Raw genomic sequence first — 121,896 nt, forward strand, 5'->3', positions numbered from 1 at the left:
TAACAACTTCAGCTACATGCCATGTACCTTCACTACCATCAGTAACAACTTCAGCTACATGTCATGTACCTTCACTACCATCAGTAACAACTTCAGCTACATGCCATGTACCTTCACTACCATCAGTAACAACTTCACCTACATGGCATGTACCTTCACTACCATCAGTAACAACTTCAGATGCATGCCATGTACCTTCACTACCATCAGTAACAACTTCAACTACATGCCATGTACCTTCACTACCATCAGTAACAACTTCAGCTACATGGCATGTACCTTCACTACCATCAGTAACAACTCCAGCTACATGCCATGTACCTTCACTACCATCAGTAACAACTTCAGCTACATGCCATGTACCTTCACTACCATCAGTAACAACTCCAGCTACATGTCATGTACCTTCACTACCATCAGTAACAACTTCAGCTACATGCCATGTACCTTCACTACCATCAGTAACAACTTCAGCTACATGTCATGTACCTTCACTACCATCAGTAACAACTTCAGCTACATGTCATGTACCTTCACTACCATCAGTAACAACTCCAGCTACATGCCATGTACCTTCACTACCATCAGTAACAACTTCAGCTACATGCCATGTACCTTCACTACCATCAGTAACAACTTCAGCTACATGCCATGTACCTTCACTACCATCAGTAACAACTTCAGCTACTTTTTGTCAAGAGAAAGACACATGCTGGGGTTTTTTTTTACTGTTTCACTGTTCTGCACAACTTTGTTGTAGAAAGTTGTGCAGAACAGTGACATTTTATCCAATAAGTGGATGTTTTTTATTAGAGATGGCCTGCCGATATTATCGGCCGATAAATGCTTTAAAATGTAATATCGGAAATTATCGGTATTATTTTTTTTATTATCGGTATCGTTTTTTTATTATTTTCATTTTTATTTATTTATTTTTTTTATTAAATCAAGATAAAAAACACAAGATACTTACAATTAGTGACCAACCCAAAAAACCTCCCTCCCCCATTTACACTCATTGTTGTTTCTTTCTGTTATTAATATTCTGGTAGGTTCCTACATTATATATCAATATATATCAATACAGTCTGCAGGGATACAGTTAATAATAACAATATATCAATATATATCAATACAGTCTGCAGGGATACAGTTAATAATAACAATATATCAATATATATCAATACAGTCTGCAGGGATACAGTTAATAATAACAATATATCAATATATATCAATACAGTCTGCAGGGATACAGTTAATAATAACAATATATCAATATATATCAATACAGTCTGCAGGGATACAGTTAATAATAACAATATATCAATATATATCAATACAGTCTGCAGGGATACAGTTAATAATAACAATATATCAATATATATCAATACAGTCTGCAGGGATACAGTTAATAATAACAATATATCAATATATATCAATACAGTCTGCAGGGATACAGTTAATAATAACAATATATCAATATATATCAATACAGTCTGCAGGGATACAGTTAATAATAACAATATATCAATATATATCAATACAGTCTGCAGGGATACAGTTAATGATAACAATATATCAATATATATCAATACAGTCTGCAGGGATACAGTTAATAATAACAATATATCAATATATATCAATACAGTCTGCAGGGATACAGTTAATAATAACAATATATCAATATATATCAATACAGTCTGCAGGGATATAGTTAATAATAACAATATATCAATATATATCAATACAGTCTGTAAGCACACATGATGCTGCTCCACTAATAGTACTAACCTTTAACACTTCATTTGACTCATTTTCATTCATTACTAGTTTCTATGTAACTGTTTTTATATTGTTTTACTTTCTTTTTTATTCAAGAAAATGTTTTTAATTTATTTATCTTATTGTATTTTTTTTTATTTAAAAAAAAGGACCTTATCTTTACCATACCTGGTTGTCCAAATTAGGCATAATAATGTGTTCATTCCACCACTGTATATATCGCTTGACATCGGTATCGGTAATTAAGAATTGGACAATATCGGGTTATCGGCAAAAAAGCCATTATCGGACATCCTCTCTTTGCCTTTATTTGTTGCCGTGTATGTTGCATATTTGTTGTATTATAAATCTGTTGATCAATGAGGTGGTCTGGGAACGTTCATATATTCCCAATATTCAGTGTTTTATTGTTTATAGTCAATATGATAAATCCCACATTCTATATTTGATGTACATTCTGACTGTCATATAATTGAGTTAAAATACTCAAGTTCATTCTGGTTTTAAATTGGTCTTTTTACTTGTTTTTACTGAAAAGACACTCAGAATGTGCATGAAAATACAACATGTGGGATTTACAATACTGACTAAGAACAATAAAACACTGAATATTGAGAATATATGAACGTTGATGGTCATATTTATGAATGCAACAAAGATGTAACAAACACGGTGAAACATAAACGCCAGCAGACTCTGCTCACTAAATCTTCACTGACTTTGATCTCTGATTGTGTCGCAGTTAAGGTAAAAGTCCAAATAAATAGCCTGAATAATCTTAGTGTATTTGACATGCTAATTCTTTGTGATTAGTCACAGGCGTTAACTCCCTTAATTTGACAGCCCTTATTTTATGTCCCAATTTAACGTCCTTGTTCTTAGTTTGAACACTCTTCATCTAAGATGTTTTATGTAAGCATGACTTGTTACATCACACGTTCATTACGTCTACCAAGGGAGTGTTTGGTCAGTTGTAATCAACTTCTTGTACTTGTATTTTCTCACACCAGCAGATTCCTCCACTCATACAACATATGACTGACATCATTGATGCTCTTCTTGGACTTTTACAAACCACTGGACTCACTGGACCAGGACCAGGACCAGGACCAGGACCAGGACTTCCTGTTTCTCGTGCTGGAACACTGGATTTGGTTTGAAGTTTCAGGAGATCATTTGAGGACTTGATGATAATATGAATAGTTGTGTCTTACTAGTCCAGATGTCTTTGAAATAATGCTCAGTTAGCACATGAAACAACTCTTATCCTAAAGAAAGGAAGAACAAATTCCAGCTGCTATTGAAAAGATTGAAGAATTCTCTCATGTATCACAACTTTACCTTTAATGTTGTTTCCTGTCCATCAAAGTGTCAATAAAACATGATTTCCATGTCCCTTAAAGTCTGAGGTGAAATATTTACTCACTGGCCTTGTGGCCCTGAGACTGGAGGGTCTGGAGTCATACCAAAGACTAGAAACATGACCTCCCTGCTTGGCACTCAGCATCAAGGCTTGGAATTGGGGGTTAAATCACCAAAATGATTCCCGGGCGTGGCCACCACTGCTGCTCACTGCTCCCCTCACCTTCCAGGGGGTGGATCAAGGGTGATGGGTCAAATGCAGAGAATACATTTCACCACACCTAGTGTGTGTGTGTGTGTGTGTGTGTGTGTGTATGTGTGTGTGACTATCAGTGGTACTTTAACTTGAACTTTATTAACATATCAAAAAACAAATGAACTCCCAGAAAAGAAACATAGAAAATACAATTTAAAAAATGCCAAACTAAGCTACATTTATGCAATCTTATTTCTGCTTAAAATTGTTTGCCACACGTTTACTTCCAAAACTAGTCTTACACATGTCATTCATGCACTATTTTTTTATTATTTATCATGTCTTGCAGTACATTTTTATCCACGCAAACAAAACTATATTTTTATTCAATTTGATGCACACAATTTTAGAAATACAAACATTATATTTATTCTTTGCATTACCAGCCAAGGTGAAAGAAACTTACTTTAAAACCACACACAATATTAATCAATATATATATGTATATATATATATATATATATATATATATATATATATATATATATATATGTATGTGTATATGTATGTGTATGTGTATATATATATATATATATATACAGTCGTGCTCATAAGTTGACATACCCTGGGAGAATTTATGATTCCTTGGCCATTCTTCAGAGAATATGAATGATAACACAAAAACCTTTCTTCCACTCATGCTTAATGGTTGTGTGAAGCTATTTATTGGCAAACAACTCTTTTTAAATCAAAATGACAAAAGAAAGTACCCAAATGACCCTGATCAAAAGTTGACATACCCCAAGTGACTTTGATCTGATAACATGCACAAAAGTTGACACAGACATGTTTGAATGGCTAATCAAGGTTCCAATCCTCACCTGTGACATGTTTGTTTGTAATGAATGTGTGTGTATAAATGTATTAATGTGTGTGTATGAATGTATTAATGTGTGTGTATGAATGTATTAATGTGTGTGTATAAATGTATTAATGTGTGTGTATAAATGCATTAATGTGTGTGTATAAATGCATTAATGTGTGTGTATAAATGTATTAATGTGTGTGTATAAATGCATTAATGTGTGTGTATACATGTATTAATGTGTGTGTATAAATGTATTAATGTGTGTGTATAAATGCATTAATGTGTGTGTATAAATGTATTAATGTGTGTGTATAAATGCATTAATGTGTGTGTATAAATGTATTAATGTGTGTGTATATAAGGTGAGTGAGTTTGTGGTCTTGTGACAGACCATTGCATCTTTCATCCAGTGCTGCACATGTTTCTGGATTCTGAGTCATGGGGAAGGCAATAGAATTGTCAAAGGATCTGCGAGAAAAGGTCATTGAACTGCATAAAACAGGAAAGGGGTATAAAAAGATATCCAAGGAATTGAGAATGCCAATCATCAGTGTTCAAACGCTGATTAAGAAGTGGAAAATGAGGGATTCAGGTAGACCAGCAAAGATTTCAGCCACAACTGTCAGGAAAATTGTTGAAGATGCAAAGAAAAATCCACAAATAACTTCAGCTGAAATACAGGACTCTCTGAAAAATGGTGGTGTGGCTGTTTCAAGATGCACAATAAGGAGGCACTTGAAGAAAAATGGGCTGCATGGTCGAGTCGCCAGAAGAAAGCCATTTCTGCGTAAATGTCACAAAGTATCCTGCTTACATTACGCCAAACAGCACAGAGACAAGCCTCAAAACTACTGGAACAAAGTCATTTGGAGTGATGGCTTTCTTCTGGCGACTCGACCATGCAGCCCATTTTTCTTCAAGTGCCTCCTTATTGTGCATCTTGAAACAGCCACACCACCATTTTTCAGTTGTTTGCCAATAAATAGCTTCACACAACCATTAAGCATGAGTGGAAGAAAAGTTTTTATGTTATCATTCATATTCTCTGAAGAATGGCCAAGAAATCATAAATTCTTCCAGGGTATGTAAACTTACTTATACACACACACACACACACACACACACACACACACACACACACACACACACACACACACACACACACACACACACACACACATCAGGGTTGTACCGGTACCAAAATGTATTTCAATACTTTTCTAAATGAAGGGAACCACAAAATATGTCATTATTGTCTGTATTGTAACAACAAATGTTAGTGTACATGAAACAAATGTTTGTTATTGTCATTTAGTCCTTAAATAAAATAGTGAACAACTTGTCTTTTATCCATAATGTTTGGTTCAAGGAGCACATAAATCGTTGAAGGTCAAAAGTGTTCAAATGTCCTGACTGAGTAGAATATTTGACAGAGCTTATCAAGTTTAAAGCAAGAAGTTATCTGCAAATATTCAAAGTTTACTCATAGAAAGATGTGGAAGGGCAAAATGTAAACACGCTTTAGCATTTTAGCACAAGGAAACAACACTTTAGCACAAGGAAACAACACTTTAGCACAAGGAAACAACACTTTAGCACAAGGAAACAACACTTTAGCACAAGGAAACAACATTTTAGCACAAGGAAACAACACTTTAGCACAAGGAAACAACACTTTAGCACAAGGAAACAACACTTTAGCACAAGGAAACAACACTTTAGCACAAGGAAACAACACTTTAGCACAAGGAAACAACACTTTAGCACAAGGAAACAACACTTTAGCACAAGAAAACATTTTAGCACAAGGAAACAACACTTTAGCACAAGGAAACAACACTTTAGCACAAGGAAACAACATTTTAGCACAAGTAAACAACACTTTAGCACAAGGAAACAACACTTTAGCACAAGGAAACAACACTTTAGCACAAGGAAACAACACTTTAGCAGAAAGAAACAACACTTTAGCACAAGGAAACAACACTTTAGCACAGGGAAACAACACTTTAGCACAAGGAAACAACACTTTAGCACAAGGAAACAACACTTTAGCACAAAGAAACAACATTTTAGCACAAGGAAACAACACTTTAGCAGAAGGAAACAACACTTTAGCAGAAGGAAACAACACTTTAGCACAAGGAAACAACATTTTAGCACAAGTAAACAACACTTTAGCACAAGGAAACAACACTTTAGCACAAGGAAACAACACTTTAGCAGAAAGAAACAACACTTTAGCAGAAGGAAACAACACTTTAGCACAAGGAAACAACATTTTAGCACAAGTAAACAACACTTTAGCACAAGGAAACAACACTTTAGCACAAGGAAACAACACTTTAGCACAAGGAAACAACACTTTAGCAGAAAGAAACAACACTTTAGCAGAAAGAAACAACACTTTAGCACCAGGAAACAACACTTTAGCAGAAAGAAACAACATTTTAGCACAAGTAAACAACACTTTAGCACAAGGAAACAACACTTAAGCACAAGGAAACAACACTTTAGCAGAAAGAAACAACACTTTAGCAGAAAGAAACAACACTTTAGCACCAGGAAACAACACTTTAGCAGAAAGAAACAACACTTTAGCACAAGGAAACAACACTTTAGCACAAGGAAACAACACTTTAGCAGAAAGAAACAACACTTTAGCACAAGAAAACAAAATTTTAGCAGAAAGAAACAACACTTTAGCACAAGGAAACAACACTTTAGCAGAAAGAAACAACACTTTAGCACAAGGAAACAACATTTTAGCAGAAAGAAACAACACTTTAGCACCAGGAAACAACACTTTAGCAGAAAGAAACAACACTTTAGCACAAGGAAACAACACTTTAGCAGAAAAAAAACAACACTTTAGCACAAGAAAACAACATTTTAGCAGAAAGAAGCAACACTTTAGCACAAGGAAACAACACTTTAGCACCAGGAAACAACACTTTAGCAGAAAGAAACAACACTTTAGCACAAGGAAACAACACTTAAGCACAAGGAAACAACACTTTAGCAGAAAGAAACAACACTTTAGCAGAAAGAAACAACACTTTAGCACAAGGAAACAACACTTTAGCACAAGGAAACAACACTTTAGCAGAAAGAAACAACACTTTAGCACAAGAAAACAACATTTTAGCAGAAAGAAACAACACTTTAGCACAAGGAAACAACACTTTAGCACAAGGAAACAACACTTTAGCAGAAAGAAACAACACTTTAGCACAAGGAAACAACATTTTAGCAGAAAGAAACAACACTTTAGCACCAGGAAACAACACTTTAGCAGAAAGAAACACTTTAGCACAAGGAAACAACACTTTAGCACAAGGAAACAACACTTTAGCACAAGGAAACAACACTTTAGCACAAGGAAACAACACTTTAGCACAAGGAAACAACATTTTAGCACAAAGAAACAACACTTTAGCACAAGGAAACAACACTTTAGCACAAGGAAACAACACTTTAGCACAAGGAAACAACATTGTGTGGAGTGAAAAGACGGAACAGCCTGAGTGATGAACTCAAACTCTTCAAACATTTAAAGAAATTGTATAAATGTAATATTTTGGTTTGGTATAATGAAGTCTAGGCTTGTTTACAATGTGAGTATAAATACTTGATGATGTATTGACTTAGTGTTCTGAGCATGTGCATCACATGAATGTGATCTAATTGAATAGGTACCAATCCCATGAATGTGATCCGATTGAATAGGTACCAATCACATGAATGTGATCCGATTGAATAGGTACCAATTACATGAATGTGATTCGATTGAATAGGTACCAATCACATGAATGTGATCCAATTGAATAGGTACCAATCACATGAATGTGATCCGATTGAATAGGTACCAATCACATGCATGTGATCCGATTGAATAGGTACCAATCACAAGCATGTGATCCGATTGAATAGGTACCAATCCCATGAATGTGATCCGATTGAATAGGTACCAATCCCATGAATGTGATCCGATTGAATAGGTACCAATCACACGAATGTGATCCGATTGAATAGGTACCAATCACATGAATGTGATCCGATTGAATAGGTACCAATCACATGAATGTGATCCGATTGAATAGGTACCAATCACATGCATGTGATCCGATTGATTGGTACCAATCCCATGAATGTGATCCGAATTGAATAGGTACCAATTACATGAATGTGATCCGATTGAATAGGTACCAATCACAGGAATGTGATCTGATTGAATAGGTACCAATCCCATGAATGTGATCCGATTGAATAGGTACCAATCCCATGAATGTGATCCGATTGAATAGGTACCAATCACATGCATGTGATCCGATTGAATAGGTACCAATCACATGCATGTGATCCGATTGAATAGGTACCAATCACAAGCATGTGATCCGATTGAATAGGTACCAATCCCATGAATGTGATCCGATTGAATAGGTACCAATCCCATGAATGTGATCCGATTGAATAGGTACCAATCACACGAATGTGATCCGATTGAATAGGTACCAATCACATGAATGTGATCCGATTGAATAGGTACCAATCACATGAATGTGATCCGATTGAATAGGTACCAATCACATGCATGTGATCCGATTGATTGGTACCAATCCCATGAATGTGATCCGAATTGAATAGGTACCAATTACATGAATGTGATCCGATTGAATAGGTACCAATCACAGGAATGTGATCTGATTGAATAGGTACCAATCCCATGAATGTGATCCGATTGAATAGGTACCAATCCCATGAATGTGATCCGATTGAATAGGTACCAATCCCATGAATGTGATCTGATTGAATAGGTACCAATCCCATGAATGTGATCCGATTGAATAGGTACCAATCCCATGAATGTGATCTGATTGAATAGGTACCAATCCCATGAATGTGATCCGATTGAATAGGTACCAATTACATGAATGTGATCCGATTGAATAGGTACCAATCACATGAATGTGATCTGATTGAATAGGTACCAATCACATGAATGTGATCTAATTGAATAGGTACCAATCCCATGAATGTGATCTAATTGAATAGGTACCAATCCCATGAATGTGATCTAATTGAATAGGTACCAATCCCATGAATGTGATCTAATTGAATAGGTACCAATCCCATGAATGTGATCTAATTGAATAGGTACCAATCACATGAATGTGATCCAATTGAATAGGTACCAATCCCATGAATGTGATCTAATTGAATAGGTACCAATCCCATGAATGTGATCTAATTGAATAGGTACCAATCACATGAATGTGATCTAATTGAATAGGTACCAATCACATGAATGTGATCCAATTGAATAGGTACCAATCCCATGAATGTGATCTAATTGAATAGGTACCAATCACATGAATGTGATCCAATTGAATAGGTACCAATCCCATGAATGTGATCTAATTGAATAGGTACCAATCACATGAATGTGATCTAATTGAATAGGTACCAATCACATGAATGTGATCTAATTGAATAGGTACCAATCACATGAATGTGATCTAATTGAATAGGTACCAATCACATGAATGTGATCCAATTGAATAGGTACCAATCCCATGAATGTGATCTAATTGAATAGGTACCAATCACATGAATGTGATCCAATTGAATAGGTACCAATCCCATGAATGTGATCTAATTGAATAGGTACCAATCCCATGAATGTGATCTAATTGAATAGGTACCAATCCCATGAATGTGATCTAATTGAATAGGTACCAATCACATGAATGTGATCCAATTGAATAGGTACCAATCCCATGAATGTGATCTAATTGAATAGGTACCAATCCCATGAATGTGATCTAATTGAATAGGTACCAATCACATGAATGTGATCTAATTGAATAGGTACCAATCACATGAATGTGATCCAATTGAATAGGTACCAATCCCATGAATGTGATCTAATTGAATAGGTACCAATCACATGAATGTGATCCAATTGAATAGGTACCAATCCCATGAATGTGATCTAATTGAATAGGTACCAATCACATGAATGTGATCTAATTGAATAGGTACCAATCACATGAATGTGATCCAATTGAATAGGTACCAATCCCATGAATGTGATCTAATTGAATAGGTACCAATCACATGAATGTGATCTAATTGAATAGGTACCAATCACATGAATGTGATCTAATTGAATAGGTACCAATCACATGAATGTGATCTAATTGAATAGGTACCAATCCCATGAATGTGATCTAATTGAATAGGTACCAATCCCATGAATGTGATCTAATTGAATAGGTACCAATCCCATGAATGTGATCTAATTGAATAGGTACCAATCCCATGAATGTGATCTAATTGAATAGGTACCAATCCCATGAATGTGATCTAATTGAATAGGTACCAATCACATGAATGTGATCCAATTGAATAGGTACCAATCCCATGAATGTGATCTAATTGAATAGGTACCAATCCCATGAATGTGATCTAATTGAATAGGTACCAATCACATGAATGTGATCTAATTGAATAGGTACCAATCACATGAATGTGATCCAATTGAATAGGTACCAATCCCATGAATGTGATCTAATTGAATAGGTACCAATCACATGAATGTGATCCAATTGAATAGGTACCAATCCCATGAATGTGATCTAATTGAATAGGTACCAATCACATGAATGTGATCTAATTGAATAGGTACCAATCACATGAATGTGATCCAATTGAATAGGTACCAATCCCATGAATGTGATCTAATTGAATAGGTACCAATCACATGAATGTGATCTAATTGAATAGGTACCAATCACATGAATGTGATCTAATTGAATAGGTACCAATCCCATGAATGTGATCTAATTGAATAGGTACTGTAGCATCACTCACTTCTGCAGCAGTCTAACAGTCACCAATGTGGTTAGCTAGCACTTAATATTCACGGGAGGAAATAAACAAAGCGTCATTACTTCTTTGGTCCAGGAACTTTCTGAGCTGTTTATTCTGCACATGCTCACAAAACCATTTCAGTGCACGCAGGAACATGACGTCACTGCGTAAGATATTCAACATGGCTTTGCTATTTATATTATTAAATGTGCTTAACTCTCCCACTCAAAGACATGTTTGTAGCTTTCTATAATGCTAAACAAAAAACAAAAATACATAACTCCAGAATAAAACATTTTGGCATACTGGCAGTGTTAGAACTTCAAACTTCTTTACATCTGCCAGTTCACATCACTCTCCAAACAAATACCCCTTCAACTTCTCAAATGTAGCCTTTGTCACTGGCTTGGTAAAAACATCAGCTGCCATGTTTGCAGTCGGGCAGTGTTCTATAGCAATGTTCTATAGTAGTGTTCTATAGCAGTGTTCTATAGCAATGTTCTATAGCAATGTTCTATAGCAATGTTCTATAGCAATGTTCTCTTCTGTGTGTGCAGAGCGTAGAAAGTGCTACTTTATATCTACGTCTTTGCTCCTCTGTCTGCATACTGGCTTCTTAGATAAAACTATTGTCCTCATATATCTTGACTGGTAGATGCTGGTGACTACCATCTATTCCTTTAAGTAGTTGCACTAGGTACATACTCTCTTGAGTAGTGGCTGCTAGTGCCATACACTCAGCTTCACAGGTGGAGAGTGCCACCGTTGGTTGTTTCCTGCTCTTCCACGATATAACTGGACCATTCTCAGTCAAGCTGAAACCGTATCCAGTTGTGCTCCTCCTATCATTTTTATCAGCATCACTATATCCCTCAAGCTGAAGGCCTTTCTCACATTTCTGGAAGTGTAGTTCTTGATCTATAGTACCCTTTAAGTACCTCAGTAGGTGCTTTGCTGTAGCCCAATGCTGCCGCTTTGGTTCTGCTAGGTGTTGTGATAGTTTACTAACAAGCCAGCTCAAGTCAGGTCTAGTACATGTCATGTGGTAAATTTTAAATGTGCTTTATAAATAAAGTTGATTTGATTTGATTTGATAATGTAGATCACACTACCGACTATTTCTCTGTATCCAGTTCAATCCTTAACTTCAGCCTCATTGTCAAAGTTTAACTTTTGCTCACATGGGGTGGATCTCGGCTTGCAGTCTGACATTCCAAACGTTGCTAACATCTTTTCTATGAGTTTCTTTTGAGTCATTTTGATCTCTCCTTCACTCTGTCTGAAATCAATACCCAGGAAGTGTTTAAGTGGACCCATATCTTTCATACTAAGCATTCTCTTCAACATCACTGAGTAAGGTGTTGCTAGTCGCCGCCATGATGAGGTCATCCACCCATACCAACAGAACCACTTTGTCATTCTCAGATTCTCTGCTGTAGACACAATGATCAGCATCATTTTGGACAAAAGCGTTCTCTGTAAGGTGATCATGCAGTAACATGTTCCAGTTACGCCCGGACTGTTTTAAGCCAGACTTATTGAGTTTACATACTAAGTGTTCTCCTGTTTTTGACTTGACCTCAAAACCTTCCGGTTGTTCCATATATACCTCCCAGTCCATTGGAGCATGTAGGTAAGCAGTCTTTACATCCATCTGGTGTAGACTAAGGAAGGTCCTCCTGTACAGCCACCTGCATCAATGCTCGGACAGACGTCATGTTGGCTGGCGGTGAAAAGATCTTTTTATAGTCAATCCCTTCCACTTGATCATAACCCTTTGAGACATATCTTTCTTACAAGTCTCTAATCCATCTGGGTTCTCTTTCACTGCACATACCCAGCGACCTCCCACTGCTTGTTTGCCTCTTGGCAGTGAGGTCAGACTGAAAGTCTCATTCTCTGTCAAAGAGTTCATCTCCTCTTTCATTGCATCAACTCACATTTTTGACTTCTTAGAGTCCATAGCCTCTGTAAATGTTTTAGGTACATCATATGCCACTCTGTAGAAATCATCTACATTCTCACGTTCGTCAATATTACACTCAGCTTTACACTGGTACTCTTTTAAGTATTCTGGAGCCTTTTTCTCTCTTATAGGATACCTCCTTTCTCCCTGTTCTCTCTGAGTACTTACCTGTCTGGGGCGGCTTTGCCTCAGCAGTCTCCTCAACACTAGACTCTTTACTCTCATTAGGCTGTCCCCAACGTTCCAAAATATGCTTCGTCTTTGTATACCCTGCAAGTCAACGGGAGAAAGCTGTTAAAGCATATGCTGTCCTCGATGAGCAGAGGAACAGGTCGCTGGCCAAGAGTGAGCTATTTGACCTGTTTGGCATTGGATCAGGTGTCACTCCTTACAGCCTTAAAACATGCGCAGGGGTCATGGAAACATCAGGAAGACGCGCAAATAATCTTAATGTCGAGTCAATAGATGGCAGTGTACAGATCCCACTGCCAACATTAATTGAGTGTGATATGATGCCCGATGACCGTGCAGAGATCCTCTCAGCAGAAATAGCACATCATTATCCGCACCTCAAGCCAGTGGTAGATAAAATACCAGCTATTGATCCTGACGCAGATATTCTCATGCTTTTCGGCAGAGACATACTACGTGTACACAAAGTACGTAGACAGTATAATGGACCCAACAATGCACCGTATGCTCAGCAATTGGACCCCGGCTCGGTCATTGTCGGAGATGTATGTCTGAAGGGAGTCCACAAGCCAAGCAGCATTAACGTCTATAGGACCAATGTCCTACCTAATGGACGGACGTCTTTCCTGAGTTCATGTACAAGTGTTATTCATGTGAAAGAAAAGTTCGACAAGAACACACCAAGGTCACATAATCAAGTCTCCAAAGAGACAGGCCTACTGGAGGATGACACTGATGACCTTGGAAGCAACATATTTGAGAGGACAAAGGAGGATGAAAAAATAGCATGGTCTATTGATGACAAAGACTTCCTTGAGATCATGGACAACAATGTCTACATGAATGATGCTAACACCTGGGTAGCACCCTTACCCTTCTGTTCCCCAAGACAACGTCTGCCGAACAATAGAGAGCAAGCGGCAAAACGACTGTTTTGTCGCACACTGGAAAGAAAACCAGTTATGAAAGAACAATACGCAGAGTTCATGCAGAAAATCTTTGAGTCAGGACAAGCAGAGCTAGCTCCACCATTGAAGGAGAAGCAAGAGTGCTGGTACTTACCAACCTTTGGTGTCTATCACCCTCAAAAGCTGGATCCAATACGCGTGGTGTTTGATTCTAGTGCTAAACACGAAGGCATTTCCCTCAACGACGTCCTCTTGAAGGGACCAGACCTGAATAATACCCTTCCTGGAGTCCTTATTCGCTTCCGCAGAGAGCCGGTTGCAGTGTCCACCGACATACAGCAGATGTTTTACTGTTTCACAGTCTGGAATAAACACCGTGACTTTCTAAGATGTTTGTGGTTCGAAGACAATGACTTCACAAAATCAGTGACTGAATACCGAATGACGGTGCATGTGTTCGGTAACAGCCCTTCACCAGCTGTGGCCATTTATGGCTTGAGAAGGGCAGCTGAAGAGGGAGAGAGAGAACATGGTACAGATGCCAAGCAGTTCATAATGAGGAACTTCTATGTAGATGATGGGCTTGCCTCATTCTCCAATGCCAAGGAAGCCATCACCGTACTGTCAAGTGCAAGGGAGATGTTGGTAGAGTCAAGCATCAGGCTATATAAGATAGCATCTAACAGCAACACTGTTATGGATGCTTTCCCCCCTGAACACCTTGCCAAAGGCCTTAAGGAGCTTGACCTGACATCTGATCCACTACCACTTCAACGCAGTTTAGGCCTCAGATGGGACCTTCAAACAGACAGTTTCTCCTTCTGTGTGTCTGACAAGGAAAAGCCATTTACAAGAAGGGGAATCCTTTCAGTGGTCAACAGTCTCTATGATCCCTTGGGGTTCGTGGCACCTGTCACAGTTCAAGGCACTTGTGAGAGATGTCTCCACAGAAGAGTATGATTGGGACACTCCGCTACCAGAAGACAAAGCAACCCAGTGGAATGTCTGGAAAGATTCCTTAAAGGAACTTATGCAGCTCCAGATCCAGAGAACCTACATCCCTGTTTTTCTGCTCTCCACAGTATACAGAGAGATTTGTGTGTTCTCAGATGCATCAACTATGGCTATATCAGCTGTAGCATACCTCAGGGCAGTCGATACAGAAGGACACAGCCATGTCGGGTTTATCATGGGGAAATCCAAGCTGGCTCCACGTCCTGCTCACACTGTCCCTCGTTTGGAATTGTGTGCAGCCGTCTTGGCAGTGGACGATAATGGATGACATTGATGTAGAGATTCACAAAGTCAAGTTCTACACAGACAGCAAGATCGTACTGGGCTACATACATAATGCATCCAGAAACTTCTATGACTATGTGGCAAACAGTTTGAAAGATTCTCCAGCTGGAAATCTCTTACTCGTGCAATAGCCAAGCTTGTCCAAAAGGCTACAGTCTTCTGGAAAACTTCAGACTATATCCAGAGAAAAGATGAACTCAGTCAAGCAAGACTGGTCATATTGAAAACAACACAACAAGATGTGTACACAGAGGAAATGAAAAGCCTAGCAAAGGGTGAAGAGTTGCCTAGACACGGTACGCTCAAGAGTTTGGATCCCATCCTTGACGATGAAGGATTGCTGAGAGTCGGAGGTCGTATTTCATCAGCAGACATGACCTGGGAAGAAAAGCATCCGATCATTCTTCCAAAAGACAATCATATATCTACCTTGTTAGTATGATACTACCACGAACAAGTGGCCCATCAAGACACTTCACTGAAGGCGCAGTTCGGACAGCTGGACTGTGGATAACAGGAAGTAAGAGACTTGTATCAAGTGTGATAAACAAATGTGTCACCTGCAAAAGAATGAGAGGAAAGCTCGAAGAACAGAAAATGTGTAACTTACCTGCGGATAGACTTACCATGGATCCTCCTTTCACGAACGTTGGACTTGACACCTTTGGGCCTTGGACCATCTTAGTGCGCAAGACGAGAGGCGGATATGCAGAGAATAAACGCTGGGCAGTCATGTTTACCTGTCTGAGCACACGAGCGGTACACATCGAGCTCATAGAAACAATGTAAACCTCCAGTTTCATTAATGCCTTAAGGAGATTCACCGCCATCAGAGGGCCTGTGAGCATCCTGCAGTCCGATGAGGGCACAAACTTTATTGGAGCTTGCAGAGAACCTGGTCGATGATGCTTGGGATCGCTTTAAAACAGCGTTCTTAGCAATACTAAATGACATGGCTCCCGTGAGAACGGTCAGGATCAAAGCCCGCTCTGAACCATGGATGAATCCGGACCTATTAGCTGCCATAAAAGACAGAGACAGAAAATACTCCGAATACCAAAAGTGCAAAACCGAAGTAGATAAACAACCCAATAATAACCTCAAATCACTCCTTACAACACTCAAAAAGCAATGCAATAAATTAAGAAATAAGGCAAACAACCTGACTAAATCCTTAAAAAAAAATTACATTAACGACAAAATAGAGGAAAACACAAATAAGCCACGTGAGCTCTGGAAAATCCTCAACAACCTGGCTGCAAAAACTTAAAACCAGACTCACCAACATCAACATCAAGGAGGGCGACTCCCTCATTACAGACAAACTGGAGGTAGCAAGCAGACTTAACACCTTTTTCACCAGCATAGCCACAACTCTTGTCAACAAGCTGTCCCACCACTCTGGTCGCTTTGGTGTAGAACACATTAAAGCCTACTACAGAAAGCTAGGAGTATCCAACAATGATTTCAAATTTGAAATGGTCTAAGATGACAAGGTGCTTAAAAAATTGAGCGCGCTCCATCTAAACAATCTCCATCTTGACAATATCCCCTCCAGATTCCTCAGGGACTTTGCCACCACCATTACCCCAATCATCACACACATAATAAACCTCTCAATTTCACAAGGCCAAGTACCAAAAGATTTCAAGATAGCAAGAGTAACTCCCCTCTTTAAAATAAGGAAGCAAATTAGAACCTGGCAACAACCGACATGTTTCTATTCTCAGTTCCATTTCCAAAGTAATGGAAAAAATAGTTTATGAACAGGTCGATAGTTACCTTGCCACTAAAAAACTCATGTACAAATTCCAATCCGGCTTCAGAACTAACCACTCCACTGACACATGCCTTCTCTATCTGACTTCAGAACTAACCACTCCACTGACACATGCCTTCTCTATCTGACTTCAGAACTAACCACTCCACTGACACATGCCTTCTCTACCTGACTTCAGAACTAACCACTCCACTGACACATGCCTTCTCTATCTGACTTCAGAACTAACCACTCCACTGACACATGCCTTCTCTATCTGACTTCAGAACTAACCACTCCACTGACACATGCCTTCTCTATCTGGCTTCAGAACTAACCACTCCACTGACACATGCCTTCTCTATCTGACTTCAGAACTAACCACTCCACTGACACATGCCTTCTCTATCTGACTTCAGAACTAACCACTCCACTGACACATGCCTTCTCTATCTGAGCGACCACATCAAACATGAGGTGGACGTGGGCATGGTCATGCTGGACCTTCAGAAGGCCTTTGACAGCGTTAACCACGCTATAGTGTTGGATAAGCTCAGAGCAATCAGATTTGATAAAACCTCATCGAGCTGGATGCAATCTTACTTGGAGGGGAGGGAACAGGTGGTAGAGGTGAAAGGCACCGTGTCCCCCCCCCCTCTCAGTAAGCTGTGGAGTCCCCCAAGGCAGTGTATTAGGGCCTTTACTGTTCCTAATATACAGTATGTAAACGACATGTCATCAGCATGCGACTGTGAATCGTTCTTGTTTGCGGATGACTCGGCCCTGCTGGTATCAGACAAGGACAAGTCACAGGTGGAGAAAATCCTCAGTGCTGAACTCTGTAGAACTTGCACCTGGCTCGCTGACAACAAGCTATCCATACACTTGGGTAAAACAGAATCCATCCTGTTTGGGTCCCACATCAACCTTAAGAAAGTCAGTGACTTCACTATAAAAGTGGGTGACATTGTTATCACCAGGAAAGATGAGGTCACCTACCTAGGTTCCATTCTAGAAGCTAATCTTTCCTGTGATAAAATGGCAACCAAGGTCATCAAAAAGGTCAACCAACGAACGAGATTTCTCTATAGAATCTCCTCTCTGGTCAACAAAAGCACCATGAAGATTCTAGCGGGAACTCTCGTTGAACCCTTTTTCCATTACGCATGCACCTCCTGGTACCCTAGCACCTCCAAAACCCTCAAATCTAGACTCCAAACGTCCCAGAACAAGCTAGTCAGATTGCTTCTAGACCTCCACCCCAGATCCCACCTCACTCCTACCCACTTCTCCAAAGTGGGCTGGCTCAGGGTGGAGGACAGAGTAAAACAACTTGTACTGAGCCTAGTCTATAAAATCCGCTATAGAGTATTGTATATTATACAGTACTATAGACCACTAGTGTGCCGCGAGATAAAGTCTGGTGTGCCGTGGGAGATTGTCTAATTTCACCTATTTGGGTTAAAAATATTTTTTGCAAAGCAGTAATTATAGTCTGCAAATGATGTGTTGTTGTTGAGTGTCAGTGCTGTCTAGAGCTGGGCAGAGTAACCATGTAATACTCTTCCATATCAGTAGGTGGCAGCAGGTAGCTAATTGCTTTGTAGAAGTCGGAAACAGCGGGAGGCAGTGTGCAGGTAAAAAGGTGTCTAATGCTTAAACCAAAAATAAACAAAAAGGTGAGTGAGTAAGAAAAGGCATTGAAGCTTAGGGAAGGCTATGGAGAACGAAACTAAAACTGAACTGGCTGCAAAGGAAACAAAAACAGAATGCTGGACGACAACAAAGACTTACTGTGGAGCAAAGACGGCGTCCACAATGTAAATCCGAACATGACATGACAATCAACAATGTCTCCACAAAGAAGGATAACAACAACTGAAATATTCTTGATTGCTAAAACAAAGTAGATGTGGGAAATATTGCTCAAAAGGAAGACACGAAACTGCTACAGGAAAATACCAACAAAAGAGAAAAAGCCACCAAAGTAGGAGCGCAAGACAAGAAGTAAAACACTACACACAGGAAAACAGCAAAAACCTCCAAATAACTCAGGGTGTGATGTGACAGGTGGTGACAGTACATCTACTTTGAGACAAGACCTATATTGATACAGTACATCTACTTTGAGACAAGACCTATATTGATACAGTACACCTACTTTGAGACAATACCTATATTGATACAGTACATCTACTTTGAGACAAGACCTATACTGTACATCTACTTTGAGACAAGACCTATATTGATACAGTACATCTACTTTGAGACAAGACCTATATTGATACAGTACATCTACTTTGAGACAAGAGCTATATTGATACAGTACATCTACTTTGAGACAAGAACTATATTGATACAGTACACCTACTTTGAGACAAGACCTATATTGATACAGTACATCTACTTTGAGACAAGACCTATATTGATACAGTACATCTACTTTGAGACAAGACCTATATTGATACTGTACATCTACTTTGAGACAAGACCTATATTGATACAGTACATCTACTTTGAGACAAGACCTATATTGATACAGTACATCTACTTTGAAACAAGACCTATATTGATACTGTACATCTACTTTGAGACAAGACCTATATTGATACAGTACATCTACTTTGAGACAAGACCTATATTGATACTGTACATCTACTTTGAGACAAGACCTATATTGATACAGTACATCTACTTTGAGACAAGACCTATATTGATACTGTACATCTACTTTGAGACAAGACCTATATTGATACAGTACATCTACTTTGAGACAAGAGCTATATTGATACAGTACATGTACTTTGAGACAAGACCTATATTGATACAGTACATCTACTTTGAGACAAGACCTATATTGATACTGTACATCTACTTTGAGACAAGACCTATATTGAAACAGTACACCTACTTTGAGACAAGACCTATATTGATGCAGTACATCTACTTTGAGACAAGAGCTATATTGATAGAGTACATCTACTTTGAGACAAGACCTATATTGATAGAGTACATCTACTTTGAGACAAGACCTATATTGATACAGTACATCTACTTTGAGACAAGACCTATATTGATACAGTACATCTACTTTGAGACAAGACCTATATTGATACTGTACATCTACTTTGAGACAAGAGCTATATTGATAGAGTACATCTACTTTGAGACAAGAGCTATATTGATACAGTACATCTACTTTGAGACAAGACCTATATTGATACTGTACATCTACTTTGAGACAAGAGCTATATTGATAGAGTACATCTACTTTGAGACAAGACCTATATTGATACTGTACATCTACTTTGAGACAAGACCTATATTGAAACAGTACATCTACTTTGAGACAAGACCTATATTGATGCAGTACATCTACTTTGAGACAAGAGCTATATTGATAGAGTACATCTACTTTGAGACAAGACCTATATTGATAGAGTACATCTACTTTGAGACAAGACCTATATTGATACAGTACATCTACTTTGAGACAAGACCTATATTGATACAGTACATCTACTTTGAGACAAGACCTATATTGATACTGTACATCTACTTTGAGACAAGAGCTATATTGATAGAGTACATCTACTTTGAGACAAGAGCTATATTGATACAGTACATCTACTTTGAGACAAGACCTATATTGATACTGTACATCTACTTTGAGACAAGAGCTATATTGATAGAGTACATCTACTTTGAGACAAGACCTATATTGATACTGTACATCTACTTTGAGACAAGACCTATATTGATACAGTACATCTACTTTGAGACAAGACCTATATTGATACTGTACATCTACTTTGAGACAAGACCTATATTGATACAGTACATCTACTTTGAGACAAGACCTATATTGATACTGTACATCTACTTTGAGACAAAAGCTATAGTGATGCATGCTTGGTTATGCTTTAAAGTCGTATCCAAGAGTTGCGAGTTTCGTTTTTTAATGATTTCTGCTGGTGGTGTGCCTCCGGATTTTTTCAACGCCAAAAACGTGCCTTGGCTGAAAAAAGGTTGAAAAAGACTAGTGTGCCGCGGCACAGTGGTTGAAAAAGACTGCTCTAGACAACCCGCTTGAATTGTCCTTGCTGCATCCCCTTCACTGCGCATGCTCAGTCGGGTGTGCTAACGGGGAGGATGTAGCTAGCAGCCTGTAAAGATCCGCTGCCTTCTTCACAACAATAATAGCTCCCGCCTTTTTTTGCTCTGTGCGCCCTTCCAGGACATTATATCTTCCTTTATTATATCTTCCAGCACATTCTATCGCCAACGTTTCGGGAACTTGTACGCTTGGATCGCGCGACTGTCATTTTGTGCGTGTATGTTTGGGGACTAGCTGATGTGTTGACAATGGCAGCGGAGAGCTTTCCATCTTTGCCACAATCATGGCCGGCCAGCAAGGCCGCAGACGGGGCATTTGGAGCCAACTACAGCCGGCTTTAGACACCACACACGACATATTGGCTCGGCCTTGACGGTAACAGAGGGCGCGAAAACGCAAGCGTCTTGGCAAACAACTGTTGGCTATTTCTATTGTTTTACAGGCAAGCGACACAAGCTAGTGAGGCTGCTAGTGAAGGTGCTAACAAGTCTACTAGCGAGTCTGCTAGGCTAGTTTGCTAAGCGAGTCTGCTAACAAGTCTACTAGCGAGTCTGCTAGACTAGTCTGTTAGCGAGTCTGCTAGCGAGGCTACTAGCGAGTCTGCTAGCGAGGCTACTAGCGAGTCTGCTCGGCTAGTTTGCTAAGCGAGTCTGTCAGCTAGTCTGCAACCTTCGCGTTGTCGTTAGCTTATCAGCGGCTAACTGCAGCTAGCCTTCGTTGTTCCATTTTGTAGATTGCAACTGCATCGCTGCCATTCCGCTCATCGTTGTGCTCGCGCTAGATATTACTGTCACTTGCTCAATTGTTACTTCTGCCTTGGATGAATGTGGGACAAAATGGAGACCCCGACGATTGTGTACGACTTGGATACCTCCGGGGGCTTAATGGAGGTAAGCTTGTCAGCCCAACATACACATTTAGTGCTTCATTTCTATGTCCGTATCAAACATCTTAACATTTAAAGCAGTCTAGTCAAAAGCATTTATTGTATTTGGAATCTAGTAGCTTGTACCGGGGAAGGAGGCCACGTCACGTTAGGATTTGAAATGTCAACCGTGGACACTAATGTTCAATGTATATTAATATGTACTGCCTGTATATGCATATGTACTGCCTATATATGCATATGTGCTGCCTGTATGTGCAAATGTACTGCCTATATATGCATATGTACTGCCTATATATGCATATGTACTGTCTATATATGCATATGTGCTGCCTGTATATGCATATGTACTGCCTATATATGCATATGTGCTGCCTGTATGTGCAAATGTACTGCATATGTACTGTCTATATATGCATATGTACTGCCTGGATATGCATATGTGCGACCTCTATATGCATGTGTACTGCCTATATATGCATGTGTACTGCCTATATATGCATGTGTACTGCCTATATATGTATGTGTACTGCCTGTATATGCATGTGTACTGCCTGTATATGCATGTGTACTGCCTGTATATGCATGTGTACTGCCTGTATATGCATGTGTACTGCCCGTATATGCATATGTACTGCCCGTATATGCATATGTACTGCCCGTATATGCATATGTGCTGCCCGTATATGCATATGTGCTGCCCGTATATGCATATGTGCTGCCCGTATATGCATATGTGCTGCCCGTATATGCATATGTGCTGCCCGTATATGCATATGTGCTGCCCGTATATGCATATGTGCTGCCCGTATATGCATATGTGCTGCCCGTATATGCATATGTGCTGCCCGTATATGCATATGTGCTGCCCGTATATGCATACGTGCTGCCCGTATATGCATACGTGCTGCCCGTACATGCATACGTACTGCCTGTACATGCATACGTACTGCCTGTACATGCATACGTACTGCCTGTACATACATACAGTACGTACTGCCTATACATGCATACGTACTGCCTGTACATGCATACCGCATTTTTCGGAGTATAAGTCGCACCGGCCGAAAATGCATAGTAAAGAAGGAAAAAAAACATCTCTAAGTCGCACGGTAGTATAAGTCGCATTTTTGGGGGAAATTTATTTGATAAAAGCCAACACCAAGAATAGACATTTGAAAGGTGATTTAAAATAAATAAAAAATAGTGAACAACAGGCTGAATAAGTGTACGTTATATGAGGCATAAATAACCAACTGGTATGTTAACGTAACATATTATGGTAAGAGTCATTCAAATAACTATAACATATAGAACATGCTATACGTTTACCAAACAATCTGTCACTCCTAATCGCTAAATCCCATGGAATCTTATACGTCTAGTCTCTTACGTGAATGAGATCAATAATATTATTTGATATTTTACGCTAATGTGTTAATAATTTCACACATAAGTCGCTCCTGAGTATAAGTCGCACCCCCGGCCAAACTATGAAAAAAACTGCGACTTATAGTCCGAAAAATACGGTATGTACTGCCTGTATATGCACAGTTCAGGGGAAGTCGTGACCGCCTTGTTTAAACTACTTTCACAGCAAATCCAGACACTTCTGGCGCCCCCGAAATCTGAGGAGGTAGAAAAGAGGAGTCGGAAGTTGGGCAGAGACGTCCGGAGAAGTGGTAGGGCCACCAACCACGACACATGCGACAGTTGTCGGGAAGGCGGCGATCTGTTGTGCTGTGATCACTGTCCTGCAGCCTTCCATCTCCAGTGTTGGTAAGTTCACTTTTTGAAAGAATGGATAGGGTAGCTTTTCACATAGCACATCCTGATGTATGGTCCAGCTACTGCAAGCTTCACTGTCACAGTTAAGTGGTCTTCAATACAATGATGTATATTATCCAGATAGTATTTCTCTTGCTTATAGGGGTCCTATTATTCAAAAGCAACTTTTCGTACCTGTAGGCACCTGTTTTGTGTGCTGAGGATACCCATAAGTCCCAGAAATTTGAAATCAAGTCATGGAGGCATGACATACATATTTATACAACTTTGTAACACAAAATCTATGCAACATTTTGGCCAGAGCACCACAATAACATGTCATGTAGACAAGGGCTGCTGGGCAATATGGCTGAAAACTGTATCACAATATACGTTTTTAAAATAGGCGGATATTGTAACGGTATTGTATATACAGCCGTATTTCGCTTTCAACACAATAATACCGTGACGCCTGGCGGTATTAAACAAAAACTTGGTGTTTAGTTTTTTTCGGTCGCTTTAGCGTTGGCTGTGTCTGAAAATAAACTACATCTCCCAGAATCCTCTGCGCAGTGCCATTGTGGGGGCGTGGAACACCATAAGCAGGAAGGGAAGTGTGTTTGTAGTCGATGAGAGAATTTTTTATTTTTTTTTACTTTTCCTGTAAAATGTCATCAAAATCTATCCATAACTATTTGAGTTATGTTGCTGACAAACAAACTCTGGCAAAAACATAACCTCTTTGGCGGCGGTAAGAAAGTCTGCGTTTTGCTAGGCAATACTTTCGTCTCAAGCGTTTCCAAGGCGACAGAGCCAGCCGGTCACGTCGTACCGCACACATGTAATCACCAAAAAAAATGTTGAACGTGGTAAATATGAGGAAACTGAAAAACTACTTGATAAATCCTCAATCCATCCATCTATTTTCTCACTGCTTGTTTCTCTTGATGTGGGGTTGGGGGGGATACACCCTAATCATGTCGCCTCCTCATAAACTGTCATCCAGAAAAGATATTTGAAGCCAAATGTAAGTTTGGGACAATTACATTATTAAAGGAGCCATATATAATAATGTGGCCACAAATGCTACTGCAATCACGGTCAAAATTCTGTAGTCCTCTCCCTTACTGAGGTTGCCAGATACGCAACCGAATCCAGCTCCATCGACTTGGCTACTCCATTTTTCACATAAATTAGGCTTTTTTCAGGAAGAAGTACTTCATGCCTGTGTACCATATCACAACAAATGGCAATCATGTGGTTATTGTCAGTACTATCAGAAAACACAGACTAAAAGGAACTACAACCAGCGCTAGCAATGGTTATACTGTTGAAAATAAGTAGAGCATGGGGAATGCAGCTGAGGTAGGCTCCAGCACCCCCCGCGACCCCGAAAGGGACAAGCGGTAGAAAATGGATGGATGGATGCATGCTTAGCAGCCCAAAACTAAAGAGGAGACATTTTACCAAGGTATGCCTATAGGCTACTGTTTCAAACCTTAACCATATCCTTAATTTATTAATGCATTGCCAGCTTTTACTGTCGTTTTTGTTTATCTATGAATCTCTAAGCTTTTTATTTTAACATTTGCTATATCTTAGTGATGTAACGGTGTCAAAATCTCAGTTCAATATTATCACACCTGTGTGATGTTAGCCCCGTGCCCCTCGCAAATCTCTGTTGAAATAGTCTCCTTCTTTTGTGCAGTTGAAATGGTTGTTTGTGCTGCTTTCAAGTTATTAAAGATTATTTTATAGGTCAATCAAAGGTCTAATTTGTGGTCCAAACAATAACAAAACAGTCCCATTTGTTTGTGTTATGTTTCTGTTGGTTTGTGCCATTGAAACTATCGATTGTGTTGCTATAACTTGAGTTATTATGTTTCAAATAAGCATCATGAACTACGCTTCACTGCCTCTGGGGGGCGCTAGACAGACCTGTGGAATAGGAAGTTGTAAAGCAGCTTTTGCAAGTTTTACTGTTCCCAAAAATGACTTCTTTGGCCAATGTAAGCATGTTTAAACACTTAAGTTGTATACACAGCTGAATGCACACTACTAATGCAGAAATGCATGGTTCATTAGTCTCAACTTAACTCAACAGACCTAAATACAAGTTAATTTGCAAAGGAATGAATATTTACCTATGCATGCAACATAGTATGTAAGTGTTTTCCAACTTGCATTGCATTGACTGTAAGGTTTGCAGATACCTATATCCATTTTGATCAAGGCCCCATGTTGGGTGTAGCACTTTAATTGGTAGTCAAATAAATTGCAGAAATAAATTAATTGATGCTAATTGTATGTATTTTTTCTTAAAACGAGATGCGCCAAAAATCAGCATTAGACAGGGTTTTCATCTTTTCAGTTCTCTGCCCTTTTAAAAGAGGCCTTACTCCAAAATGGCAACATAGCAACTCCAGATTCCAGTATATGGACATTGTTTAGTGAGCAGTTGGAATACTAATAAACTAATACCGTATTTTTCGGAGTATAAGTCGCTCCGGAGTATAAGTCGCACGGGCCGAAAATGCATAATAAAGAAGGAAACAAACATATAAGTCGCTCTGGAGTATAAGTCGCAACTTTTGGGGAAATTTATTTGATAAAAGCCAACACCAAGAATAGACATTTGAAAGGCAATTTAAAATAAATAAAGAATAGTGAACAACAGGCTGAATAAGTGTACATTATATGAGGCATAAATAACCAACTGGTATGTTAACGTAACATATTATGGTAAGAGTCATTCAAATAACTATAACATATAGAACATGCTGCCCTGCGATGAGGTGGCGACTTGTCCAGGGTGTACCCCGCCTTCCGCCCGATTGCAGCTGAGATAGGCTCCAGAGCCCCCCGCGACCCAGAAGGGAATAAGCGGTAGAAAATGGATGGATGGATATAGAACATGCTATACGTTTACCAAACAATCTGTCACTCCTAATCGCTAAATCCCATGAAATCTTATACGTCTAGTCCAGGGGTCGGCAACCTTTACCAGTCAAAGAGCCATTTTGACCAGTTTCACAAATTAAAGAAAACAATGGGAGCCACAAAAATCTTTTGAAATTTAAAATGAAATAACACTGCATACAAAGTTTTTTTTTTTGCTTTGTGCTATGTATAAACCAAGGGTCTCAGACACGCGGCCCACACCTTGACATGAAAATAGAATGTTAGTGCGGCCCGCGGGTTTTATATGAATGGCGCTTGGCAGCATCATACTTGTCAACCCTCCCAATTTTTCCGGCAGACTACGAATTTCAGGGCAACTATTCTCTCGAACGTGCCGTGATGGTACAGCATTTAGCGCCCACTACAACCAGCGTGCTGGCCCAGCCACACGTTGTATGGGGCTTCTGCTTGCTCATGTAAGTGACAGCAAGGCATACTTGGTCAACAACCACACAGGTTACACTGACGGTGGCGGTATAAAAAACTTTAACACTCTTACTAATAATGCGCCACACTGTGTATCAGAGTGATCAAAGAGCCGCATGCGGCTCCGGAGCCGCGGGTTGCTGACCCCTGGTCTAGTCTCTTACGTGAATGAGATAAATAATATTATTTGATATTTTACGCTAATGTGTTAATAATTTCACACATAAGTCGCTCCTGAGTATAAGTCGCACCCCCGGCCAAACTATGAAAAAAAACGGCAACGTAAAGTCCGAAAAATACGGTTTATACTACTTTTATCTTGATGTTCCTTTTGAAAATGGATTGAATTCTTTTCAGAAAAGGTTTAATATAAAGACAAACAGTATTAAGCAGAAAAGGGAAGATATCATTTTGAGGAGTCTGATGTTGCCACAAACACGCAGCCATTGCTCAGCAACTCCAGCACAAAGGGGTGTCCACCAGAGAGGACATGATGCTCCAAGGACAGATCTTCACATTGCTTTTCCACATCCTATTATTAAATTCATAAATTATAGCAACATAATCCATAGTTTCAACGTCAACATTTCAGACTTAAACCACAGGTCAATCACTCGACTGGCAAAAACGATAGTCCAGGATATCACTCACCCACTACACCAATACATCATCCCACTACCATCAGGGCGCAGGTACAGAACTATCACATTCCGGAGGGCCCGCCTCAGGAAAAGCCTTATCTCTGCAGCTATAGCCGCCCTTAACAGCAGGCCCGGCCGACCTGTCTGACAAGCCTGTAAATGTGTGTTGGTCATGTAGGATGTCTTTTTGTTATTTTTTGTGATGTGTAATGTCTATTGTTTAAATGTACGGCAGTGACAATGAATTTCCCCAAGGGGACCAATAAATCTAAATCTAATCTAATCTAAATCCAGCAAAAACATAGCACAACTACAGCATACTATTTTGATATTGTTTGGTCCACAAAACTAGACTGTTTGGTTGGAAAATGGAGAATTCCGGTTCGTTCATGACGTCACTTCATAAACCATAGCAGCACAATCGATCATTTCAACTGCACAAACGAATGAGACTAGTTTGGCTTCATTTGAGATTATTTTGGCCTAGTTTGAGGAACCAAGGGGGGTCAGGGGCATGATGACGTTGCTTCCGGAAATTTGAAACGTTAATACCTTGCGGTATGGCGTAGTGGGTAGAGCGGCCTTGCCAGAAACCTAAGGGTTGCAGGTTCGCTCCCCGCCTATTGACATCCAAATTGCTGCCGTTGTGTCCTTGGGCAGGACACTTCACCCTTGCCCCTGGTGCCGCTCACACTGGTGAATGAATGATAGGTGGTGGTGGGAGGGGCCGTAGGCGCAAACTGGCAGTCTCGCTGTCTACCCCAGGGCAGCTGTGGCTACAAATGTAGCTTACCACCACCAGGTGTGAATGAATGATGGCTTCCCACTTCTCTGTGAGCGCTTTGAGTATCTAATAATAGAAAAGCGCGATATAAAATCTAATCCATTATTATTATTATTATTATTATCTCGAAAACGAAAACATCACAATCAATATTTTTTGCTGCACAAACGAATTGGACTATTTTCGCTTAATTTGAACTTAATTTGGAGAATGTGGGGGAGCTGGGTGACCTTTGGTTGACCTATAGAACAATCTTTAATAACTCAGAAACGAAAGCAGCTCAGACAACCATTTCAACTGCACAAACCATTGAGAATATTTTGCTTTAGTTTGGAGAACGGGGGGGGGCTGGGTGACCTTTGGTTGACCTATAAAACAATCTTTAATAACTCAAAAACGAAAGCAGCATTTCATTTCAACTGCACAAACGCAGCACAAACAAATGAGACTATTTTAACAGTTTTGCGAGCGGCGGGGGGCCAACTTAATACAAGTTTTTATCATGGTATTGAGGCCACGGTACGATATTATTTTGGTATACGTCCATTAAAAAGGCTGTAAAATGCCATCGTGTGTAAAATAAAGTGCCAGGAATGTTTATGATGAACACACTTACTATAATTGAACAGTAACACAATGCTACAATTTTCTAATCATATTTATTTGTACAAACTAATGTTGTAACGATACCAATATTTTGGTACCGGTACTAAAATTATTTTGATACTTTTCGGTACTTTTCTAAATAAAGGGGACCACAAAATTGTCTTTGTTATTATTATTATTATTGTCTTTATTTTAACAAAAAAATCTTAGGGTACATTAAACATATGTTTCTTATTGCAGTTAAGTCCTTAAATAAAATAGTGAACATACTAGACAACTTGTCTTTTAGTAGTAAGTAAACAAACAAAGACTCCTAATTAGTCTGCTGACGTATGCAGTAACATATTGTGTCATTTATACACCTATTATTTTCTACACATTATTAAGGACACGTGGTAGAAAATGAATCATTAATCTACTTGTTCATTTACTGTTAATATCTGCTTACTTTCTCTTTTAACATGTTCTATCTACACTTCTGTTAAAATGTAATAATCACTTATTCTTCTCTTCTTTGATACTTTACATTAGTTTTGGATGATACCACACATTTAGGTATAATTTCGATACCAAGTACTTACAGGATCATACATTGGCCATATTCAAAGTCCTCATGTGTCCAGGGACATATTTACTGACTTTTTAAACATAATATGCATTTAAAAAAACGAAAGATGATGTTGTGATGCCAAAAAATATCGACGTAATTGTAGTATCGACTCGATACGTGCCTTTACTTGATATCATTACAGTGGATGTTGGGGTGTAGATCCACAAATGGCGTTTGTTTACATTGTGACGCCGGTGAGCTACGCTGTGTAATGAAGCATGTTTAGCTATTCCTCGTACTCCAGTGATAATGTTAATTGTTAGAAACTTACTTTATTTGTCGCCATGTATGCGAGGATTAGTCATTTAGAAGTAGCTACAACACTGCCAACGACGGATGGACGTTACCCGCGAGCTAGCCATGTCTTAAAGCACCTCTTCTTGAGAGTGTTTCAGTGTTATAACTTCACCTTTAGCTTTACTTTTTAAGCCAAAATGCGTCCATTCTCCCTTTTCTGTCTACACCATGTGTCTGCTTGCAAGTACTCTGTGTGTGTGTGTGTGTGTGTGTGCGTGCGTGCGTGCGCTGCCCAACATGCTCCTCTGCTCGTAAACCCAGCTATGACATGACGTGACTTCTTGGCGGGGGTGAGGGACCGGTACGTTTTAGAGACGGTATAGTACCGAAAATGATTAATTGGTATCGCGGTACTATACTAATACCGTACAACCCTAGTACAAACATGTATTTGTAAGTGCAAGGACATCTACTGTTTCAAGCAAATATTACAGTTGAGTGTCTTTAAAGTGACAATGTAAACATCCAGTGTAAAACAATGTTCACTTTAGTGTCTTTCAACTTGTACTTTCTGAGAGGCAATGTCCTCTACAGTGGACTTGTTTATCAGATTGGAAAATGCTGGCTTCACTGGCTTTAAATATCTTTTAATAATAATAATATTAATAATAATAAATTTTATTTGGTATAGCGCTTTTCTTTACAGGATAAAAATTAAAATATAAAACAGTTCAAAGTAATAATATATAATACAGGAAATATAAAAGCAGTACATAGTAAAATACATAATAACATTGGACATTACAAGACGGGACATTACAAGACACAGGGTGACAGTTTCAGGTGGCGGCTTGTCCAGGGTGTGCACTGCCTTCCGCCCGAGTGCAGCTGGATAGGCAAAACCGCGGTATCTACAATACGTTACACCCCTACTATATATTAACCAATCATTTATTTTCATTTTAATTAATGTTATTCACTAATCCATTTTTAGGTAAACCCGACGTCAGCTTATAAAATAATGCAATAAAAAGGCTAAATAAATAATACACATATTTAGTAACATTAGTAGTTTATTTTGATCATGCTTACAAAGTTACATCAGAATTTACAGTTCAGTATGTCCAAAAAGGAGTAGGGGAATGCAAAAGTTTGAGGTAAAACTCTGCGCATACACAGTGGCCTCTGGCATGGGAAGACACACGCCTTACAAAATAGGACGCTCTTACTTTCATGTGGCCGTGGGCTGTGAAAGTGCTTTGTTTGATAAGCAAATGTGGAACCATTATCTGTTGCAGCCAAAATGGTGATTGTGATTCAAATTCGATTAAATGTGAAGCCCGAAAGTATATACATTATTGCTACACATTCTCTATTCCTTTCTTTCCTTATTAAAAATGGACGTTTAAGTGTACGGTAATTATGAACAGTTCTTAAATGAACACACTCCTTAATTTGTCGAAAACAAACATAAATAAACCATGGCCTAGTTTTTGAAAATAATTTAAGCTAATTCACATGCAGTGCATCTGGAAGTAATTCACAGCGCTTCACTTTTTCAATATTTAATTTTTTACAGACTTATTCAATCCATTTCTTCCCTCAAAATTATACACACAATACCCCACAATGTAACGTTTTTTAATTATTTTTAAATTGCAAATTTATAAAAAATAATGAAATCATAATGTACACAAGTATTCATAACCTTTGCTCAATACTTCCTTGATGCATCTTTGGCAGCAATTACAGCCTCAAGTCTTTTTGAATATGATGCCACAAGCTTGGCACATTTATTTTTTGTCAGTTTCGCCCATTCTTCTTTGAAGCCCCTCTCAAGCTCCATTAGGTTAAAGTTAAAGTACCAATGATAGTCACACACACACTAGGTGTGGTGAAATTTGTACTCTGCATTTGACCCATCCCTCCGCTGCTGCCCGGGAATCATTTTTGGTGATTTAACGCCCAATTCCAACCCTTGATGCTGAGTGCCAAGCAGGGATGTAATGGCTCCCATTTTTATAGTCTTTGGTATGAACTCACAACCTACCCATCTCAGGGCGGACTGGGAAGTATTGGTTTTCATCTTGATGGTCACTCTGTCAGAGCTACAGCATCCCTCTGTGGAGAGAGGAGAACCTTCCAGAAGGACAACTATCTCGACAGCAACCCAGTAGGGCTGCAACTAACAATTAATTTGATAATTGATTAATCTGTCGATTATTACTTCGATTAATCCGTTTAATAAGAGACAAACTACGTTTCTATCCTTTCCAGTATTTTATTGGGAAAAAAACAGCATACTGGCACCATGTTCGTTCAACTTACCAAATAAAACTAGGAAAATGTTACAAAAATGCACACTTTTGACACCCCTGCTATAGATCATAACAAATTAAATTGATAAATCTATGGATAAAAAGCAGAGCCTGACGACGCATGCGCGTTTATCATAACTCTCTCTCTCTCTCTCTCTCTCTCTCTGTCTCTCTCCCTACCTCACCAATGCTGCTGTTTGTTTTGTTTTTAACCCCTTCTTAACCCTGAACGTACATTGAAAATACACGCAACCCTAACTCAAAATGCCGGACAGTTAAGAAACACCGCCCGACAGCTTCGCAAAAGAGGACATATCCGGTGAAAAGAGGACGTATGGTCAGGACCGAGCTCGGTCGCTGCTAGCATGCTATCACCGGGCATGTCCTCTTTTGCCAGCACGCTAGCAGCGAACGGGCTAGCATAGACTGACCATACGTCCTCTTTTCACCGGACATGTCCTCTTTTGCGGAGCTGTCAGGGCGGAGTTTCCCAAATGCCTCAAATGTCCGGCATTTTGAGTACGGTATTGTTTACACAACATGCAGTACGCTACTTAATATGTCCGTGTGGAAACTCGTTCGGCACACCCCCGTACTGAAACGGTTCGATACAAATACACGTACCATTACACCCCTATTATTAGGGCCCGCACGGCCCATTGCAAAAGGACTCCCACAGGGAGTCCTTATGCAATGGGACATAAGGACCTATTGTTTTTCTAAGGTTTTATTATTATTATTATTATTATTATTATTATTCCGCCGCCTCTTCGAACACTAATTTGACCCACTTAACATGCTTCAAAACTCACCATATTTGACACACTTATCAGGACCTGCGAAAATTGTCTTTTGATAAAAAAACCGAACCCCAAAAATCAAAATTGCGCTCTAGCGCCCCCTAGGAAAAAAAAAAAACAGACTGCCTGTAACTCCCACTAGGAAGGTCGGAGAGACATGAAACCAAAACCTCTATGTAGGTCTGACTTAGACCTAGTTCAAAATAATTGTATGTCTTCGGGCTAAAATCACCAGGAAGTTGGCAATTCCCCCTTCAAGACAAAAAAGTACTAAAAACAGTCACTTTTGCCTCTTTGCGCTGTAATTTGACCCCCTTAACATGCTTCAAAACTCACCGAACTGAACACACACATCAGGACTGGCAAAAACTGTGCTGTAATAAAAAAACCTAACCCCAAATTCAAAAATTGTGCTCTACAGCAATTTTTGAATAAAACTGATAAAAAACTGCTCCTCGGAAGAAAAACATTACAAAACTGCCTGTAACTCCCACTGGGAAGGTCGGAGAGACATGAAACAAAAACCTCTATGTAGGTCTCACTTAGACCTACATTTCATAAATTGACAACCCCCAGCAAAAATCAACAGGATGTTTGCTATTCCCCCTTCAACACAACATTTTTGTAAAAACCCGTCACCTTCCTTCAAAATCTATCTCCTCTGACAGCGTTTGTCGTTTCGCCTTCAAATTAACACAGGTGAGAGATAAAACCCTTGTGATTAAAAGTATAGATGGGATTTGTAATACCTGCTCCGGTTTTGATTTTATGACCCTTCAAAGACCCGCTGCACTGATGCTCCTGCAGTGCTGTTTTTCTAAGATGGCTGCTTAAAAGCAGGAAGCACTAACGTGCCCACACAATGCAGACAAGGTAGGTACACTAGACAAAAGTCTTGGGACACTTCAGACTAAAAGTAGACAAAAGTATTGGGACACTTAGGACTAGCACCTGCCAAAGACGCGGGCCCGACCAACGCTGCTTGCAGCTTTAATTAGGGCCCGCACGGCCCATTGCAAAAGGACTCCCACAGGGAGTCCTTATGCAATGGGACATAAGGACCTATTGTTATTCGTCCGTTTTATTAGGGCCCGCACGGCCCATTGCAAAAGGACTCCCACAGGGAGTCCTTATGCAATGGGACATAAGGACCTATTGAAATTGTAACGTTTTATTATTCTTTATTATTATTATTATTATTCCGCCGCCTCTTTGAACACTAATTTGACCCACTCAACATGCTTCAAAACTCACCAAATTTGACACACTCATCAGGACCTGCGAAAATTGTCTTTTGATAAAAAAAACGAACCCCAAAAATCAAAATTGCGCTCTAGCGCCCCCTAGGAAAAAAAAAAAACAGACTGCCTGTAACTCCCACTAGGAAGGTCGGAGAGACATGAAACAAAAACCTCTATGTAGGTCTGACTTAGACCTAGTTCTCATAATTGTATGTCTTCGGGCTAAAATCAACAGGAAGATGGCAATTCCCCCTTCAATACAAAAAAGTACTAAAAACAGTCACTTTTGCATCTTTGCGCTGTAATTTGACCCCCTTAACATGCTTCAAAACTCACCGAACTGAACACACACATCAGGACTGGCTAAAACTGTGATCTAATGAAAAAACCTAACCCCAAATCCAAAAATTGTGCTCTACAGCAATTTTTTCTTAAAACGCACAAAAAACTGCTCCTCGGAAGGAAAAAACTACAAAACTGCCTGTAACTCCCACTGGGAAGGTCGGAGAGACATGAAACAAAAATCTCTATGTAGGTCTCACTTAGACCTACATTTCATAAATTGACAACCCCCAGCAAAAATCAACTGGAAATTTTCTATTCCCCCTTCAAAACAACATTTATGTTAAAACCGGTCACCTTCCTTCAAAATCTATCTCCTCTGAGTGCGTTTGTCGTTTCGCCTTCAAACTAACACAGGTGAGAGATTAAACCCTTGTGATTAAAAGTATAGATGGGATTCGTAATACCTGCTCCGGTTTTGATTTTATGACCCTTCAAAGACCCGCTGCACTGATGCTCCTGCGGTGCTGTTTTTCTAAGATGGCTGCTCAAAAGCAGGAAGCACCAACGTGCCCACACAATGCAGACAAGGTAGGTACACTAGACAAAAGTCTTGGGACACTTCAGACTAAAAGTAGACAAACGTATTGGGACACTTAGGACTAGCACCTGCCAAATACGCGGGCCCGACCAACGCTGCTTGCAGCTTTAATTTTGATTATTGTTTCTCAGCTGTTTGTAAATGTCAGTTTATAAATAAAAGTAAAAAAAAAAAAAAAACGTAGCCTGTGCGCATGTGCATAGCATAGATCCAACGAATCGATGACTAAATTAATTGCCAACTATTTTCATAATCGGTTTTAATCGATTTAATCGATTAGTTGTTGCAGCCCTACAACCCAGCAATTTGGCCAGTATGGTGTAGTGGCCAGACGGAACCTATTTTTCCCTGAAAGTTTGCCAAAATGCACGTGAAAGACTCTCAGACCATGAGAAACAAAGTTATCTGGTCTGATGAGACAGAGATTGATCTCTTTGGCGTGAATGTCAGGCATCATGTTTGGAGGAGACCAGGCACCGCTCATCACCAGGGCAATACCATCCCTGCAGTGAAGCATGGTGGTTTTCAGTTGCAGGAACTGGGAGACTCGTCTGAATAGAGGGAAAGATGAAGGCAGCATTATACAGAGACCAATGCTTCCCATCCAACCTGATGGAGCTTGAGAGGTGCTGCAAGGAGGATTGGGCAAAGCAGAATAGGTGAAACTGCCTAAAGATAGGTGTGCCAAGCTTGTGGCATTGTATTTAAAGACTGCAATTGCTGCCAAAGGTGCATCAACAAAGTACTCAGCAATTTCCGTGCATACTTATGTACATGTGATTTAAAACTTTTCACATTGCTATTATGGGGTAGTGTGTGTAGAATTTTGAGGGCATTTTGGAAAAAGGCTGTAACAAAACAAAGTGTTGGAAAAGTGAAGTGCTGGGAATACTTTCCAGATGCACTGTATGTACTTTTTTGTCTTTAAACAAAAGCCTTACTTGATTGTTTGAATTCCAGTGACCCGCCCCTGAGTGAAGAGATGCTTCCCCCAGGAGAATGGATGTGTCACCGTTGCAATGTTCGCAAAAAGGTAGTTGACTGATTACACAAACTGTCCGTCCTACACCAAACTTAGCATCACACTGCTGATGAGCAATTGACAAAAGAACATCCTAGTAGTTTTTGTAAAATGTCTTTCAGAAACGAGAGCAAAAGTCTGAGCAGACAAATGGCCTGCTAGAAAAGTCCTGTGCAAAGCGTTCATCTTCCCCAGCTATGGAGTTGGAGCTTAGTGCTGGGCCATTACGTCTTGATGGACTTCCTCCCGGAGCTGGAGCAGCTGGGCCGGGTCTTCGTGTGGCCCAGGTACGCCTCTTGGACCGTAGGAGTAGCAGCAGACCAAGCAGCCGGCCAGGCACGCCAACTTCCAATACTTCGTCGACCCCTACTCCATCAGAGGAGCAGAATGATGGAGAAGAAGAGGCAGCTGAGCCAGATGAGGATTTTCAGGGCACTGAGCTGGAGAGCATTGCATCGTCTGCTCCAACCCCACGTCTTCTCAAGAGGCCTTTTCAGCTGCTAATAGCAGCCGCTATGGAGAGAAATCCAACGCAATTCCAGCTTCCTAGTGAGCTCACATGCACCACAGCACTACCAGGTCAGTGGATACCTAACCTATGTCACATGGAAGTCATTCAAATGTTTTTTCTAAGAAAGCAACCACTCAATTAAACCAAGCAAAAAAAGGAAAAGGAACATTTGACCCATCATCCACAATCCCTCTGTGATACATGAACACACATCCTTCCCCTCCGTGTGCGTACTAAAGATTGAAATCTGCTAGTGAGGATATGATCTTCTCCACCTATAAAGCCCTCTTAAAACCACCCCTAAACCTACAACTAGGGCTGGGAATTTTTGAGCAACTCACAATTCCATTACAATTCAAGGGCTACGATTCCATTATAAATCAATTATTTATGCTTCTTTAATTATTATATTGTATTTTATAGGGCTGTAACTATATGAACATTTCTTATCACGGTTATTGTGACCAAAATTATCACGGCCATTATTATTGTGCTCAAAATTAAAAAAATGTACTAATCCTTTAAGTAGGTTTTATTTGAAAAAATAAAAAACACATTCGAAGTGATGTCATTTGTAGAAGAAAAGTTACTGTAGGTAACTGTTTCATGTACCTCAAGTAGAAACTAAATGTGCTTATGATAGCAACACAAGCATTATTAACAAAGTAATATGGCAGAAACTAAGTTATACCATAAATAAATGTACAAATTGTGCAATATGACACCTTATGGTCATAATATGTAACTGCACTTTTTGTCTATGTATACAAAAATAGTGTTCTTATATGAGCCCGTGTGGCACAGTGGTTAAAGTTAAAGTAGCAATGATTGTCACACACACACACTAGGTGTGATGAAATTAATTTCTGCATTTGACCCATCACCCTTGATCACCCCCTGGGAGGTGAGGGGAGCAGTGCAATGCCAAGTTACGTGTTACAACAGCGTGGCGTCATAGTAAAAGAGTGCGGGTACCACACTGGCCTGCCTGTAGTCCAGACATTGAAAATGTGTGAAGGCTAAAATATGAGAAGGGAGACTGTTGAACAACTTAAGCTGTACATCAAGCAAGAATGGGAAAGAATTCCACTTCAAAAATGTGTCTCCTCAGTTCCCAAACCTTGTTTGAGTGTTGTTAAAAGGAAAGGCCATGGAACACACTGGTAAAAATGGCCTTTTGCAATGTGTTACTGCCATTAAAAGTTCATGATTATTTGCAAAAAAACATTACATTTCATCGGACATGAAATATCTTGTCTTTGCAGAAAAGGATTTACAAATCATTGTATTCTCTTTTTATTTACGAATTTCACAATGTGCCCAGCAGTAGAAAATGGATGGATGGATGTACAACGTGCTAACTTCACTGGTTTTGGGTTTTGTGCATGCTCTAGTGATGTATGTATGTAATGTAGTAACAGGCACATTTTGGATCACCTGTAATGCAGTATTTTGATCATTTGAAGTATTACCTTGACTTCTTTCCTGGGCAAAGAATTGTGCGAGACCATCCACTATAGCCACGTATACATGGGCAAAATGTATTTCATTTGATCATAATTGGGATTACAATGTTCCTGTATACCTGGACCTTAAAAAATATGATGTGCATTTTCAGGCTCACACCTTAAATTGGAATACTTTACTTTGACATCCGCAGCTGCGCAGCACCATACCATAGGGAAAGATGTGCTGTGGCGCCATCTTTTGGACGAGTTTTTTCACTGCAGGTGCTGAAGAAGCAGTGATTTCCACTGTAAAAAAAACATTGCTTTGTGCATTTCTGCTTGTTCGACACTGTCACTGTCATTTTTTGTTAAGTTCTTTTAGTTTTTGCTAGTCTCCTGTGTCCAACATCAAATATTGTTCCCCCTTGTGTCATGTGTCAGAGAATCATTTGATTCAGATGACACCAAAGGTTTCAGGATTTGAGTTTTTCCTTTAGATTTTGACATTGCAGCAGCTCGCTGACATCCGTGCCTCTTGTATCAGCTCGCTAACGGCAGTTGCTTCTTTAGCGACTTGCGGCACTTAACTTGTTTATTTCAACAATTCCGTACCTTGTGCCGTTCAGAGATCAACTTGAGGTGTCGGCCTGTCAACTTACATTTATCACTCTATGTCGTCGGAAGCACTGTAAAACAGCTTCAAACTCGAGCTGTAGCTTCTGGTTGCTACAGCGATGGAAGGACAAGCCAACGGCTCTTCCAACTTGCCTTATTTCAGCGTGTCAGTGCCTGTCAATGGATCAATCAGTTTGAAGATGCCACGTAACTCTCCTGTGGCTGTGATTACAAATCAAAAGTCTTCAAACTTAGCAAACAAACCCGCTAGCAAAAGCGCAGCCTTTTTCTTTGCGTCCTCTCCCATTGACAGGAAGTGACATTAATCCGATTAAATAGGTCCATGTGCACATAGGGGACAGAACGGTGGAACAGGGGTTAGTGCATGTGCCTCACAATATGAAGGTCCTGAGTAGTCCTGAGTTCAATCCCGGGCTCGTGATATTTCTGTGTGGAGTTTGCATGTTCTCCCCGTGACTGCGTGGGTTCTACTCCGGCTTCCTCCCACCTCCAAAGACATGCACCTGGGAATAGGCTCCTCCCACCTCTAAAGACATGCACCTGGGAATAGGCCCCTCCCACCTTCAAAGACATGCACCTGGGGATAGGCTCCTCCCACCTCCAAAGACATGAACCTGGGAATAGGCCCCTCCCACCTCCAATGACATGCACCTGGGCATAGGTTGATTGGCAACACTAAATGGTCCCTAGTGTGTGAATGTTGTCTATCTGTGTTGGCCCTGTGATAAGGTGGTGACTTGTCCAGGGTGTACCCCGCCTTCCACCCGAATGCAGCTGAGATAGGCTCCAGCACCCCCCGCGACCCCGAAAGGGACAAGCGGTAGTAAATGGATGTGGACATAGTTGTCTCTCAACTTTTACTTTCTGAGTACAGTGGAAATTTGTTTTCCATCAGTTTGGAAAATTCAGTTTCTCAGAAAAGTTAACGCACATTTTTACTGTTGATAATGTAAATACCTCACAAATAGACGTTTAGCTTTGCTGGCTTTATCTTTTCCGGGTGATGGTAGCATTCGGTCTGCAACAGGTGCTTTCCCTCGGCACAGTGCGCCTCTACCGAGTCTATTTAGGCTTGGAATGCTCGAGACTCCGCCACAGAGGTTATGCTTTCGCCAGGGTTTGTTTGTCAGCAACATAAGCCAAACAGTTATTAGGAGTTTGAAACGAAACAATGACTCTTATTTACTGTACTTCACTTCCCATCCTGCTTCCTCTTTCTCTCTCTACATTGCGGTCTGTGTTGTGCAGAGGATGCAGTTAACTTTCAAACTGCATTCACCATGTTTTTGTTTAATACAGTCACGCTTCACGGCTTTAATAATACGATTTTGAAACGGCAATACCGTGGTATCTACAATACTTCCCTAGTGAATATGCAGGTCACAGTGTGTAAATGGAGCGTTGTTGGTGGTTCTTAAATGTTTTTTAAGCGCTTTATAGGTGGAATAGGTTAATCCTAATTACCTGCATTATTAGCTGCCTCATACTACCAGTTTTCACTATTTAGAACGCACAGAAAAGGAAAAGACGTGTTTTTATCTCACAAAGGGATTGTGGATGATTGGTCAAATATATATATTTTGTTAATTGCAGTTTTCCTTTCAGTCTGTACTGTCTTCTAACTTGTTGATGATGCAAAGTTTGTGAATTGAACATATTGTTATGCAACTATTATCATAAATTGTTTAGAAAACACAATGTTTTACAATAGACAGACTCCAAATAAGTCCTTAGTCAGAAAGAATACAAATGTCTCCATTTAGCGATGGATACAAAATGGTTTTATCATGTAAATTAGGGTTGTTCCATTATGGTCATTGAGACTAATAAATACAGGTCTAAAATTTGGACTGAACTATAAACTTCATAACCAATTACTGGAGATATATATATATGCAGCACTTTCTTTTTTAAGGAATAACATCTTTTGTCTATGTGTTCAGGTAGCAGTAAGCGGAGGAAAAAGGAGGAATTACTTGGGAAGCCATTCAGGCGACCCCAGTATGAGCTAGATCCCAATGGTCTGGTACCTTTACCAGTCAAAGTCTGCTTCTCATGCAACAGGTATTCTAATACAGTATCTACAGACAGATCATATCCTTACTGTCTTACGTTTCCTCCTGTAGGAGTTGCAGGTTGGCTCCTTTGATACAGTGTGACTATTGTCCTCTTCTATTCCACACGGACTGTCTCGACCCGCCACTTACAGCTTTACCTACCGGCAAATGGATGTGCCCAAATCATGTTGAGCACTCAGTGGTGAGACACAGAGGAACAAGTACCCCAGGTTTTGTTAGGAACGGTCAGACAAAAACCGAATCAAATTTCCTTACAAGAAGTAGCACAAAACTAGTTAACCCGTCTAGTTAACAGAAAACTCATTTTAGAGAGAATAAGAATAGTTTAACATGCAAAAAACTATGTGAAATACAAATAAATAAGTAATAAATGGATAAATCAAAGAATTCAAAATTTGCATAAAGTTGATTAAATACATTTTAGAAAAGTTTTAAAATATTTAAGCATTATTTGTATTTAAAACAAATGCATAAACCTAAGGCTCGCTTTTAAATGTTTTGCTTTTTGAGGACACTATTTATAACTACAAAATGCAAAGTGCAAGTTCAATTGTTTGTGGCTCCAGAACAAATAATTGAATGCATGATTAAAGTCAGTGGATATGAAGTGCAAGAACACTTTAAAAGATGTTGGAATCCACTGGCAAGTGGGAAAAACAAAGTGCCAGCAGCAAACGCTGTCAATCAGCCAGAATGAGGAGAAGTTACAAGGAAACATTTGCATCACTCAAGAACATTCTGGAGGAGATTGCAACCAAGGGACAAGAGCTCAAATTAATAAAGAATACAGTATACATACACACAGAATGACCATTACAATGTTGGCCAATATTGATTTCTGACTTCCAAACAAATACAGTATTAGCCTTCTGGTGTTTTTGGATGGGTTGAGCATGTTGTATTCTAATATGAAAGAGCATTGAATAAATGAATATACTTTGCAAGTCATTGTAGACTTCACATTTTCGTTCATGTCTTTGTACTATTTTGGCAGTACAGATGTGAAATCGGTCTTAAATTGTAAAAATAAATTTGAACCTACAGAAACCCTTATGAAGACACAGGAATTCATGCAGTGTAAATATGACAAGACTGAGTCACTAACGCACAAGATTTTTTTTTAGGCACTTAATTTTGCAGAAGATTGAGCAGGAAAACGAATACGTATTGTTTGGCAATAGCCAAGATGGTATATGATAACCATGACAAACTTTTGGGGAAAATGAAAAACTGAATTCTAAGAAAAGTGGCGCGTATGAAAGCTAAGCTACCACAAAACATGATTTTCTCAGAACAATGTTTCATCTTTCTTGGTTTTATAATATTTTTTCTATTGCACAGCTGAATCAGGGGAGCCTCAGCTTGTCCAACCGCTGTCAGCTTTTCGACCAATTTCAGGACAGAATGTCCCAACATGCTGTCAAGTTGGACTTCCTACGCAGGGTACATCGACCCTATTCTCCCAACAGTCGGGCCACACGGCAGTACAACAAGAAGACCATCAAGGTAAACTGCACTTGGATATTCTATATGTAACCTCTTTAGTGGAGAAATCCTGTAGAACTGCCCCTTCACAGTTGTTGGTAGTTGGTGCAACATTTATAATAATATACTTGTATAGCGCTTTTCTTTATTCTTATTTCACTAGGGGTGTGAAGATCTTGCAAGATTAAAATGTGACGATATTTTTCGATTAGAGATAAGCCTTCTTGCGGGCAGATCACAGTCCAAAAAAATGTTTGTTGTTGTTTCTTAATGGTCAGAAGCATATTCGTTTGGCTATGAACAAGGGATTGAAACCACACACAGAGGGGCTGATTTACCGTATTTTCCGCACTATAAGGCGCACCGGATTATTAGCCGCACCTTCAATGAATGGCATATTTCATAACTTTGTCCACCAATAAGCCGCCCCGGACTATAAGCCGCGCCTACGCTGCGCTAAAGGGAATGTCAAAAAAACAGTCAGATAGGTCAGTCAAACTTTAATAATATATTAAAAACCAGCGTTCTAACAACTCTGTTCACTCCCAAAATGTACGCAAATGTGCAATCACAAACATAGTAAAATTCAAAATAGTGCAGAGCAATAGCAACATAATGTTGCTCGAACGTTAATGTCACAACACACAAAATAAACATAGCGCTCACTTTCTGAAGTTATTCTTCATTCGTAAATCCTTCGTCTTCGGTGTCCGAAGTGAAAAGTTGGGCAAATTTACGATCCACTGGCAGATGTTGGCGTCGTCTGGCGCTGCCTCCTCGTCTTAGTGAAGGTGTGTTCGCCTTCTGTCTTCCATTGTTCCCACGCAGTTAGCAGTCTAGCTTCGAATGCCCTGTTGACACCAATATCTAGCGGCTGGAGGTCTTTTGTCAATCCACCCGGAATGACGGCGAGTATTGAATTAAGCGCGTAAGCGTGTCTCTCAATGTGCTGTTATGAGCTAGCAAATATAACAACTACACTACCCAGCATGCAACGATAGTTACGAGCATGCGCGGTAGCCCTGAGAAGTTCCCACGCAGTTAGCAGTCTAGCTTCGAATGCCCTGTTGACACCAATATCTAGCGGCTGGAGGTCTTTTGTCAATCCACCCGGAATGACGGCGAGTATTGAATTAAGCGCGTAAGCGTGTCTCTCAATGTGCTGTTATGAGCTAGCAAATATAACAACTACACTACCCAGCATGCAACGATAGTTACGAGCATGCGCGGTAGCCCTGAGAAGCGTTGTTGTATGCTGGGAGTTCGAATGTGGTTATGAGCACGCTGTGAGAAAACGTTGAGAACTCAGTTAACACGCCTCGTCTGCATTATTTATAATTAGACAGACAACACACTTAATAGGAGCCATTTTGGGGTCTTTACATAAACACACAAATGGAAATGAAACGTCACATATCCCAGCATGCACCGCGCGCTTCTTCTACGGGGAGAAAAGATGGCGGCTGTTTACCGTAGTTGCGAGACCTAAACTTTATGAAAATGAATCTTAATATTTATCCATATATAAAGCGCACCGGGTTATAAGGCGCACTGTCAGCTTTTGAGAACATTTGTGGTTTTTAGGTGCGCCTTATAGTGCGGAAAATACGGTACTTAAGTTTTGCATGTACTAAAACATGTGCAAAGCTGATCTAAACATGTGCGAAGTGGATTGTTTTTTTGGAATTTTGCCTATCGTTCACAATCATTATGAAAGACATGCCGACGGATGTTTATTTGTTTTTTTTAATGCATTCTCAATAGTAAATAAATGTGATCAAAAGTCTGCTTGCAATGGAGCATATGGGAGCCGATTTATTCTGCCTTTTAGAATCAGAATCAGAATCAGCTTTATTGTCATTACGCAAGGTAACGAGATTGAGGCCATTCCATACAGTGCGATGTGTGCATGCTAGAAAAACAATGTGCAAATATATAGAAATATAAAAAATGTAGAAGTGCAATGAATATGGTGTGAAATGAATATATACATGAAAAAACAAAACAAAAACAGGGTGGTTGGTGGAATGGGTTATTGCACCGAAGAGAAGGCAGTTATGAGGGACAATGGGGCAGTCCGTTCAGGATGGTTATGGCCCTGGGGAAGAAGCTGTTCTTTAGCCTGTTTGTTTTGGTTTTAATGCACCTGTAGCGCTTCCCAGAGGGCAGCAGGTGGAACAGGTCAGAGCCAGGGTGGGTGCTGTCCTTGATGATGGCACTGGCTCTGTTGAGGCAGCGGGAGGTGTAGATGTCCGTCAGAGAGGGGAGAGGGCGGCCGATGATCTTCTGAGCCGTCTTGACCACTCTTTGCAGCCTCTCCCTGTCTGCTGCAGTGCAGCTGCCGTACCATACCGTAATACAGTAGGTCAGCAGGCTCTCGATGGACGAGCGGTAGAAGGTCAGCAGCAGGTCAGGCTTCAGGTTGTACTTCCCGAGGACTCTAAGGAAGTGTAGCCGCTGCTGAGCCTTCTTGATGATTGATGTGGTGTTGACTGTCCAGGAGAAGTCATTAGAGATGTGGACTCCAAGGTACCTGAAGGTGTGGACCCTCTCTACACGCTCGCCGTTGATGTAGAGGGGGGCAGGGTCGGTGCTGCTCCTCCTGAAGTCGACGATGATCTCTCTGGTCTTGCTGGTGTTGAGAGCGAGGTTGTTCTCCGAAGACCAGGCCGTCAGCTTCAGGACCTCCTCTCTGTAGGCAGCCTCGTCACCCCTGGAGATGAGCCCGACCACTGTGGTATCGTCGGCGAACTTGACGGTAAGGTTGTCACTGTGGGCCGGACTGCAGTCATGGGTGTAAAGGCAGTAGAGGAGGGGGCTCAGCACACAGCCCTGTGGGGAGCCGATGCTCAGCGTGCGGGAGGATGAGAGGTGCGGGCCAAGTCTCACATTCTGGGGTCGGTCCGTTAGGAAGTCCCTTATCCAGGCGTTTGTGAGAGGGGGGAGGCCAAGAGTGTCCAGTTTATTGCAGAGTCTGTCCGGGATTATTGTATTGAAGGCAGAGCTATAGTCCACAGAGAGCATCCGGACGTAGCTCTGCTGCTGCTCCAGGTGGTTCAGAGCAGAGTGGAGAGCAACAGCGATGGCGTCCTCTGTGGACCTGTTCGCCCGGTATGCGAACTGGTGGGGGTCGAAGTCTGGAGGGATATGGTCCTTGATGTGCTGGAGAACAAGTCGCTCGAAGCACTTCATGATTACCGGAGTGAGGGCCACTGGTCGGTAATCATTCAGGCTGGTGATGGGAGACTTCTTCGGCACCGGGATTATTGTAGATGACTTCAGGCAGGATGGGATGACTGCCTGAGCCAGGGAGAGGTTGAAGATCCTGGTGAGGGGGGGAGCGAGCTGGTGGGCGCACGTCCTGAGCACCTTTCCAGGTACTCCGTCTGGTCCGGTAGCCTTCCTGGGGTTCACAGCCAGGAGCACTCGTCTGACACTGTGCTCCTGTACAGTGAGTGGAGTGGCGCCGGAGCTCGGTGGGAGCGGGGGCATGGCTGGAGCAGATGAGTGTCGCTGGGGGGTTTCGAAACGGGCAAAGAAACAGTTAAGCTCCTCTGCCAGTGTCGCACTCTGATCCGCAGTTGTCATATTGCAGCCTCTGAAGTTCGTGATGTCATGAATGCCCCGCCACACCTCCCGTGAGTTTTTGCTGGACAGATGGGACTCTATGCACCTCCTGTGGTCCGCCTTTGCTTTTTTAATCCCTCTCTTCAGGTCGGCTCTAGCAACACTGTACAGTGCCCTGTCCCCTGACCTGAAGGCTGCGTCGCGGGCCCTGAGAAGTGTGCGGACCTGGCTGGTCATCCAGGGTTTCTTGTTGGGGTAAACCCGGATGGTTTTTTCCACAGTCACATTCCCGATGCAGAACTTTATGTAGTCCAGCACCGTTCCTGTGGCTGTCTCCAGCTCCTGTTGTTGGAAGAGGTCCCAGTCTGTGTGTTGGAAGCAGTCCTGAAGTTTGGGGAGTGCATCGTCAGGCCAGGTCATAACAGTCTTTGTGATAGGCCTGGCCTGGCGTCTGATGGGGGTGTAGGTAGGAGAGAGCAGGAGGGAAAGATGGTCTGACTGTCCAAGCTGGGGGAGGGGTGTAGCTCTGTACGCGTGCTTTATGTTGGTATACACGTGGTCCAGGGTGTTCTTGCCCCTTGTAGAACACTTCACGTGCTGGTAGAACTTAGGGAGTACAGTCTTCAGATTGGCCTTATTAAAATCCCCTGCTATGATATGAACACCGTCGGGGTGGGCCCGCTGCTGTTCGTTGACGGTGTTCAGCAGAAGAGAGAGCGCTGTGTTTACTTTGGCGTCCGGTGGAATATACACAGCCGTGATGATAACAACAGACAGCTCTCTCGGGAGAAAAAAAGGCCGACATCTAACAGACATGTACTCCACGTCCGGGCAACAGTGCTGTTCAGTGATTGTCCCGTTGTTGCACCAGTTCTCATGCACGTAGATACAGAGCCCCCCTCCTCTGCTCTTACCGGAGTCCTTAGTTCTGTCCCGGCGGAGCAGAGTGCGTCCGGCTAGCTGCATGCTAGCATCGGGTATTTCCGGGTGAAGCCAGGTTTCGGTGATAATCATAGCACAACAGTCCCGAACATAGCGGTTTCCAGCAAGTTGTAACCCTTAAACATCCAAACACCTCCTTTGAGGTTTTATATATGATGTATGTATATATGTAATGTAGTAACAGCCACATTTATAATAACATTTAATATTAATGTATTTTCATCATTTTAAGCATACAGTCGCAGTCATTTTAAAAAACGCATCACGTTTGCTTTTTTTCATTTATTTTTTTTAATCTTCATTACTTACTGTGCAAGGTATGCTGTGATTAGGATGCCGACCGCCAGAATTGTGTTATATTCCCATTTAGACGACGAATGACTCATAATCCTTGCGAAGAAAATGTCAACAAGTACACACTTGTCGGGATACGTCCACGTACTTCTACAATCCAGGTGAGAGGCGTGATTTGTGATCTACAAAAAAGTTTGACGGGCAAGGAAACGAGGAATCAGCTTTTCAGTTGATGATGTCAAAAAAGGCACACAAGCTTGTGATCAAGACGCCTCTATAAAAGGTGTGTCTGTGTTAGTGCCTATACTAACAATATCACTAATACTTGGTTAATATTCAAGTCACCAAATGGAAAATAAATATTTTTGGCCCCTTTTTTGATGGTTATTTATTGGGTTTCATAGGCAGAATAGATCACCTCCCATTGGCTTTATTTAGGTTTTATTTAAGAGGTAGAATGCATTAAAAAAACAAAGATCTGTCATAATGTCTTTCAGAATGATTGTGAACGATAGGCAAAAAAACAGAAAGGGGCAGTTCCCCCTTAAGGGGCTGGGCGGCAACACCGACGCAAGTTTTGCCTTGATAAACAACTTTATTTTGTGCAGCAAACAACAATACAACAGTAACATCTTCCCTGGCGAGCGTGTTACATAACCACTCCCCTGCTTTCCCGGTCTCAATAATATCAGCTGATATTTGACACAGCACCCGACCCCCACCGGAGTATTTTATTTTCTCAATGTCTAAAACGGCACCTGCTCTTTTCATTGAGGTTTTTCTTCAAATGAAAGGGATATTGGCTGGGACAACTTCTGTCAAGTCTGTGCTACCACAGCTGGTATTTTATGGACCATTCTCCCATCGCCAAACTTGAACGGTCTTGCATTTTTTATGTCTTTCATTTGTTGCACCTCAATTTGTGTTAGTTGACTCATATCATGATCAAGCCTTTTTTCACCAAACACTTCTGGTGCAAGCTGTGTAAATCACAGCAAATCTCCAAAACTCCACCATGAAGATCTCTGTGTTGAACAACACAGCAAAGTAATGTGGCATTCTTCAAACTCTTGTTTGTCCTTCATCCTCTGTTAGTTTAGCGTGGTCATTTTTATGGCCGCAATTCTTTGCCCAGCGATAAACACTTTGACAGACTGCACATCTTGTTCTCCTACCATATCTATTAAGTGGATTGGTCACTTAAACAGCTGTTTGATGCTGCATATTTGATGTAAACTTTGTGTATTAGGCAGCATCAGTTGCATCGCCGCTCATCTGCAGAGCATCAGCGCCCCTCTGTGGCAAAGCATCGCCAAGGGAGCCTTCATGTTGTCAAATATGAGACCATTTGACAATTGCGCACGCAGTGTTAGTAAATGGCATGAAACACGCCAACATGCTATTTTATGGATTGCACACGCTGTGTACCGCTTGGTGTTAGGGCCTGATTTAGTAAGATCCAAAGTGTTTTGCACAAACCTAGCTAGTGTCTGTGCAAATGGCCTGCTCAGTCGGCCATAGCGAGGCAGACGTGCGGCCTCTCTCCTTTTAAGTTTTTCAGCCAATGTGCTGTCTCTCTGTTCAAGCAGAATTAACTGTCAATCATGGACGGCAAGATGTGGCCGAACCGAAGGATGGGAATTGATAAGATTTTTCCCATATTGTTCTTTATCGATTCTCTTGTCAATTCTCGTTTGGAGTAAGTGTAAATAACCATGTTTAATTTGCATCAACTTGGTTTAGTTTAGAAGAAACATAAGTGTACAATTCCAACAGTGAGGTCTTAAGAGGGCCACAGGCTCAATGGGGTGCCAAGGCGCAAGGAGGTCCCAGGACAAAAAACATTTGTTATACCTATAAAATATTTGAATGTTTTACTAAGGAAGAAAAAATGCAACAAATATTATTCTGTGCCAATTACACAAGAATGTGCTGGAACAGTTGTGCTAACAGAATTGTTCTTTCTTTCTTTTTTGAATATATGAGCTGAGCACAAAAGTAAAACTAAATCATCCAAAAACAATACAAGTCATGTCTGATACAATTGTGCAACTATAAACATAAACCAATATTTTGCAGGAAAAAAAACATATGTTATTGTTTAGTAAGCATACGCTATCTTTCTGACCTATTAGGTGGTCTCCAGCTGTGTCAAACAGCAGGGGAGCGTGCAGCCTCTAAACCAACATGCTGTCTCGTCATGCACCGGTAATGCAAAATGAATGCATCAGAAGTGTTTACAGTTAATAATATCATGTCTTAAAATGAGGTGCACATGTTAGGCAGTGTTACTTAGTATTAACAGCAGATGAGGCGCTGCGGCTGGTGGTGATGCACTTATGGCTTACATTCTGTGAGTGCTGGTGTTCCTGCATATTTGTAGAATTTCCTTTTCTGATGAAATATCAACTTTGCAAGTATTGCAGGCTACCACCCTTTTGTCATCCTTCCTCGTTAATGACTGCAGCCTTTTTGGCGCATGGAAATGTCATCGGTGCCCTCAGGAATTGACAAGGTAATTATTATCAAAACTAACAAATCGAAACAAAACGGTTTTCGATTCCCATCCCTATTGAGCACACACTGAAACCCTGCATTGCTTTGCCAGCAAGACATCAATCACTGCCAGCAGCCCAGACATTAGAGCCAAATCATTGAGGACCACACAAATCTCCTCAGTACAAGACATTTAATTATAAATCCTTGTGTTTGTTGTACTTTTTGTTTTTAGAAGCAAATTCAGCAGCTTAAAGCTAATGTGTGGTTCATGCATGTAAGGCTGAAACGACGCGTCGACGTATTCGATGTCATCGATTACGTAAATACGTCAACGCCGTTTTCGTGCGTCGACGCGTCGCATACCTAATTTCCTTGAATAGCCGCCGGGGCGCTAATAAATTTAAAACCTCTTCTCACTCCTGCGCTTACCAAAAGGCGTGGGGTAAATTTAGGCCTGCGCTTATAAATTTGAGTGATGTAAGGATACCATCATGAAAAGCACATTTAATAAAAAAAACGTTATTATGGTCTTACCTTTACTTATGAGTCCATGCGCAGCTGCTTCTGATCAAAAGCATCGATAACATGTTTATAGAAGTCTTCCTTATCTTTCTTCAGTTTTAAAAGTCTCTCTGTCTCGATGGAGATATTTCTTTAATTATTACCTCCTGCTTCCATTGAAAGTCCAGTTTAGAAAAGTGTTTTATTTTAGATATGTAATCCTCCATGTTAAAAGTGCAAGCAAACGATCGCTGCTCACTCTTGTGGCTTGTTGTCTTCTTCTGCAGCACCGGTCTTCTGCAGTACCGGTAGTCGCAAGAAGGATCACTAGCGCCCTCTACCACCAGGAGGCGGGAGTCATTTAATGACTCATATTTGACACACGCAGCTACGGTATATTAATAAAACATAGCTGCTTACTGTTCTTTTTAGCATATTCAATAGCTTGGACCTTAAATCCTACTGAATAGCTCTTAATCTTCTTCCCTTTATGCCATTTCAAATGATTGAAATCAGCCTCCTCCATTTTGAAAATGATGACAGGTGAAGTGTCACTCATGACGTGACGAGTTTGACCCGGCGGAAGTTCTAGACATATGCTAATTATTTTGCGAAACGAGTTTGACCCGGCGAAAATTCCAGACATGCGTTAATAAAATTAATATTTTGCGAAACGAGTTTGATCCGGCGTTAATCCTGAGCCGGCGGTAAGGCCAAGCATGCGATAATTATTTTGCGAAACGAGTTTGACCCGGCAGTAATTCGAGGCACGCGAATACTATATACCCGGCGCCAATTCAAGGAAATACGCACTTTTTTGTATTGGAGGTTTATCTTTATTTTTGCACATTTTAAAGCAAAATAAGCAATACTTTTACTTTTGAAATGCTTATACTATTGCAGAATATTAAGTTTTGCACTGTATGTTTATTTTATATTTGCACATTAAAGCAAATAAGCTACTTTTAATTTTGTTAAATGTTAAAAGTTTTAAATGTTTACATTGTTACAGAATATTTTGTCATGTTGTTGTCAATGTTGACTGAGTGGCCATACTTTTTTTTTTGGTAAATAAAAGCCATGCCTTTTGAAAAAACTGGCCTACATTTATTTTTTCATCTTCATTTTAAATAAAAGAATAATCGGTAAAAGGAAAAATAATCTATAGATTAACCGATTAATCGATAAAATAATCTATAGATTAATTGGTAGAAAAATAATCGTTAGCTGCAGCCTTACATGCATGCAAAGCTATAAAATACTTCAAAGTGCACCTACAAGGTTTGGTGAGCAGCCCAAAAAAGGTTTCCTTGTCCAGTCATATACCTTGTAATGTTAGTTTCCTCAAAAGCAGGCGCGCTGTCAGGAATCAAACCCCTCCCCGCTCCACACATACAGCATCTCTGAATTAGAGCATTTCAGGTGACAATGTAAATGCTGGGATCTTATGTTTCTCATTTTATTGTATTTGGGTATGTCTGGGACATACCATGGACTTATAGGGGTCAGGCCACTGTTGCCATAAATGTTGTTTTTGCATACATCACAGGTCAGATTTTTTTAGGATCTTAGTGCTTGGTTCTAATATAATATTGTTTTTCTTCCATTTTGATTGTTATTAGTGCATCGCCTGGGTTTGCAGTTTCTGGGTGGAAGGGATGTTTGGTTACTGTGGATGCACGCAGTATAGCTGAATAATGTGGTGTTGCACACATGCATAACAAACAGTTGAAGTTGCTCTGGTGGGATACAATGTGCTTGCCTGAAAACATGCATTTTTAGTTTTTTACTGTTTGATCTCAGGTGCCAGATGCCATCAAGTTTCAGTACAGGAACCCCCCCTCCGGTCTACATCCTGCAGGGACGCGACAGTTGGAGTTGGTCTGTAGTGGTGTGCCTGAACACAAACACAGGAAACATCTTACTACAGAGGAGGAGCAGCAGGAGGTAAGGGGGAAAAAAGGAATTAAAATGGCTAAAATTAAAGGTGCTGTTTGCAACCTTTACGCCAATGCCTAGAGGCTGCTATATTTCCAATGTGTTTTATCCCGCTCTTATGACCTTCAGCATGTAATGATGTAACTACGCCCAAATATGTACATGCATTAGCTTTGTGTGTTGTCAGCTAATGATAGCGATTTGGATAGTTAACGTTTGCTATCATTGAATTGTTGCTTGCTTCTATGGTCCTGTTTTGTTATGTTATGTATACATGTTCCCTGTGTGTACGTGTTGTGAGTCAGCGGTGAGCGACAAGCCGAAAAGCCAAACAAATTCCTCAAAACCGACAAGCAAATTTCATTTAATATAAGTGGTAATTGTGAAAAATATAGACACTTGTGTTCTGTTGAACCAGTAATAGCAACATAAGTTTTTATTTTTTTCTGCTTTGAAATGTTTTTACTTTAAGCAAGTTGCAAACAGCCCCCTCAAGGGCAAAAAAATTGTTGATAGAATTTTAAATTATCGTATTTTTCGTATAAGTGGTACCTACTAAATTTAAGAAGAAAAATATATTTTTCATGTATTAGCCGCACCGAACTATAAGCCGAAAAAAAATATACATTGTGAAATGAGTTATTTACACAGAAAGATTTTGTAAATGTTTATTTACATACCTTATTGTTTCCAAACAGTGCCTGTAGCATGGCAGTAAAACGGCTGATCAAACAAAACAGAAGTCATCGTCATGAACACACTGGCTGTGAAAGCTAGCTCTCCAACCAGCTAAACAGTCCACAGTGACGTCTTGGGGAATTTACTGAGGATTTTTTTAAACTGAAGCAATACAAAAAGAATGCCATTATAAGTTAATAATACTAATGCAGACAGTTGTAAATGTCTTGGCATATTAGCTAATGCTAACCACATTAGCTTGATTACTATAACTCGTACGAATATGCAAGAAAACTTCTCCAGACACCATGTATGGGACGGTTTAGTAAGTATAAATAGTTTTAATTATATTGTAAAACTTACAAACGTTGTTTGGAGTGATGAATGAAGAATTCATACGGGAAACGCTATGGACGGCTACAAGATGGAGCAGCAGATGTACTTCCAGTTGAAAGCTCTAAAACAGAAGGGCACTGCAGCACCTGCAGTAAGCGAACCTGTCCAAAAGATGGCACATAGCACAAACAATAACGCACCATTTCAGTGTCTTTGCTTGTTTTTTCTGGCATTATGGCCGTCAACGAGGAAAAATATAAATTCATCATAAATAAAATAAATAAATTAGCCGCACCGTTTTATGAGCCCCAGGGTTTAAAGCGTAGATAAAAAGTAGCGGTTTATAGTCTGGAATTTACGGGAGCTGTTAAAAATTATTTTGATATCTAGCATGTATAGTGTGATTTTTTTTTTACTATTTAAAAATATAATTTGGGTGATACTAGTAAAGTAGAGCGTTGATAATTAATCATAATCGGTACTATACCGCCTCTAAAAAGTACCGGTTGTCTTTTTTTTTTCTTTTTTTTCTTCTTTTTTTTTTAATAAGCATGATGGGGCGCCGTCGTCACGCCGTGACATTGCTGGGTTTACGAGCAGAGGAGCATGTTGGGCAGCGCACACACACAGAGTACTTACAAGCAGACACAGTGTGTAGACAGAAAAGGGAGAATGGACACATTTTGGTGTAAAGATAAAGGTGAAGTTATAACACTGAAACACCCTCAGGAAGAGCTGCTTTAACACATGGCTAGCTAGCTAGCGGCTAACATCCATCCACAGTGGGCAGTGTTTTAGCTACTTCTAAATCACTAATCCTGGCCTCCATGGTGACAAATAAAGTACGTTTCTTACATGTATCATTATCACTGGAGGACGAGGAATAGCTAAACATGCTTCACTACACACCGTAGGAGGATACGATAGCTCACCAGCAATGTAAACAAACGCCATGGGTGGATCTGCACCTGACATCCACTGTAATGATACCAAGTACAAGAGCGTATCTAGTTGATACCACAATGATTACATCGATATTTTTTTATCTTTTTTTGTTTTTTAATATTTCATATTATGTTTATAAAGTCAGTAAATACTGGACACATGAGGACTTTGAATATGACCAATGTATGATCCTGTAACTACGGCATGCCGGAGTGGGTAGAGCGGCCGTGCCAGAAACCTGAGGGTTGCAGGTTCGCTCCCCACCTCTTACCATCCAAAAAAATTGCTGCCGTTGTGTCCTTGTCCTTGCCGCTCACACCGGAGAATGAATGATGAATGAATGCGTTGTAAAAATGTATGATGGGTTCTCACTTCTCTGTGAAGCGCTTTGAGTGTCTAGAAAAGCGCTATATAAATCTAATCCATTATTATTATTATTTTTACTTGGTATCGGATCGATACCCAAATGTGTGGTATCATCCAAAACTAATGTCAAGTATCAAAGAAGAGAAGAATAAGTGATTATTACATTTAACAGAAGTGTAGATAGAACATGTTAAAACAGAAATTAGGCAGTTATTAACAGTAAATGAACAAGTAGAAGAATAATCCATTTTTACAGTTTGTCCCTCATAATGTGTACAAAATAATAGGTGTATAAATGACACAATATGTTACTGCATACGTCAGCAGACTAATTAGGAGTCTTTGTTTACTTACTACTAAAAGACAAGTTCACTATTTTATGTAAGGACTAAATGACAATAATAAACATATGTTTCATGTACACTAACATTTGTTGTTAAAATAAAGCCAATAAAAGAAAAGTATCAAAATACATTTTAGTACCAGTACCAAATTATTGGTAGCAGGACAAACCTACTGTGTTGTTCTCTTTTTTTACACAATATAACAACGCCACATACATCCTGTTGTTCATGTCGCATCAGCAAGCTGTTTGACTGCATACAATGTGACAGCTAAGGCAGGAATATAAATTGTTTTCACTGCCATAGCTGAAACACTTTGTGGAGTAATGCCCAGGCAAAAGGCGGCACACATTGGATGGCGGGTCATGGCATTTCTCGAACCGCCGTGAAGCATTTCTCAACGATGACACAAAGCTTTTCTCGCCACGTTTTAAACTACGACTCCCCCTAAAAGAGTAAAAGTTGGAGAATGTTTAGAAAATTGAAGAGCTAAAGCTCAACTGAAATGCTAGTGGAATGTAGAATATATGATTGAAACGGTTTGACTATGAGGGAGGGTTTGACTGGTAAAGATCGGTAAACGGTACTGAAACGTACTATGAATATAGAAACCATAAATGTATGTCCTAACAGTTGGAATTAAGCTATATGACTCAAAGATGAAAAATGGCAAAAAGATTTTTGCTTTTGGTTCCTTCCGGGGTTGGAACCGACACCAGTTGGAGCCGTGAAAGACATGTATTTTCCTCTCAGCCAAACCTCCTCAGTGTCAAAGTGTTGTGCAACTTTCCTTGTCAGCTGTTGAAAATGACAGGAATAGGTGTTACAGAAAAACGGGACAACTGGGAATTTTCCTAGTATATAAAAATGAATGGAAAATGGATCCGGCTTGCCAGCGTCCAAAATCCGGCCTGAGTTAAATTATTTTATTTTAATTTTAAATCTATCCTTTCTGCTCCATTTTCTACCGCTTGTTACTCTCGGTGTGTCCTAGCTGCTCAGGCAAATCATATTGTCTAAAAATGCATTTTCCCATCAATAACATGACATCATCGCACACTGTCTTTTACTTCCACAATGTTATAAAATAATTGAAAAACTCTTCAATAACAGAATGGATTAATATAGAATACTCGCTGAGAACCAATATGGATGCAGAGCTAATATTTCAACTTCGATGGATTTAATCGAAACTACAGAGGAAATGACCAATGCAATAGATGTTAAAAAATGTGCAGCAGCAGTGTTGTTGGATCTAACGAAAGCATTTGACACAATCAATCACAATATTTAAATTGAAAAATGAGAACAGTATGGCATCAGAGGGTTGGTCTTGAACTGGATTAGAAGTTACTGAACCAACAGGAAACAATAGGTGAAGATAAGCCAACACACATCTACAACGCTAAATATATCCTGTGGCGTACCTCAGGGATCAATACCAGGAACAAAATTGTTCAATCTCTATATAAATGACATTTGTAAAGTTGCAAAAGATTTAAAGTTAGTATTATTTGCAGATAATACAACAGAGTTTTGTTCAGGAGAGAACACACAGAAGATAATACAAATCATAACAGAAGAAATGAACAAATTAAAAAGATGGTTTGACAAAAACAGACTATCCCTAAACCTCGGTAAAACTAAAATGTTATTCAGTAACAGAAGAAGAGAAAGTCAAACACAAATATAAATTGAAAGAGTAAATGAAATCAGTAGTAGGATGCGTTATTAAATGTTGTTTTGATGTCTCAAACAGTGGCTCCAGGATGTCATCGCCCTTCAATGCAGCATCATGCGACACTTGTCTACCAAGCAAAAGACTTCATCCACCCTCCTAACAATATCTCCACCAGCACAGTTGGACTCTGACATGAAAGACATTTGTAAATCATGTAAAATTCCTGAGAATGTGAAAAGTCAGCCCTTTTCAGAAAGGACTTATTCATCAGACTGTAAATCCTGCAGTGCACCTGATAACCACCAGGAGACCTCTCCAGCAAGGGACACATTGGTACAGCAATTTGCTTGTAAATGCCGCCTGCCACAATGCCAGAACTGTAGGAAACATAATGGACCTCTACATGAAAAAATTCATCCTCCCAAAGTAAACGGACCTGTCGACTGTAAAACTGAGTGTTGCATACAAGGAGAGCTAAAGCCTGATACAGCTACTGCCTCTGACCCAGTGAACCACATAGGCCCCCAAACACTCAAGAAGGAGCCCAACAGCACTAAAGAAGCTTGCACTCCAGCCCAATGGTCACATCGTAACCAACAGAACCATAGGACCCAGGAAGAGTGTATCAGCAGTGGCGAAAAACTCTCTGATGCTATCTCTATTAGTGCTCGGTCTGAAACACTCCCTAAAGACAACCAAGAGGAGCACCCAAACACTGCTTTGTCATCACCAACTCCAGGTATGCACTACACACAAGGTACTGCTCATAAGTTGTTAGATTTGTTCAGGATAAACTGTTCATTATACAACATAGAAACAGAAGTTAATAGCATGCATCATATTTAACTTATCGCAGCTCTGACATTTAGAGTTTTTTGAAGCATGTAAATGGGGTAATGATGGTTAGGGTGTTGCATGGGTGCTCACTGGTATGCGCCCGTGACTTCTGACATGCATTTTAAAATGAGCCAATTTTGTTGTATTGCAGTGATTCTCAAACTGTGGTACAACTCCATTTAAAGAATCATTTGATTAAAGTGCAGTGTTTTATTTTCCGGTATTCAGTGTTACTGTTCAAACTGTGTATAATGTTACAGTGGCCAAAATATTGAATACATTTGTTTTGAAAAAACTCTGCCTTGTTTGTAATGAATAGTTAGACCTACTACGCTGCTGTATTTTAATGTTGCTCATAGTGGTACTTGGACAGCCATGTTTTTTCTGAGGTGGTACTTGGTGGAAAAAGTTTGAGAACCACTGTTCTATTGCAATGCTCATCAGTGTTTATGAAACATTAATAACTCTCTGACTTAAAGGGGTCATGTTATGATTTTTTTCCCTACATTTAAAAAATGTCATTGTGGTCTAGGTAACATGTAATGGTGGTTCTTTGGTCACAATTACACTTAAACTGTGTCTTTTCCTCATTAGCCATGTTGTAGTTTTAGCGCTTCCATATGGAGTCTACTGACAGATATAATACAGGGTTTCCGCGGGTCATTAAAAAGCTCATAAAATGGATTTTGCAAAAATGAAGGACTTAAATGGCATTAAAAATCATCAAGTATTTTGGCTTCTTCCCACCTCCAAAGACATGCACCTGGGGATAGGCCCCTCCCAATACAAAGACATGTACCTGGAGATAGGCCCCTCCCAACTCCAAAGACATGCACCCAGGGATAGGCCCCTCCCAACTCCAAAGACATGCACCTGGGGATAGGCCCCTCCCACCTACAAAGACATGTACCTGGGGATAGGCCCCTCCCACCTCCAAAGACATGCACCTGGGGATAGGCCCCTCCCAACTCCAAAGACATGCACCTGGGGATAGGTTGATTGACAACACTAAATGGTCCCTCGTGTGTGAATGTTGTCTATCTGTGTTGATGAGGTGGTGACTTGTCCAGGGTGTACCCCGCCTTCCACCCGAATGCAGCTGAGATAGGCTCCAGCACCCCTCGCAAACCCAAAAGGGACAAGCGATAGAAAATGGATAGATGGATGGAAGTTTCATTTACAAAGACATTAATAGTTTTTAACACAATTCTGCACTGGTTTCCAGTCAGCCAGGGACTCGTACCTGGGTCCTTCCAATGACAAAAGCTAAAAATAATGCTATATCCTGTGAACGTGCTCAACGCGGGGGTGATTTTAGTACTGCAAAAGGTTCTGGGTATTTGTTCTGTTGTGTTTATATTGTGTTACGGTGCGGATGTTCTCCCGAAATGTGTTTGTCATTCTTGTTTGGTGTGGATTCACAGTGTGGCGTATATTTCTAACAGTGTTAAAGTTGTTTATACGGCCACCCTCAGTGTAACGTGTATCGCTGTTGATCAAGTATGCTAAGCATTCACATGTGTGTGCGTTGTTAGAATGGATGAAAAGTGGACGTGACGACAGCTCGTAGAGGACGTTAAAGGCAGTGCCTTTAAGGCACGCCCCCAAGACTGTGGTCCGGGTGGACTACGAGATATAATGACTGATGAACACCTTCATTCGATAATGAAGGTTGCCTCAGCTCAAAGCCTGAGCCCCGACATTAATGAACTAGCATCCAAGAAAAGATGGCAGGTATCTGGATTGGGCACATCAGATTAGATCAGTGTGTTGCAAACTGAGCAGTTTAAAGTCTTGAATGGTTGGTTTATTCATTGTTATTTTATTTTCAAATGTATTAGCCTGTGGAAAAAGTTAATGTTGATATTTACCTCAGAAGGCTGCAAATAGAAAAGAGGCATTCAATTTTTATTTAAATTGTATTTGATATGCCATTGATATTTTTTAATTATTATTATTATTTGAAACTTGATTTTGCATGTCACTATAAAGTTATATACTGTAAGCCTCGCTTGTTAAATATTCAATGCAAAACTTGTTTGGGTCCCTATTAAAAGGTTCATTTGTTCAACCTTGGCCCGCGGCTTTGTTTACTTTTAAATTTTGGCCCACTCTGTATTTGAGTTTGACACCCCTGTTTTATGATAATGACACTGAGTGGAGATGGTGAGGCTTTTTCAAAGTTTGACCGGGTGTAGGAATTGATCAATAACTTTTGTGACTAACTTCAGCTCTCCAGACACAACCAGTGGGTTCTTGCAGAAAGTTCCAATTATTTTGAAGTGTCACTAATGAATCAGAGCTTGGACTATTATGTTAAATATTTGAAGGATGGGAAATGTTGAACATTTTTGCAGCCACAACCTCTATGTAAAATGTGTTAATTAAGTTTTAGTGTAAAATATGACTTCCTTTGTCTGGTTTGCAGACATAAAGGCCGGCCCTGAACGGACAGACACACTGCTGCCCAGTACACTCTCCGCCATCACCAACTGCTTTAAAGACCAACTGGATGATAAGGGGGGTAGGTGCATGAATATGACATACCATGTTGGCCTGATATAAAATGACCCCTCTGTATATTTGCAAAAATGGGTGTTTGAAAAAATAAGCTTTTTTGAATTCATGTTTTCACAAAAGTTGAATCATATTTAATTTGTCATACTTAAGGAATAATATCTTAACTACAGTTGTTTAGCACCATAACTCTTGTTTGCTAAGGCTGAGTTCACTGTGGTAGTTAATTATGATCGAGACCAAAAATAAAGATTGTCATGGGACCAAAGGCTGCACAGTTGAAAAAACAAAACAAATACAGTAAGGACATGTTTGGGCAGTTTTTGTGAATTATGTGACAAATCTCAAGTATTCCAAAACACAATGCTGTCTGCTGGGTTGAATATTTTGGTTATTTTTTATATTGTGGTACATTTACCAGCCCAGATTTCACATAACACTTGTAAATGATACTTTTTAAAGATGTTTGTTGCTGTGCACTTACTCATGAACACCACAAAGACAGCCCTGATGCTTCACGAAATTACAAATCTGACCAGAAAGTATTTTTACAATTTAACAGATGTATAGCTAAAGTAAAGACACAAATCTGTGTAAGTTATTACAAAATAAGGAACAGTGGGGTTTTTGCCTCATTTTATATGGGCATATTTAGCCGCAAATGACTCATACTTCCTGTCATGTTCGCAGCGGCAAAGCCTAAACAATAGTGGCAATGGCATCATTGATTTTTTCTTGATCTTCAAAGTGTTGATGTCCGTATCTTCGTTTAATAATACTCGTTTTTAACATAACCCCAAAGAAGTCCAGTCGGGTGATTTCTATGAAATGAGGTAGTCACAGAATTGGGCCATCCCTTGCAATCCACCGATGTAGAAAGGTTTGTAATGTGGTGCCACAAACGCAAGCCTGGGGAGTGTGCCTTAAAAAGCAGGTATGAAAAGATGGCAGTGCCAGGTCTTTTTATACTGAGGTGCATACCAAACTGTGAGGATGCAATAGTGTTACATCCCTAATACAAGACTATAGAGTGCACAGAAATGTAAGCTGCACCCACCTCATTTTTGTACAAATTGTATTTATACACCTATTGGCTGCTAGAGGTGGGAATCTTTGGCCACCTCACGATTTGATTACAATTATGATTCAGGAGCTACGATTCGATTAATAATCGATTATTGATGCACCTTTATATATTGATACAGTTTTTAAAATGTTTTCGTTTCACTAAATAAGCGTTTATCACTTGCAACTTTTAAAAACAGTACATTTGTAATAAAAATGTCCCATCATGTTTATGAAATGCATTGAAATGTGTGTAAAACTGGAACGTAAGTGCCCTGTAATAGAGCTGGTCGTATGTCTCTGTCATTAGGCTCAATGCACTCATCCAAATTATAAAACTGTCTGAATTACTTCATTTACAATAAATAAATCGATTTTTGACTGACGTTTATTAATCGATTTTATAATCGTCCATATCCAAATTGCAATGAATCTAAAAATTGATTTCCCCCACCTCTATTGGCCGCACAGGTCCATTAGCGGCAGGAAGTATTGATTCATTGACAAATTGAACAAAGGTGCCTGTAACACATCTGAGCGTAGAGCTCTGCCTTTTTCATCCTTCTGCTGCGTGCTGCGGTGTCAGGGTTGAAGGTACTCCAGGTTGCTTCGTCCGGCGTATTTTTTGCCTGGTTTTCGTATTCACTTTTGTCCTCAGACTGGTTGCCTCTGTGTTTGTGCCTTCTTCTTCGGTGTGTGGCGGTCCGACCTTTCAGGGCCCATAACTGCATTGTTTTTTTTTCCTTTTTCAATGACTGGGTCGACTGCTTTTGGCTTTGGGACTGCATCGTGCGCATTTTGTTGTGTCTTGATGTGGGTGAGTGCATAACGCAGCAGCATTGTATAGAGAAAAGGGTTTAGTGGGAAAAAAGCAATAGTATGTGTCAGCACATTTAGACTTCTTTATAGTTTTTCGACAGGGTCCCCTACTGGTTGAACGTAAAATAGATCAATCAAATAAAACGCCATGATCTAGTTGTTTGTGAAGCTTGGAACAATTTAAACTTTTTAAAAAACCTTTATAGACTAAATAGTCTACAATAAAATGAAATACTTTGAAATGCTCCATTTCATGGGGTTATATTGACAAAACAGCCCTAAATAGCCTACAGAGACATAGATTAAATGAAGTGGTTTTAAATGTTTTATTGCAGAAACTTAACTATTCACAAAACAGCCTTTATGGTAGTGCTCCTTTTCAGCCTTCTGCAGAGCTCGTCCACTTCACTGAAAAAATAGACAAAATGATAAATACTGGAATAGAAGAAAGACCTGCTCTGACTCCTCCCATGAAATTTAATTCACTGCAGAGATTACATATAGGATGGCCTAAAGAGAATTTTAAGCAATTAAATGTATTTAAATCCATACAAGTAGTAAGTGTGTTGCTATGGGCACTAAAAAATGCAGCCAGCACTTTTTATTTCCCTGCTGTAGGCCCAGATTTGAAAACCACCTGTCTTTTTCAGACTGTTTATTAGGGAAAAATTAAATTGGAGAAATGTCAAATGTGTGCGCTCATGTGTTTGCTGTAGATATCGAGCTGGACAAGTTGGATGCAGAGATGATCAAGCTGCTTGCATGGCAGAGGATCCAACAGCTATTCCCATTCAAAGACCCTGACACCCGTCCTACAGTTGCCAGTAATGCTTCCAAAACCCCCACGTCCCTCCCTGACCGTAACTTCAACATTACTATTCAGTCTAATTTCATCATGTTGGATTTCACCTAAATGTTCCAAAGTTTCCCTTTTTTTTTTCAGATCAGAAAAAGTTGCAGGCCCGAGCAATCTTCTACCCATTGACAGGAAAAGGGAAATCTGTCAGCATGTGCTATAGGACGTTATACATAGGATCTGGTAAGACATTATGATGTGTACACATCTACCTTTTGTATTTCTCTATAGTTGTGAATTAGTTGGAAATGCCAAATGTTTATGCTAATTTTTTCATAAGCCATGTTTTCACCATGTACTTCAGTTGATGAACAGTTCAGCGCATCATTGGAAATAAATCAACTCAAGTTATGGAAAAAAATGTCATATTTATTATTGAAGTCACAAAGTGCATTATTTTTTTTAACATGCCTCAAAACAATAACAGTGCAATACTTTTTCATAACATGGTCACTACTGCCTAGTTTCTCTTGTTATATTCTTATTTTACTGTTACATTTTTATTCTCATTGTTGATTTTTATTTTTATTCTTATTGTAATATTGTTCTATTCTGTTTCCATTTATACCCCCATTATTTACTTTTTACTTTTTAAATTAGATCTCAATTCTGTACACTGCTGCTGGAATTTTAATTTTCCTGAGGGAACTCTGCTGAAGGAATCAATAAAGTACTATCTATCTATCTATCCAAACAGCAGCTTGGAATTTGGGACATGCTCTCCCTGAGAGAGACTATGAAGAGGTTGAGGTGGGCAGGGTTAGGGCGGGTGGGGGTAGGGGGTGTCGGGGGGGGGGTTATATTGTAGCCCCCCCGGAAGAGTTAGTACTGCAAGGGATTCTGGGTATTTGTTCTGTTGTTTTTATGTTGTGTTACAGTGCGGATGTTCTCCTGAAATGTGTTTGTCATTCTTGTTTGGTGTGGGTTCACAGTGTGGCGCATATTTGTAACAGTGTTAAAGTTGTTTATACGGCCAACCTCAGTGTGACCTGTATGGCTGTTGACCAAGTATGTCTTGCATCAATTCGTAATGAGTAGAGCCGGTAGATATTATGGGACTCGGACGGCACGCACGCAGAGGGAATGCCTTTAAGGATTATTGGCACTCTGTACCTCTCCCTACGTCCGTGTACACAGCGGCCTTTTAAAACGTCATACATTGTACTTTTAGAAACCGATACCGATAATTATGAAGCCGATACCGATAATTTCCGATATTACATTTTAAAGCATTTATCGGCCGATAATATCGGCAGCCCGATATTATCGGACATCCCTAGTTTCAAGCTACCTTTAGCTTGTGTCTTGGTTACAAGTAGCTCGCCAGAGGGTTCTAGAATCTACATAGCATGACATGTGGCACTTTATTATGCACTCATATCAAACAGCTGTTACATACAGGCCAAACGCTTGTCTTTTCAACAGGTTTTTCACCTGAACAATGGAAACCGACTTGCAGATACCATCCATCCATCCATTTTCTACCGCTTGTCCCTTTTCAGAAAAGAAACTAGCAACTGGGAATCTGTTCTCAACGTTCACTTAAAATAGTTGTTGTAAAGACTTTGCTGGTTTACAAACATCACACGTCCAAGCCACAAAGATTAATCTGATGCAACAATGGCTATTGCGTGACAACTGGTGTTTTTAGGATGTAAGTCCAGGCATTACGTCAATCTCATTGAGACAAGACAAGAAACATTCTGTTGGTATGTTATAATCCCCACACTGCAGCGGTGAAAACCTGTCACTGCCTCTGTATGCGAGTGTACTTGGGATTCACTTGAAAATGAGACTTTATCGCTGTTGCAAGTATTTTTATACTTTGGTTTATTATAATGTATTTGTTTTCTATATGCAGACTGAAATCATAGCAATTGCAAGTAGACAAAAAAGTAAAGCTCAAATGAAACCCTTTCAAACAGAAATATCACACAATTCAATTGAGATCAAGTCAAGTAAGATCACTTATCTCTTTAACAGTACTCATGTAAAATGGAATTAAAATTTGGCCATGCAAAATGTTTAAAAATGTTGAGCCAGAATTATTGCGGCATGTTTTATGTCCATGATGCTACATGCATCCATTGCTACACTAATTAACTGATTATATCATGTCAATTAAGATTAAAAAAGTTTCTAACAACTTAAAATAGTGAATAAATGGTAAAGAAACAGAGGTTTGTGTTCTTCATCTCAGCTTTTGTCTTCAATCAATAGTTAGAAAAATAAAGGTGACAAACAAGTTAGGGAAATGAGTTAGATGTCAAAATGTAGGTGTGATGTATAATAAGAGGCAGAAAACATACTATTTGCCAAGATGACGATGAAAACTTTTATTGTTTTGTTTTTAAAACAAAAAGCAAATTGTGGATACTAACATTGTGTTTTTGTTCTGACAAAAAATCGTACTTAGGTTTTTGGGGTTGAAATAAACTATGAAAATAAATCTTATAAAAATGAGTAGCTGTCTCCAACCTGCCAATCAACCTCTGCAGCAGCATACCTACATGCCAAGAGAGCCAGCTGAGGATCCAGGTTGAGAATTGATGAAGAAATTGAAGAAAATCCTATTTTTCAAATATTCTGTTGTGTATCTGGCAGACGATCATGACATGACTAATTTATATACTAAGCGTGTTTGTATTGTACAATAAAACAAAGAATACCAAGTACACATTGAATATTCTTACAAAATGTGTGTAAATATGTTGTATATAAATTGTGTAGTATTACAAGGTGTTTCTTAAATGTGTGTTTACATTACTGCAGCACAATCAATCATGTTGATTCTGCAGCACAATTTGATGAGAAAATACTGAAATGTTATTGACAGCTGGTTGTTGTGTAAACGCAAAACTAAATAGAACACCAAAAACAAGAACTAAACGTTTTTGGACAATTTTTAGAAAAGCAGCTCATGGGGTCATCCAGCTTTTTGTGTGCTCTTGTATTTACTTTTAATACTAAGTGACATTGTTGACTATTTGGCATAGTTGCTAATGCAAAACCGTTTCACCTCTTTTTAAGGTGCTGATATGGACGTGTGCCTTCCAAACTATGGTCATTGCAACTACATATCGGGGAAACATGCTTGTATATTCTTTGATGAGGTAAGGTTGTGGTAAGCAATGAAATGAGTGTTCTTTATGTATTGGTTAATAAATGTGCCTTGACTGGCCTGTTTGTAGAACACCAAACATTATGAGCTGCTAAACTACAGCGAGCATGGGTCCACAGTCGACAACGTTCTCTACTCTTGTGACTTCTCTGAAAAAACCTCACCATCTCCACCCAGTGGCCTGGTAACTAAGGTCCAAGGCATCATCAGTAAGTACATATGATAATATCACTGGACTGTAACATGAATAAGAATGATGGTGCACTAGTTAGTATGGTGCTTTGTGTGGAGGCTCTTGTCAGAAACTCTCCTGTTCTGTTACTAAAGTTCAATTAAACATATCTGTTTTAGGGCTGCATGCAGACATCTATGATTTAACAATGGAGTAATCTATCGAATAATTAGATTGATTAATCAAGTAAAACACACCTTGTAGCTTCATTACGTCTTTTAAGTAACACCATTTAAAAAAACAAGTATTTTTTCCAATGGCCTTTCTATTTTCTTTTTTTTATTAATGCACTTAACATTGATATTGCATATATTACTTACTTACGGTCATATGTTTAATAAAAAACACGTACAGAACCAAACTAAAAAAAAACAACTTTCTGATAAAGTATGTTTAAGTTGAGTGACAATTTAACACATTTGAAAAGGTATTATTGGAAGAGTGATGTTGGATTTTTGGACGAACAACTCAGTATTTACATACAAACTGTAGATGTCCTCACACGCCCCTATGTGTTGAAATAAACAATTATTTTGCCAGTCAAACATATAAGATGATGTTAGCTGCCAAAATAGATCTTTACCTTATTTCTGCTTGTCTGCTGCTCTTAACAGGATGATTTTATTGTAATGTGCTGCATCTTTTCATGCAGTGCTATTGTGAAATTCCAGCTCTGATTGACAGTGTAAACATTTCACAACATTTGTCTTTTTCACTTTTAAATAATCCCAAAACCTCTGAGAGCTTCTCTGGGCCATTTGCTTTCTTTCTCCTGTAGTAGTGGCTTTCAGTAGGCCTTTAATGCTAGCCTACAATGGAAGAGCCCATTGAGTGCATTGCAATTATTTTAAACTTGTGTAGATCATTAACAAGTGAGAATAGGGGCGGCGTGGCGCAGTGTGAGAGTGGCCGTGCGCAACCCGAGGGTCCCTGGTTCAATCCCCACCTAGTACCAACCTCGTCATGTCCGTTGTGTCCTGATGTATTCATAGTTTGGCCACTCTATTCATGAGTGACACACAGGACAAGTGTTGGATGAGCAAGTGTTCATGACTACTAAGACTTTGCTGTATTGTGTGCAGGTCGTAGCAGAAAAAAGGTGGATGTCCAGGCTCCCAGGTGTGTTCTCCCAGCTGGCGGGGTGATGAGCAGCCACCCACAGGGTGGTGTGGATCAGTGGTGCAGCTGCAAGGCCAGCAGCTCCAGCCTGATAGGCAGCAGTGGAGCAGGCTGGGAGGGCACCGCCATGCTCCACCATGGCAGCTACATCAAACTGGGCTGCCTGCAGTTTGTCTTCAGCATCACAGAGTTTGCTAGTAAGCAGCCCAAAGAGGAAGCAGCGAGCACCATGCCACCACCTGCCTCCAGTCAGCAGGAGATGGTGACACTCCTCTCCAGCGCTGCACCGTAACTCAAATGTCATGAAGGGAAAGAAATACACTTGGCTGGCACGTTTAGTTTGTCATAGGTCATTGTTAATATCGACTATGGTTTATATCTTTGCATGAAGTATTAATGACAATCTCTTTTATTTTGAAATGACTGACATCAACTGTCTGTTCACTTTCAGCAAATATTTGGATGCTAATAGCCTGTGTTCATGGTTATAATACGTATTCTTGTCCGTTTAACACAAACATTGTACTTTTGACTTGTATGCATTTTTATTTTTGCTGCTTTTGCACCACCGGTAGCTCTATTTGTATAACATACTGTACGTGATGCTCACAAACTATGTATATATTCTGTAAATGTGTATAATTCCTCTCAATTGGAGAACTATTGCATTTTGTGTAGATCTGTCATGGGGGCGGGGGCCATGGACTTTGTGATACTGTGTAGAGTACCAGATATTTTGTGATAAAACTTGTTAAGTCTGTCCCATGCCGCTGTAGCTTCATCTTTAAATAGCCTATGGTTTAGCATCTTGTATTTGTCTGTACCTCTTCTGGAAATACAGAAAGCTTTTCTAAGACTACATCGCCCTCTTTTCAACATTCCTTTGCAGATCAGAAAGTGGTCGAAGGTGCATCACGACTGACACTAAACTAGTCTTAGTACAGTTTGTCAGGTCTAGTGTGTCTCAGGCAACGACGTCACCAAGCTGTAGTCCACCACTAGTGATGCTTGATGTGTGTGTCACTTTAAGACTAAAACATGTGGCAGACAACTTTTACTATCTACACAAAAGACCTATGCCTCAAATCTGTCTAAATCTGTGTTAGTGAGCATTTCTTCTCTGCCAAGATAATGTACAGTTTCATCACACAGCACAATGGCACACATGTCACAAGTTATGGCATGCTGACTGCAGGAATGTCCACCACAGATGTTGCCCATCAATTGAATGTTCATTTCTCTACCATAAGGCCGTTTCAGAGAATTAGTCAGTACATCCAGCAGGTGCACCTCAATGATCATCTGAGACCAGCCACCAGGACAGCTGCTGCAACAATTGGTTTGCATGACCAAATATGTCTGCACAAACTTTGAGAAAGCGTCTCAGGGAAGTGAATCTGTATTCTGACTGGTGTCTTGACCTGACTGCTGTTCATCGTCGTAACCCACTTGAGTGGGCAAATGTCCTGAGGCACACCTGTGCAATTATCACGCAGCAGCTTCATATGCCACACCTCTGAGGTGGGATGGATTATCTTGGCAAAGAAGAAATGCTCACTAACACAGATTTGTGAACAATATTTGAGATGTATAGGTCTTTTGTGTATATAGTATACGTTTCAGATCAAGTTCAGCTCATGAAAAATAGGAGCAAAAATAGAAGTGTTGTGTTTATATTTTGTTCAGTATATTAGACATTTATTTCAACATCTGACTGTACAATAGTTTGTCATCAAGCTCATTCGGCTGGTGATCAATTTGTGCTTCATTATTAACATCTAGGTTTTCTTACAAATGTTTAACAGACTTGTGTTAAGTGCCACATGACACAGGTGTCATTACAACATGACACAGGTGTCATTACAACATGACACAGGTGTCATTACAACATGACAGGTGTCATTACAACATGACACAGGTGTCATTACAACATGACAGGTGTCATTACAACATGACAGGTGACATTACAACATGACACAGGTGTCATTACAACATGACAGGTGTCATTACAACATGACACAGGTGTCATTACAACATGACACAGGTGTCATTACAACATGACACAGGTGTCATTACAACATGACACAGGTGTCATTTCAACATGACAGGTGTCATTACAACATGACACAGGTGTCATTTCAACATGACACAGGTGTCATTACAACGTCACACAGGTGTCATTACAATGTGACACAGGTGTCATTACAACGTGACACAGGTGTCATTACAACATGACACAGGTGTCATTACAACATGACACAGGTGTCATTACAACATGACACAGGTGTCATTTCAACATGACAGGTGTCATTACAACATGACACAGGTGTCATTACAATGTGACACAGGTGTCATTACAACGTGACACAGGTGTCATTACAACATGACACAGGTGTCATTACAACATGACACAGGTGTCATTTCAACATGACAGGTGTCATTACAACATGACACAGGTGTCATTTCAACATGACACAGGTGTCATTACAAACACATTTCGGGAGAACATCCGCACCGTAACACAACAACAAATACCCAGTACCCCTTGCAGCACTAACTCTTCCAGGACGCTACAATATACACCCCTGCTACCACCAAACAATGCCCCCCAACCCCGCCCCCCATCTCCCAAATTCAGAGGTCTTAAGGTTGGCAAGTATGCACCAGGTTAGTAGCGTATCGACAGTACTAGCAATACTAATATATTAGTAGAACTTACTAGTAACATACTTGCCAACCTTGAAACCTTTGAATTTGGGAGATTGTGGGGTGTGGGGGGCGTTGTTTGGTGGTAGCGGGGGTGTAAATTGTAGCCCGGAAAAGTTAGGGCTGCAAAGGATTCTGGGTATTTGTTGTGTTATGGTGCGGATGTTCTCCTGAAATGTGTTTGTCATTCTTGTTTGGTGTGGGTTCACAGTTTGGCGCATATTTGTAACAGTGTTAAACTTGTTTATACGGCCACCCTCAGTGTGACCGTATGGCTGTTGACCAAGTATGACTTGCATTCACTTATGTGTGTGTGTAGAAGCCTCATACAACATGTGACTGGGACGGCACGCTGTTTGTATGGTGGAAAAGGCAGTGCCTTTAAGACACGCCCTCAATTTTGTTGTCTGGGTGAAAATTGGGAGAAATTCAGGAGAATGTTTGCCCCGGGAGATTTTCAGGAGGGGCACTGAAATTCGGGAGGGTTGGCAAGTATGACTAGTAATACTAATATATTAGTAGTACTTACTAGTAATACTAATATATTAGTAGTACTTACTAGTAATACTAATATATTAGTAGTCAGAGGTGGGACCAAGTTACTGCAGTGGACGCAATAGATTGCCGTGTTTGCAATGACGTTATAACCATAGACATCTTATAAGTAGACGCAGCATTGGTTGCTGTCACGTGAGCAATTTGGCCGCCATCTTGAAGTGGTGACGAGGAGCCGGCGAGCAGCCGAAACTGACAGTTGACAGGTAGAAAACAAAGATGCTAAACTGACAGTTGACAGGTAGAAAACAAAGATGCTAAACTGACAGTTGACAGGTAGAAAACAAAGATGCTAAACTGACAGTTGACAGGTAGAAAACAAAGATGCTAAACTGACAGTTGACAGGTAGAAAACAAAGATGCTAAACTGACAGTTGACAGGTAGAAAACAAAGATGGTGTTCAGCGTTTTCCTGCTCAAATGAGCGGACTGCATGTTGAAAATAGGAATCGGGGGATTACTTTTCACAAGTAAGATTTAACATTAATGTACTATTGGTTGTATTTTGTGAAAAGAATATTAGCACAGAGTTGAGAAGGAGCAAAGATCTTCAATATTTGTATGTGAAAATCACAAATAAATCTTCTGGGGGTGGATGACGCCCCTACAGAGGTTTGCTTTACAAACTTTCAGCCCCACCTAAAACAAAATTCACCAGCTGCCACTGATTATGATGCATTCTCATTTTAGGCAAAATGTAAGCCAATACTTTCTTAACAGTATAATTGTAACCAGGAATAAGTCTTCAAGTAACAATATTCAAATACTAACATTGTTGGGTAAGACAGAATTTGGTTTTATTCTGAATCCAGTGAAACAGATTGGTGGTTTTAGCTGATATAAAGACTTCCAGGTGTTTGTATATGTTGAAATATTTGCTGCTGCAGCAACAGAGATACAATCTATAAGAGATATATATATATATATATATATATATATATATATATATATATATATATATATATATATATATATATATATATATATAATGTTGTTTATGTAGGATACACGCATGTATATATAACCTAATCATATTGTTTCGTCAATTTGAAAATAGCTGACCGTTTTTTCCCCCTTCTCTGGGATTATATTCCCAGTTTTGATCTGGGACGTCTGGTCACATATAGCATATAAAAATATTCTATTACTGTTAAGCAAACTATGAATAATAAAACACGCCAAAACATGTGTCTGTTATTATAGCTACACGTATGACAAAAAAGGGGGTGAAAATCAGTGGTATTTAGTGAGATAAAATGAATTAAATGCGCTGACAGTTCATTGCTCCTGCCAAATGAATTGCACTGATCACCACTCCAAGATGGCGGCCACGCGTCTCGTCTGCGCCAGTAGGCAGTAGCGCTCCATGCTGCGTCTACTTATAAGATGTCTATGTTTATAACGTTAGCAGTGAGTTTACAGCCTCACTGATTTAACTACACAGCAAATGAAAGTCACGTTACTTAGCCAATAAACGTTAGTTTACATTCAAAACATACCCTTCTTTGTGCAACTTCAAATGTCGAACGAAGTTGGAAGTTGTTGCGTCTCCGTCTGTAATATTCCAACTACATGTTTAGCATACTGCAATTCATTTTTTGTTGACCAAGTCGTAGTTTTTATATCCGAACGAAACCAACTTTGGTATAAATGTTTCTCACTGGCACGTTGTTTGACAACTCTTCTTCGTTGGTTGTCCTGCAATTTGATTGGATGAATGCTGCGTGATGACAACAAGGTAGATGTAATTTGATTGGCTGTTGCACTGACAGCACACACGCTGACAGGAACAACATGCTGATAGACACAGACGAAGAAAATGAAAAATACGGAGCGCTCCCAAATAACTTTTTAATCTTTGTGTTTTGGGGAAAGTAGCAAGTCATGTCAAGTCAAAAGGCTCAAGTCCAAGTGAAGTCACAAGTCATTGATGTTAAAGTCTAAGTCCAGTTGCAAGTCTCTTTACATTTTGTCAAGTCGAGTTTAAAGTCATCAAATTCATGACTCGAGTCTGACTCCAGTCCAAGTCATGTGACTCGAGTCCACACCTCTGCTCAATAGTACTTATTAGTAGTGTAACCGAGGGTTTATATATGTCGCCTATACGGTATGAAACTACAAAATGATAAACACGGAATCTCCAGTTTACACGAGGACCACTTTATTTACCTTCTTTTCAAAACCTTCGCTCCACTCCAACAACGTGACCTCACTTCCGCTCTTAGCGCCTTCAAAATAAGAGCTCAAGGCATATACTGTATGACAGCGTATAACAGAAACTTAACATCACCAAGAGGAAAGCCCATAAAAATAGGTTACAGTAGTATTAGCCCCGCCCACTCAGGTGCACGTGACAGGAGGCACAGGGTCCAAGTGGCACAGGACACGTGACAAGTGGCACAGGACACGTGACAAGTGGCACAGGACACGCTACGGCAGGACAGGAGTGAGTTTCCCGGCACAACAGCGGACACAGGAGCCGTCATGGCGGACACGGAGAAGACGAAGAAGAAGGTGTATGACTTCATCGTGGTCGGGGCTGGCGTGCAAGGATCCTTCACTGCTTACCAGCTGGCCAAAAAGAAGAAGAAAACTCTTCTAATTGAGCAGGTGAGACACTCACTGCAAACATCTCAACTTGACACGAACACAGACAGGTACACCTGCAGGAATGTTTGCAAACACCTCAACTTGACACGTCAACTTGACAGCTGCAGGAATGTTTGCAAACACGTCAACTTGACAGCTGCAGCAGACACTAACTTTCACCACTTCTGCGTGCAACAAATGAAGGAAAACGAGGATAAAAGTCAACATTCGACCACTAAAATAAAAGTACTTTAACTTGTAAATGTGTGCTTTGTACTCACATTTCATGTCAGTTAGTTAACCTGCTGTACTATGTTACGTCATAGCTGTACTATTGACTATGTTACGTCATAGTTGTACTATTGACTATGTTACGTCATAGGTGTACTATTGACTATGTTACGTCATAGCTGTATTATTGACTATGTTACGTCATAACTGTACTATTGACTATGTTACGTCATAGCTGTACTATTGACTATGTTACGTCATAGGTGTACTATTGACTGTTACGTCATAGCTGTACTATTGACTATGTTACGTCATAGGTGTACTATTGACTATGTTACGTCATAGCTGTATTATTGACTATGTTACGTCATAACTGTACTATTGACTATGTTACGTCATAGCTGTAATATTGACTATGTTACGTCATAGGTGTACTATTGACTGTTACGTCATAGGTGTACTATTGACTATGTTACGTCATAGCTGTACTATTGACTATGTTACGTCATAGGTGTACTATTGACTATGTTACGTCATAGCTGTACTATTGACTATGTTACATCATAGGTGTACTATTGACTATGTTACGTCATAGATGTACTATTGACTATGTTACGTCATAGCTGTACTATTGACTATGTTACGTCATAGCTGTACTATTGACTATGTTACGTCATAGGTGTACTATTGATTATATTACGTCATAGCTGTACTATTGACTATATTACGTCATAGCTGTGCTATTGACTATGTTACGTCATAGTTGTACTATTGACTATGTTACGTCATAGCTGTACTATTGACTATGTTACGTCATAGGTGTGCTATTGACTATGTTACGTCATAGTTGTACTATTGACTATGTTACGTCATAGGTGTGCTATTGACTATGTTACATCATAGGTGTACTATTGACTATGTTACATCATAGCTGTACTATTGACTATGTTACATCATAGGTGTACTATTGACTATGTTACATCATAGCTGTGCTATTGACTATGTTACGTCATAGTTGTACTATTGACTGTTACGTCATAGCTGTACTATTGACTATGTTACGTCATAGGTGTGCTATTGACTATGTTACGTCATAGCTGTACTATTGACTATGTTACGTCATAGGTGTACTATTGACTATGTTACGTCATAGCTGTACTATTGACTATATTACGTCATAGATGTGCTATTGACTATGTTACGTCATAGTTGTACTATTGACTATGTTACGTCATAGCTGTACTATTGACTATGTTACGTCATAGCTGTACTATTGACTATGTTACGTCATAGGTGTGCTATTGACTATGTTGCGTCATAGTTGTACTATTGACTATGTTACGTCATAGGTGTACTATTGACTATGTTACGTCATAGGTGTGCTATTGACTATGTTACATCATAGGTGTACTATTGACTGTTACATCATAGCTGTACTATTGACTATGTTACATCATAGGTGTACTATTGACTATGTTACATCATAGCTGTGCTATTGACTATGTTACGTCATAGTTGTACTATTGACTGTTACGTCATAGCTGTACTATTGACTATGTTACGTCATAGGTGTGCTATTGACTATGTTACGTCATAGCTGTACTATTGACTATGTTACGTCATAGGTGTACTATTGACTATGTTACGTCATAGCTGTACTATTGACTATATTACGTCATAGCTGTGCTATTGACTATGTTACGTCATAGTTGTACTATTGACTATGTTACGTCATAGCTGTACTATTGACTATGTTACGTCATAGGTGTGCTATTGACTATGTTACGTCATAGTTGTACTATTGACTATGTTACGTCATAGGTGTACTATTGACTATGTTACGTCATAGGTGTGCTATTGACTATGTTACATCATAGGTGTACTATTGACTATGTTACGTCATAGGTGTACTATTGACTATGTTACGTCATAGCTGTACTATTGACTATGTTATGTCATAGCTGTGCTATTGACTATGTTACGTCATAGCTGTACTATTGACTATGTTACGTCATAGCTGTGCTATTGACTATGTTACGTCATAGTTGTACTATTGACTGTTACGTCATAGCTGTACTATTGACTATGTTACGTCATAGGTGTGCTATTGACTATGTTACGTCATAGTTGTACTATTGACTATGTTACGTCATAGGTGTACTATTGACTATGTTACGTCATAGGTGTACTATTGACTATGTTACGTCATAGCTGTACTATTGACTATGTTACATCATAGCTGTACTATTGACTATGTTACGTCATAGCTGTACTATTGACTATGTTACGTCATAGCTGTACTATTGACTGTTACGTCATAGCTGTACTATTGACTATGTTACATCATAGGTGTACTATTGACTATGTTACGTCATAGTTGTACTACTGACTATGTTACGTCATAGGTGTACTATTGACTATGTTACGTCATAGCTGTACTATTGACTATGTTACGTCATAGCTGTGCTATTGACTATGTTACGTCATAGCTGTACTATTGACTGTTACGTCATAGCTGTACTATTGACTATGTTACGTCATAGATGTACTATTGACTATGTTACGTCATAGCTGTGCTATTGACTATGTTACGTCATAGCTGTACTATTGACTATGTTACGTCATAGGTGTACTATTGACTGTTACGTCATAGATGTACTATTGACTATGTTACGTCATAGCTGTGCTATTGACTATGTTACGTCATAGATGTACTATTGACCATGTTACATCATAGGTGTACTATTGACTATGTTACGTCATAGCTGTACTATTGACTATGTTACGTCATAGATGTACTATTGACTATGTTACGTCATAGATGTACTATTGACTATGTTACATCATAGGTGTACTATTGACTATGTTACGTCATAGATGTACTATTGACTAGTTTGATAAAAGCCCTTGGCTGGGATGATGTCAGCAACAGCAACAAACATTACAATCCACTATTATAATCATTCTTATTTCTTCTTTGTAGTTCACTCTACCTCACACTAGAGGAAGCTCCCATGGGCAAACCCGCATGATTCGCAAGGCGTACGAGCAGGACTTGTACACTCACATGATGGATGAAGGCTATGGACTGTGGGCCACACTGGAGAGGGAGGCTGGAGTCACACTGTACAGGTCAGAGCCACACAATCCATGTAGAGCTTGACTCTTATTTCATGTTCAATGCTGCAGACAATCCATGCAGAGCAACTATGCTCAGCTTTAGTCTTATTTCATGTCCAATGCTGCAGTAAAACTCTCCCACAGGCGAACAGGACTTCTGGTGATGGGACCAGAGAAGAGTCAGAGCTACATTGGCTTTAAGAACAGCTTGGAGAAGAACCAGATCCCTATGGTGGTCTTGACTCCAGACAACTTCCATCAACACATACCTAATGTTGTCCTGGCTGACGGAGATGGAGCTTTTGTGGACACCACTGCTGGGATCTTATATGCAGACCGGGCCCTCAAGGTGGTGCAGGTAATACAAGAACCCTACAGATTAGTCAGTGCAAGTCATGAAGGAAACGTTCAAAACCCGCAAGTTTTTTAGTGAATGGGGTTGACGTCACCATTAACTCGGTCAGTGACTCGCCAAATGAAGAGAGTAAAGCAGGTAATGAGTAATTAATTATGTCCATGTTACTCTAACTGCTTTGTTTCTGTATTAGTCCCGTAGAAACAGCAACAAATATGTTTCTGGATTCTAATCAACTCGCCTTTCCACTTCCTGCCCGAGCTAAATATCTGGCTGGGTCAGTTTGTGGGTTGTTGCTACGGGTGCTTGACCACCACTCAGTCAGTACGTGCCCATCTGCTTGCTTTATTATTACTTTTGCAGGACACAACCAAACCCATTCATCACTCTACTGCACAGTGCATGCACCCCTTGTCTCTCTCTCTCTCTATACTCGCCCACTCACTCACTGACATCACTCAGCCAACACGTTGACAGGGCTATATAAGTACACATTGATTGATTGATTGACATAACACGTACGTAACATCTAGCTACGTAACATGTAGCTACATAACATGTAGATACGTAACATGTAGCTACATGTAGATACATAACATGTAGATACGTAACATGTAGATACGTAACACGTGGATACATAGCATGTAGATACGTAACATGTAGATACATAACATGCAGATACATCACATGCAGATACATCACATGTAGATACATAACATGTAGGTACATAACATGTAGATACATAACATGTAGATACATCACATGTAGGTACATAACATGTAGGTACATAACATGTAGATACATAACATGTAGATACATAACATGTAGATACATAACATGCAGGTACATAACATGTAGGTACATAACATGTAGGTACATAACATGTAGATACGTAACATGTAGATACGTAACACGTGGATACATAGCATGTAGATACGTAACATGTAGATACATAACATGCAGATACATCACATGCAGATACATCACATGTAGATACATAACATGTAGGTACATAACATGTAGATACATAACATGTAGATACATCACATGTAGGTACATAACATGTAGGTACATAACATGTAGATACGTAACATGTAGGTACATAACATGTAGGTACATAACATGTAGATACATAACATGTAGATACATCACACGTAGATACATCACATGTAGGTACATAACATGTAGATACATAACATGTAGATACGTAACATGTAGGTACATAACATGTAGGTACATAACATGTAGGTACATAACATGTAGATACATCACATGTAGATACATCACACGTAGATACATCACACATAGATACATCACATGTAGATACATAACATGTAGGTACATAACATGTAGATACATAACATGTAGATACATCACATGTAGGTACATAACATGTAGGTACATAACATGTAGATACATAACATGTAGATACATAACATGTAGATACATCACATGTAGGTACATAACATGTAGATACATAACATGTAGATACATAACATGTAGATACATAACATGTAGATATGTAGATGTGCACACAGCTGCTTAGATTGATGGCAAATATTAGCACAGTCCAGACCGCCCATCTAACCTCAACTAATGCAAGTGAAATGACAACATTTTGTAACAAATTGCTACAATTTGTGTTTTGTCAGTATAGTAGACTACAGAGACTATAGTAGTCTATAGAGACTATAGTAGACTACAGAGACTATAGGAAACTACAGAGACTATAGTAGACTATAGAGACTATAGTAGACTATAGAGACTATAGTAGACTACAGAGACTATAGTACTCTATAGAGACTATAGTAGACTATAGAAACTATAATAGACTATAGAGACTATAGTAGACTACAGAGACTATAGGAAACTACAGAGACTATAGTAGACTATAGAGACTATAGTAGACTATAGAGACTATAGTAGACTACAGAGACTATAGTAGACTATAGAGACTATAGTAGAATATAGTAGACTATAGAGACTATAGTAGACTACAGAGACTATAATAGACTATAGAGACTATAGAGACTATAGTAGACTATAGAGACTATAGTAGACTACAGAGACTATAGTAGACTATAGAGACTATAGTAGAATATAGTAGACTATAGAGACTATAGTAGACTACAGAGACTATAATAGACTATAGAGACTATAGACTATAGTAGACTATAGAGACTATAGTAGACTATAGTAGCCTATATAGACTATAGAGACTATAGTAGCCTACAGAGGCTAACTACAAAGTCGATCATGACAGATCGACGGATCTGTGAAGTGTTCCAACACCTTTTAGTGTGAAGTGTTCCCACACCTTTTAGTGTGAAGTGTTCCCACACCTTTTAGTGTGAAGTGTTCCCACACATTTTAGTGTGAAGTGTTCCCACACATTTTAGTGTGAAGTGTTCCCACACCTTTTAGTGTGAAGTGTTCCCACACCTTAGACAACTTTTGTCTCTTCTTAATTCCCTGGTTTTGTTATGACTCTTGTTCACTGTGTCTGCCTTTATGTGGACCAAAAGGTTTTCTAAAGTCTTAAAAGAGTATTTAAAAGAGCGATGTTGTGTAGTGTATGATGTGTGACGTAAACACGCTGTGCAACACCTAAACATTTGAAATGTGCAGTGTATGATGTGTGACGTAAACATGCTGTGCAACACCTAAACAGTCCGTGCCAAACGTGAGCTTTGACTACTAAACCAGGCAAAATGTTGTACCAAAATTTGGTCCAAAATGATTGTTCTTGGGAGAACCCTAATAGCAGATATGTGTTATACATGAACAATATGAGTGGCTTTAATCTTTCCTGTGATAAAATGGCAACCAAGGTCATCAAAAAGGTCAAACAACGAATGAGATTTCTCTACAGAATCTCCTCTCTGGTCAACAAAAGCACCATGAAGATTCTAGCGGGAACTCTCGTTCAACCCTTTTTCCATTACGCTTGCACCTCCTGGTACCCTAGCACCTCCAAAACCCTCAAATCTAGACTCCAAACATCCCAGAACAAGCTAGTCAGATTACTTCTAGACCTCCACCCCAGATCACACCTCACTCCTACCCACTTCTCCAAAGTGGGCTGGCTCAGGGTGGAGGACAGAGTAAAACAACTTGCACTGAGCCTGGTCTATAAAATCCACTACACCTCCCTGATACCGAAGTACATGTCAAACTACTTCCTTAACGTAAATGAGCGCCATAACCACAACACCAGGGGGAGCTCCACTAACCACGTTAAACCCAGATTCCAATCTAACAAAGGTCTTAACTCATTCTCCTTCTATGCCACATCAATATGGAATGCACTCCCAACAGGTGTAAAAGAAAGTGCATCTCTATCCTCCTTCAAAACCGCACTAAAACAACACCTCCAGGCAACTACAACCCTAAACTAACACCCTCCACCCACCACATCTCACCTCCCCGGATTGTAAATAATCAAATGTAAATAATCAAATGTATATACTTGTTCTTATGCTTTCTGAGCTCACTATGTTCTCTGCTCGCTGTACATATCCTACCAAGTCAGTCCTACACTGTTTCAATGTCCATTTCTCAGATGATGCAATTGTTGATGACTGAAGTGTTGATATCAACCACACCTAACCCCCCTCGCCCCTCCACATACCACACCCTGGATTGTAAATAATGTCAATAATTGAATGTATATACTCTGATGATGAACTTGTGTGATGACTGTATTATGATGATAGTATATATTTGTACCATGAATTGATGAACGTGGACCCCGACTTAAAGAAGTGTAAAAACTTATTGGGGTGTTACCATTTAGTGGTCAATTGTAGGGAATATGTACTGTACTGTGCAATCTACTAATAAAAGTTTCAATCAATCAATCAATCAATCAAACAGGACAGGTTAAAAAAAGAAAAAAAGTGTTGTGTTACAAATAATGAACAAACTGCTACAATACGAAAAGAGGTAAGATTAAATAAACTCTGCTCCTTCTTAGTCTTTTTCGGACATGCAAGTTTTGAACAATCCTGGCAAATCTTTGGTTTTAATTCTTCTAGTACTCTTTTCTACAATCTACACAGATTATAAATGAACGGTGACATCATTTTCAGAGACAAATGATTGGTCAGTGGGCAAGACTTTTATCGGCTCTGATCTCTGATTGGTCAGTGGGCGATACTGTTATCACCTCTGATCTCTTATTGGTCAGTGGGCGATACTGTTATCAGGTCTGATCTCTTATTGGTCAGTGGGCGATACTGTTATCAGGTCTGATCTCTTATTGGTCAGTGGGCAAGACTTTTATCGGCTCTGATCTCTTATTGGTCAGTGGGCAAAGACTTTTATCGGCTCTGATCTCTTATTGGTCAGTGGGCAAAGACTTTTATCGGCTCTGATCTCTTATTGGTCAGTGGGCAAAGACTTTTATCGGCTCTGATCTCTTATTGGTCAGTGGGCGATACTGTTATCACCTCTGATCTCTTATTGGTCAGTGGGCGATACTGTTATCACCTCTGATCTCTTATTGGTCAGTGGGCGATACTGTTATCAGGTCTGATCTCTTATTGTTCAGTGGGCAAGACTTTTATCGGCTCTGATCTCTTATTGGTCAGTGGGCAAAGACTTTTATCGGCTCTGATCTCTTATTGGTCAGTGGGCAAAGACTTTTATCGGCTCTGATCTCTTATTGGTCAGTGGGCAAAGACTTTTATCGGCTCTGATCTCTTATTGGTCAGTGGGCAAAGACTTTTATCGGCTCTGATCTCTTATTGGTCAGTGGGCGATACTGTTATCAGCTCTGATCTCTTTTTGGTCAGTGGGCGATACTGTTATCAGGTCTGATCTCTTATTGGTCAGTGGGCAAGACTTATCGGCTCTGATCTCTTATTGGTCAGTGGGCGATACTGTTATCAGTTCTGATCTCTTATTGGTCAGTGGGCAAGACTTTTATCGGCTCTGATCTCTTATTGGTCAGTGGGCGATACTGTTATCAGTTCTGATCTCTTATTGGTCAGTGGGCAAGACTTTTATCGGCTCTGATCTCTTATTGGTCAGTGGGCGATACTGTTATCAGCTCTGATCTCTTATTGGTCAGTGGGCAAGACTTTTATCGGCTCTGATCTCTTATTGGTCAGTGGGCGATACTGTTATCAGCTCTGATCTCTTATTGGTCAGTGGGCAAGACTTTTATCGGCTCTGATCTCTTATTGGTCAGTGGGCAAAGACTTATCGGCTCTGATCTCTTATTGGTCAGTGGGCGATACTGTTATCAGTTCTGATCTCTTATTGGTCAGTGGGCAAGACTTTTATCGGCTCTGATCTCTTATTGGTCAGTGGGCAAAGACTTTTATTGGCTCTGATCTCTTATTGGTCAGTGGCAAAGACTTTTATCGGCTCTGATCTCTTATTGGTCAGTGGACGATACTGTTATCACCTCTGATCTCTTATTGGTCAGTGGGCGATACTGTTATCAGCTCTGATCTCTTATTGGTCAGTGGGCGATACTGTTATCGGCTCTGATTTCTTGTTGGTCAGTGGGCGATACTGTTATTGGCTCTGATCTCTTATTGGTCAGTGGGCGATACTGTTATCAGCTCTGATCTCTTATTGGTCAGTGGGTGATACTGTTATCGGCTCTGATCTCTTATTGGTCAGTGGGCGATACTGTTATTGGCTCTGATTTCTTGTTGGTCAGTGGGTGATACTGTTATCGGCTCTGATCTCTTATTGGTCAGTGGGCGATACTGTCATTGGCTCTCTGAGGCGATGTATCCTGCGTAAAGGTTAACCATCTTCTCGTAGTACAAATGTATCCTGCATTAACTCAGACGCTGCTTTATAGTACAGGCTCCTAATCTCATGAGGGTGGAAGTCATCAGTAGCCAACAACAACACATTCCAACATATTGCTTGAAGTAGATTCCTAAGCAAAAACGGATGTCTTGTTGTGTATGTGCTTGATTACCAGGGCCAGTTTGAGAAGTTGGGTGGTGTCCTCAAAGACCAAGAGAAGGTGACAGACATCAAGCCTGGCCCAATGGTGACCGTGACAACGTCTGCTGGTGTTTATCAAGCCAAGGGTGTTGTCATTACTGCTGGACCTTGGGCTAATAAAGTGCTGCTCCACACTGGCATACAGCTTCCACTTCAGGTAATAAAACACTTTTTGTTTTTGCATTTCAACTGTTGTGGTCCCAGACCAAGTTAGGACTACAAACAAGCTATTCTGTACAATATTACAAAGCAGTTGTGTGACATAACAACAGTTGAGCACTAAATGGTTGTTGGCCTTCAGGAGGATGAATCAGTTAGCCATAATACAATTCACAATTGAATAATGATGATATTATATTTCAAGACAATGTGAAGATTTCAGCCACAAAAAGTGATACACAGCATTAAGTGGATGTTGAGCTGTGAGTACCACTAAATACTTTACAGCCTTCTCTACCACCAGTAAAATCACATATTTTGCAAAAGCGACGTATCTTTTTCATTTCACTGTCCAATATTCATTTTTACTTCAGTCACCAACAGATGCCTCTTTGAGGCACAAATAGACAATCAGTGCATCTACATGTGTCTGCCCGCTTAGTCTTTGTTTTGCAGTGATTGGAAGTCAATGAAAGAATGAATAATGAGTCACTTTGATGACATCAGTGAGTGTGTGGTGTTCTCCATGAGACTGTCCTGATGAAGCCAAGCAGTTTGTACATCAGCAAGGAAGGTCAACACAGTCCTGATGAAGCCAAACAGTTTGTACATCAGCAAGGAAGGTCAACACAGTCCTGATGAAGCCAAGCAGTTTGTACATCAGCAAGAAAGGTGAACACAGGGCAATCAGAAACATCCTGCCTATTGCCTTCGTACATCATGTAGAGGAGGAGTGGAGCCAAAGCCAACTCAGTCATTTGCTGAACTGCTGTGTTGTGATGCAGCTGTCAGTGTAAAGCCTGTCTGAGGTTCACCCAAAAATGTGTTTGTTTGGATTCATTATTCATTATAATTCATTACAGTGATGGAAGGAGCATTCCTATGAAAACAGTTTCAGTGCTGTGGCAGCCGTTGGGCACATATGCACAGTAATTAACACATAGTATGAGAACGTGCCAAATAAATCATATTTCTAACAATATTCCAAAAGTCTTCAAACATTTGTGCTAACAATATTGCAGCAATAAGCTACATGCTGTGAGGTGAGCGCTGTAGCTAGCCATATTGTTAGCTTCAAAAACCATCAAGTATGTGAAGTTGGCGCTAACGTTAGACAACTTACCTTTAATGATTTGGTGAACTTAGTTTGTTCCTGCAGAGTATTTCTGAGTGAAGGCAGTGTCTGCAACATGTCGGCAACATTGTGCTTGAAGTCGTCGCAGAAGCTGAAAGTGATGTTATTTTTGCCACACACTTTTGACATCTTCACCTCAGCATCTGTCATTTCATCATCGCCCATTCTTGTCAAAGCTGATATTGGCTGGACAAACAGTATTTATGGACGACCAGACCAATGCTCGGAACAGTAGCACTAGCATGTGCCTCACAATACGGAGGTCCTGAGTAGTCCTGGGTTCCATCCTGCACTCGGGATCTTTCTGTGTGGAGTTTGCATGTTCTCACCGTGACTGCGTGGGTTCTACTCCGGCTTCCCCCCACCTCCAAAGACATGCACCTGGGGATAGGCCCCTCCCACCTCCAAAGACATGCACCTGGGGATAGGCCCCTCCCACCTCCAAAGACATGCACCTGGGGATAGGCCCCTCCCACCTTCAAAGACATGTACCTGGGGATAGGCCCCTCCCACCTCCAAAGACATGCACCTGGGGATAGGCCCCTCCCACCTCCAAAGACATGCACCTGGGGATAGGCCCCTCCCACCTCCAAGACATGCACCTGGGGATAGGCCCCTCCCACCTCCAAAGACATGCACCTGGGGATAGGCCCCTCCCACCTCCAAAGACATGCACCTGGGGATAGGCCCCTCCCACCTTCAAAGACATGTACCTGGGGATAGGCCCCTCCCACCTCCAAAGACATGCACCTGGGGATAGGCCCCTCCCACCTCCAAAGACATGCACCTGGGGATAGGCCCCTCCCACCTCCAAAGACATGTACTTGGGGATAGGCCCCTCCCACCTCCAAAGACATGTACCTGGGGATAGGTTAATTGACAACACTCAATGGTCCCTAGTGTGTGAATGTTGTCTATCTGTGTTGGCCCTGTGATGAGGTGGTGACTTGTCCAGGGTGTACACCGCCTTCCGCCCGAATGCAGCTGAGATATGCTCCAGCGACCCCAAAAGGGACAAGCGGTAGAAAATGGATGGATAGACCAATGCTGCTGCTTAACAGATTTTTATGATGATTTATGTAATTTCTTCCTTCACGGGAAATACTAAAATCGATGCTGCAATGAGGTGGCGACTTGTCCAGGGTGTACCCGGCCTTCCGCTCGAATGCAGCTGAGATCGGCTCCAGCACCCCCCGTGACCCCAAAAGGGACAAGCGGTAGAAAATGGATGGATGGATGTTGCAAATTTGAAAAAAAGCATGACTGTTTCCAAAGCTATTTTTCTTCCAATAATGATAATGCCCCCCCATTTGTCGATGTATTTAGCCTACAAATTGTTTTAGTTTTTTGGCAGGGCTGCCTTGTCTTGGTGTTGTCTTGGTGTCCAGCCATCGCTCTCACGGTGTGCTGTCGTTAGACTGAAAGCCGTGACATTAGCCTAAGTACCTGTGTTACTCCCATGTTACCTAAACACTGTGACATTAGCCTAAGTACCTGTGTTACTCCCATGTTACCTAAACACTGTGACATTAGCCTAAGTACCTGTGTTACTCCCATGTTACCTAAACACTGTGACATTAGCCTAAGTACCTGTGTTACTCCCATGTTACCTAAACACTGTGACATTAGCCCAAGTACCTGTGTTACTCCCATGTTACCTAAACACTGTGACATTAGCCTAAGTACCTGTGTTACTCCCATGTTACCTAAACACTGTGACATTAGCCTAAGTACCTGTGTTACTCCCATGTTACCTAAACACTGTGACATTAGCCTAAGTACCTGTGTTACTCCCATGTTACCTAAACACTGTGACATTAGCCTAAGTACCTGTGTTACTCCCATGTTTCCTAAACACTGTGACATTAGCCTAAGTACCTGTGTTACTCCCATGTTACCTAAACACTGTGACATTAGCCTAAGTACCTGTGTTACTCCCATGTTACCTAAACACTGTGACATTAGCCTAAGTACCTGTGTTACTCCCATGTTATCTAAACACTGTGACATTAGCCTAAGTACCTGTGTTACTCCCATGTTATCTAAACACTGTGACATTAGCCTAAGTACCTGTGTTACTCCCATGTTACCTAAACACTGTGACATTAGCCTAAGTACCTGTGTTACTCCCATGTTATCTAAACACTGTGACATTAGCCTAAGTACCTGTGTTACCTAAACGTTGCAGAGCGGCCTGGGATGCTATATCGCTCTGGCCGGGCAATACCATATTTTTTTTATAGAAGCCAAAAAAAGGGGAGCACAAAGCTGCCAGGAAGAAAGGGCAACAATGTGGTCTCCCTGGAAAAACACACTAATTTGATTCCAATTTTTTTCTTCCAGGTTGTTAAAATTAATGTATGCTATTGGAAAGAAAAGGTAGAGGACACATACCATGTGAAGAAGCGCTTCCCGTGCTTCTTGCTGTGTGAGGGAGAGGAGGCCAAAGACCACATCTATGGACTGCCTTCCAATGAATACCCCGGTCTGATGAAGGTACTTTCACACATTCTTTCAACTTTGCTCTTTCTAGAATGCTGCATCTCAGCTATGGAGTTTTGTTTTGGGGTTCACATGCTGCCTATAAATGCTTCCTTGTCACACACCATTGAAATAGTTCACATGAATCAAACGCACTCATCTTGGAGAAGATGCTCATGACCTGCATGAATCAAACGCACTCATCATGGAGAAGATGCTCATGACCTGCATGAATCAAACACACTCATCTTGGAGAAGATGCTCATGACCTGCCCAAAGCAATTGACCCAGCTATGGAAAAAGGAAACTGCCGCCACATGGAACATAAACCCAGCACACCAACAGGCTCTGAAAGTCTGGACCATCGCGTGCAGAAGAAGAAGAAAGAAGCCCAGAAGCGACCCGCCTTGAGACCAAAGTCTGGCTGCTGGTCTAAGCGGCCCTGAGTCCCAGGGCTGAAGCATGTAGAAGGAAAAAGTGGAGAGGAGGATAAAGTCTGGTGAGCTGTAAGCGTGTTACAGGCGCTTACATTAGTGAAGTAAATGTTTGTAGGTGTAGACCTGCGACTAATAGACGTGTGCATGCTACTGACATCACGTCTCGCCCACTGGTCAAGCTAGCTCTGTTTTCAATGGCTACCTGGCGCCATTTAGCCTTTCTCCAAGACAACATGCCCTTTGCTCCTGTTGTTTTCCACTCTACGAAGCCTTCAAATTGCAGAAAGGATAAACGTTTCTTCCATGTTCCAAGAGAGCAGAGTCCAAGAATGCACCACAACTTTGTTAATGGTTTGTTTGATATACTTCTTTCTATTTCTCAAACACCACATACGTGGTACAGGGGTTAGTGCGTGTGCCTCACAATAAGAAGGTCCTGGGTTCGATCCTGCGCTCGGGATCTTTCTGTGTGGAGTTTGCATGTTCTCCCCGTGACTGCGTGGGTTCTACTCCGGCTTCCCCCCACCTCCAAAGACATGCACCTGGGGATAGGCCCCTCCCACCTCCAAAGACATGTACCTGGGGGTAGGCCCCTCCACCTCCAAAGACATGTACCTGGGGGTAGCCCCCTCCCACCTCCAAAGACATGTACCTGGGGGTACGCCCCTCCCACCTCCAAAGACATACACCTGGGGATAAGCCCCTCCACCTCCAAAGACATGTACCTGGGGGTAGCCCCCTCCCACCTCCAAAGACATGCACCTGGAGGTAAGCCCTTCCCACCTCCAAAGACATGCACCTGGGAATAGCCCCCTCCCACCTCCAAAGACATGCACCTGGGGATAGGCCCCTCCCACCTCCAAAGACATGCACCTGGGGATAGGCCCCTCCCACCTCCAAAGACATGCACCTGGAGGTAGGCCCCTCCCACCTCCAAAGACATGTACCTGGGGGTAGCCCCCTCCCACCTCCAAAGACATGCACCTGGAGGTAAGCCCTTCCCACCTCCAAAGACATGCACCTGGGAATAGCCCCCTCCCACCTCCAAAGACATGCACCTGGGGATAGGCCCCTCCCACCTCCAAAGACATGCACCTGGGGATAGGCCCCTCCCACCTCCAAAGACATGCACCTGGAGGTAGGCCCCTCCCACCTCCAAAGACATGCGTCTGGGGATAGGCCCCTCCCACCTCCAAAGACATGCACCTGGGGATAGGCCCCTCCCACCTCCAAAGACATGCACCTGGAGGTAGGCCCCTCCCACCTCCAAAGACATGCGTCTGGGGATAGGCCCCTCCCACCTCCAAAGACATACACCTGGGGATAGGTTGATTGACAACACTAAATGGTCCCTAGTGTGTGAATGTTGTCTATCTGTGTTGGCCCTGTGATGAGGTGGTGACTTGTCCAGGGTGTACCCCGCCTTCTGCCCGAATGCAGCTGAGATATGCTCCAGCACCCCCCGGGACCCGGAAAGGGACAAGCGGTAGAAGATGGATGGATGGATGTTTGGTACAAGGGTTTGGAAAAGAATAAAAATAAAAGAAAGCAAATATGAGCAAAACCTAAAGGCAACAATGATAAATGAATCTTTCAGCACATACACAATGTTTAGCTGTATAGTTATATGTTGATAAAGACACACTACTTGTAAACAGTGTGTGCAACAACAACGAACATGGCAGTTTATACGCCAAGTTAAATAATGAAATGCAATCTTACAAGATGCATATTTATCTGAGAGAGTCTTGATCCCAACTTTCTTTGACCGAGTCACACACAAAAAAGTTGTAGAGCTCCATGCTTTTCCCAGTTTTCATCTGTTTTGTCCTGTAGAATGGCGTCTGGAGCCTGGGAACATAATCCTTGATATCACTCGACAAATCTTTTTTTATGAACTATAGGGATGTATTCCATTGCATGGTTTGATTTGTTGCAGCAAGATTTAAGCCTCTTTTGTTCACATCCGGGAAGATGTTACGTGTTGGAATAGCAGCTGTATGCGTACAAAATAAAGACAAGAACCCTTTGCTACTGTATGTAAGAACTACTGGCACATTGACATTAAACGTCTTTATCATTTATTGCCAACAGGGGTGTTGCTTAGTATAAAGCTGTGGCCCCCACCCACCCACTCACTATAATAGAGCCCCTGTACTGTAGAGCCTATTGCCACAGCAAGGGGATTAAGATTATGTGTCTTCTTCTAGGCACTATTGAGTCTGTAGAGGGGTTTGTGTGTGTGTTGAGTTATTAGCAAGAGTCCATTAAACATAGTTTACCTTTATCTATTTATGACAGCACAAGTTGTCAGCTTCTGTAAACACAACAAAGTGGGGAGTTAAAGAACCTGCGTCAGTTATTAAGAAGACGGCCAACAACGTTGAAAGCAGAGAAAAAGAAAAGTTCCAAGTGTCAAGTGGAATGACGTATTGGCGTGAGTAATTAACAAGTGAGTATCCAAAAGAGAGAGAGGGGGAAAAGTTGTTTGTTGCGAAGAAGCAAAGTGCTAAAAAGAGAGAAAGAAAAAGAGCATTGGAGTGAAGATTGAGTCTATCACAGAGTTGGAAGGTGGCACTGAAGACATAAAGAACACTTATGTCCTTGAATGACTTCAATGACATAAGTTCAAGTTCAAGTTAAAGTAGCAATGATTGTCTCACACACACACTAGGTGTGGTGAAATGTGTCCTCTGCATTTGACCCATCCCCTTCTTCACCCCATGGGAGGTGAGGGGAGCAGTGAGCAGCAGCGGTGTCGCACCAGGAATTATTTTTGGTGATTTAACCCCCAATTCCAAGCCTTGATGCTGAGTGCCAAGCAGGGAGGTAATGGCTCCCATGTTTATAGTCTTTGGTATGACTCGGCCGGGGTTTGAACTCACAACCTACCGTTCTCAGGGCGGACACTCTAACCACTAGGCCACTGAGCAGGTGCAGATATAAGTGCAGAGATGTTGTTGGGTGTGATGAGACCCAGACCATATGGACTGCTGTCCCATAGACTTAGACTTGTCTAAGTCTATGAGACCCAAACCATATGGTCTGCTGTGGAGCTGATTAACCCCACAGACTGCAGCCAATCAGATGTTTTTGCAACAGCATTTATATCTCATGTATGAAGCTTTGTTATGCACAAAAACCTTTTGAGATGTAAAATATACCTGGAAATGTGCAGTGTTGACTCCATGCTTCATGACCTCACATTTCTACATGCTGTGCATACTTTGCTTGTTTGGGCTTTGCCAACATTTGATTTCAACAATGTCAAAAGGATTATGTCAAGGCCACAAAATACACTTTTATTTCTTCATATTCATATTCATATTTGTGAGAAAGTCTATTCGTTTATCTATTGCCATTCATTGCAGTCACAATGTGAGTCCAGCAGCAGGTTGGCCAGTAAGGTGGACAGCAGCAGTAATGATCTACTCTCTATGGGAATAATAATACTACATTGAATAATAAAACAAGAGTCAAAGTCTTTCTTATCCTTTTGATAGCGCTGGCATGTTTAAATTAAAAACATTGCAAACCAAATATTACATCATTTCCACATGAAACTCTAATCTGGCTGTGAGCAGGCTATTATGTGAACACATTTTGTCATAAGTCACACAAATTATATCTTTATCAAAGTCGCCTACATCACCTGAAGTTTTACATATCATTGTAGCAAATATCTTTTCATAGGGGATGAGTACAACTTTATCTATGGACCGTTTTGGCCACATCTAGTATCTTCCTCCTTATCTTCTGACCCACATTTTCTTTTTCATTTCATCCTGTGTTCAGTTCTCAGATACCATACAGCAACACAGCTCACTGGAATCACCAGAAAGAAGCATCTCCTACTAAATTGTGATTGTGCTGAGCATGCAGATCTCAGACATGGCTACTTTCAATATAATTTGCCATGCCATGGTGTTTTCAGTTAGACTTTATTTGGAACATACAACATGATACATCACAATTTCCAGTTCCTCTATTCAACATGTTCGTAAAGGAGTAGGAAGAAGCAGAGCTTATTTAATCCACTTTTGAGAGAAATGCACAGGGACCTCAACAGTTCTCTCCAAAGTATACAACATGACCGTCAAAGGATGGTGTCAACAGGCTGCTACACCGTTTCCTGCTTTTGCAGCAAGAAAGGAGCGTTTTTGAGTGTGTCTTAGCGCACGCGGCATGGTGAAGATGAAAATGGGAGCCGGTGCCTCATGTGTCGCGGCCAGGAATTGATGAAGAGATTGAGGACCTAAACAAACGCTGTTCTGGATGTCAAGGCGTCCGGACTGCACCACCTTGGGGTTGTCCCTTTGCATCTGTGGGAATAGCCATAATCACCATGGCAACGTGAGCATATCAACCACGCTGAACTATTTATGGACTCAATGTTTCTGATAGCATTTGATGACCATTCCAATGATCAGAACCAAGCTGCACAGATAATAGAAGACAGCGTGTCTTAGAAGAATTTGTTCAAGACAATGGAACCCAACCCTACCCCGACCACCCGGGCACAAATGGCTTGGCCGAAAGATTTGTGCAAACATTCAAAAAAGGCACTAAGGCAATGGATGGCGAAAACCGATCATTGCTACACAAAATGGACAATCGTCTCCTTGCTTACCGTAACCACGAATAGGACTCTTGCAATGGTGTTTCGCCACAGGGACCTGAAATCCAAAGTGAATCATCTTAAGCCAAATGTGAAGAACAAACCGTTCAGAAATGTCGAGTCAACATGGTTTTTCAGTGTGGACCAGTCAGTTCTTGCCCATAACTACCGGACTAACAAGTGACTCCACCGTAGAGGGGCCCCTGACTTATACGGTGACAGTGGGAGACAAACTTTAGAAATGACACGTGGATCCAATCCAAGAAGTTTTGGAGCCACACAAGGGCTTATTCCAAAATTGACAAGCCCTGAGGTAATCCTGTCAGCCTTCCAGTTTCCTCTGCCTTCATCATGTAGGAGCAAGACTGGACACGTCTGGGGAAAAAATGGAGGAAAATTCCTCTGCTTGAAGAAACTGTCTGCCAAAAAGCAAATGGGTTTGGAGATATGTTACCCAGAACGTTGCTGTGTAGCTGTTTTTTATATTGTTTCCATTTGTTTTACAGTCATTTCTCATTTCATTGTTCACAGAACAGTTCCAACCATTTTGTCCATCTGTGTATTTTAATAATTGTTTATTAATCACAGCAATAGTAATGGTCATCAATTAACAAGTTTCTATTTGCGTTGCAGATTTGCTACCATAGCGGCAGTCAGACAGACCCTGACCAGAGAGACAAGCAGACAGACAAGTCTGATATTGACATTCTTCGGCGCTACATCACCAAACATCTCCCTGGCCTCATCCCTGAGCCTGCTGTGGTGGAGAGCTGCATGTATACGGTCAGTAGCCATGGTCTAAAACAATGTGTCATAGTCATTGACAATCACTTGCAAGGCATATATAGCTTTAGGTCTACAAACCCCGTTTCCATATGAGTTGGGAAATTGTGTTAGATGTAATTATAAACGGAATACAATGATGTGTAAATCATTTTCAAGCCATATTCAGTTGAATATGCTACAAAGACAACATATTTGATGTTCAAACTCATAAACTTTTTTTTTTTTGTGCAAATAATAGTTAACTTAGAATTTCATGGCTGCAACACGTGCCAAAGTAGTTGGGAAAGGGCATGTTCACCACTGTGTTACATCACCTTTTCTTTTAACAACACTCAATAAACGATTGGGAACTGAGGAAACTAATTGTTGAAGCTTTGAAAGTGGAATTCTTTCCCATTCTTGTTTTATGTAGAGCTTCAGTCGTTCAACAGTCCGGGGTCTCCGCTGTCGTATTTTACGCTTCATAATGCGCCACACATTTTCGATGGGAGACAGGTCTGGACTGCAGGCGGGCCAGGAAAGTACCCGCACTTTTTTTTTACGAAGCCATGCTGTTGTAACACGTGCTGAATGTGGCTTGGCATTATCTTGCTGAAATAAGCAGGGGTGTCCATGAAAAAGACGGCGCTTAGATGGCAGCATATGTTGTTCCAAAACCTGTATGTACCTTTCAGCATTAATGGTGCCTTCACAGATGTGTAAGTTACCCATGTCTTGGGCACTAATGCACCCCCATACCATCACACATGCTGGCTCTTGAACTTTGCGTCGATAACAGTCTGGATGGTTCGCTTCCCCTTTGGTCCGGATGACACGATATCGAATATTTCCAAAAACAATTTGAAATGTGGACTCGTCAGACCACAGAACACTTTTCCACTTTGCATGAGTCCATCTTAGATGATCTCGGGCCCAGAGAAGTTTCTGGATGTTGTTGATAAATGGCTTTGGCTTTGCATAGTAGAGCTTTAACTTGCACTTACAGATGTAGCGACCAACTGTATTTAGTGACAGTGGTTTTCTGAAGTGTTCCTGAGCCTATGTGGTGATATCCTTTAGAGATTGATGTCGGTTTTTGATACAGTGCCGTCTGAGGGATGGAAGGTCACGGTCATTCAATGTTGGTTTCCGGCCATGCCGCTTACGTGGAGTGATTTCTCCACATTCTCTGAACCTTTTGATGATATTATGGAGCGTAGATGTTGAAATCCCTACATTTCTTGCAATTGCACTTTGAGAAATGTTGTTCTTAAACTGTTTGACTATTTGCTCACGCAGTTGTGGACAAAGTGGTGACCCTCCCCCATCCTTTCTTGTGAAAGACTGAGCATTTTTTGGGAAGCTGTTCTTATACCCAATCATGGCACCCACCTGTTCCCAATTAGCCTGCACACCTGTGGGATGTTCCAAATAAGTGTTTGATGAGCATTCCTCAACTTTATCAGTATTTATTGCCACCTTTCCCAACTTCTTTGTCACGTGTTGCTGGCATCAAATTTTAAAGTTAATGATTATTTGCAAAAGAAAAAAATGTTTATGAGTTTGAACATCAAATATGTTGTCTTTGTAGCATATTCAACTGAATATGGCTTGAAAAGGATTTGCAAATCATTGTATTCCGTTTATATTTACATCTAACACAATTTCCCAACTCATATGGAAACGGGTTTGTCGGTTTATTTTCAAGTTAAATGCGACAACGAGCAGTCTCCTCACTGGGTTATGCATTGACCTGATCACTATTCTCCAACATTCATTTGTTTAATATTGTCGAAATAAGCAGATAACAGGCATGACACAAAACTACAATCATTTCAAATCTTCAAATGACAACTTTCTGGCTTTAAGAATCACAAAAATAAATCGAGAAATGAAATTGTGATAGTAACAGCTTCATCAAGTAGACTGAAGAAATTATGGAATCACTCAATTCTGAGGAAAATATGGAATCATGAAAAACAAACAAAACAACAATACAACACACCACTAATAGTTTGTTGCACCACCTCTGGCTTTTATAACAGTTTGAAGTCTCTAGGCATAGACTTAACGAGTGACAAACAGTACTCTTCATCAATCTTGCTCCAACTTTCTTCTGATTGCTGTTGACACCTTTGAAGGTTGGAGTCTTGTCATCTTCCATTTTCTTCAATTTCCACCACACATTTTCAATTGGATGGAGATCCAGACTATTTGCAGACCATGATATTGACCTTATGTATCTTTTCTCAAGGAAAGTTTTCTTCTTTACAAATGTATCAAGGCCAGGATGGAAATGACCCTCACAGAATCCCAGGATTCATTTGTTCAAGGTGCATCCCCCATCCTAGCAACAGGAAGGAAATGGAAGCCAACTGCAGCAATGGCGGCAGAAAAAGCCGCCCTCAGACACCGGGACATAGCGGGGCACATACAGCGTGGCAGAGGGGGCTTAGGGCTGGGTACAACAACACCTACATGGAAAAAGGCTGCCCGATCAGAACGCCGACATCTTGTGGTGGAGGAGCTGCGTCATCAAGAGGAGGCAGAGCTGTGTTGGAGCAGTTTCCCAAGTTGATGGATGAGCTGGGATGGCGTGGAAAAGAGGAACATTGGATGGGGCTAATTATGGTACATGGAGTCTAACAGGCTGAGCTTCATAATCAGAGCCACGTACGATGTCCTTCCCATCTCCATCTAACTTCATCTCTGGTTTGGAGAGGATCCGGCCTGTCTCCAGTGTGCAGCCCCTGCAAACGTCAAGCATATCCTGGCAGGCCGCAAGGTCAGCCTAATTCAGAGAAGATACACATGATGCCACAACCATGTTTTGAGGTGTCTGGCCGCAGAACTGGAGCAGAAGAGGGTGACCACCAACGCTTTGCCCAATGATACTCAGGCTACAGTCCCACAGTAGACCTACTCAGTGGCCTAGTGGTTAGAGTGTCCGTCCTGAGATCGGTAGGTTGGGAGTTCAAACCCCGGCCGAGTCATACCAAAGACTATAAAAATGGGACCCATTACCTCCCTGCTTGGCACTCAGCATCAAGGGTTGGAATTGGGGGTTAAATCACCAAAATGATTCCCGGGCGCAGCCACCGCTGCTGCCCACTGCTCCCCTCACCTCCCAGGGGGTGATCAAGGGTGATGGGTCAAATGCAGAGAATAATTTCGCCACACCTAGTGTGTGTGTGACAATCATTGGTACTTTAACTTTAACTTTAACTTTAGACATCCTCCTTTACTCGGGAAGGAGATAAACAATGCAACAAGCAAGCAACTGCAGATTTAACGCAGCGAGAGATTGAGAAATGCAAGTGGACCTAAGCCAGAGGCTGACATTTCCACCCGAAATCGCAGTAACCAACCTTCAGCCAGACTTGGTCCTCAGGTCCAACGCCTGCCAACGTGTCCTCATCGTTGAGTCGACGGTACCTTGGGAAGATGCCATCGATGAGGCATACGAAAGGAAAAGGCTCCACCATGCTAACTTAGCGGCCAAAACAGAGGAGCAAGGCTGTAGCGTAAGGGTGCGTCCAGTGGAGGTGGGCTGCAGAGGCTTTGTAGCAAGCTCTACCACAAGGGTCCTAAAGGAGGTGGGAATATGAGGCCCAACGGAAGGCAATCAAAGAACTTGCTAGTGTTTCTAAAGGATCAGCCATTAGCTGTGGCTTAAACGGAATGACACTTTATGGGCTACAAAATGACCGCTGGGAGCCGCCAGACAACACATACTGTACCTAGACCTCATCAACCTGTGGTGGGCCAGCCTTGGACAAAGGCCGAAACACCCAATGAGTCCTGGGCACACAAATGATGACATACTGTACCTAGGCCTGATCAACCTGTGGTGGGCCAGCCTTGGACAAACACCCAATGAGTCCTGGGCACACAAATGATGATGTGTTGTTAGTGGTCAGTGCCAATCCCACTTAAGAAGACGTCTCTCCAATATGTACTGATCTCATCAGGGAATGTAAGATCCAGTCCTATTAGGCAAACCAAATATGGTCATCATCCCCAAGTATCCTTTTGATTGATGGAATAAGAAAAAGTCCAAAATGGTCATGTAAACTTGAGCATTAATTGAAGATGTAATGACAGCCATCCAGCATACATGTCAACAATGACTTGTTTTGTTCAGGCAGTCGTCTTCATGAATCTCATTGGATTGCACCAAAGTGCCAGTGTCATCAACGAGAGTCACCATTCATCACTGAACATGACTTTCATCCAGTCATTCATAGTCCATGATTGCTTTTCCTTCGCCCATCGCAACCTTGTTTTTTTCTGTTTAGGCGTTAATGACGGCTTTCATTTAGTTTTTCTTGATTTAAATCCTTTTTCCTTTCGCAAGGATCCCAGATGTCTGCTATTTAGCAGAATTCTGCTATTTTTCTAGCCAATGTGGTCCTTTTTTCCAATGTCCGTAAAAAAAGGAGAAACAATGCGTATTGATGGAGTCAGGTGGCTTTGGTTGTGCGGGGGAGGGGCCAAGGACAAAGGAAATGAGGTGTTGTGGAGGGAGAGTTGAAAGTGTTGCTGGGAAAGGAGAGAGATGTACGTTGTTGTGTTTGTCAAATACATGAAGACAAAGTGGTCATTTGTGCCACCAATGTCAGCGGCTCAGCTGCATTTTGGCCAGCAAACGTGTCCTTAACGTCCTGAGAGTTTTAGCTACTTGTGTGTTTAACGTGTTAATATACTGGAGTGTTGAATTGGTAACTATTGTGTCATGATTTTGTTTTGAAATAACACGTACGGATTTCACTATTAGCAAGCTCACAACTGTTTTCAACACGTTGTGGAACGCTGTCCCGCTTGAATGTGGGGATTAACCATTTTTACAATTAGTCGTAGTTAGAAAAAGAAGCCGACGATGGCAAAGTGCAAAGGTTTGTTGTCATTGAAACAGCGTCACTTGCAAAGAAAAACAGATTGAGGTATGAAAGGACAAACTGCCTGGTGAGTCATTTTCATAAGTTACTACTCTTGCTAAGTAATAATATATATAAGTTACTACTCTTGCTAAGTAATAATATATATAAGTTACTACTCTTGCTAAGTAATAATATATATAATATATATAAGTTACTACTCTTGCTAAGTAATAATATATATAAGTTACTACTCTTGCTAAGTAATAATATTGCATATTGCTGTTGACCACTAGATTCATGTTTCATGATTTCCAATGCGGTGAGGTGGCGACTTGTCCAGGGTGTACCCCGCCTACCGCCCAAATGCAGCTGGGATAGGCTCCAGCACCCCCGCGACCCCAAAAGGGACAAGCGGTAGAAAATGGATGGATTTTCATCATGATTTACAACACTAAACCCACTAACTTGCAGTAGATCTTGTTCTGCAGGGCCAAAGTTTCCTACAAAGCACTTTGAAGTATAATCATGAATTGATCAAGACTACACGTAATAAAAGTCTTCATGTTAGCAACTTGTAGCAGACCATGACTTTACCAAGTACTCCCTAGTTCAACAAAATATTACTTTTTACAATTATTCATAATTATGTCATTATTCTTCAATTTATTTGGAACTTCAAATGGATCTTTTAATACATAAAAACACTAACCGTAGGGCTAGTTTCTTAAAATTGCATTTTTACAGAATTTCTGTGTAAGAAATGCCTTTCAAAGTATCTTAAAAATGGTGAAATATGTTCAACATCTGGGGGCTGTACCCTCTGAGCCCCTCAATGATTCCCTTTTTCACATCTGTGCTGAGTTCCTTTGACTTTCCCATTGTGGCCTTTGTAAGCCAGTCTAATGACTGCATCACATCAGTCCTATTTAAATGTGCTCAGAGAAGTCAACAGGTGTGGTCAATCATGCTCTATTTAAATGTGCTCAGAGAAGTCAACAGGTGTGGTCAATCATGCTCTATTTAAATGTGCTCAGAGAAGTCATCAATCACATGAAGTTAAGAGGCCATGAAGCTACTTTGATTTGATTGTAACTTTTCTACATCACCAAAACTGATCATGTATGTTGCTGTATGTATACTTTTCACCCTCACATTTTCAGTAGAGCCATAATAAATTCATAAAAGAAGCAAACTTCATGAATGTTTTTTGTGAGCAACAAGTATGTGCTCCAATCACTACATCACAAAAAAAAAAGACTTGTAGAAATGATTGTAAAGTCAAGACAGCCATGACATGATGTTCTTTACAAGTGTACGTACACTTTTGACCACCACTGTATACACACAAAATTAAGTGTATTATTTACTCCGAAAATCTCTAATTTTCTATATTATATTTTCCCAGGTAACACCCGATCATCATTTTGTGCTGGACTGCCACCCTGCTTACGACAATATTGTAATTGGTGCAGGATTCTCAGGTAGCAGCCAACACAATATTGTACTAATTACTATTTTATTTGCATGTATGTGTTGCTCGGTAGAGACATTGGCATAAAGCAGCAGAAGCCTAGACATTTACTTTATACTAGGTGTAACGGTACGTGTATTTGTATTGAACCGTTTTGGTAGGGGGGTTTCGGTACGGGGGTGTACCGAACGAGTTTCTATGCTAAAGTCTTAACAAGCTGCTTTGCTTCTTCTGCCTCTGTCTCAGCACCCAGCATTGTCACACCCACACAACCATCTGATTGGTTACACACAGAGCGCTAACAGCCAATCAGCAGTGAGTATTCAGAGCGGTAACAGCCAATCAGCAGTGAGTATTCAGAGCGCATGTAGTCAGCGCTTCAGTGTGGAGCAGATAGGTGTTTAGCAGGTAAGCATCAGGCTGCGGACTCTCCCCAAATGATAATAAACACCTCCCAGTCAACTACTAGTAACATCACTATGAGCCCGTTGACCTTCTAGAAATATAAACTGCAGCTCAGCTCGTTCGCAGTCCTGGCTTGAGGTGAAGGCTAATTCGCTTTTAGCGTAACGTTAGCTCATTTTGCGGTGTGTGTGTGCGTGTGTGTGTGTGTGTGTGTGTGTGTGTGTGTGTGTGTGTGTGTGTGTGTGTGTGTGTGTGTGTGTGTGTGTGTGTGTGTGTGTGTGTAGTCTTTGCTATTGTACTATTTTTTCAGCTATAGTTACATGAATCATTAGTTATGGTGCAGCCTAGTTTTGAATGGCAGGGTCCCTGCTATCACATGTGGATACAAATATAACATTTACATCATAAAAATCAACTACAGGCTTCCCAAATGCTGTAATAAATTAAGCATGATGAGTTGACTTGAAACTGTTTAATTTTTTATATGTAGAAAAAAAGTTTTGTCATTTTATTTCATCTGAGCAACAACTTGAGGCAGTTTAATGTTGATTAACGTGGGCAGAATTATTATAGTGTTCCCAATGTTAAAAGGATAAAGCCATTGTTTACAAATTTGGTAAATAAATAACCAAAAAATTTATATTTTGTTGTTTTCTTACTGTACTGAAAATGAACCAAACCGTGACCTCTAAACAGAGGTACGTACCGAACCGAAATTTTTGTGTACCGTTACACCCCCACTTTATACACACTAAAAGATGAAAAAATGTCCTTTAAAATAAAAGCTCAGAATTTTTAACAAGTCTTTGTCAGGGAGTGTCATCAAACAACCTTTTTGACACATTTGAACAATGACACAACTATGTTTTGAGGGACTCTCCTTCATTCTCAGAGCTCAGAGCACAACATTGCTGATGTCACCCAAACTCTGAGCATGCCAATGAAAGAATTATTACAGTACTCCAGTCCAAGTCAAAGTAAAAAGATTTAATAACAAATTGCTACAATTTGTGTTTTATCTTTAACAAAAGTGTAGCTTTTAATTCATTCGGTAGTTCAGCTGTTGCTGTTGAATGAGCGTGTGTGTAAAAGTGTGTGAGATGTAATACTTCCTGTGATTGGATCATTCTGATGACATTTCTTGTGCAGGTCATGGCTTCAAGTTTGGACCCATCATTGGCAAGCTGCTCTGTGAACTTAGCCTGGGAGAGGTGCCCTCCTATGACCTTTCACCTTTCCGAATCGCACGCTTCCAGACAATCATCAAGTCACCCTTGTAGAAAGGACTGTCATTTATATGTCATGTGATCATCAATGTCATCTGAGAGATAGCAACTTAGATTGTCAAACATCAACCATGGAAGACTTCTTTGGAAGGCTCATCTTTCCAAAGATTGAAATGTTAGTGAAATGAATGAATGACGATGATTTAGGATGTGAATGGGTGAAGGAAGAGAAGTTTCATTCAGATGCACTTGTTAAAAGAAGATGAAAGACTTCTCCATCAAGTTGACATTGTGCTTCACTCTCATTCACTGCAGTCAACTCTTTCAAGTTGGTTGATTTTTTTCCACCACAATCAACTCCATTCTTGATTAGAGATGGCAATTAATACCAGTTTTACGGTTCGGATTCCACTTTCAATTCTGCTGAACGCTTGGGTTCCCTTTAGCTGTTCTTCTAGATTCTTTGGACAAAAAGGGGAAGAAAAAGGTGTGTTTGCATCAATGTTGGTTAGTTTCCTTCCACAGGAGGTCCTACAAGGCACAGCATCGTAAAAATAACTTGAAAGTAAATATAACAATTCTTCTGTAGAATTGAATGAATGGATGAATAAAGTACTTCTGATTCTGATTTAGATCCGGCGTGGTTTGTGCAGCCCTTTGAGACATTTGTGATGAAAGGCTATAGAAGTCAACCTTGAATTGAACAAAATAAAACATCATTTTGTTTTGCCACATTTTGTCTTCTTTTCAACCCTGAGTGAAGAAGTTTGGAGAGTCCTGCTTTAAACCTTCACTTTGACTTTTGCTTGCCAGATACTTCAATCAATTTGTTCTTTCAAAGGATTGTACAACTCAAAAGCAAGAGTGTGATTGCCTAAAGTAAATGTTCTGCACATTTCTAGTTCACTTCTTTCAGTGACTATTGTGTACTTTTCTTTAGCAGGATTATCTAATGTGTGTAGTTATTCCCTCTAACTACTGCACTATAACTACATCACTACACCATGTAGACTGAATATTCCCTCTAACTACTGCACTATAACTACATCACTACACCGTGTAGACTGAATATTCCCTCTAACTCCTGCACTATAACTACATCACTACACCCTGTAGACTGAATATTCCCTCTAACTACTGCACTATAACTACATCACTACACCATGTAGACTGAATATTCCCTCTAACTACTGCACTATAACTACATCACTACACCATGTAGACTGAATATTCCCTCTAACTACTGCACTATAACTACATCACTACACCGTGTAGACTGAATATTCCCTCTAACTCCTGCACTATAACTACATCACTACACCCTGTAGACTGAATATTCCCTCTAACTACTGCACTATAACTACATCACTACACCATGTAGACTGAATATTCCCTCTAACTCCTGCACTATAACTACATCACCACAACCTGTAGACTGAATATTCCCTCTAACTCCTGCACTATAACTACATCACTACACCATGTAGACTGAATATTCCCTCTAACTACTGCACTATAACTACATCACTACACCCTGTAGACTGAATATTCCCTCTAACTACTGCACTATAACTACATCACTACACCCTGTAGACTGAATATTCCCTCTAACTACTGCACTATAACTACATCACTACACCATGTAGACTGAATATTCCCTCTAACTACTGCACTATAACTACATCACTACACCCTGTAGACTGAATATTCCCTCTAACTACTGCACTATAACTACATCACTACACCATGTAGACTGGGCCCACAAACACATAGGCATACTTGCCAACCCTCCCGAATTTTCCAGGAGACTCCTGAATTTCAGTGCCTCTCCCTCTCACCCCTGATGTAGCCTGAGCACTTGGTCCACCACCTGTTGCTGATGTGATGCCACGCAACATATTCCGATCCCTGTTGACGTCAATACATTTTGTAAACAACATGACAGTCTCTGAGACGGAAAAGAAAGACAAACTATGGAAAGTCAGACTCTGGCTGGATTCATTCAGAGAGAAATGCCTGCTGAGGTAGGCTCCAGCGCCCCCGCGACCCCGAAGGGAATAAGCGGTAGGAAATGGATGGATGGATGGATGGTACCAGAAGAGCACAACTGTGTGGATGAGAGGATGATGCAATACAGGATACACCAACACACAATGCAGAAAGTGTGATGTTCGCCTTTGTTTTACAGACGACAGGGACTGGTTTTAGGACTTTCACCACCAATGAAAGTCTTCATGACGAAGAAAAAAAGAGGGGAAAAAAGCGTTTTTTAAGAGTTTTATCTTGTTTCATATTATTTATATTTGTAATAGATGACTTCATAAATATATAACTAATGTGTGATTATTATTAATGGTATATATCGTTATGGGGATAAGTAAGCAATCAACCCTGCAAATGAAGCCTTAGTTGTTCAGACAACGAGAGTACAAATACACAAACTCTGCTCCCATCAAAGCCCAATGTTGCAATATTCCAACATTTCTCTAAAAACATACATAAACATTTGTTTTAACTCTTCTATTTCTGCATCAAATGCCTCCTACAACAACATCTGAAAGGTCAAATATTTTTTCGGGGGGCTTTTCTATATTTGGGTCTTACAGGGTTAAAAAACACTGGGCTAAATAAAAGCATTTAAATCTGAACACATAGGTTATAAAGCATTATACACATATTTTAAAAAAACACTGGCTTAAATAAAAGAATATAGAGTAGGGATCCACCTCGTCCACACTCCATGTCAGTAGGTGGCGGTAATGCGCACTAGAAGGTTGCTTGCCAACCACCATTAAACCAAAGAAGAAGAAGAAGAAGAAGAAGGACTTCCGCCGGAAGTGTGACTCTGGCCACAGAGAGTCAGACTGCAAAGACGCAACAATGGCGGGTAGCAGAGTGGAGAGGGTCGGGACGGTCTTTTCACGGTAAGAAAGTAACATTGCCTTCCACTATTGGACAGAATTGGAGGTTAAGAAGATGAAATGATGAGTACTGTGAGAGGGAACTTCCTCTGAGCTCACAGCACCAAACAAGGTTACTTAACTATTACATTTATAATTGTTAGCCTTTTCTTCTTATGTTACTAACCTAAATATCTTTTGAAAATGTTGAATGCTAGAGTCTTAAAATATGGTTAAAAGGAAAGCATTTTTCTTCTACTGCGAAGGGCAAAAATGTCATTGTATTTTTTTACATGTATTTATTTTTTATAGAACAACAAACATACTTTTATAATGCACACAAAAGTCAAAGCACTTTCAACATCAGCAAAACATGTCAAGGAAATGATGAACACATTAGCATAAAATATCAAATAATATTATTGATCTCATTCACGTAAGAGACTAGACGTATAAGATTTCATGGGATTTAGCGATTAGGAGTGACAGATTGTATAGCATGTTCTATATGTTAGTTATTTGAATGACTCTTACCATAATATGTTACGTTAACATACCAGTTGGTTATTTATGCCTCATATAACGTACACTTATTCAGCCTGTTGTTCACTATTCTTTATTTATTTTAAATTGCCTTTCAAATGTCTATTCTTGCTGTTGGTTTTTATCAAATACATTTCCCCAAAAAGTACGACTTATACTCCAGTGCGACGTATATATGTTTTTTTCTTCTTTATTGTGCATTTTCGGCAGGTGCGACTTATACTCCGGTGCGACTTATACTCGGAAAAATACGGTATATATTGTTTTTTTTTTACCAGAGTCTTACTCTTCAGATGTTGACACGTCTTTTTGGATGACCTAATAGGGAGACAAAATCCTGTTCAGCCATGGTTCTCATCGCTCTCTTGCTATTTGTTTTGACAAATTCCCAGGAGCGATTGTGACTCACACAGCTGATGAAAATGGTCACTGGTTGATCGTATTGGTTACAGTCAACTTGTCATATTGACAAACATGTATGGCTTCAACAATGAGCAACAGAACAAAACTTTAATGGAACATATCACTCTTGTGTTAACAGAAATCAAACGTACGGATCATGTTATTGTAGGAGGAGACTGGAATATGACACCTGACCAATGGGAGGATCGCTGGCCTCCGAGGCAGGTGAAAAATAGAAACAATATTATTATACGCTCATTCATGACGGACAACAATTTATTACACATGGAGGATTTTACATCCCAATGTCAAAAGTTATACATGGATTCATAGATAACCCACAGACAATGCCAAGCACCCATCCATCCATCTTCTTCCGCTTATCCGAGGTCGGGTCGCGGGGGCAGCAGCCTAAGCAGGGAAGCCCAGACTTCCCTCTCCCCAGCCACTTCGTCCAGCTCCTCCCGGGGGATCCCGAGGCGTTCCCAGGCCAGCCGGGAGACATAGTCTTCCCAACGTGTCCTGGGTCTTCCCCATGGCCTCCTACCGGTCGGACGTGCCCTAAACACCTCCCTAGGGAGGCGTTCGGGTGGCATCCTGACCAGATGCCCAAACCACCTCATCTGGCTCCTCTCCATGTGGAGGAGCAGCGGCTTTACTTTGAGCTCCTCCCGAATGACAGAGCTTCTCACCCTATCTCTAAGGGAGAGACCCACCACCCGGCGGAGGAAACTCATTTCGGCCACTTGTACCCGTGATCTTGTCCTTTCGCTCATAACCCAAAGCTCATGACCATAGGTGAGAATGGGAACGTAGATCGACCGGTAAATTGAGAGCTTTGCCTTCCGGCTCAGCTCCTTCTTCACCACAACGGATCGATACAGCGTCCGCATTACTGAAGACGCCGCACCGATCCGCCTGTCAATCTCACCATCCACTCTTCCCTCACTCGTGAACAAGACTCAGAGGTACTTGAACTCCTCCACTTGGGGCAAGATCTCCTCCTCAACTCGGAGATGGCACTCCACCCTTTTCCGGGCGAGAACCATGGTCAAGGTCAAGGTTCAACTTTATTGTCCCCGCGGGGAAATTTGTTTTGGCACAGTGCATCATTGCTTTCTTAACATACACAAAAACAACAGAACAAAAACACAAGCACAGACACAACCACAACCAGACAACTAACATTTAAACATCAGAACATGGAGCTTGATAGACATAGGTGGCACTTTGATGTAGGCATAAAATCTACAGTATGGAGATAAAGATAAAGTACCAGTGTGCATTGCACTAGAGCTCATGGATAAAGTGCTGTGTGCTAAAGTGCTTAGTTCTAAAGTGCTATGTGCTAAAGTGCTATGTGCTAAAAAAGTGCTAACCTATGTATTAACATTCTATTGCACATTGTTGGTCAGCTTAATGGAGGCTGGGACAAATGATAATTTAAGGCGGTTAGATTTGCATAGTGGGACCCGGAGTCTTCTCCCTGATGGCAGGGTTCCATATTCAGGGAAGAGTGGGTGTTGTGAGTTGGAAATCATTTTCTTAGCTTTTTTCCTAACTGCCTGCTCATAGATGCTCTGTATAGGCTCATATTCTTTCCTCCCTGCGATTTTCATTGCCGTTTTATGCATGCCGGCCAGTTTGCTTTTTAGCAAACTTTGGACTCCGACTTGGAGGTGTTGATTCTCATCCCAGTCACTTTACACTCGGCTGCGAACCGATCCAGTGAGAGCTGAAGATCCTGGCCAAAAAGCAGAGACCTAATCCTGCAGCCACCAAACCGGATCCCCTCAACGCCTTGACTGCGCCTAGAAATTCTGTCCATAAAAGTTCAGAACAGAATGGGTGACAAAGGGCAGCCTTAGCGGAGTCCAACCCTCACTGGAAACGTGTCCGACTTACTGCCGGCAATGCGGACCAAGCTCTGACACTGATCATACAGGGAGCGGACCGCCACAATTAGACAGTCCGATACCCCATACTCTCTGAGCACTCTCCACTTTGTGGACTTGCCTTCTCCAAGTCCACAAAGCACATGTAGACGGGTTGGGCAAACTCTCATGCACCCTCAAGGACCCTGCCGAGAGTATAGAGCTGGTCCACAGTTCCACGACCAGGACGAAAACCACACTGTTCCTCCCGAATCCGAGGTTCGACTATCCGGCGTAGCCTCCTCTCCAGTACACTTGAATATTGCCGAGCACCCACGTGGGATTAATGGCAACTTTCAATCTTTAAAATCATTTTTGAAAAATCAATATTGTTGTAGTTAATTTTGTGGCGAGTTTGGTCCGCTTTACAAAATAATAAAGCCACAATCATATGGGATATTAACTTCACTGAACGTCTATTTATTTATTTTTGATACACACACACACACCAAGCACCCACTGGCAGAAATGTAGATCCCTGCCTATGCATGGATTAAACCCCACAAGTGAAGACTAGACTACTGGTTAGTCAGGAATAATATACACACATCTACCTCTAATAGAGTTAATGATAGATTCAGAGCTCTCCTTTAAAGCCCATGTTGGCAAACTGTGTAAGATAATCAAGTTTAACGGTATAGCTCGGTTGGTAGAGCGGCCGTGCCAGCAACTTGAGGGTTGCAGGTTCGATCCCCACTTCCGCCATCCTAGTCACTGCCGTTGTGTCCTTGGGCAAGACACTTTACCCACCTGCTCCCAGTGCCACCCACACTGCTTTAAATGTAACTTAGATATTGGCTTTCACTATGTAAAGCGCTTTGAGTCACTTGGGAAAAAGCGCTATATAAATAAAATTCACTTCACAATTCACTTAATCTCGCACATTTTTGTGCAATTTGAAATGAAATGTCAACTGAAGCTGCAAAATTGTGTTTGCATTTGATGATTTTCAGCCACTTCAACTATTGCCTTACCAGCTGGTCTCAGGCTGGTCAGAGTTTAAAAAACCCATTGGAAATCTTGTACAAACAAGCAATTAAAGTTATGGATAAAAACCTAGGCACTATCATCTAGGGATGTCCCGATCCAGGTTTTTGCACTTCCGATCCGATACCGATATTGTTTTTGCACTTCCGATCCGATACCGATACTGACCGATACCGATACTGACCTATCCGAGCATGTATTAAAGTTTAAAGTTATTTAGCCTACTTAGTTGTCAGAATCATGTTGAAAAGGGTTTTAGTACTCTTGATAACAACTAGCCAGCTGAATTAGGGGAGTTTGAATAATACACAATGGTTGGTAACAAGAAACTGACCTGTTTATTCAAGGATAAACACAAAATAGACAAAATTATACATGACAAACAGAAATGGCATCATTGAACTAGGGCTGGGCGATATGGCCTTTTTTTAATATTGCCATATTTTAAGGCCATATTGCAATACACGATATACATCTCGATATTTTGCCTTAACCTTGAATGAACACTTGATGCATATAATCACAGAAGTATGATGATTCTATGTGTTTTGATTGATAGATTGAGACTTTTATTAGTAGGTTGCACAGTGAAGTACATATTCCGTACAATTGACCACTAAATGGTAACACCCCAATAAGTTTTTCCACTTGTTTAAGTCGGGGTCCACTTAAATTGATTCATGATACAGATATATACTATCAGATATATACTATCATCATAATACAGTCATCACACAAGATAATCACATTGAATTATTGACATTATTTATAATCCAGGGTGTGGAGGGGGGCGCCGGATGTAAGTGTCAAAAAGACAGCCAAAAGAGTTTGATATGAGAATAAATCTAAAGTTAAAATATAGGGTAGAAATGCACCCATTTGCAGGAAATGTAGTCTTGATTTTCAAAATTTTCTTTCAAGGCTTGCATGTCTACATTAAAACATTCTTCTTCATACTGCATTAATATATGCTACTTTTAAACTTTCGTGCAGAGAAGGAAATCACAACTAAAAAAATCACAAATTTTTTCATACGGTGTTGATCTGGAAATTTTTGCCTCAGCATTTTGATGGTGTGGACGTGTGGCACCGAACAGAGATAAGCGTCTCGACAGACGTTATAATATTTGAACAATGATGACGAAAACTGTTTTCTCTGTCGTGTCCGTGTGTCGAAAATTGTTATGCGCTTATTTTTTTATTTGATGTTGTGCGTGGCATAGATTTGCCGTGCGCAGAGGACGCTTGAGCAGTGCGTAGAGGGAACTTTGGTCACACGGCTGCGCTAGCATCACAGCTAACGTTAGCCATGCTGCTACCTCTCTGCTCGGGGAGGACGTATACGTATGTGACGTATGACGTGACAGTATGTGACGTATGACGTGACAGTATGTGACGTATGACGTGACAGTATGTGACGTATGACGTGACAGTATGTGACGTATGACGTGACAGTATGTGACGTATGACGTGACAGTATGTGACGTATGACGTGACAGTATGTGACGTATGACGTGACAGTATGTGACGAATGTCGTGACAGTATGTGACGTGTGACGTGACAGTATGTGACGTGTGACGTGACAGTATGTGACGTATGACGTGACAGTATGTGACGTATGACGTGACAGTATGTGACGTATGACGTGACAGTATGTGACGTATGACGTGACAGTATGTGACGTATGTCGTGACAGTATGTGACGTGTGTAAGAAGGTGCGCTCGCTGTCTGTGAGAGGGAGACACAGGAAAGAGTGAGAAGAGCCTGTCGTGTAATGCCAGCAGCTAAAAGAGAATCCACAAACCTGTGGATGTGTTGAAGGTGTGCTGGAAAATGCGGAACGGAAATTACGGAGCAGCAGAAAAGTGGAATGTATTATTTAAATCGGTGCGTTGGAAAACACGGACCGCAATTTTTTTTAAACTGGATCTGGATCGGCATTTTCCCATGCCTTGCCGATACACATTTTTTGGCAAATATCGGCGGCCGATCCGATCCAAATATCGGATCGGGACATCCCTACTATCATCGCTGTGCCATTGTAAACAAATACAGTATTTGAAGGTGGGACAGCCTTCACACATTTGCAGACTTCAAAGTGAGCTACAAAGTATTGCATGAATTGGCTCCAGATCCTCTGGCAGAGTTCATCAGCCAAAGAAAGACTGGAGGCTCTGTCAGAGGTGACTGTTATATTCCTCTGCACTTTCAGTAAGTGGGCCTGCTCAGTAAGGGTGTGGAAGTCAGTACCTATGGCTAACGTTAGCTGTGATGCTAGCGGAGTGGTGCGAGCGCTAATACAAGAGAGAGAAGGTGCGAATCTGGTAACAAATGGAGGAATACTTAATTTCCAAGAAAAACAGCAGGGGGTCCATCGTCTGGCGGTGGTTTGGCTTCAAGCGGGAATATGTTGAACAGACAACTGTAATTTGTCAGGTGTGGGGCAAAAGCATTGCTATAAAAAGTAGCATTACTGCTGAAACAAACAGTTCATGGTGTCCCAAGTTACCGGAGTGTGTTCGGTAAGGAGGAGGAGTTTTGTCCCTCCAGAGTTGTTGCCGTAGGGCTGTGACGTAGGGTGTGTGTGGTTGTGGAAGGAGGTGTGTGATGTTGACATTAAAGAAGCGGTGGCAATCGAACCTGCTCTAATGTCTCCCGTTTATTATTTTATTAGATAAGTACACTGTATAGGCGAACCCAGGACACTCGGCCCCACTGCTAATATGTAGCATCATTTGAAAAGTCACCCGCTAGACAATGAAGAGTGCTTACTCCGCACGTCAATATCTCTGTTTGGTGCCACACGTCCAAACCATCAAAATGCAGAGGCAAACATTTCCAGATCAACACCGTATGAAAAAAATAGTGATTTTTTTAGTTGTGATTTCCCTCTCTGCATGAACGTTTAAAAGTAGCATATATTAATGCAGTATGAAGAAGAATGTTTTAATGTAGACACATAGAATCATCATACTGCTGTCATTATATGCATCAAGTGTTCATTCAAGGCTAAGGCAAAATATTCTCATATATATCGTGTATCACGATATGGCCTTAAAATATCGCAATATTAAAAAAAGGCCATATCGCCCAGCCCTAATTGGAGTTGCTTTTAGCTGCAGGCTCTCCTCACTCTTTCTTGTCTCTCCTTCTCACAGAGACATAAACAAGCGCACCTTCTTACATACGTCACATACGTATACGCCCTCGCTGAGCAGACAGGTAGCAGCATGGCTAAAGTTAGCTGTGGTGTGAGTGGTAATACAAGAGAAAGAAGGTGCGAATCTGGTAACAAATGAAGGAATAATTAATTCCCAAGAAAAACAGCAGGGGGTCCATCGTCTGGCAGTGGTTTGGCTTCAAGCGGGAAGATGTCGAACAGACAACCGTAATATGTCAAGTGTGGGGCAGAAGCGTTGCTACAAAAAGTAGCATTACTGCTAATATGTAGCATCATTTGAAAAGTCACCCGCTAGAGAATGAAGAGTGCTTACTCCGCATGTCAACATCTCCGTTCGGTGCCACACCAACAAAATGGCCAAGCAACCATTTCCACATCAACACCGTATGAAACAAATAGTCAACAACAGAAGGAGATAACGTCCGCAGGAACCTACCACATAGCGAAGGACATACACTATTTGATTTCCTATTATGCAGCTCATTTTTATTTGACACTTATTGAAATATCTTGTGTGACATCATGCACAAAAGTGCACTTTATTTGTTTTAAACTATTGTAGTGGCGTTCTGTACAAAAAGTGCACTTTATTTGAGTGTTGTTTTGATATGTCATCTTAGTGACATCATGCACAAAAGTGCACTAATAGCTTGTTTTAAAATGTCTCTGACAATCTTGCACTTTCTGTTTGGAAATGACATGAATGTTTGTGCCACTGCTTAATAACTCTTTAATAAATACACTTTTACTTGGGATTTCCCTCTCTGCATGAAAGTTTAAAAGTAGCATATATTAATGCAGTATGAAGAAGAATGTTTTAATGTAGACACATAGAATCATCATACTGCTCTCATTATATGCATCAAGTGTTCATTCAAGGCTAAGGCAAAATATCCACACATATATGGTGTATCACGACATGGCCTGAAAATATCGAGATATTAAAAAAAGGCCATATCGCCCAGCAATACTGCAAGCTACATTTTTTTTATACATGTCGATTTCTGAAAGTAAAACCTAGATTTTCACATTGGCTTAATGTTTTTAAATTCTCAATTAAATCTTGGAATATGGTACAAAAGCCCTACATTGATATATTTATTGAATCCTTTTAAAGGGATTTAGATTAGCTTTATTTTTGTCTTTTTGAATTTGGTATCTTATCCTATTTTTTATTATATATATAAATATTTTTTAATATTCCAATTGTATTTGCTTTTATTTTTTGAACATGTTTTGTCAAAGACAATCATTGCTCAACCTGGTGGATGTTTAAAATTGTTGAGATATGTTGGGGGGAAAAAACCTACTTACTGGTTACGTCGTAGGCACACGACAAATGTTTGTTCTTATTTTATTCTACAAAATAAGATGATCAGTCTACAAATGCAGAGTAAAAGGATATAGAAGGAAAAATGTATGAGAGAGGTCATTTTAAACAAAAATGTGTCTTTGCACAACATTTTGGTCCGGGTAGCCTTGGGGATCATAGAAGAATCTCGGTTGAAAGTACTAGATCTGTAACACTTTCAGTACAAAAAACTGTGGTCGTTGGCTTGCATATTAACACAGTGAATATGAAACTTGTCTAAAATTATTCTAAAAATAGGTTTGATTAAATATAAATTTTATCCGATTGTATTTTATCTCATTTATAAAGTCAAGATAGTACTTACCACCTTGTCATACCCAGGCTTGAACTGTGGTATTTAAGTCCTTGAGTATGAATTGATAAAACCTGCTGGGATTAGAAGTGAAAATGAAAATATGAACAGTCCAGTTGTGATCCATTCAATGGCCTGGGTGCCCCCGGACTGCTCTTACTTCATATGTGTTTTGTTATACCGGGCAGTTCAACGCTTCAAATATAAAATTGATCAAATGATTTTACAATACATCCATCCATTCATCCATTTTCTACCGCTTATTCCCTTTGGGGTCGCGGGGGTGCTGGAGCCTATCTCAGCTACAATTGGGCAGAAGGCGGGGTACACCCTGGACAAGTCGCCACCTCAACACAGGGCCAACACAGATAGACAGACAACATTCACACTCACATCCACACACTAGGGCCAATTTAGTGTGCATGTCTTTGGAGGTGGGAGGTAGCCGGAGTACCCGGAGGGAACCCACACAGTCATGGGGAGAACATGCAAACTCCACACAGAAAGATCCCGAGCCCGGGATTGAACCCAAGACTACTCAGGACCTTTGTATTGTGCGGCAGATGCACTAACCACTCTTCCACCATGCTGCCCCCTGATTTTACAATACAATTAAAATAAATATATGTTTACAGTAGAAAGTAGTAGTAAGTATGTTTGCTTAGTTGGAACTGTATTTGAGCACTATTCAACATGTTCATGAATTGTTGGGCTATATGATCAACAGGGTTCGAGATCTGATGCGGTCTGGAGTGAAAAAGCCAGAAGAGAAACCGATCTGGTATGATGTGTACAAAGCTTTTCCACCAAAACGGGAACCACTTCATGTGAGGTCCTGTACAAGATTCAAGGTTCAAGGTCAAGATGACAAGAAACCAGACCCCGTGCCTGAAATTTTCTACGCAGAAGATGAAGTTAGAGCGTGAGTGGAATATCTGCAGTGTTTCTGTTGTTACTGTGCTATGTTAGACCACCTCTACGTTACATTTCACCACTGTCTGCTTTCAGGAAGTTCTATGACCAGTACGGGATGGGTTCTCAGCCGTTCAACCTTTTCAAATCAGACTTCGTCTCTACCAGTCAGAGGTATATACACACATGGATGAAATGGCAGGACCCTTATTTTACTGTAAGAAAACACACTTGTCACTTAAGTAACTTGAAACTGACAAAGGAAAATAAGAAATACAAATCTAGAAAAGGGAAACAACATTTGAAAAACTCATGATCTCTGTTAATGACAAACATTGGGAATCCAAAAAAATCTATCTGTGGAGGGTTCAAGGCTATGAAAACATGAGAAAATGTAATGTGGTGGTCTTCCAAACTGAAGCTTGTAGGTGTGACCAGATACTGATGATGCATCCTCAGCAGGAATACCTTATGTGCCTGATAATTAGGGCTGTCAATTATCATCTTCATTGCCATTTATAAAACCGGCGTGGCTCGCTTGGTAGTGCCAGCAACGTGGGGGTTACAGGTTCGATTCCCGCTTCCGCCATCCTAGTCACTGCCGTTGTGTCCTTGGGCAAGACACTTTACCCACCTAATCCCAGTGCCAACCACGCTGGTTTAAATTGTAAATGGGTTATAGCGCTTTTCTACCTTCAAGGTACTCAAAGCGCTTTGACACTATTTCCACATTCACACACTGATGAGCTGCCATCACCACAACCCATCAGGACCAAGGGTGAAGTGTCTTGCTCAAGGACACAATGGACATGACTAGGTTGGTAGAAGCTGGGGATCGAACCAGGAACCCTTAGGTTGCGGGCACAGCCACTCTCCCAACAGCGCCACACTGTCCCATGTAGCTTAAAGATATAGATAATGAGTTGCACCATGTAAAGCGCTTTTGAGTTTCTACAGAAAAAGCTCTACATACTAACCCCGTTTCCATATGAGTTGGGAAATTGTGTTAGATGTAAATATAAACGGAATACAATGATTTGCAAATCATTTTCAACCCATATTCAGTTGAATATGCTACAAAGACAACATATTTGATGTTCAAACTGATAAACTTTTTTTTTTGCAAATAATCATTAACTTTAGAATTTGATGGCAGCAACACGTGACAAAGAAGTTGGTAAAGGTGGCAATAAATACTGATAAAGTTGAGGAATGCTCATCAAACACTTATTTGGAACATCCCACAGGTGTGCAGGCTAATTGGGAACAGGTGGGTGCCATGATTGGGTATAAAAACAGCTTCCCAAAAAATGCTCAGTCTTTCACAAGAAAGGATGGGGCGAGGTACACCCCTTTGTCCACAACTGCGTGAGCAAATAGTCAAACAGTTTAAGAACAACGTTTCTCAAAGTGCAATTGCAAGAAATGTAGGGATTTCAACATCTACGCTCCATAATATCATCAAAAGGTTCAGAGAATCTGGAGAAATCACGTAAGCGGCATGGCCGGAAACCAACATTGAATGACCTCAGACGGCACTGTATCAAAAACCGACATCAATCTCTAAAGGATATCACCACATGGGCTCAGGAACACTTCAGAAAACCACTGTCACTAAATACAGTTGGTCGCTACATCTGTAAGTGCAAGTTAAAGCTCTACTATGCAAAGCCAAAGCCATTTATCAACAACACCCAGAAACGCCGCCGGCTTCTCTGGGCCCGAGATCATCTAAGATGGACTCATGCAAAGTGGAAAAGTGTTCTGTGGTCTGACGAGTCCACATTTCAAATTGTTTTTGGAAACTGTGGACGTCGTGTCATCCGGACCAAAGGGGAAGCGAACCATCCAGACTGTTATCGACGCAAAGTTGAAAAGCCAACATGTGTGATGGTATGGGGGTGCATTAGTGCCCAAGGCATGGGTAACTTACACATCTGTGAAGGCACCATTAATGCTGAAAGGTACATACAGGTTTTGGAACAACATATGCTGCCATCTAAGCGCCGTCTTTTTCATGGACGCCCCTGCTTATTTCAGCAAGACAATTCAGCACGTGTTACAACAGCGTGGCTTCGTAAAAAAAGAGTGCGGGTACTTTTCTGGCCGGCCTGCAGTCCAGACCTCTCTCCCATCGAAAATGTGTGGCGCATTATGAAGCCTAAAATATGACAGTGGAGACCCCGGACTGTTGAACGACTGAAGCTCTACATACAAACCCCGTTTCCATATGAGTTGGGAAATTGTGTTAGATGTAAATATAAACGGAATACAATGATTTGCAAATCATTTTCAAGCCATATTCAGTTGAATATGCTACAAAGACAACATATTTGATGTTCAAACTCATAAACATTTTTTTTTTTTTTGCAAATAATCATTAACTTTAGAATTTGATGGCAGCAACACGTGACAAAGAAGCTGGGAAAGGTGGCAATAAATACTGATAAAGTTGAGGAATGCTCATCAAACACTTATTTGGAACATCCCACAGGTGTGCAGGCTAATTGGGAACAGGTGGGTGCCATGATTGGGTATAAAAGTAGATTCCATGAAATGCTCAGTCATTCACAAACAAGGATGGGGCGAGGGTCACCACTTTGTCAACAAATACGTGAGAAAATTGTTGAACAGTTTAAGAAAAACCTTTCTCAAGCAGCTATTGCAAGGAATTTAGGGATTTCACCATCTACGCTCCGTAATATCATCAAAGGGTTCAGAGAATCTGGAAAAATCACTGCACGTAAGCAGCTAAGCCCGTGACCTTCCATCCCTCAGGCTGTACTGCATCAACAAGCGACATCAGTGTGTAAAGGATATCACCACATGGGCTCAGGAACACTTCAGAAACCCACTGTCAGTAACTACAGTTGGTCGCTACATCTGTAAGTGCAAGTTAAAACTCTCCTATGCAAGGCGAAAACCGTTTATCAACAACACCCAGAAACGCCGTCGGCTTCGCTGGGCCTGAGCCTTATTCAGCATGTCTTACTTTATAAAGAATAGCAATGGATTTGGATATTTTTCCCTTTATATATTCAACATCATTTATGATCAATTATTATTCCCAAGAATTTAGTTTCATATACTCTACCAGATAATTTCCACTTGATTTCATTTGAATTTTGCTTCATATTTTGTCCTTGCACCACTAAACACCATAAATGTAGTTTTCTTATCACTTAATGATAACTTATATTTATATCAAACCATTTTTTTAGCTGAATCAACTCAACCTCTATTATCTTTAACACTTTCTTCAAGTCTTCCCCTCAACAATATACATTTGTATCATCTGCAAACATAATACATTTACATTTATTACATACTGAACAAATATCATTTCAATCAGTATAAATAACTTAGGTCCCAATACTTGTGGAATTGAACAAATCAATGTTAAAATCACCACAGATAAATATTACAACATCCTGATGTTTTATAGTATAAATATCTACAGTATTCAAGTCTGTTAAAAAGAACAAATTACTTTATAAATCCACTTTTTCATCTATATATGTGTATCTTTGATGTCATTTAATGAATTTAAATGTCAAAAAATACCTCAAATTGAGGGTTTTTCCTCAGCATTTTTATGTGAGATTAAAAAGTAGATGAATTAGGTTGTAATTTAGGATCATAATTCTGCCTGGCCCATTCTGAACCCTGAGTCAAGAAGTTTGGAGACCCCCGCTTTAAACCATCAGCCAGTCCAATCAATTTCTTCTTTCAAACCATTGTACAAATCAAAAGCAAGTGTGTGATTGTTCTGCACATTTCTATTTCACTCTTATCACTTACTATTGTGTACTTTTCTTGCAGTGGGATTATCAAATGTGTGTGTGTGTGTGTGTGTGTGTGTGTGTGTGTGTGTGTGTGTGTGTGTGTGTGTGTGTGTGTGTGTGTGTGTGTGTGTGTGTGTGTGTGTGTGTGTGTGTGTGTGTGTGTGTGTGTGTGTGTGTGTGTGTGTGTGTGTGTGTGTGTGTGTGTGTGTGTGTGTGTGTGTGTGTGTGTGTGTGTGTGTTGCAAAGGTGATTACATGATATAAATGGTCCACATGATAAAGCGTACTTGCACTGTGCTGCTGCAGGTTTGTCAAGAAGTATGAAGAGTTAAAGAGCCACTCTGAGATGGACAAGTCTCTTCTATTTGAGCAGACTGCAAAGGCTTTACTAGCAGAAGGCATCATACTGAGGAGAAGAGGTGCTCCAGTGCTAGCTCTGGCCAGAAGCACTCAGACATCCAAATATTCAGTAAGTCTTCTACTAACACTGCATGAGCTTATAAAGCGGAACTGCACTTTTTGGGAAATTTGCTCATCATTTACAATTCTTATGTATGTTTTTCTTTTTTTATGCATTCTAAATATGAAATAAATGCAATTAAGTCTGCTTACAATGAAGCCTATGGGAGTCATTATAGTCTGCCTATAAAAGCCCTTAAACATTAAGGTTTTATATACAAACCCCGTTTCCATATGAGTTGGGAAATTGTGTTAGATGTAAATATAAACGGAATACAATGATTTGTAAATCCTTTTCAAGCCATATTCAGTTGAATATGCTACAAAGACAACATATTTGATGTTCAAACTCATAAACTGTTTTTTTTTTTTGCAATAATAGAATGTCATGGCTGCAACACGTGACAAAGTAGTTGGGAAAGGGCATGTTCACCACTGTGTTACATGGCCTTTCCTTTTAACAACACTCAGTAAACGTTTGGGAACTGAGGAAACTAATTGTTGAAGCTTTGAAAGTGGAATTCTTTCCCATTCTTGTTTTATGTAGAGCTTCAGTCGTTCAACAGTCCGAGGTCTCCGCTGTCGTATTTTAGGCTTCATAATGCGCCACACATTTTCGATGAGAGACAGGTCTGGACTGCAGGCGGGCCAGGAAAGTACCCGCACTCTTTTTTTTTTTTACGAAGCCACGCTGTTGTAACACGTGCTGAATGTGGCTTGGCATTTTCTTGCTGAAATAAGCAGGGGCATCCATGAAAAAGACGGCGCTTCGATGGCAGCATATGTTGTTCCAAAACCTGTATGTACCTTTCAGCATTAATGGTGCCTTCACAGATGTGTAAGTTACCCATGCCTTGGGCACTAATACACCCCCATACCATCACACATGTTGGCTTTTACACTTTGCGTCGATAACAGTCTGGATGGTTCACTTCCCCTTTGGTTCGGATGACACGATGTCGAATATTTCCAAAAACAATTTGAAATGTGGACTCGTCAGACCACAGAACACTTTTCCACTTTGCATGAGTCCATCTTAGATGATCTCGGGCCCAGAGAAGCCGGCGGCGTTTCTGGGTGTTGTTGATAAATGGCTTTGGCTTTGCATAGTAGAGCTTTAACTTGCACTTACAGATGTAGCGACCAACTGTATTTTAGTGACAGTGGTTTTCTGAAGTGTTCCTGAGCCCATGTGGTGATATCCTTTAGAGATTGATGTGGGTTTTTGATACAGTGCCGTCTGAGGGATGGAAGGTCACGGTCATTCAATGTTGGTTTCTGGCCATGCCGCTTACGTGGAGTGATTTCTCCACATTCTCTGAACCTTTTGATGATATTATGGAGCGTAGATGTTGAAATCCCTACATTTCTTGCAATTGCACTTTGAGAAACGTTGTTCTTAAACTGTTTGACTATTTGCTCACGCAGTTGTGGACAAAGGGGTGTACCTCGCCCCATCCTTTCTTGTGAAAGACTGAGCATTTTTTGGGAAGCTGTTTTTATACCCAATCATGGCACCCACCTGTTCCCAATTATCCTGCACACCTGTGGGATGTTCCAAATAAGTGTTTGATGAGCATTCCTCAACTTTATCAGTATTTATTGACACCTTTCCCAACTTCTTTGTCACGTGTTGCTGGCATCAAATTCTAAAGTTAATGATTATTTGCAAAAAAAAATAAAGTTTATGAGTTTGAACATCAAATATGTTGTCTTTGTAGCATATTCAACTGAATATGGCTTGAAAAGGATTTGCAAATCATTGTATTCCATATATATTTATATCTAACACAATTTCCCAACTCATATGGAAACGGGGTTTGTATATAAAACCTTAATGGATGTGTTTAAGGGCTTTTATAGGCAGACTATAACGACTCCCATAGGCTTCATTGTAAGCAGACTTAATTGCATTTATTTCATATTTAGAATGCATAAAAAAGGAAAAACAAATGTTTTTGTCTTACTACACTACATCACAGATTTCTCCTCACTGCAGACTTCATGAGTCAACCAACATAATAAACATCACTTACTGTACAATGTCTGCTGTCATTAGGATGCCAACTGCTAGGATGTTCATATAATCCCATTTAGATGAAGCATGTCTCATATTCCTCACCAAGAAACGGGGTGGGAGTGGGGAGAACAAGCGCTTTTTGTGTCGTTCTCGCCAGCTCCAAGTCTTAAATGGCGGGTAAAGTGTCCCAACTTGTCAGATTACATCCTCAGCCAACTATTTTCTAGGTGAGATGCATGATTTGTGACCTACAATAAACTTCCAAGGAGCAGGGAAGCGAGGAAACAGCGGACCACTCGATGAACATAGGGACACAGGAAGTTATTACTTCCTTAGTTATAAATAGTTGGTCTGCATTAGCACTTATAATAACAATTTCAATAATACTTGCTTAATATTCAAGTCACAAAAATGTAAATGGAGTTTTGTTGGTGCTTTTTGAATGATTTTCACATTTGATGGGCAGAATAGTGGAGCTGCCATTGGCTCCGTTGTAAGCAGACTTTTATTTCATATTTAGAATGCATTCAAAAAAATCCATCAGTCATGTCTTTCATAATAATTGTGAATGATAGGCAAAATACCCCCAAAAAAGTGCAGTTCCCCTTTAACCCAACTGAACAGTGTATGTTTGCACACATGCTTGAAGTCGTGCTTTTATCCTGCAGGGCAGAGATCCAGTGTTGGGGTGGAAGCTGACTGACATGTTTGCTGAGCAGGATGTAAGTGATGCTGAAGGCAAGCAAGACATGTTTGCTGAGCAGTATGGAAGTGATGCTGAAGGCAAGCAAGACAAGTTAGCTGAGCAGTATGTAAGTGATGCTGAAGGCAAGCAAGACAAGTTAGCTGAGCAGTATGTAAGTGATGCTGAAGGCAAGCAAGACAAGTTAGCTGAGCAGTATGTTAGTGATGCTGAAGGCAAGCAAGACAAGTTAGCTGAGCAGTATGTTAGTGATGCTGAAGGCAAGCAAGACATGTTTGCTGAGCAGTATGTAAGTGATGCTGAAGGCAAGCAAGACATGTTTGCTGAGCAGTATGGAAGTGATGCTGAAGGCAAGCAAGACAAGTTAGCTGAGCAGTATGTAAGTGATGCTGAAGGCAAGCAAGACAAGTTAGCTGAGCAGTATGTTAGTGATGCTGAAGGCAAGCAAGACAAGTTAGCTGAGCAGTATGTTAGTGATGCTGAAGGCAAGCAAGACATGTTAGCTGAGCAGTATGTTAGTGATGCTGAAGGCAAGCAAGAGCACACCACAAAGAGCTCTTAGAAATAAAAGCCTGATCAACATTAAATCATGATTGACAAGTAATCTATCAACTGAAAGTATCCTTCATTGATTGTCTTCACTTCTTGATAGTGTCAGCAGAATGTGTTCAGTTAGATGTTGTGTAGTTAAGAAATATTGCTGTGTGTCCAAGAGATATATGAGGAATGGAAACTCTCACTACAATTACCATCTGAGTAGTAATAGTTGCATTTGTAATAGACTTCCATCTGTTAAGAAATGCAGAAGCAGATGTAACTGATATGTTGGAAACAAATGAAATGTGACTGACACACATTGAAAGAGGAGGCCTAGAGGGCGCTAACTTACCAATGTTTGAAAAGTGTCCAATGTAAGCATCATATATTCAGCCCTCTTACAAATGATACCAGGTAATAACGTCAACTACAGAGTGTGATGTTTGTATACTGAAGAAAGTCATTATTTTGAGTGATACGGTGGTGTATTGACAGGAGTCCTATGCTCACAAACCCTACCTGTGGATTTGATCCCCATAACTGCTGAAATATTTCTAAAACAATCTTGCCTTCTTTCAAACTTCCTCCAAACGAGCCGTTTGGAATTGGAGACTTTAGTGACATCACAGGATATGTACAGTATATGCCAGAAGATTCCCCAAAGAGTCCGCCATTTTTATTCACTTGTAGCCAATAAGTTCCTTATTTTTCTCTGTCTTGCTGTGGGGCAGACTAACTCGTACGTGCACATGAATGCTGAAATTGTAAGAAAAAGTGTCTATTAGTTGTGACTTATATCTGTCAGTGGACTCAATATGGAAGCAGTACAAGATGGCTGCTTGGGTGAAGATGCTGTCGAAGGAGTCTTGCTTCATTCAGCCCAAAAATCAAATGCAGCATCCTAAGACACAGTCCAAAAAGGGACTTGAAGATGGTCTGTAGAACAAAACCCTAACCCTAAGACACAGTCCAAAAAGGGACTTGAAGATGGTCTGTAGAACAAAATGTTGACCATTACATGTTCTGTAGACCACAAGAAAGGGTTTTAAATGTAGGCCCAAATCATAATATGAATGCTGTGGGTTTGACACAATAATTCCAATCGAAGGCGCCTCAAGATGAAGGGATGATGTTCTTCTAGAAGCCAGTGAAAGCAGACACATGTGAAGAAACGGAAAATAAAAGCAGAATTTCACCAGCATCTTTCTTTGTCTTTATTTTTAACGCAGGATTTCTTGCCAAATAAATATGTTAAACATAACAGAAAATGAAGACAAGGATGGGATTTTTAAAATAGTTTTTATTGTGAAGAAAAATATTTACACTCTTCTGTGTCATTTTTCATGTGTGAGAGCAAAGGCAAAAGTGGAGCACCTGTGAGCAACACCCGACTGTCCTCTTATTCATATAATCAAGTCAGATTAGTTTCTAATGTGGCCCA

The 121,896-nt window shown here is 40.5% G+C and overlaps 4 protein-coding genes across 8 annotated transcripts in view; all 4 read left to right on the forward strand.

Annotated features, from left to right (window-relative positions):
• aldoca (aldolase C, fructose-bisphosphate, a) overlaps positions 1–3,177 on the forward strand; it is a 26,232-nt gene extending 23,055 nt beyond the window's left edge. The window contains exon 11 of one of the 2 annotated variants that reach the window (XM_061973208.1): positions 2,793–3,177. The gene's annotated coding sequence lies outside the window, so the exon portion shown is untranslated. The remainder of the gene's footprint in view (positions 1–2,792) is intronic. The other variant, XM_072915029.1, reaches the window with a different exon arrangement.
• An 18,727-nt stretch (positions 3,178–21,904) lies between these two features.
• phf12b (PHD finger protein 12b) lies at positions 21,905–68,180 on the forward strand. 2 transcript variants are annotated; one of them, XM_061973204.2, is made up of 15 exons: positions 21,905–22,215; positions 23,809–23,990; positions 36,446–36,518; positions 36,629–37,085; positions 41,045–41,165; positions 41,228–41,360; positions 42,521–42,685; positions 52,271–52,414; positions 56,834–57,494; positions 60,021–60,116; positions 62,710–62,817; positions 62,937–63,032; positions 65,880–65,962; positions 66,041–66,179; positions 67,285–68,180. In XM_061973204.2, the coding sequence occupies exons 1-15, from the start codon at positions 22,150–22,152 to the stop codon at positions 67,611–67,613; spliced, it is 2,853 nt and encodes a 950-aa protein (XP_061829188.1). In that variant the 5' UTR covers positions 21,905–22,149; the 3' UTR covers positions 67,614–68,180. The 2 variants fall into 2 exon arrangements, with proteins under 2 accessions (XP_061829188.1, XP_061829187.1); XM_061973203.2 differs by having other exon boundaries at positions 21,907–22,215; positions 62,710–62,853.
• A 4,778-nt stretch (positions 68,181–72,958) lies between these two features.
• On the forward strand, positions 72,959–101,159 carry pipox (pipecolic acid oxidase). Its single transcript, XM_061972142.2, has 8 exons — positions 72,959–73,192; positions 76,386–76,534; positions 76,667–76,880; positions 82,825–83,007; positions 86,488–86,640; positions 92,314–92,463; positions 98,731–98,806; positions 100,351–101,159. The coding sequence occupies exons 1-8, from the start codon at positions 73,067–73,069 to the stop codon at positions 100,479–100,481; spliced, it is 1,182 nt and encodes a 393-aa protein (XP_061828126.1). The 5' UTR covers positions 72,959–73,066; the 3' UTR covers positions 100,482–101,159.
• Positions 101,160–103,232: 2,073 nt separating this feature from the next.
• On the forward strand, positions 103,233–121,656 carry mrps23 (mitochondrial ribosomal protein S23). Of its 3 annotated transcripts, XM_072915030.1 has the most exons (6): positions 103,233–103,351; positions 112,768–112,962; positions 113,049–113,126; positions 117,043–117,205; positions 119,884–119,953; positions 120,089–121,656. In XM_072915030.1, exons 1-6 carry the CDS (start codon positions 103,308–103,310, stop codon positions 120,478–120,480), a joined length of 942 nt encoding a protein of 313 aa, XP_072771131.1. In that variant the 5' UTR covers positions 103,233–103,307; the 3' UTR covers positions 120,481–121,656. The 3 variants fall into 3 exon arrangements, with proteins under 3 accessions (XP_072771131.1, XP_061829184.1, XP_061829185.1); XM_061973200.1 differs by having other exon boundaries at positions 119,884–121,656; XM_061973201.1 differs by lacking the exon at positions 103,233–103,351 and adding an exon at positions 103,356–103,460 and having other exon boundaries at positions 119,884–121,656.
• The last annotated feature ends 240 nt before the right edge of the window (positions 121,657–121,896 follow it).

This window comes from Nerophis lumbriciformis, linkage group LG17, assembly GCF_033978685.3.
Source record: "Nerophis lumbriciformis linkage group LG17, RoL_Nlum_v2.1, whole genome shotgun sequence".
NCBI classification, from domain to species: Eukaryota; Metazoa; Chordata; class Actinopteri; order Syngnathiformes; family Syngnathidae; genus Nerophis; species Nerophis lumbriciformis.

Coding starts and splice junctions, on each gene's coding strand:
- phf12b (XM_061973203.2), top strand. CDS start 22,150: ATGTGGGACAAAATGGAGACCCCGACGATTGTGTACGACTTGGATACC. Junction 22,216..23,808: donor CCTCCGGGGGCTTAATGGAG/GTAAGCTTGTCA, acceptor CTACTTTCACAG/CAAATCCAGACACTTCTGGC. Junction 60,117..62,709: donor CCAACTGGATGATAAGGGGG/GTAGGTGCATGA, acceptor TGTTTGCTGTAG/ATATCGAGCTGGACAAGTTG.
- pipox (XM_061972142.2), top strand. CDS start 73,067: ATGGCGGACACGGAGAAGACGAAGAAGAAGGTGTATGACTTCATCGTG. Junction 86,641..92,313: donor AATACCCCGGTCTGATGAAG/GTACTTTCACAC, acceptor TTTGCGTTGCAG/ATTTGCTACCATAGCGGCAG. Junction 98,807..100,350: donor AATTGGTGCAGGATTCTCAG/GTAGCAGCCAAC, acceptor TTTCTTGTGCAG/GTCATGGCTTCAAGTTTGGA.
- mrps23 (XM_061973200.1), top strand. CDS start 103,308: ATGGCGGGTAGCAGAGTGGAGAGGGTCGGGACGGTCTTTTCACG. Junction 113,127..117,042: donor TTCGTCTCTACCAGTCAGAG/GTATATACACAC, acceptor GTGCTGCTGCAG/GTTTGTCAAGAAGTATGAAG. Junction 117,206..119,883: donor CTCAGACATCCAAATATTCA/GTAAGTCTTCTA, acceptor TTTATCCTGCAG/GGCAGAGATCCAGTGTTGGG.